General features: G+C 38.5%; 10 protein-coding genes, 1 long non-coding RNA gene and 1 pseudogene across 16 annotated transcripts; 6 read left to right on the forward strand and 6 right to left on the reverse strand.

Moving 5' to 3' along the window:
• The first annotated feature begins 1,840 nt into the window (after positions 1-1,840).
• LOC121757695 (zinc finger MYM-type protein 1-like) lies at positions 1,841-3,592 on the forward strand. Its single transcript, XM_042153200.1, has one exon. The coding sequence runs from the start codon at positions 1,841-1,843 to the stop codon at positions 3,590-3,592; it is 1,752 nt and encodes a 583-aa protein (XP_042009134.1).
• A 19,348-nt stretch (positions 3,593-22,940) lies between these two features.
• On the reverse strand, positions 22,941-26,232 carry LOC121757939. Of its 3 annotated transcripts, none has more exons than XR_006041262.1 (5): positions 26,048-26,232; positions 25,795-25,940; positions 23,915-24,432; positions 23,691-23,813; positions 22,941-23,171 (listed from the first exon to the last, which is right to left on the reverse strand). It is a non-coding gene; the product is annotated as an uncharacterized LOC121757939 (long non-coding RNA). The 3 variants fall into 3 exon arrangements; XR_006041263.1 differs by having other exon boundaries at positions 22,941-23,813; positions 23,915-23,974; positions 24,201-24,432; positions 26,048-26,230; XR_006041261.1 differs by having other exon boundaries at positions 22,941-23,813; positions 26,048-26,230.
• A 3,658-nt stretch (positions 26,233-29,890) lies between these two features.
• LOC121756986 (calpain-type cysteine protease DEK1-like) lies at positions 29,891-43,323 on the forward strand. Its single transcript, XM_042152429.1, has 32 exons — positions 29,891-30,288; positions 30,512-30,654; positions 31,764-32,014; positions 32,534-32,716; positions 32,801-32,936; positions 33,148-33,278; positions 33,363-33,477; positions 33,567-34,545; positions 34,649-34,759; positions 35,464-35,522; positions 35,618-35,780; positions 36,196-36,469; positions 36,602-36,752; positions 36,880-36,991; positions 37,075-37,240; positions 37,369-37,439; positions 37,546-37,637; positions 37,742-37,904; positions 38,067-38,138; positions 38,476-38,853; positions 38,935-39,050; positions 39,145-39,442; positions 39,548-39,867; positions 39,990-40,341; positions 40,425-40,745; positions 40,834-40,938; positions 41,040-41,168; positions 41,246-41,626; positions 41,977-42,114; positions 42,195-42,431; positions 42,585-42,974; positions 43,054-43,323. Exons 2-31 carry the CDS (start codon positions 30,533-30,535, stop codon positions 42,888-42,890), a joined length of 6,432 nt encoding a protein of 2,143 aa, XP_042008363.1. The 5' UTR covers positions 29,891-30,288; positions 30,512-30,532; the 3' UTR covers positions 42,891-42,974; positions 43,054-43,323.
• A 920-nt stretch (positions 43,324-44,243) lies between these two features.
• On the reverse strand, positions 44,244-45,708 carry LOC121758361 (AIG2-like protein D). The gene is made up of 5 exons (XM_042153771.1): positions 45,592-45,708; positions 45,185-45,258; positions 44,828-44,911; positions 44,658-44,741; positions 44,244-44,517 (listed from the first exon to the last, which is right to left on the reverse strand). Exons 1-5 carry the CDS (start codon positions 45,665-45,667, stop codon positions 44,374-44,376), a joined length of 462 nt encoding a protein of 153 aa, XP_042009705.1. The 5' UTR covers positions 45,668-45,708; the 3' UTR covers positions 44,244-44,373.
• An 8,174-nt stretch (positions 45,709-53,882) lies between these two features.
• On the reverse strand, positions 53,883-58,954 carry LOC121756790 (aspartate--tRNA ligase 2, cytoplasmic-like). Its single transcript, XM_042152182.1, has 10 exons — positions 58,343-58,954; positions 57,499-57,609; positions 57,288-57,401; positions 56,763-57,053; positions 56,572-56,682; positions 56,431-56,484; positions 55,872-55,951; positions 55,650-55,765; positions 54,626-54,740; positions 53,883-54,250 (listed from the first exon to the last, which is right to left on the reverse strand). The coding sequence occupies exons 1-10, from the start codon at positions 58,844-58,846 to the stop codon at positions 54,124-54,126; spliced, it is 1,623 nt and encodes a 540-aa protein (XP_042008116.1). The 5' UTR covers positions 58,847-58,954; the 3' UTR covers positions 53,883-54,123.
• A 97-nt stretch (positions 58,955-59,051) lies between these two features.
• Positions 59,052-62,504, forward strand: LOC121756789. The gene is made up of 5 exons (XM_042152181.1): positions 59,052-59,429; positions 59,867-60,320; positions 60,433-61,994; positions 62,071-62,154; positions 62,242-62,504. Exons 2-3 carry the CDS (start codon positions 59,868-59,870, stop codon positions 61,636-61,638), a joined length of 1,659 nt encoding a protein of 552 aa, XP_042008115.1. The 5' UTR covers positions 59,052-59,429; position 59,867; the 3' UTR covers positions 61,639-61,994; positions 62,071-62,154; positions 62,242-62,504.
• Positions 62,505-70,136: 7,632 nt separating this feature from the next.
• LOC121757057 lies at positions 70,137-74,019 on the forward strand. Of its 4 annotated transcripts, none has more exons than XM_042152532.1 (14): positions 70,137-70,402; positions 71,113-71,240; positions 71,343-71,528; positions 72,005-72,073; positions 72,158-72,214; positions 72,427-72,480; positions 72,560-72,622; positions 72,707-72,769; positions 72,845-73,000; positions 73,071-73,226; positions 73,294-73,374; positions 73,449-73,510; positions 73,589-73,707; positions 73,787-74,019. In XM_042152532.1, the coding sequence occupies exons 1-13, from the start codon at positions 70,270-70,272 to the stop codon at positions 73,644-73,646; spliced, it is 1,266 nt and encodes a 421-aa protein (XP_042008466.1). In that variant the 5' UTR covers positions 70,137-70,269; the 3' UTR covers positions 73,647-73,707; positions 73,787-74,019. The 4 variants fall into 4 exon arrangements, with proteins under 4 accessions (XP_042008466.1, XP_042008467.1, XP_042008468.1 ...); XM_042152533.1 differs by having other exon boundaries at positions 73,791-74,019; XM_042152534.1 differs by having other exon boundaries at positions 70,138-70,402; positions 73,578-73,707.
• Positions 74,020-78,593: 4,574 nt separating this feature from the next.
• LOC121756854 (eukaryotic initiation factor 4A-3-like) lies at positions 78,594-81,945 on the reverse strand. The gene is made up of 8 exons (XM_042152265.1): positions 81,541-81,945; positions 80,941-81,181; positions 80,779-80,859; positions 80,389-80,496; positions 79,912-80,031; positions 79,475-79,642; positions 79,201-79,287; positions 78,594-79,077 (listed from the first exon to the last, which is right to left on the reverse strand). The coding sequence occupies exons 1-8, from the start codon at positions 81,846-81,848 to the stop codon at positions 78,964-78,966; spliced, it is 1,227 nt and encodes a 408-aa protein (XP_042008199.1). The 5' UTR covers positions 81,849-81,945; the 3' UTR covers positions 78,594-78,963.
• Positions 81,946-116,992: 35,047 nt separating this feature from the next.
• Positions 116,993-118,300, reverse strand: LOC121757697 (protein FAR1-RELATED SEQUENCE 5-like). Its single transcript, XM_042153201.1, has one exon. The coding sequence runs from the start codon at positions 118,298-118,300 to the stop codon at positions 116,993-116,995; it is 1,308 nt and encodes a 435-aa protein (XP_042009135.1).
• A 9,656-nt stretch (positions 118,301-127,956) lies between these two features.
• LOC121758067 (B3 domain-containing protein REM20-like) lies at positions 127,957-129,458 on the reverse strand. The gene is made up of 3 exons (XM_042153507.1): positions 129,218-129,458; positions 128,878-129,142; positions 127,957-128,582 (listed from the first exon to the last, which is right to left on the reverse strand). The coding sequence occupies exons 1-3, from the start codon at positions 129,401-129,403 to the stop codon at positions 128,149-128,151; spliced, it is 885 nt and encodes a 294-aa protein (XP_042009441.1). The 5' UTR covers positions 129,404-129,458; the 3' UTR covers positions 127,957-128,148.
• Positions 129,459-130,064: 606 nt separating this feature from the next.
• LOC121757698 lies at positions 130,065-130,866 on the forward strand. Its single transcript, XM_042153203.1, has 2 exons — positions 130,065-130,366; positions 130,447-130,866. The coding sequence occupies exons 1-2, from the start codon at positions 130,091-130,093 to the stop codon at positions 130,864-130,866; spliced, it is 696 nt and encodes a 231-aa protein (XP_042009137.1). The 5' UTR covers positions 130,065-130,090.
• Positions 130,867-133,074: 2,208 nt separating this feature from the next.
• LOC121757699 lies at positions 133,075-135,298 on the forward strand (annotated as a pseudogene).
• The last annotated feature ends 8,881 nt before the right edge of the window (positions 135,299-144,179 follow it).

Below are 144,179 nucleotides of genomic sequence, written 5' to 3' on the forward strand. Positions count from 1 at the left end.
TTAGTCATAAAATTCAGAATGAGTTGATTTCTCTTATGGCCTCTGACATTACAAATTCTATCATAAAGACTGTTAAAGAAGCCAAATATTTCTCAGTTATCCTTGATTGCACCCCTGATGTGAGTCACCAAGAACAAATGAGTTTGTTGGTCCGATGTGTTGATATGTCTGATGGAAAAATAAAAATTGAAGAGTACTTTCTTGGTTTTTTAAAGGTGGATGACACATCTGGTGAAGGGCTTTTCAATGTTTTGCTTGTTTCTATCAAATCATTTGGTCTCAATATTGGTGACATTAGGGGCCAAGGCTATGACAACGGCTCTAATATGAAAGGAAAAAATAAGGGAGTACAAAGGAGGTTGCTTGATATAAATCCAAGAGCTTTGTATATGCCTTGTGCTTGCCACAGTCTTAATCTTACTCTTTGTGATATGGAGAAATCATGTCGTAAGGCTATTTCATTCTTTGGAGTTGTGCAACGGATATATGTATTATTTGCTAGTTCTACCAAGAGATGGAGTGTTTTGCTTGAACATGTCAAAAATTTAACTGTGAAATCATTGAGCAGTACTCGTTGGGAAAGTCGAATTAAAAGTATCAAAGCAATTAGATATCAAGCTCCTGAACTAAGATCAGCTTTGCTATCATTGAGTGAAGATAGTGACACTGAAGCCAAGGATAGGAGTGATGCAAAAAATTTATTTGATATCCTTGGCAGCTTTGAGTTCATACTTGGTATGGTTATTTGGCATGATATTTTGTTTGCTGTAAATACTGTAAGCAAGAAGCTGCAATCACCATCCATGTGCATTGATTCTACCTTACAACAGATAGAAGGAATGTTGAGTTATTTTGACACCTATAGAAATGAAGGATTTGCTTCGAGTATGATCATTGCCACTGAAATTGCATCTGAAATGGGTGTAGAGACAACATTTCCAGTAAAGCGTCGTGCTACTAGGAAGAAACAATTTGATGAAACTGACTACAATGAAGCGATTTTGCAAGCTGAGAAGGACTTTGAAGTTAATTATTTTCTTGTTATGGTCGACAATTCAATCAGTTCACTAAAAAGTAGATTTGAGGAACTCCAATCATTCAAAGGTACATTTGGGTTTATAATGAGTTCAGAAACCTTGAAGTCATTGGATAGTGATGGACTAAAAGAGTGCTGCACCAAATTTTCAGAAACTTTCTCTCTAGATGGTTCATCTGATGTTGAGATAAATGATCTAATTTCTGAGTTAACTGTTATGCAGTCCACTTTGCCAGATAGATCAATGTCTGCTATGGAGATTTTTGAATTTGTCCATGAAGCTGATTGTTATCCTAATATTTCTATTGCATACCGGATCTTATTTACTGTGCCTGTGACAGCATCAGCTGAAAGAAGCTTTTCAAAGTTAAAACTATTGAAGAATTATCTAAGGTCCATAATGTCTCAAGAAAGGTTAAATGGTTTGGCCACTTTATGCATCGAGAAGAAATTATTGGATCAGATCAACATTAATGCCATCATCGATGATTTCGCATCGAGAAATGCTAGAAGAAACTTTTAAGGTAATAATATAAATTGTATGCTATAAATATTGTCTTGGATGTATTGAAGTGTTTTATTACTACTGTTGTTATTGTTACTATTAGTTTATAGTATTATTATGGGGCCCCTCTTTTAGTTCCGCCCCGGGCCAATAAAAACTCAGGACCGGGCCTGTTTTGTTGTAAGCTTTTTGGTTCTCACAACCGCAAGAGCTATTTGGGGCTTGATGGTTTTAGAGATTGGAGGCATACTAGTGAGAGGCTGAGAGAGCATGAAGCTAGTGTTGATCATATTATCAACATGAACTCTTGGAATGAATTGAGAGCTAGACTAAGCAAAAATAAAACGATTGACAAGGAGTTGCAACAGGAGATTGCAAAGGAGAAAGAGCGCATAAGGAAAGTCATGCTAAGAATAGTTGCTATTGTGAAATTTCTTGGTAAACGAAGTTTAGCATTCAGAGGATCTAGTGAGCAACTTTACAATGATCTTAATGGAAATTTCTTTGCTTGTTGTGAGATGATTGCAGAATTTGACTTTGTAATGGAAGACCACATTAGACGGTTTAAAAACAAAGAGATTCGGTATCATTATCTTAGTCATAAAATTCAGAATGAGTTGATTTCTCTTATGGCCTCTGACATTACAAATTCTATCATAAAGTCTGTTAAAGAAGCCAAATATTTCTCAGTTATCCTTGATTGCACCCCTGATGTGAGTCACCAAGAACAAATGAGTTTGTTGGTCCGATGTGTTGATATGTCTGATGGAAAAATAAAAATTGAAGAGTACTTTCTTGGTTTTTTAAAGGTGGATGACACATCTGGTGAAGGGCTTTTCAATGTTTTGCTTGTTTCTATCAAATCATTTGGTCTCAATATTGGTGACATTAGGGGCCAAGGCTATGACAACGGCTCTAATATGAAAGGAAAAAATAAGGGAGTACAAAGGAGGTTACTTGATATAAATCCAAGAGCTTTGTATATGCCTTGTGCTTGCCACAGTCTTAATCTTACTCTTTGTGATATGGCGAAATCATGTCGTAAGGCTATTTCATTCTTTGGAGTTGTGCAACGGATATATGTATTATTTGCTAGTTCTACCAAGAGATGGAGTGTTTTGCTTGAACATGTCAAAAATTTAACTGTGAAATCATTGAGCAGTACTCGTTGGGAAAGTCGAATTAAAAGTATCAAAGCAATTAGATATCAAGCTCCTGAACTAAGATCAGCTTTGCTATCATTGAGTGAAGATAGTGACACTGAAGCCAAGGATAGGAGTGATGCAAAAAATTTATTTGATATCCTTGGCAGCTTTGAGTTCATACTTGGTATGGTTATTTGGCATGATATTTTGTTTGCTGTAAATACTGTAAGCAAGAAGCTGCAATCACCATCCATGTGCATTGATTCTACCTTACAACAGATAGAAGGAATGTTGAGTTATTTTGACACCTATAGAAATGAAGGATTTGCTTCGAGTATGATCATTGCCACTGAAATTGCATCTGAAATGGGTGTAGAGACAACATTTCCAGTAAAGCGTCGTGCTACTAGGAAGAAACAATTTGATGAAACTGACTACAATGAAGCGATTTTGCAAGCTGAGAAGGACTTTGAAGTTAATTATTTTCTTGTTATGGTCGACAATGCAATCAGTTCACTAAAAAGTAGATTTGAGGAACTCCAATCATTCAAAGGTATATTTGGGTTTATAATGAGTTCAGAAACCTTGAAGTCATTGGATAGTGATGGACTAAAAGAGTGCTGCACCAAATTTTCAGAAACTTTCTCTCTAGATGGTTCATCTGATGTTGAGATAAATGATCTAATTTCTGAGTTAACTGTTATGCAGTCCACTTTGCCAGATAGATCAATGTCTGCTATGGAGATTTTTGAATTTGTCCATGAAGCTGATTGTTATCCTAATATTTCTATTGCATACCGGATCTTATTTACTGTGCCTGTGACAGTGGCATCAGCTGAAAGAAGCTTTTCAAAGTTAAAACTATTGAAGAATTATCTAAGGTCCATAATGTCTCAAGAAAGGTGAAATGGTTTGGCTACTTTATGCATCGAGAAGAAATTATTGGATCAGATCAACATTAATGCCATCATCGATGATTTCGCATCGAGAAATGCTAGAAGAAACTTTTAAGGTAATAATATAAATTGTATGCTATAAATATTGTCTTGGATGTATTGAAGTGTTTTATTACTACTGTTGTTATTGTTACTATTAGTTTATAGTATTATTATGGGGCCCCTCTTTTAGTTCCGCCCCGGGCCAATAAAAACTCAGGACCGGGCCTGTCTATCACTCCACTTCTCAAGTGTTTCAGCCATATTAATCCACTCTCTCCACATTCAGTTCATGAAGCAGGTCGTCATCTCCAAGTTTTCCATAAATAGGACTCCTCTCATTTGCCTATTTACAGTCCAACAAAAGTTGCAACATGAGGTATACAAAATTTGTAGTGTTTGTTTCGTGCATTAACTTTGTTCCTTCTTTCCCGTGTGAAATTTGTATTGTTTGTTTTGTGCATTAATTAGTTCTTCTGTTGAGCAACGAGGTTCAAAAAATGGAAGGTACAAGATTATGTGTGACACTCCATAATAAATTTATTATTCAATTACAAAGTGACCATTCTTGATTTACTCATATACTGCATTGTTTCATGTGATCAAGGTTTAAGAGTAATATTTGAAATTGAGTATAATATTTAATGCGGTGATTTTATCTTGAGTTTTTTTCACTATTATTGATTTGAATGTAAACTTATGGACCAGATTCAGTTGGATTTGCATATAGTGGGCTGCTTCTCAATTCAACTAGTACTCCTAATAAAGGGGAAAAAAGACTATAATTCAATTGATAATGAGATAGATATAATAGTTGGTTTTGCAGCAGAAATCTATTTAGTTTGATTTATTGATTTACATCTAAACATGCTTTTTCAGATTGTACAATTAGAACCATGTTCAAGCAAGCATATAATCATAAGTTAAATTGAATATATGCAATTAAAATCATAAGATTTACCGTATGAATTGAAGTAATTGAATTCGAATTTCTTCCTCAATCGATCTCTACCACGGATCTTCTGATCTGTTCCCTTTAACTCGAATTTGACCTTTGTGGAAGTAAAGCTGGTCAAATCCTCAAAAGCTGGAGAATAATTGAAGACAGAAATTTCTAGGTTGAAGAAACCTAATTATCGATTTTTTCACTCTCTCAGACTGCAGAGAACGAAAATTATGATTAAAATTATGTCTACATTCTCTTCTTCTCCCTTTTTATATTAAGTTAATTATTTTGGGCCATACCAGGGATCTGTGGAGGATTGGATTGGGCCACAGTTCAGGCTTTCACTAATTAAATTAAAAGTAATTTAATTCAAGCCCAAACTTAAATATTATTATTATTATCATCCACTATAGATATAATATTGATTGTCCATCCAAACCAAAATTACGAGTATTCCGGGACTTCCTCTTTAAACCAAAATTACGAGTATTCCGGGACTTCCTCTTTAATTAAATTATTTCCCCTGTTTAAGATCTAAATATCCATTAATTAATATCAAGTCTGCTATCTGAGTTTTATTAATTAATTTCTTTTTCCAATAGTGGTCTAGTTTAGAAACATTATTTATTATTCATGGAATAAATTCCAACTGGCCCATTTTCTGAATAACAAAATATTTTTCTAAACACCTCTTAAGGATATTATCATACTGGTCTCTCCCAGCACACGATTCATTGCAATAACAATACTAGCATCAGTTAGACATTAATGATCATTACCCAATCTATTAGGATTCTTGGGCAACGAAATACCCTCACCATTTGATAAGTCAAAGTAGTTTTCAATTAATATCGTATGCTCAATGTTATGTCAACAATGATTAAGAAACGATAATCACCGAGACCTCATCTTTCAGTAAATAACCAAGAAAGACTTATCTCACTGTTTGATCATTTTAGTGCTAAACCACACCCGACGTCGTTCATTTCCTTAGGTAAGGAAACTTTCAGACTGACGTCGCAACCTTTCACGCTAGGTTGATACGACCCCACGTGTCGGGCCCATGACGAGGCGGCTACGAGAGGGGCTTTCCACGTTCATTCAAAGGGCCATGCGGGAGGAGTCCTTGAAGACGGATGAGCCAAGGATGAAGATCGTGTTGGAGAATGAAAGCCAACCCGAGGGCGCACGGAACAACGCACAGAACAGCGAGGCAGAAGGAACTCCCGATCGGGCGTTTCGTCCTTGAAAATTGCCCGATCGGGCGAACTGGCAGAATGGTCCTGAAGGAAGGCCCGGCCGAGCGTTTCTCACCCTGAAAAATGCTCGACCGGGCAAAATGATGCTGCATTCCAGAAAGTTCGCCCGACCGGGTGCTTCGCGGCTCTCAAAACGCCTGACCCGGCGTTTCTCTCGGACTTAGATTTGTGGGCCATTTTCTAGAATTTTGGGCCATGACTATATATAGTATTTTTCCCCTTTTTGCAAGGGTGGTTTTTGGATGAAATTAGATGTTTGAGAGATTTGTTCCTCTTGAAGAGGGTTTCCTATCCAATTCCTAGATTTAGGTTGCTTGGTTCATCAATTCCTAGTGAAGTATGGATCAAGTAAAGGTATGCTTTGAGGTTTGTGGTTGCCTTGAAGATCTAGCCATGAATGCATGTTAGTTATGTTGTAAGTGCCTTAACTTGCTTCATCAATGACTTTGTATTCCAATTTCCACTCTATCCAATGTTATTTCCTTTCTTGTTCATCCTAGTTTCCATTTTGTGGTTGGGTTTCTTCTTATCCTTTTATTTTTATTGAGAAATTGAAAATCAACCTCACAAAAATATCTAGATCAAGCATCACAAATGGGTAATTCCTTGGGAAATGGATCATGAATTACAAGGATCCACATCATAGGTAGTCTAAGCTAATCTAGGTTGTGAAACAGTTTTCCTTCTGCAAGAACCGACAAGTTACCTACTGTGAACGCCGTTCACAACTCCTCTACTATGCTGAAGACTTAGACTCATTTTGCTTAAAATATGTATTTAAATGGAAAACACATTTCAACATCTCATAAATACATAAGTAAAACACATTATAACCAAATATTCTTTCTCATTAAATGGTAAAAATGGATAAAAGAGTTATTACTTATACAAGCATTCGAAAGATGCTTTCAGTATACTAAACTCTAACAAGAATCTCGACTACCATTATAATGATAATAAAATAAAATATATTATTATTATAATAATAATAATATATAATATACATGGTTTTTTTTTGGGATTTGTTTCTAAGGAGTGTTTTGCACGGTTTCTTGTAACATTGCTTAAGTCTTGAAGGAGCTCCCTGATACGCTCAGATTTTGCACTGTTTTAAGGCTGTTATTTGGTCCGTTTAGAGTGTCAAAGTTGCATTACATGTCCTATAATTGCATATTTTACCCATTTTGGTATTTTTACATGTTTTGTGAGAAATTTGCAAAATAGAACCTAAAAAGATACCTAAAAGTCAAAGTTGGATATCTGGAGTAATTGAGAGGTTCAGTGGTCCGCTGCAACATAGCCAGCGACCGCTGGCCGCCAACGACCACTGAACAGATAGCGGTCCGCTTCAGAAAAGTTGAGCTGAAAAAGAGGAACACGCCCAACAACAGCTGGGTGGTGCGCAACAACTGCCTCTGGAAGATCCAGTTGGTACGGGGTGATTACCAACGACCGCTGATCAAGAGATAGAAGCTACGGAACACTCGCCAGCGACCGCTGGGAAAACGCGACCCACAGATTGAACCTACTTTCTCTCCAAGATTTACCATACTGTGCTGAATATTTGCCATAATTAAGGGACACGAAAATAAGGCTATAAATACCCCCTCATGCTTCATCAATCAAGATCTTTTTGTTGCATAATTCAAGAGTAAGAATACTTTGAGAGTTCTCCATTGTTCATCAAGTCCAAGGTATCTGCAGAAGAATTCAAGAGAAGATCAAGGCTACAAGGATTCAACCTTTGGGTTTTATTACTTTAGTTCTTATCTTTTCACTGTTTTCCCTACAAACTATGTCTTTAGATTATTCAATTATGTGTAACTAAATTCATAGAATTCTAGGGATGTGTTAGTAACGACTTTGTTATACAATTCTTTTTTATTTAATATCCGTTTTGTTCATTACTTCGCTTCTATTCTAAGTGTTTGATAATTGCTTCACGTTTGAGTGACACATTCTGTGATGATCTATTGACTTGCTACATAATCGTGAGAGGAAGTTGGCGAGTTAGAAGAGCTTAGTTGACGTTACAATTAACTTCCCTTAAAACGACACTGTTAATTGAGAGTGAGAAGATTAGGAGTCTTAGGAGCTTTTAGGAGTTATTAATCTAGGATTGACACTTTGTGCCACATGGACAATATAGTTGTGACTCGTTCTAGTGAAGTATGAACTGAGCCAGGGTGTTGTAGTTTGAATTTGTATAACCATAACTGTGAAAGCACATCCCTGGAATTTCATTATCTCATCTGCATTCTCTCTGTGATTTATCTGCAATCGTTGTTTTCTTTGTTTTTTTACAAGTTTTTATTTTCAAAAACCCAAAACCTTTTGTTTCTCCAAATAGTAAAAGAAGCTTATCAAAAGATAGTTAATTTGTGTTCGTTTTCCCTGTGTTTGATATCCGGTACTAACCTTTAGCTATACTATATATATCATGTATACTTGCAGGATTATTTAGTGCTAATAAAAAGTGCATCACTCCCCTTTTTTTTGAAAACATTATTTCTGTTGGGTTCTCATTGTTGCTAACTAGGGTCCATTGTAACATTGTTTGGTTTATAGAGATTTCCAATTTAGATTGTCAAAAGATTGTATTTTGTTGCCAAAAGCTCAATTATCATTTCTATTGATATCAAAGTTCGTATCTTTGCATTTTGTTAGTAAATACTACTATCTAGTTTTGTACTAATTGATTATGTGTCAATTATATAGATTTATTTTGATATGGTTTAGATATTATCTTGTCCACATGTGGTAGTGATATGTGGCGTAACAAGCCCAGGAGTGAGAAAGACAAGACGTGGTTGGTCTTATCGTGAAGAAAAAGTCCTACTAGCTTCGTTGAAGGACATAATAGGGCAATGATGGAAATCGGAAAATAGTTTGAGAAACGGATACCTCTTCAAACTGAAGATGCTTTGAAACATGACTTCCCTAACACTGATTTAAGGGCTACCCTACACATATCATAAAAAAATACTATGTGTAAGAAGAGTTACTCCTCGCTGCGAGATATTATTAGTCGCAGCTTGATTGGATTCAATCTCAATCGTGATCATTGGATCAAGTGTGAGGACAAATAATGGGAGCAAATCATCAAGGTATTGATAATAACCAATGTGTTTATTTACTCATTTTTCGATTATTACTTTGTTCCACTAAATTGAGGTGAGAAATCGAAATATATTTATGGGTTTGACGTAAATAATTAGATTCGCTTTGTGTGAAGCGTGCCACAAAGTTTATTTATTTGTGTTTGATTATTACTTTGTTTGAATATCATCATACAATTACGTTACACAGAATATATTTATGGGTGTGAGTTATTTAGATTTATTTATTATATTATCACTCTACGGTTCTACTATATTTGTTCTTTATGGCTTAGGTTGACGGAAATACTAGATCTATGCGTAACAAGTCGTGGGCGTAATGGGAGGATTGGAATGAAATAATTAGTCATGATCAAGCGAATGTGAGAACGCTGTAGATATTCTCGAAGCTATTAATAGACTAGATGGACATGACAACACAGGGAACATGAGACTTGATGGTAATGATTACCATGTCAACCTAGAAGTCATTTTGGCGAAAGAGAATGCTAAAGATACTGTTCCCAACGATGCAACGGAGTGTCTACTGTTCCCAACGATGCAACGGAGGACACCCAAGGCAAGAGAGATGACCCACCTCCAAAACGATCTAGTAAGAAGCGCGAAGTAGGTGATGTGATGGATGGTTTCCTTAATTTGTTTACCAATGTCAGAAGATGGATACAAACGGCTAGTACCAAGTACCAACAAACTTGGTTATTGCTATTACAATAAATGTGTGAACTTTCCTAGATAAAATAAATTAGTGGTAGTTCTTAGAGTGATGGAGGTGTTTCTTAGAGTTGTAATATTCCTATAAAAGGGAGTATCTGTAACTCCTTCAAATATAACAGAAATACAATCAACTCTTCTCTTCAACCTTGAGCCACCAGGAATTATCTTTCACACAATACCTCTCTCGATTACCATTTTTAAGATGGTATCAGAGCAGGAAATCAATAAAAAACCTCCAATGGAGGTCAGCCAAATATACAATCTCGAGCAATTGGTCGAGACAATATCAAACACAAATCACAATCTCGAGCAATTGGTCGAGACAATATCAAATCTAATTGATTTGTACAGATCAAACACAAATCAAAGCCAAAATTCATCCAAACCAAAGAATCTCGGAGTAGAGTCCAAATGTATCGCATCGCTCCTACTGCAACAACGGTACAAGCAAACAGCCAAAGATGTATCACCACAAACCCCGGCCTTTCTCACAAATATGCCCTCATCCCGAAGAAGATCAGCGGTGAATCACCTCCGTCTTACACGGAGACTAACGGCGTTTCTGCCAAAAGACCATACCTCCGCTGTAAAACTCTTTTGCCGCTGCCAGAAACGAGAGGAAAAGAGGACGAAAGTTACACACCGGTGCCGGAGAATAAAGAGGGAGATACCACTTCAAAGAAGATGTATGCTAGCACCCTCGTTGATTGTCGTGATTCGACGTCACCATCACTCCAAAATCAAGAGGGACGACAAACAGCTGCCGGCGCCGGTACCACGGAGGTAATGTGCACCGGTCGACACGCCGGCACGGAAGGTGCTGTAATCAGTGCTGTGGCAGGGACATGCGGTGGTGCTAATGCAGACGTGGCAAAAGCTGGCGGAGGAGCAGCGAAACTGGCGGCCATTGGAGGAAAGGTCGGCGGCGACGATGGCGTCGATCAACAGCCACCATTTGGAAGCCACGACATTAAAGAAAAGGGAGCAGGGGAGACGGATAGGGATTCAGAATGGAGAGGATTGGATTTAAACACCCCAAGTTTCATCAAATTCTAGAAACCACCCCAAATTTCTACTATTTCAAAAAAAAATATCCCACCAAAATCTTCCTACCCATTTGCCACCCAAAACTGTTCAGATTCGGCAAAATAATCCCTAAAACTCAATCCATTTATATTTTGACCCCGCTGAATCTGGAAATTTACAGATTTCATCCCCATCATCCGAAAATTCTAAATTTAAGGAGCTAAAATGTGAAAACCTCAAGTTTCAACCCACCATCAAGTGTGAAAATTCCTTTGAAGCCCTAGCTTGTTTCTCATCCTCAAATATAGGTCCAAAAGACTATCATTAGATTTTTTATTGTGGAGCAACTGACACCATGTCTTTTGATGCATCAGATTTTTTAGACATCTCAGAATCTCGAAGAACCTATGTCCAAACAGTCAATGGCGATTTAGCTCGAGTAGAGGAGGCAGGCACCATTGACATTTCTCCAACTCTCCGGCTTTCTAACTACCTCTTTGTTCCAACTTTCTCACACAAGTTGTTATCCGTCAGTCATGTGACGAAGGAGTTAAACTGTAAATTACTGATGCAGCCTCGTTTTTGTATGTTACAAGATACCAAGATGGGGACGATAGTTGGGTGTGGCACTGAACGAAGCGGACTGTACTACGTGGATGAGATAGCTAAACAAAGTATGGCGTTACTGACTCATGAACCAACTACAAAGAAGGTTTGGCTATTACATCGTCGGTTAGGGCACCCCTCTATAGGATATCTGAAATTAATGTTCCCTAAGTTAGCTTCTACTGTGCACTCTCTTGATTGTGAAACTTGTCACCTGGCCAAAATCCATCGACATTCCTTTAAGCTAAATAATACTCGAGAGTCTACCCCGTTTTCTTTGATTCACTCAGATGTCTAGGGTCCTGCCCCAATCAATGGGGGCCAGGGCCTCCGTTATTTCCTCTTGTTTATCGATGACTTTTCTCGTATGACTTGGGTATATTTCTTAAAAAAAAGGCTGGGGTTCTTGAAAAATTTACTCAATTCTACAGTATGGTTCAAACCCAGTATAAACAGAATATCCAAGTCTTACGATCCGACAATGGGGGAGAATATATAAATGCCAACATGAAAACTTTCTTTGTTGAAAAATGGCTTATCCACCATACTTCTTGTGCATATACACCTGAACAGAATGGGGTAGCAGAACGTAAGAATAGGTATATCCTAGAAATTACCAGGGCTCTCCTCATCGAATAAAAAATCCCCACATCTTTCTGGCCAGAAGCTATAGCCACCTCTGTGTACCTTATGAACTGTCTTCCAATAGGTATCCTCAACTTCAAAACTCCCATTGATACATTTATCAACCATGAAGTCATACATAAACCAACCTATCTCACGCTTGACCCTAAAGTCTTTGGTTGTACTGTCTTCGCCCACATCCCGAAACATGACCGTACCATATTCTCTCCTTCTATCGTTATATGTGTTTTTCTCGGGTATGGTGTCAATCAGAAAGGGTACCGGTGATATGACCCTATCACTAAGCACATATACACTACCATGAACTATGACTTTGTTGAGAGTGAATACTACTACAGCCAATCTAGCGGTCAGGGAGAGAGTCAACCACATTGTCCAATTAGCATCCCACTAAATTGGCTATACATCCCAAAGGACACAACCCATCATACAGAACCTATACAAGGGGAAACCGAGCAAGGGGAAGTTGAGTCAAGGGAAGAAGAACCCATTCCTGCCACATAAGTTAATCCAACAGACGAGTAATCACAATCCACTAGTCAGACTGCAGAGTTTGGAGAAATCACCCAACCATCAACCCCGTCTTCAAATCCTAAGGTAAACAACTATGAAATCAACACAGTTCCATCGGTTCCGTTAGAAATCACTAACACTGATAGGATAAGCCAAGAAGGAGACACCGACAACAGAAACGAGAGTGAAAAACGGTATGAACTACCACACAGAATTACAAGGGGAATCCCTCCCAAAAGATACTCTCCAGACTGGAAAGGGAGAAAAACAAAATATTCAATGGCAAACATAGTTCAAGGACACCTTACAAAGATGGCCCGAGCATTTGAAGCTGCCCTATATGATGAGGAAGAAATTCCTCAGTCTTTCCAAGAAGCAGTCAAGCACAAACATTGGAGGGAAGCTATGAAGAAGGAAATTGATTCTCTGATCAAGAATGGAACGTGGGAAAAATGTACTCTATCAGAAGGGAAGAAACCAGTCAGATGTAGATGGGTTTTCACCATCAAAAGACGTGCAGATGAATCAATCGAGAGATATAAGACGCGATTGGTGGCCAAAGGATACACGCAAGTGTATAGAATTGATTACGACGAGACTTTCTCCCAGTTGCCAAACTTGACACGATCCGAGCATTATTGTCGGTTGCAGCATATAAGGATTGGCCACTACATCAGTTTGATGTGACTAATGCCTTCATCCATGGAGAATTAGACAAAGATAATGAAGTCTATATGGTAGTTCCACCCGGATTTGAAGGAGAATTTGGTCCTGGAGAGGTGTGCAGATTGAAGAAAACTCTATACGGCTTGAAGCAGTCTCCGAGAATATGGTTTGGAAGATTTTGCCAAGCAATGGTCAAGCATGGTTTCAAATAAAGTCTTTCTGATCATACACTTTTCACAAAAAGGAGCGGAGATAAGATAACCTGTCTTATCATGTATGATGAGGATATGATTATCACAGGGATGATACATAAGAAATCAGCAACCTCAATACCAATCTGTTCAATGAATTTGACATGAAAGATCTCGATCCTCTGAAATACTTCTTAGGAATATAAGTGTTGAGATCGAATCATGGAATATTCTTAAGACAGAGAAAATATGCCCTCGACCTGTTGGCAGAAACTGGTCTCTTAGACTGCAAGCCTGCCGACACACCAATGATACCGAATCATGGGCTAAAAATTGTTGAGGGAACTGAATCTACAAATCGAGAGAAGTATCAAAGGTTAGTTGGGAAACTACTCTATCTCTCACATACCAGGCCAGACATCGCATATGCAGTTGGAATTGTCAGCCAATTCATGCACCAACCGCAAGAAGAGCATATGAATGCAGCCCTACGGATAGTAAGGTACCTCAAAGGCACAACAAACTATGGAGTGTTCTTAAGAAAAGGGAAGGACCTTGAAGTAGATGGCTATACAGATGCTGATTGGGCTAGTAATCCCGTCGATAGGAAGTCAACCGGGGGATACTTCACATTCATAGGAGGCAACCAAGTTACTTTAAGTAAGAAGTAAAAGGTTGTAGCCTTATCAAGTGCTGAAGCAGAGTTCCGAGGTATTAAGAGTGGACTCATGGAGATCATATGGCTAAGGAGATTACTTACTGACATCGGTTTTGAACCAAACCGTAAGAGTAAGTTATTATGTGACAATAAAGCGGCAATTAGCATATCAGAAAACCAAGTACAACATGATAGAACCAAACATGTTGAAGTCGATCGCCACTTCATCAAAGAAAAATTGGAAGGTGGAATCATAGAATTTCCGTTCGTCCGATCCGAGGAACAATTGGCCGGCATCTTAACCAAAGCGGAGAATCCAAAGAGTTTTAGAGAAGTTTTGGCCAAGGTGAACATCGGGGATACCATTGCTCAACTTGAGGGGAGTGTCAAAAGATGGATACAAACGGCTAGTACCAAGTACCAACAAACTTGGTAATTGCTATTACAATAAATGTGTGAACTTTCCTAGATACAATAAATTAGTGATAGTTCCTAGAGTGATGGAGATGTTTCATAGAGTTGTAATATCCCTATAAAAGGGAGTATCTGTAACTCCTTCAAATATAATAGAAATACAATCAACTCTCTTCTTTTCAACCTTGAGCCACCATGAATTATCTTTCACACAATGCCTCTCTCGATTACCATTTTTAAGAACCAATATGCACAAGGACAACAATTCCCGAATGGAAGCCTTTTCTTCTAACAAAATTGGTTATGAAGTTGATTTAAGCAAGACAAGAAATGAGTTATGCGATCATTTGGGTCAAATTCCTTGTCTGACTATTCACGACAAACTTGATATTTGTGACACCCTTGTCAAATAAGGAGATCGTCTAGATTTCTTTACGGGCTAGCCTGATGACACTCGTGACATTTACGTGATGCGCATGCTTAGCGAGAAATGAAAATCTTATTTACGTTTGCTTTGGTAGGAAAGTTTATCTAGTGCTTGCGTTTTAGCTTGTTTTCTTTTTTTATTTTGTTAGCAAACATGATGTGTAGTTTGCTTTGTTTAGATTTGTGATTTTAGGATATGGTACTTTTAAAATGTAGTTTTTTTTCTTAATGCATGTTTTTTCTTTTATTAAGCTTCACTATGCTACAAGAAGCACAACTCTTGTTTGTTAAAATGTCTAGGTGAAAGTTGTTTGGGACTACAATTGCAAATGACTAATGAGCATGCATTTTCCAACTCTTGTGTATGTTTTTAAATTGCTTAAAATATATTTTTTGAATGTGTTCTGCTTATTACGATGAAATTCATGAATTGCTTTATCTAGAAATATATGAAAGAGATAATGATCAGTTGGTTGTTTCTCCAATTGTAGCTTTTAGTTAAAAATGAATTATACAAAGTTTCAAAATAATAATACGGAACATAAATTTAGTTATTGTGCAATTTTGTTAATTGGACAAATATGCATCCCTTAAGGTGACATTCTATCCACTAGAAGCATAGAGTATAGATATAAAATACACACACACACACAACAAGAGTTCGACTGATTTTTCGAAAGATAGGCACAACCCGTTAAGAGCCTCTACATAGTTCAAGCTACACTCAACTATAAGCTAGCTTAGCTGACGTGTGACGGACTACAAATCAAGAAATATACAAGATCCGATCAAAGTCTAGTTATGAAAAGAAAGAAGTCATAAGACTCTTATTATGAAAAGGAAAGAGGAATAACTTAACAAGACTTCTAAATTAAATAGAGGGACTCCTCCGCCATTTACTTGGGCTAGACGATGCATAAGAGATGGCAAGACAAGAACCGAATTTTGGATTACCGACTTGAGAAATAGGTGGATACACATTCTCATTATTGGACGGTGATAAGGCTCGTTTCATGCATTGGTTTTGGGTTTAAATTCTGTGTTTTCGGTACACTAATGTATGTTTCTAAGTTCAGGTGCGTAAGAAATCTGCCAGACCCAGGAGTTTGGGCTAATTGACCTGGCAGATGCAAAAGAGATTGATTTTGAAGTGAAATATCAGAAGTCAGTCGTTCGGAGCTAGGAGAATAAAGAAGTTGGCGACAGGGGCAGAATGGAGCAAAGAACAGACTTTAAAAAGATCCTATTCAGGGGCACAAGCTTCAATTCACCAAGAAGATGCCTTAGGGATCAGAGCCTTACCTATATAAAGAGCTCAACATTGAAGAAGGATGGGGACACTTTCAGATCACTTTTAGGAGGCTCCTAGTTCACTCACTTAGCTCCACACTTCATAAACACATTTCAGTTGTTGTGCATTTGGATATGGGTGAATTCCGGCTACCGTGGTGGTTCTAGTTTGTTTTGCTGTTGTGTAGCACCGCCTTGCGAAGGCGAAGAAACAATATTTACATTTGCTCGTCTAGTTCCCTTTCCATTTTAAGTACTCGTTGGTTTTTGTTTCATAATTTCTGTTTTTGACTTGGATTTCTGGAATCAAGCTTAGTTTTATATATTATGGAAGTTTCTGTTGGTTTTTGTTGGATCTCGTGGTGTTGATGTTGCTATTTAGCATTTGTTGTTTGTTTGATGTTTGGAGTTGGAATTTGTTGGATTGTTGTTGGATTTGTTGGATCTGATTATTAAGACGTTGGGATTTTTGTGAATCGTGGTGGATCTGGAGTTGCCGTTTAAATTCTGCATGATTATGGTTGTTTACTGTTTGTTCTTGTATTTGCTAGGCCCAGTAGTTTATATCTGTCGATTTAGTCTCTAATTTCGTGTTTAAACTCAGATCTGGAACGTGCTCTGTTCTAATGGTGATTTATGCTTTGTTTTACTCTGTTATTCCCGTTTGGTTCATGGAGAAGATGAAGTTTGTTGGTAGTTAGGATCAGATCTGCTCATGTTTGTGCTTTCTGCAGCTTTTCCAGAACCTGGACACTTAGGGAAATTTGGTCCCCACTTTCTGTGCTAGTTTGTTGGGTCATTTTAGGAAAGTCAGTCCAACACCCAGTTTGTTTGAATTTTTGTTTCTCAAGTTGATTTTTCATTTTGAGTCATGCATGTGTCGTGCGAACCTGTTTCCTGGACCCAGTAGATAGAGTAGTTTAGCTTTAATTTCCCAAGTCCAGTAGTTTAAATTCTTGACCCACTTGTTGCGTGGCAGCAGCCAAACCCTCCCAAAACCTTCTAAATGCATGCTAACACACCCGTCCTCGAGGGATCGATCATTTACTTCCCTATACTAGCCAATAGTATAGTGGGTTGAGGTTTTTGAAGCAGAAATAGTGTATCCAACGACCAATTCTGATAGAATCATGATCTCCTAGACCATGTGCTCTAGTGAATCCTCTGGATCTATTGGATTAAGATATATTAATTGCACACGCTCTTTCTAGCTACTTCTGACGGCGCTAAATCCCATGGAGATGTGACCTCGTCACTTGTTGTTGCCATTGGTTGCATCGAGTATCACCCACATCATCGTCAACTGAAATGGTTGTGTCAAAAATGACGATAACGGTATTCTCAAACTTCTTCTTTACCAAGTTTGATCCGAAAAAATAGATAAGTTGTTAAACTCAGGTTCACATTTATAGTAAGCTTTTGCCAACAAATTGCTCTGAAAATGAAAAGGTATTATGATAACGGAGGCAGTAAGTGGAAAGTCTACAAACGGGGTCATCGCCACGTCATTGAATGGAATGAAGATATGCAGGGTGGCCAAGTGATGTGCAGCTGCTATTGTCAGGATATAGTCAGTTATTGCCATTATTGCATGATAGAGTCAGTTACTTTCCGTTATAGAATTAGTCATTTCTCATTATAGAGTCAGTTACTTTCCATTAACTCCGTGTCTGTGTCAGTTATCATCCACTACTCATCCTTACTATATAAGGAGGGTTTTGGGAGATTGCTTAGTACGTTATTTTTTCCTGAATTGAGTTGTAATTGGCAAGTGCCAATTGGGTTTAGAGGTTGTTCACATCTGAGCACTCTATTCATATATTGAAGTTATCATTTTCCATTCTATCACCTGCTCCTATTCCCGATTACCACCAAAGTGCCTTTACTCTTACCAATTGGTGCGGTGAACGTGGAAGGAATCATGGTGGTTACACGTAGTACAGAAGCACGTCTGGAAGGATTGGAGAAGGCATCGGAGGAGCAAAGTCACGCGGTCAAGGAACTACAAGGACAAATCAGTACCATGGGAAACAATATGAGAAATATTTTGAGAATGCTGGAAAAACAGACCGGTGAGACAAGGAGCAGCAACTCCAGCGGTCAAGAGACCGGCGGCTCAACTCCACCAAACCAAGCTCTCACGCTCCAGTAGTCCATGGAGCTTCCGTCCTTTGATGGTACGGACGTTTGTGGGTGGCTCTCTCGAGCGACTCAATATTTCATTGTCAATAAGACGCCTATCAACCAACGCGTCGACTTGGCGATGAATGCCTTATCGGGTCCAGTCACACCGTGGATCCAACTAATTTTGCGAAGGTGTCCAAACCTCTCTTGGGACCAATTTTCGCAAGAGCTGCTCATTCGATTTGGTACCAATCAGGCACTCGATGGGTATGAAGCACTTCGCATGACACGGCAGGAGGGTACACTCGATGAATACATAACAGAGTTTGAAGGTCGTCTTGCGCAATTGCCTGATCTGGCAGATCACCAGTATCAGGGATTTTTTCTTGGAGGATTAAAGCCAGAAATCTGAATGCACCTTAAGGACCCTAATATCACAAGCTATTTAAACGCTCTTCAATTGGCAAAACGCATCGATCAAATGACATTTTCAGCACCTTCAGATCGAAACCAATCAGGGTTCTCCAAGTATGGTCAGAATCGCCAAAGTTCGGTAACCATCAATGCGACGCCATTGAGATCGCTTCCGGCATTAGCGGGAAATTCAGCCAGGAATCAGCCACGACGTTTTCGACAGATGCCACCCGAAGAGATTCGTAAACATATGGCAGCAGATACATGTTATCGTTGCGGATTGAAATTCACTCCAGGTCACAGGTGCCCACCAAAAACTCTCCAAGTTCTAATGGAGGAACCCATCGACCCGGGCGATGAGTTCATTTTTGAAGAAGAGAATGAGCAGCAAGATGAATTGGAAGGCGTCCCTGCTGAACAAGTGCAGCTGTCAGAATTATCATCTCATGGGCTCGACAATCATCAAACCATGAAGTTATTCGGAACCCTTAACGGAAGCAAGGTATTAGTGATGGTCGATAGTGGCGCAAGTCACTATTTTATTGCAGATCATTTGGCACAACGACTAAAGCTTCAGATCACTCCCACGGTGGTTTTTTCGGTTATTCTGGGAAATGGATCGCGTATCCAAGCTGGCGGAATCTGTCACAACGTGCCTATCACTCTCAATAATACCATCTTCCGAGTATCATGCTATGTCTTTCCTTTAAGCCACGTAGATGTCATCCTGGGTGTGGCATGGCTCGCACAGTTGGGTGAGGTTAAGGTGAATTGGAAGGTGTTAACCATGGAGTTCAGTCTTGCAGGGAGAGTGATATGTTTGCAAGGGGACCCCACGCTAACACGTAAGGAGTGTACAGTGCAGGAATTGCAGGCCTTAAGTGAAGATGATGAATGTTGGATGTTATGGACCATGGAGGGGACAATATCATGTGAGGAGATGGGCATCTCACAGACACTGCCAGCTGCTGATCGTAAAGCCATAGGGTGAGTTATAGCGGCATTCCCATCAGTCCTTCAAAGTGCCAAAGCGCTTCCTCCTCATCGGGCAACAGACCATCGCATTCCCCTGATGTCGGGAGCACAACCCGTTTCTGTACGTCCTTATCGATACAATCACTTACAAAAGGATGAAATGGAAAGGCTAGTGGAGGAAATGTTAGCTATTGGTATCATCCAACTGAGTACGAGCCCGTACTCCAGCCCAGTTCTTTTGGTTCGAAAAAAGGATGGATCTTGGCGTTTTTGGGTGGATTATCGCGAGCTCAACAAACGTACTGTGCCCGATAAGTATCCTATTCCAGTTATCCAAGAGCTACTAGACGAACTACATGGAGCAAAGTGGTTTACCAAGTTAGATTTGAAGGCAGGATATCATCGAATACGAGTTGCAGCAGACGATGTGCCGAACACAGCCTTTCGTACCCATTCCGGGCATTATGAGTTCTTAGTCATGCCCTTCGGTCTCACCAACGCTCCAGCCACATTCCAAAGTTTGATGAATGAGATTTTTTGGCCTTTCTTACGTAAGTTTGTCTTGGTTTTCTTCGATGATATACTTGTTTATAGCTCATCTTGGGAGGAACATCTCAGCCATATATGTCAAGTTTTTCACATATTGAAAGATAACAATTTGGTTATCAACCTCAAGATATGTCTCATTGGCCAAGAGAGTTTGGAGTATCTTGGACATATTGTTTCATTCCAGGGCGTTCGTATGGATCCAACAAAGATATCAGTTGTTTTACGTTGGCCTGTGCCAACCACGCTGTGCGATATTCGGGGGTTCTTGGGCTTGACAGGCTATTACCGTAGATTCATCAAAGATTACGGAAAAAATGCAGCACCACTAACGGCTTTATTGAAGAGATCATCTTCTCGCAAATTGGAGTGGACGCATGAGGCTGCCGCTGCCTTTGATAACCTAAAGGCTGCTCTCACTTCAGCACCAGTGCTTCGGATGCCAGATTTCTCTATACTATTTGTAGTGGAATGTGATGCCTCAGGTCGTGGAATTGGGGCGGTTTTGATGCAAGAAAATCAACCAATAGCTTTTTTCAGCAAGAAATTTTCAACTCGTTTATTGTCCAAGTCTACCTACGAGAAGGAGCTAATGGCACCGGTCCTCGCTATCCATCAGTGGCGACCATATCTCCTCGGACGGCAATTCACGGTTCGAACTGACCACCGCAGCCTTCGTCACTTGTTATCACAGCCACTCACCACCCCAGCACAACAAAATTGGGTGTCGAAATTGTTGGGGTACGAGTTCTTGGTGGTCTACAAGGAAGGCTCTTTGAATAGAGCAGCAAACGCTCTCTCTCGTCGAGACAATCAGGTGGAGTGTGCAGCTATTTCAACACCAAAATGGGTAGATTGGGCTGCTATCCAGGAGGATTTAGCCAATGATCAACATATAGCAAAAATCAAATCACTTATGTTACAAGGTATGACTGCCCCACCTCATTACACATTGGTGCATGGACTCTTATTTTATAAAGGTAGATTGGTGGTCCCATCAACCTCATCCTGGATTCCAAAGCTTATTGTTGAATTCCATGAAACTCCAATGGGGGGACACTCGGGCGCATATCGGACATATCGAAGATTGGCTAACAATGTTTTTTGGACCGACATGATGCGAAGGGTGTCCAAATTCGTGGCAGAATGCACCATCTGTCAAACGCAGAAATACAACACTCGGTCCCCCGCAGGTCTCCTCTCTCTGTTGCCTATTCCATCGAAAGTGTGGGATGATATTAGTCTCGACTTCATCTCCGGGTTACCACGTGCTGGGAGTTTCGACTGCATTCTAGTGGTTGTGGACCGATTCTCTAAATATGGTCATTTCATACCTCTCAAACACCCCTTCACTGCTCGTAGTGTTGTTGAGGTTTTCATGAAGGAAGTGGTAAAGTTACATGGAATCCCATCATCAATTGTGTCTGATCGTGATCCTCTCTTCTTGAGCGCTTTTTGGCGCGAATTATTTCGTGTCACAGGTACTAAGCTAAGGATGAGTTCAGCCTACCACCCGGAATCCGATGGCCAAACGGAAGTACTTAATCGTTGTCTGGAAACTTACTTTCGATGTTTTTCCTCAGAGCGTCCACGTCAATGGCACCGGTGGGTAGCTTGGGGAGAATTCTGTTACAACACAAGCTTCCATTCTTCGGCAGGTTCAACTCCTTTTGAAATCGTTTATGGGCGTCCGCCTCCAACGCTACATCAGTACTTGCCGAGAGAAATTCAAGTATAGGCCGTTGCCGAAGAATTACGTTCAAGAGATGACATACTTGCCCATCTACGATTCAATCTGCAACGAGCTCAGCAAAAAATGATGGCTTCGGCAAATAAGCATCGCCGAGATGTAGAATTTGAAGTGGGAGATCTAGTGTTCCTGAAATTTCGGCATTTCCGTCAAACGACATTGTTCAAGGTCTCTAATCGAAAGCTTGCTCCAAGGTTCTTTGGACCTTTTCCTATTAAGGAGCTTATTGGTGAGGTTGCATATCGCTTACAACTTCCAGCGGATGCTAAGATTCGCCCAGTGTTTCACGTCTCTCTTCTTAAAAAGGCCATCGGGGCACACACTGCTGACACAAACCTGCCCGAAGAACTAAGCATGGATGATCCACCCTTTCTACCAGAACTTGTCCTCGACAGCCGAATGGTGCAGCGTGAAGAGCGAGAAGTGGAGTAGGTATTACTGAAGTGGCTCAATTACCCAATAGATGATGCGACGTGGATGGACGTCGAGTATGTCCGCGGTCAGTTTCCTTACTTCAGCCTTGTGGACAAAGCTGTTTGCACTCCCGAGGCAGTTGATAACGGAGGCAGTAAGTGGAAAGTCTACAAACGGGGTCATCGCCACGTCATTGACTGGAATGAAGATATGCAGGAGGTGGCCAAGTGATGTGCAACAGCTATTGTCAGGATATAGTCAGTTATTGCCATTATTGCATGATAGAGTCAGTTACTTTCCGTTATAGAATCTGTCATTTCTCATTATAGAGTCAGTTACTTTCCATTAACTCCGTGTCTGTGTCAGTTATCATCCACTACTCATCCTTACTATATAAGGAGGGTTTTGGGAGATTGCTAAGTACGTTATTTTTTCCTGAATTGAGTTGTAATTGGCAAGTGCCAATTGGGTTTAGAGGTTGTTCACGTCTGAGCACTCTATTCATATATTGAAGTTATCATTTTTCATTCTATCACCTGCTCCTATTCCCGATTACAATCAAAGTGCCTTTACTCTTACCATATTAGCTTTATATTGAGAATATGCGACAGGGTACGCGAGGATTAGCAAGCTTAAATTAATAAAAAAAATTCTTAAATAAACTACAAACCTTGAATATGTCTTTACACTCCTTTTCCGAAACTATCATATTGTTGTCATGGACATTCTAGTGTTACCATGAATGGCTAAAACCTTCTTAATAGTTTGGTACCGAAACTCCAACGAATGAAGACGCTCATATAGTTCGTCCCATGTGAACCGAAAACCGAACTCCGCTTCAATGGCAACTTGAGCTTCATATAAAAAATGACTCGGTATCATAACCCCTTTCCCACCGTGAGTTTTTTTCATTCGTAAAATTGTACGTAACAACAAAGCATCACTATCGGAGGTCCAATTTGATTGGTAAAAGAAACTACTTTGTATTGGTATATCAAAACACATTTTATCAGCCTAGGGGTCCGAAGGTTTCAAGAATGCTACTCCCTCAGTCCCACCATAAGCGAGCCACTTCTTTTGTGCACGAGATTTAAGGAATGATATTTAAAAGTTAAAGTGAAGAGAGTAAAGTAAGAGAAATGAAAAAGTAGATGATGAAAAGAATAAAACAGGTGGAAAAAAAAAGTAAAAGAGAAGACTTTTTGCTTAAAAGGCAAATGACTCACTTATGGTGGGACATCACGAAAAGGAAAGTGACTCGCTTATGGTGGAACAAATGGAGTATAACGAATGAGTTAGGCTGCAGAGAAATGGATCTTCTACTTCACTATTTATATTTTTAGTAAGCAAAGTCCACCAATCTCAACGCAAACCTCAAATTTCGATCACATATGGCCAAAGTGTTTGTGGAAATCTGGCTCATGTCCTATATCCCCCTTGTCTTCATTGCTCAGTGTTACATTGACATAAGTCTCATCTAATGCTCCCAGACATCCCTAAGCAACCACAAACAAAAAATATATTAGTACTGGAAGTATTGTTTTCAACAATAACCAAAACCTTATCAATAGATATGCATTTCATGTTTTGATAATACCTTAAACCACTTCCACCTTGGGTCAGTACATCGGTCCGGTACATGTTCAGGTTTGACTAACTGTACATCAAGTAGTTTTAATATAGCTTTTAATACAACATGTACGTAATGTGATACTGTTTGTCCAGACCTCAAAAAAATAAACCTAACTACCTTATTCTTTTTGTGATACGCTAAAATACATAGTCAACCAAATGTGTTTCAATCCATACGAAGGTTTACCAAGCAATCAATATAAGTGACTCTAATAATCTATCCATGTGCTTGACCTGGTAAGGGATCCTACCTATCATGGTACTTATATGGTTGCATGTATGTGACACATTTTCTTTTCATATTTTCCTTGACAACAAAACAAAACGTTTGAGCATAGCCATTTGGTTTGCAACATGTTGACCATTGATCTCCTCTAGAAGTGGGTACAATGATGTGCTCACACAAATCTTACGCGACATATTTTGCTCTTCACACTTGCCTTCATTCTGCGACATATTTTGCTCTTCACACTTGCCTTCATTCTGCAATCAAATGGAAGAGGATTATTAATTAGTATGAGTATATTATTTTGCCAAGCTTAAACAAAGAACTCATTATCCAGAGTTTCTATATTTAAATAAGTCATAAGATATAAGAAATATATATAGGCTTTCATCTGACGAGCAACGATAGTTTTTACTTGAAGAACCTTGCACATACAAGCTTTTGGACCACCAGAAAAAAAATACAAAAATGATAGGGCATGGCCACAGGTGGTAATTCAGGTTTACACTAAATTAAACAATCAATTAATTAGAACAATCCACATGGCACAAGCACAATAAACATTAATTATTCAATTAAATTAATAAGCTACAAACAAAAAAATCATTCACCATGATAACATAAACCAACAAAAAATAGATCCAATATTCTAACTACTTTTAAATTTCAATATAAATATAATTAAAAAGAATAGTGCAAAACTTGTGTCACACAGTACAAATGCTAATACTTATGCAAAAAAATAACAGAGAACTAATTGTACAATGAATTTGACATCTTATTAATTTTCTTCCTCGTGTATTAATTTAGCAAAAGATGAGAAGAAAAGTCATTAAAAGGAAAGAAAAATACATACAAAAAGGGGGGAAATAGGGAGTGCTTCTAGGGAAACTGAGAAAGGAAGATGAAGTTCAAGCCGCCGGCTAGAGAGAATGAGATTAAAACAGTTGTTGATTTGTTGAGGCGAGTTCAGCCAGATATGTAAAACAAATTCCTATGCTAAATCTGATTGAGAAAAGAGTAATATAACCAGAACAGGCAAAAGACTATGGAAGATATAAGAAGCAGGTATAGCTCAGATTATATAATCTAGAGATTTTCCAATCTACCAACCATTATGATATTGTGTTTGCTAATCGAAGGAAAGAATTTAACAAGCTAGACAAATTCTAGAATTTAGCAGAGTAATCAATCCTATTCCTACATCTGTTCATGAACACAAACTGTTGTGTTCAATTTTATACACAAATACCAACAGAATAAAAATCTACACTTAGCATCACAATTTACCAAACAAATGGAAGACAAAATAAAAACGCAACACTTAGTGCCATTTGATCATAGCTACCAAACCCAGTAGGTTACTAATCAACAAAACAACAACACAATCAACCCCATCGAAAAAACACAAAATTTTGCTCAAACTACTGAATTCTGAATCAATATATCAGAATTCCCGTTGCAACATAGAGGAAAAGGGAACTCAACCATTAACAAAATTTATAAAATTTCTTCTAATGATATTAATCACATAAAAGCAAGAAACTCATTACCATCTACTCTAATTTTTGGAAATCGATGATATGGAAATATAAAAAAAATTGAGTAAACCTACATACCACAATTTCAGGGCGTTGGATGTGCTACTCAATGTTGCTCAAATATGAGAATCACCCTTAAATTTGGGAAGAATATATCAAAATTAGGGCTCCACAATCACGAGCAATTCACCGCGACTCCAACAACGGGCAATTGAGCACAAGACCTAGTTCATACAGCAGAATTGAGCCAATGTTATGACTGAATTGATCAGGGAACATGATTTAGGTAAATTTTATCAAAATTAACGGCGTAAGATGGCAGAATTGAGACCTGCGATTGTTTTTATTGCAGATTCATACACTTTCTTTTGCTAATTACTGCACATTCTTCATCGTGGAGTATTGAGATCGGTTTTCAAGTAGTTTTTGTGAATGATGGAACGTTTGAATAAAAACAAAAGGATATTTTTTTGTGTAAAAAAAGGTTAATACGAAGGTATTTGTGTAAGAATATAGGTTTATCATGTCTTAAAATTGATGCTTATAAATAATCACACTATGGAGATCAGAAAATTAATATAGGTTTATTATCTTGGTCTTCCTCGGGTCTGGCCTTAATCACAGGCTTTAGAGATAATAAACTATGCTATCAATTGATCAATGTAAGTTAAATAAACTAATCTAGCCTTAATGTATTAGGAGATGTTTTAGGACAGTTTGTGGGCTGTCAAATCGTGCGGGTTGGGTAGTTATCGGGTCAACCTGTTATCGACCCAACCCAACCCAAAATCGTCGGGTTCTTATCGGGTCCTAACCCAACGGGTTCGTACGGGTAGTGTATTAAAAAAAAAAGTCAGCCCTCTACGCCAAGTTCTTTTGAGATGAAGACAACAGTGGTCTTTGAAGAACGTTTGGATGTAATCTAGACAGGCCGATTACTGTTTGAATCCTTCTCCAGCTGCAACTTAGCTTCATGGCATGACTTGCCCTCTTCTTGGGTCCCCAATCTATCCATGGTTCACGTCTTAAGTGAATCCTTTGACGCACGACATCATTGATCATATCATTGGGTAACACTGATTTCCACTCGGGTTACCAAATACCCAAATTATGTTAAATTTCATTACCCAATCCCATAAAATTAGATATTTGGTATCCATTACCCGACGGGTATCGGGTTGGGTATGGGTAAACCCAATACTAGATATCTGCATTCCCACCCTTAGCTTTTAGCATGTTTTGACGTGAAATATTATTGAATGATTTGTCTTACCGTGTTGTGATTTTTGTGGATTACCTATCGAATACGGGTTTCAGCACGGGCCGCTCCAACTTTCAAGTTTGACGGTTTAGTGACCGTCGTGGAATGTGGCTACATTTCCGGTTGGTTTGGTTTAGATATGATATTGACAACGGATCAACCGAATGTGATGAAAATGTGATATTTTAGTGTACTCGCGCCTTTTTAAAGTAAAACCCCGAGGTCACTCAAAGGTTGGCTTGATAATTTTGTTTTTACGAAATGTTATTTTGGCTTGTGTTCACCGAGTATATCAAGTACTTAACCCTGCATATGTTCTAAAAATGTGCACCTTTAGTGGCGACGAGCATGGTGGGTGTTGAGTAGACTTTTGGCGTATCCTCTTATTTAATGCACTGAGTCTTGATACATGATGATGATGTCATTTTTACTCTCAATCGCTTTCGCTATTATGTTTTTCTTTAGAATTATTATTTCATTAACTATGGATTTCCGGGTCTTTCGTACTCACAAATGATACAATGATATTAATAAGTCATTTCTTAATGGATAATTGTCCAAGTATATTATTTCTTCGTTTTCCTCTTTCTTCCGTGCTTCTTTAATCATTCCCTAATTACGGTCAACCGTACTTGCTATTCTTAGTTACGGCGGACGTGACACAAACATAAAATCTTACAACTCACATTGTCATCATTGATTCATCAAGCACTATTATCAAGTAGACTTGCGAAATTCAAAGTATAATTCTTCTATTAGATCGGGCGCAATACATTACAACTCAATATATCAACAAAAGGATAAAAAAAACTTTTGAATCTGGGTTGTAACGTGGCTAAAGACGAGGTATGCTAAATATATGTGGTAAGCTAAAAACTACCAAATTGAGTACCAAAACTTCCCCTACAACATCTCCCACAACAAATTTCACATCTTTATCTTTACAACCGACATTTCATTCCCCAAACTTAAGATATTCATAAACAATCATATACAACTATAGTTCTATTTTATTATTTCAACCTTTCCCTTTTCTTTTCTATATGCCTTACTTTTACAACGTCTTTTCTATCACGAAGAACTTATTTTTCTTCACAATTCTTTTGAAGTATGAATTCTCTACACAATACAAAAAACCACTTAGTCACTGGTAACTCAAACATCATATCAACTCTATTTTGAGAATTATTTTAGCTCTTAATATCAGCAAAAACAAAAGAGAATGCTAAAATGATATATAGTCTAGTGCTTAAGAGCCCAATATACTAAAAAGCACCCAACAATGGTATTTTTCTTGCCAAAACACATTTAGAGATCCTTGTACTAATACATTTTGATTGATTAGGTCATTTTTATAAATTTTTGGTTTATTAGGTCCTTGTACCAATGTTCTTTGTTTCATCATATCATTTTATAATTTTTTTGATTCATTATATCCTTGTTTTAATACATTTTCATGATTTAAAAGATTTTTGTACTTTTTATTTTTAATTTAGTTGAATCTTTTATTAATGGACTCTAGAATTTAATTAACTTTTCTTACATTAGTTAAATTAATTTATTTTTCATTTCTTTCTTGCATATTTATTTGGAACTAATTCATCTAAAATAGTCATTCAAGAATCATTGGGAAAATGATTTATAAATTTATTATTTTTCAATGAATTTTGAGTCGATAATTGCAACTGAATCAATTTTAAAATAAATAAAAGAGAAAAACGAAATGAATAAATATAATTAAATAAATATTCAATCAAAAAACTTCTTAAACTATAATGAATTAATATAAGCATCTAATGCAATAAAAAATATGAAAAAATTAAACCAAAATACATTAGTACTAAATTCTAAGGAAACAAAAATTTTATAAAAAGGTTTTATAAAATAAAATGTATAAATTAATAATACAAGAAACTTCATACTATGTGTTTTGCCTTTTTTTAATCAATAATTAAAATCGATATCTTAACTTATTTTAGAGCATCCACAATAGCGCCCGTCTCGGCGGATGTCCTGCCGGGGTGCCGGAGTTCCACTCGGGACGTCCGCCATTGTGCAGCGGTGACGCGGATACGGATGTCCGCTGCGGACACCGGAGTTCCGCGGCATTCCCGGGACGTCCGTCGCGACGTCCTTGCGGACGTCCGTCATTGCGGACGTCCGTCATTGCGTTGACTCCACGGACGTCTGCGCGGACGTCCCGATTATTTTATTATTTTTTTGAAAATTCTATAAATACGGCTCGTTGAACTTCATTTCATTCGCACCACTTGTATTAACGAGCATCACTCTCTCTAAATACTTTTCTTTCGAAGATAAATGGAGCACCACGATAGTGATTCCCCCGCCACGAACGAGTCACATGGACCGATCTTTCGCGCTGGCAGTTTTTTTAACTATGTAATTTTTTTAAATAATTATGTATGTTTTTTTGTACTATGTATGTTTTTTTAAATAAAGTGGTTGTAATTTCTCCGTATTTGTGTTGAAATTTTAATTCCGTAAATTGTTTAATTTGGTGAATTTGTGAATTTTTATTATTGTGGGAAGTCCGTCGGTCCGCCACTGTGCAGTGGGATGTCCTTATGACGTGACATGATATGTTTTTGGGATGTCCAAGAGAATGTCCGCTGAGAAATTCGCATGTGGATGCTCTTATTCTATAGTTTAAAATGTCCAACGTAAGTAATTTACGCTATAAAATTACTCATGTCTGAATAAAATCCCCCATCCACACTCGCATCAGAGCAACCCTACATCTACCTCGGCTTCCCATTGGTCAGTACGCTCTACGCGCATTCAACGTGCGTGAGAAGATAATCCAGTCGGCCAAAATTCCAGCTGTTACTTTTTATATTTACACCGAAAAACAAATTACTTTATTATTTTATTTTAATATCCAAACGAGCACGCTTTACCCTTTTCTTCTCCACTGCCTCTGCTCTCTCTCCTTTTCTCTCCAGTACTGCAACCTAATAAGTCCCTGCATTTTTTCCACCCCATATTAGTTACACTTCTCTTTTGTCAAAAAGAGTAGGGTTTTTAAAATTCATCTACTTTGACCTTAACACTACACTCTTGTACAAAAATTACCCTTTGCATTTTAAGGTTTCTTGCTTTCTTTTCCTATTTAATTCCAATTTTTGTTTCTGCCTCTTCTTCTGCTCGTTTAGATGTGGTGAAGGTAGGAAATTAGGGCCATACCCTTAGCTTCTTGCTGTGGATTATGGTAGGGACGGACATTGTGCTTAAAGGCCGTAGCTTTTTGAGCTGAAATCTTGATAGGAATGACTCAATTTTTTCTGGAATAGGTGAGTTTTGTGTATTTGCTTTAAGGGTTTTGTTTAATTATTGATTCTGTGGCTTCCCGAAGTTGAAAGTTTTAATTTTTACTTCATAATTTCAAATGCCCCCCTGCAAGTTGAACTGGCCAATTTTATTTATATTTTTTCTGGTTTTTGTTATTGGTTTTTTATTTTATTTTTTTAATTTGGATTAATTTACTTCTCTGATGGGTTTCTGTTGTGCCTGTAGTTGAGATAAAAGGAGGGGGAAATGGAGGAGGAGCATGAGTTGATCCTGGCATGCATAATTTCAGGGTCCATTTTCTCAGTTCTTGGGGCTGCTTCCTTTTCTATACTCTGGTTGGTCAATTGGCGGCCGTGGCGCATCTATAGGTGCCTCTCTTACCCCCTTTGGCTCTCAATCTTCATAGCGTCTTTCATTTTCATAATGAACTGTATTAATGTGGTAGAACTGCTGCGTTGCTTTTTAAGTTATGTGCCTATTGTAATTACATCTGGCTAGTCTGGAGTGATATGAAGTAGTAATAAGTTAGGAGATGCTGCCAAAGGAGTATTGTTTTGTTATCCTCCACCTTTAAACATGGGGCCTAATCTTGATTGCTAAATTGGAAAATTTGGTTATATGGATGATTGTGAGTCTCAATGTATCTTGGAATTAGAGCTCAGCGAATCACTTAGTGTTAACATATTCTGGAACCACTACTTTGATTCTTTAGTGCCAGTGCTGGAATAATTAGAACTCGAACATAATAGAACCTTTAGGTGGTTAGCATATTTGAGGTACGGTATAATTCTCTAAGTTAATCATAATTCTAGTAGTTACAGCAGTTTCTCCGTATTGAGCTTTAAATCTCAGCCTATGCTAGTTCATGCTAGATAAAATTGTTTAGTTATCCTCAGGTAATTGTATTGACATTGGGCAGATATATGTTTAACTCATGTCTGATAGAAGAGGAAGAAATTAGGTACTGCAATATGCAACCAGTGTAGTTGGTATTCGGCATGCTAACATTCTAATATGCCTCATTTTTTTGAAATTACTATCATATTTTTATCAATTTGTTCCATATTTTTTTCACATAGTTTCTAAGAATATAACCTTTCCACCAATCACCATAGACAAGCTCTGGTATGTGTTCTAATACATGTAGCTTGAAATTATATTCTTCCCTCCTTCAGTATTGTTTGCCCTCCGTCGTCTATAATTGATCAATTTTATCAAGTGGGCAGCACTTTATCCTTGCCATTATGTGTGTGCTATTTTCTAATTTAGATATATTAAAAAATTTGAGTGGTCTGTTGTCCATTATTTTCACTGATCCATTTGCCCTTGGTTTTAAAATTTGGTGGTATCTTCAGTTTTTTTTTACTTTGCTTTCAATTTGTATGGAGGTTTCGAAAAATTTAAACAAGTATTGATGAACACTCGAAGAACTAGGCCTGTAATTTGACTGAGTTCCTCTTGATTATTGCTTCTTCAGTTGGATATTTGCTAGAAAATGGCCAAATTTCCTCCATGGTCCTCAGCTAGGAATATTGTGCGGCCTTCTTTCCCTGGGTTCATGGATAGTTGTTATTTCGCCAGTGGTGGTGCTTATTGTTTGGGGATGCTGGTTGATCGTGATACTCGGGAGAGATATAATTGGTTTAGCTGTTGTAATGGCTGGAGTTGCTCTACTTTTGGCATTTTATTCTGTAATGCTCTGGTGGAGAACACAATGGCAAAGCTCAAGTATGTATCTCCTACCTTGATTTGACCGGAAAGAGTTGGAAGCCTGTATTTACAAATTAATTTTTTCATGAACTGATCATATGCCTGACAAATTATATATTTCCCTTAGTATCAAATCCTTCCTTTTTTTTTCCTTTCAGTTATCTGAATGTCATCCAATGATTTTAGAGAAAAGAACAAGAATAGCTACATCTACACATTCCCGATAATACAGATGAGAAGGGAATAGCTGATTTACAGCGGCCATAATCAGTAGATATAACCTTATAAGCAGTGTTCGTTTATTCCTATAATCAATTTACTTATGCCATCTTTGGCATGAAAATCATCCTTCAAACTATGATGTGAATTGTTCTTGAATATGGCAGTAGAAGGGTACATTCTGACTATAGAAATACATATACGTCATGTGTAAGAGAAATATCAAAATGTGTCCCTTGTTGATAGATGGACTGGAATTAAGTTTTGCATACCATATTGCACGCTAATGCATATGGTCCTCATGACTAACTTCTGCAGGGGCTGTTGCAATTCTTCTTCTTCTGGCTGTTGGGTTGCTTTGTGCTTATGAGCTTTGTGCTGTATATGTTACTGCGGGCGCAAAGGCATCCGACCGGTATTCTCCTTCTGGTTTTTTCTTTGGCGTCTCAGCAATTGCCCTAGCAATCAACATGCTTTTTATTTGTCGGATGGTTTTCAATGGTATGCCATAGTTTGTTATATGTAGACCACAAAATGTTTATGTGAGTTTAGAAGTATATTTATCTATTCTTATATATCTGGCAGGCAACGGTCTAGATATAGACGAATATGTGAGAAGGGCTTACAAATTTGCCTACTCAGACTGTATTGAAGTGGGTCCTGTGGCTTGCTTACCTGAACCGCCTGATCCCAATGAATTATACCCTAGACAATCAAGAAGGCAAGTTATCCTTTTAATTACTTGCGCCAGTGTCACTGCGGTCTGCAGGGAATTATTTTCCTTGAAAATAATGTAACAGTTTTAAGGCAATTCTTCTTTGTAATATAACCTGCTCTTATGAGCTGTGAGATTTCTTCTTGCTTGAGTCCATTCTGTAATGTAATATTATCTCGAGCTTCTCAACTTAAGCAGTTCTATATGATCCGTACAGGGCTCTACACCTTGGGCTTCTCTATTTTTGTTCCCTTGTGGTTCTGCTTGTATATTCCATCTTATATGGTTTAACAGCCAAGGAATCCCACTGGCTTGGTGCAATTACATCTGCTGCAGTAATTATCCTTGGTATACCCACTATAGACCTGTAAAACTTTAAACCACTATGCACTTTTTTCTTTATTCTAATCTGAAAGTTTGTATAACTCCCAGATTGGAATGTGGGCACATGCCTCTACGGATTTAAGCTTCTTAAGAGTCGCGTTGCTGCTCTTTTTGTTGCTGGGGCTTCTCGGGTCTTCCTAATAAGTTTTGGAGTCCACTACTGGTTTGTTTCATCCTTTTGCTGAAGAAATTCTGTGGTTACCAAAAAACTTTTTCTTTTATCCAGTTTCTCATAGTCTTAACCTTTTACAGGTATGTAGGACACTGTATCAGTTATGCAGTTGTGGCCTCTGTGCTTCTTGGAGCTGCTGTATCTCGTCATTTGTGCATTACGAACCCATCTGCTGCTAGAAGGGATGCTTTGGAGAGTACAGTTATTCGTCTTCGCGAAGGATTTCGTAAGAAAGAGCAGAACTCCTCCTCCAGCTCATCTGAAGGTTGTGGTTCAAGTGTAAAACGCAGTAGTAGTGCTGATGCTGGTCACCTTGGTAATGGAACTGTACCTAGCACCGGGGATCTTACTAGCTGGAATCATGTTGAAGGTATCCATAGTGAGAAGGGAATTGATAGTGGAAGGCCTAGTTTTGCGTTACGTAGTACTTCTTGTCGTTCGGTCGTTCAAGAAACTGAAGTTGGGCCTTCTTATGTTGACAAAAGTTTTGATCATAATGAGTCTTTGGTGGCTTGTTCTAGTAGTGGCATGGAAAGTCAGGGATGTGAGTCAAGTGCATCTAATTCCGTGAGTCAGGTGCTGGACTTAAACTTAGCACTTGCTTTCCAGGAAAAGTTGAATGATCCGAGGATTACATCCCTCTTGAAAAAAAGAACAGGGCAGGGAGAGCTTGAACTAACAAATTTACTGCAAGATAAAGGACTTGATCCTAATTTTGCTGTGATGCTGAAAGAAAATGGACTGGATCCTATGATCCTTGCATTACTGCAAAGAAGTAGCTTGGATGCAGATAGGGATCACCGTGACAATACTAACATAGCTATGATGGACTCAAACAGTGTTGATAACATGCCATCTAATGAAATATCATTCTCGGAAGAGCTTAGATTACGTGGTCTGGAAAAATGGCTACAACTGTGCAGACTATTCTTGCATTATACAACTGGTACACCAGAGCGGTCGTGGCTTTTGTTCAGTTTTGTGTTTAGTATAGAGACCACTATTGTGGCCATTTACCGTCCAAACACAATCAACTTAATAAACTCTACACACCAACAGGTACAGCCTCCCTTTATAATTTTTTGCAAACTTAGTGGTGTTTGTGATAACAGCTTAGCATTTATTGTCATGCTTACCATGAGTTTGATCTCATTTTCTGCAGTTTGAATTTGGTATAGCTGTGCTGTTGTTGTCTCCCGTTGTCTGGTCAATCATGGCCTTTCTTAGGTCACTTCAATCTGAAGAACTGTCTATGACATCCAAACCTAGAAAGGTAGTTCTGTTTATGCCTGGAAGCTTTTAAGCTAATTGGTTATCTTCTTATAGTTTATTTTGAGTTCTAGACTTAGATGGATTGTATATATATGGAATTTATGTTCTGTTTTTCATCATCCTCTGTTAGAGAAAAGAGATGAGGGAGGCTGACAGGGAATAGTAAGAACAGAGAGTATAATTGATATACAGTGAAACAAAATAGTAAATGATAATTCTCTTCTGAGGCCACTCCTCTGACAAGGCCCTGCAATAAATAGCAGTCCTTATTCTAAACTCAAAACTTAACAATCCTCTCAAACCTAAAGGAAGCTATATATAAGACTCAACTAGAAGACTAAAGGACAACATTCATTCATTCATAAGATAAAGCTAAAGAGACTCCATTATCTCCACGATCAAGTCTCCATAAATACTCAATCCATAAGGACTTAACAAATACTCAATCGCATGAAGTGTATCACGCTCGGTAATGTCTACCTTTATATAGGATTTATCATTAAATGATTTATCCACTTGAATTTGTGTTCACACATACAACTTATGAAAAAATTGTTCATTTTCTTGGCTTCTTCTCTTCAAGGTTGGATCAATGTACTTTTCTAGTTTCTATATTACATAAAGTATATTTATAATTTTTTTACCTTCTCTTGATGCTTCTGCAACGTTGATTTTAGTAATATATTTTCTTTCATGTATTTGCAGTATGGCTTTGGTGCTTGGTTAGTAAGCACTTCCGTTGGATTGTTGCTTTCCTTCTTGAGGTGCATTTCTTTTACTCATGTTTAGCATAAACTACATTTCCATTCATTCCATTGTATATATAGTTAGTTACTCATGACCGTATATATATCTGCAGCAAATCATCTGTTCTGTTGGGGTTATCTTTAACAGTACCTTTGATGGTGGCATGCCTATCAGTTGGTGTTCCAATATGGATTCAGAATGGTTACCAATTTCGGATTTCTGGTGGCACTGATGCAGGTCATACTGGAAATCATGTCATTACAAGGAGAAAAGAGGTACAGCCTTTCCCTATTTTCTGGGCATTTTTGCGGTTTGCCTTTGGTTTTAAAAAATGTGGGTTCGCCTTCGCATGTAGCTGAAGAGTGCAGCCAAAGGTTCCTTTTTTGTCTCGTATAACACCAGGAAGTGGGTGGGTTATATCCATACATTGTCATCCCTCATGGCATATAATGACTGTATCTTCTATTAATACTCTTCGTTTTGCAGTTTCAACTCTCGTTCTCTCTTTATATTCTATGTTAGTGTCTCTATTCTATCAACATAACTCATGGGGTTCGGCTGTTTATTGTATACTAAAACTCACACTTAATTTCTCAACCTTACATAATTTATGTCCACAGTAGAATATTTGAATTGCCCATGCACTCTCTTCTGCTTGTATATTCTGGAGCTAATACTATTTTTGGCCAGGGTGTTATTCTTTTTATTTGCATGGCCTTATTTACTGGATCTCTATTAGCACTTGGTTGGATTATTTCTGCAAAGCCATTGGATGACTTACGCTACAACAGCTGGACTGGGGATCCAAAAAGTGTTTCGTCTCCCTATGCATCATCCTTGTATATTGGCTGGGCCATGGCATCTGCTATCGCATTGATAGTTACAGGTGTCTTGCCAATTGTATCATGGTTTGCAACCTATCGATTTTCTCTCTCCTCTGCTATATGTATCGGGCTGTTTGCAGGTGAATTTTCTTTTACTATTATGTTGCTATTGATCTTTTTCTTTAAACTGCATTGGGGTTACTCTTACTTTGTCCTGTTTATGGGCTTAATATTGCCTTACATTACTAAGGATTGATTCCCTCCTCTTATAGCTGTCCTTGTATCATTTTGTGGGGCATCATATATGATGATTGTAACTTCGAGGATTGGCCAGATTCCGACAAAGGCTGACTTTCTTGCTGCTTTGCTTCCATTGATTTGCATTCCTGCTATCTTATCGCTGTCCTCTGGCCTTCTCAAATGGTGCGTGATCTAATAGGCGTGAAATTCAGATGTTGCATTTCCCTATTATGGTTCTTAAAGAAGTTAGATTCATTGTCAGCAAGGGTAGTTGTTAAGAGTATTGACATATTCAGATGTATGCTCACAGGAAAGATGACAGCTGGAAGCTTTCTCGTGGTGCTCACATATTTATAATTATTGGCTTAGTTCTGTTGTTTGGGGCAATTTCAGCGGTTACAGTTATAATTGAACCATGGACGGTGAGTAAAGGTTATCCTAAGAGTCATTATTTCATTATATGCCACTGTTAGCTCATCTGATCTGATTATCTGTACTGATACAGATTGGTGCTGCATTCCTTTTAGTGGTTCTTCTTTTGGTCCTGGCAATTGGCGTTATTCACTACTGGGCTTCAAATAATTTTTACTTGACACGATTTCAGATGCTATTTGTTTGTTTCCTTGCGTTTCTTTTGGCTTTGGCTGCTTTTTTTGTGGGTTGGTTCCAAGGTAAAAATACATCTCATACTTTTAATTTAAAGCAATACCTGATCTGCTTAAATTTACTTAAGTAATTTTTTTCCTTATATACTAATGTCAGAATTATACTTATATGCAATAATAAGTCCTTTTTTCAGATAAAGCTTTTGTCGGTGCATCCGTTGGTTACTTCTCATTCCTTTTCTTGTTGGCTGGAAGGGCACTGACTGTGAGTTGAATCATATTACTATAGCTTACTCTACCAACCAACATTATATAATTTTTTCCCCACGAGTACGTTATCTCATGCTTTATGTTTTTGATGGACTCTGCAGGTACTTCTTTCTCCTCCCATAGTGGTTTATTCTCCTAGGGTATTGCCTGTATATGTTTATGATGCTCATGCAGATTGTGGAAAAAATGTCAGGTTTGTCAATCTCTTGGGAATATCAAATTATTTATTTCTTCAGATTGTGAGGAGCACTCTATTAACTGTGCTAGATATTTATGATTGATGTCATTCTCAAACAGTGCCGCATTTCTCTTGCTTTATGGGATAGCACTGGCAATTGAAGGCTGGGGTGTTGTTGCCAGTTTGAAAATTTATCCACCTTTTGCTGGTGCTGCTGTATCTGCTATTACACTTGTTGTGGCCTTCGGATTTGCTGTGTCACGGTCATGCTTAACTCTTGAGGTTTGATTTCTATCTTGATATTACCATCTGTCATTTGAAATCTATAAGACACATAGATCTTCTCCATTAAGGACCATCCTGGAGCTGGTCTTGAATTTTCCATCATATGTATCATTTCTGTCTTGTGCTTCAATTTCCATTCCAAATTTTCATCTCTATTAGATGATGGAAGATGCTGTTCACTTTCTGAGCAAGGAGACTGTAATACAGGCAATTGCTCGATCGGCAACAAAGGTGATTCCTTTCAGTTCTATTTTGTTCACAAAACATGTATCCTCTACCCTCTCTCCCATTCAAAATAAGTTACGGAGTAGCTGGCCAAAAGTAGTTAAAGCCTAATTGCCTAAGGGGCTGTAATTCTATAATCAGCTTTGCTGGAAATTCGTGTATGTTTCCTAATATCACAGACTTGGATTGAGAATTGGTGTTTCCTAATAATATACTCCATACGGATTCTACATGCTCATTTTTATAATATTGTGCACTTTGTTAGTTTCACCTGAAAGACGGTACTCTTGATCATCCAAGTAAATGCTTTATTAGATCTGAAACCCATTCCTAATTTATGCAGACAAGAAATGCTTTGTCCGGGACGTACTCCGCTCCTCAGAGGTCCTCCAGTTCAGCAGCACTTTTGGTTGGAGATCCTACTAGTGCAAGGGATAGGGCTGGAAACTTTGTGCTTCCCAGAGCAGACGTGATGAAGTTAAGAGATCGTTTAAGAAATGAAGAGCTGACTGCAGGATCATTCTACTCCAGATTGAAGTGTTGGAGGATATTGCAGAATGATGTTACCAGTGATGTAGGTCATCGGAGAGAGATGTGTGCTCATGCCAGAATACTTTCTCTTGAAGAAGCTATTGATACAGAATGGGTTTACATGTGGGATAAGTTCGGTGGGTATTTACTCCTTTTGCTTGGTTTGACGGCCAAGGCTGAAAGGGTGCAGGTATGAACTAATTGTGCTGGCATGGATTTTTATTTTGTTTTTAGTACCTTCTGATAATTTTCTATACCATTTTTTAACCAGGATGAAGTTCGTCTAAGACTATTCCTGGATAGCATTGGTTTTTCAGATCTGAGTGCAAAAAAAATCAAGAAATGGATGCCTGAGGATCGTAGACAATTTGAAATTATACAGGAGAGGTTAGAAGAAAGTTATGGGAACAAATTTTCACATGTTTTCCTTTGTTATCCTTATTTTACTTATGAATTCTTCTTATCACTTATGTACTTCTAGCTATATAAGAGAAAAGGAGATGGAAGAGGAAGCTCTGATGCAGAGACGCCAGGAGGAAGGAATGGGCAAAGAAAGGAGAAAAGCCCTTTTGGAGAAGGAAGAGCGCAAATGGAAGGAGATTGAGGCTTCTCTCATATCATCTATTCCTAATGCTGGCAGTAGGGAGGCAGCAGCTATGGCAGCTGCTGTTCGTGCCGTAGGAGGTGATTCAGTACGTGATGACACATTTGCACGTGAAAGAGTGGCAAACATTGCCCGTAGAATACGCGCAACTCAGTTATCTCAACGTGCTCAGCAGGTTACTTTTGCCATTGCTAAAATTCAATCTATTACTTTTGAGTCGTATATCTCCTATTATGCGGTGGTAATTACATTCATAGTCTGAATTTCCATCTTGTTTCAGACCAGACTCAGTGGTGCTGTTTGTGTTGTTGATGATGAACCCACAACAAGTGGCAGACACTGCGGCCAGATTGATCCTACTTTATGTCAGACTCAGAGAGTCAGCTTTTCCTCAGCTGTGATGATCCAGCCCGATTCTGGGCCAGTATGCCTCTTGGGAACTGAATTCCAACGGAGAGTTTGTTGGGAAATTCTTGTAGCAGGTTCTGAACAAGGCATTGAGGCTGGACAAGTTGGCCTTCGGTTGATTACAAAAGGGGATAGACAGACTACTGTTGCAAAAGAGTGGAGTATAAGTTCATCTTGTATCGCAGATGGAAGGTCTGTCTGTTTTCACGTCTTTACTAATCTCAACTTTCTTTCTCCTTTCTTGGCTACTGTTCCTGTTTTATTTATTCTGCTACTTATGGAAGCACCTACGTATTTTTCAAATCCTGTCGCAGGTGGCATATTATTACAATGACTATAGATGCTGATATAGGTGAAGCTACTTGCTTTATTGATGGTGGCTACGATGGCTATCAGACTGGACTTCCACTTAATATTGGAAACGGCATATGGGAGCAAGAAACAGATGTTTGGATCGGTGTTAGGCCACCAACCGATATGGATGCGTTTGGGAGGTCGGATAGTGAAGGTTCTGAATCCAAGATGCACTTAATGGATGTTTTTCTTTGGGGAAGGTGCTTAAGTGAAGATGAGATTGCTACCCTTCCAGCTGCCGTTGGTTCTGGAGATTACAACTTGATTGATAATCCTGATGACAACTGGCAGTGGGCTGATTCTCCTCCGAGGGTTGGCTTATCTTCCAAATATCCTAATAAGCTTAACTTTTTCTTTTGCTGCCGATGAATAAAACCCTTTTCCCATTTACATAGGTTGAGGACTGGGAGAGCGATCCTGCTGAGGTTGATCTCTACGACAGAGACGAAGTGGATTGGGATGGACAGTATTCAAGTGGGAGGAAGAGGAGATCCGACAGAGAGGGGGTCATTGTAGATGTTGATTCATTTACCAGGAGGTTGAGGAAGCCAAGGATGGAGACTCAGGATGAAATCAATCAACGTATGCGCTCAGTAGAATTGGCTGTTAAAGAAGCCCTCTTGGCAAGAGGGGAAGTGAATTTTACTGATCAGGAGTTCCCTCCAAGTGATCGTTCGTTATTTCTAGATCCTGACAACCCTCCATCCAAGTTACAGGTAACCTTTTACTTGGCATTTTTGGCTTTTTTTTGCTGATTCATTTGCAGATCCGGTTTACCTAAGTCGGCCTTGAGGTGTGCCACAGGTGGTTTCTGAATGGATGAGACCTAAAGAAATAGTGAAAGAGAAGCATCTGGATTGTGCCCCGTGCTTATTTTCTGGAACAGCAAATCCTTCCGACGTTTGCCAGGTTCTTCCAATCTTGCATATTCTCCTCTGCATCACAACCTATAACCCCTTGTTATGTAATTGCATTCTACTTACTGTTCGGTGTCTTAACTTGAACAACAGGGTCGGTTGGGTGATTGTTGGTTTCTGAGTGCGGTTGCTGTGCTGACTGAAGTTTCTCGAATATCAGAAGTCATTATTACACCAGACTTCAATGGCGAAGGAATTTATACAGTTCGCTTTTGCATTCAGGTAGGTTCAGTCTTCATCTATGCCAATCCTGTGGATGGAATTGTGATTTGCTATTAATTTCAATTTGTTCATATTAGGGGGAATGGGTTCCTGTTGTTGTCGATGATTGGATCCCATGCGAATCACCTGGTAAGCCTGCATTTGCAACCAGCCGGAAGGGGAATGAATTGTGGGTCTCTATACTAGAAAAGGCATACGCTAAGCTTCACGGGTCGTACGAAGCATTGGAAGGCGGGCTCGTCCAAGACGCTCTTGTGGACCTTACGGGAGGTGCTGGTGAGGAGATTGACATGAGAAGCTCTCAATCTCAGATTGATCTTGCAAGTGGCAGATTATGGTCTCAACTACTACGTTTCAAACTGGAGGGGTTTTTGCTTGGCGCTGGTAGCCCTTCAGGTTCAGACGTCCACATTTCGTCCTCTGGGATCGTGCAGGGGCATGCTTACTCTATATTGCAGGTATATATGAATTACCTTTGATACATTACATGGGTTATGGTTGTGTTATAATGCTAACTCTTCTTAACTCGCTAACTCATACGCAGTATATTAAAAATGTCAACATGATCACATTAAAATGTCAACACAAATTTGTGTTGACATTTTAATATATCGTGTTGACATTTTAAATACTAATGTCAACACAGTGTATTGAAATATCAACTAAGTATATGTTGACATTTAAATGTCATCGTGTTACGTTTTTAATACACTGCGATGATGAGTTAGCAAGTTAGTAATTTAAGAAGATTTAGCAATTGATCACACCTCACTTGAAATATGTTGATCATATTTGTAATTTTGGTCAGATACGTGAACTAGACAGCCATAAACTTGTCCAGATACGAAATCCTTGGGCAAATGAGGTTGAGTGGAATGGCCCTTGGTCCGATTCGTCGCCTGAATGGACAGATAGGATGAAACACAAGCTCAAGCATACTCCACGGGTAAATTGAGATATTTCTGCACAATCTCGACTTGATGGATTTGTTTTGAAGTATCTGACACTGCGTGTTCGGGGATACAGGCGAAGGATGGTATATTTTGGATGTCGTGGCAAGATTTCCAAATCCATTTCAGATCAATATATGTGTGTCGTGTCTACCCACCTGAAATGCGTTACCCTGTCCACAGCCAGTGGCGTGGTTATAGCGCCGGTGGATGCCAAGACTACGAAACGTGGCATCAAAACCCGCAGTTTAGATTGAGAGCCACTGGTACTGATGTATCATTACCAATCCACGTGTTTATAACTTTAACTCAGGTATGAACTTACTGGTGCTTTTATTGGATCGGTTATCACGGGGAACTCAAACCTGAGACCTTTGACATTAGGCATTCAGTGCTCTATAACACAGTCATTCATTCACGTGCTCGTTTTGTTGTGATGATTAACGAATGTGTCATGTTTGTTTAGGGGGTGAGCTTCTCGAGGACAACAGCCGGTTTCAGGAATTACCAATCGAGCCATGATTCACAGATGTTCTACATCGGGATGAGGATTCTAAAGACCCGTGGCTGCCGTGCTGTCTACAATATCTACATGCACGAATCAGTTGGTGGGACCGATTATGTGAATTCCCGAGAAATATCGTGTGAGATGGTCCTGGATCCGGACCCAAAGGGATACACCATAGTGCCGACAACAATCCACCCGGGTGAAGAAGCGCCCTTCGTGCTCTCAGTGTTCACGAAATCATCAATAACTCTCGAAGCATTATAGGAGTGAGGCGAGCTGGATTCGGGAAGCAGTCGAGCTTGCATGAAACATGCCTGCAATGAAGTTTTTGAAGAATTGGATCCCATGGTAATTTTTCAGACTAGTCTCCATATTGTTAAAGTTATTTTACAGCATCAAAATAAGCTGAAGTTTGGAGTGGTTGTAGTGAACAGGTGGGCACAAGAAGCATAGAGTGGAGGTGAAAAGGTTGTACATGAGTTTAGGTGATGTAAGAAAATTTGTAAATGAGAAAGGGTTGATAGTGATAGTGTTAGGATAAATAGGAATAGGTTTAGGTAGAGAAGAAAAACTAGGGAGAGGATTAGCAAGTTTGCTGTGGCAATGATAGCATATTTGAAGCTCCAGCTCCAATTTTGTTGCTTCAGCACTCAATTGTATAAATATTCTTTTCTCATAATATCCCCTTTATTTTCCATTGCGCCTCTTCTCCATACCATACTAAAGCTTATTCTGCCACGGATTTTAATGCAAAATTAGTAAAGTAAGAGAGATGAAGAGAAAAAATTAATAAAGTAAAAAAGCTGAAAAGAAAAAGTTGTGGGATTAGTGTTAGTAAATTGTGGGGTCTATTTTCTAAAATGAAATGTTTCTATTTTTAAAAAAACGAACAAAAAGGAAAGGAATCTCTATTTTTTGAAAATGGATGGAGTATTATAAAAACTACTCCCTCCGTCCGGCATTAGGAGTCCCGGTCCATCTGGCATTAGGAGTCTCGGTTAGACATTTTCATAAAATGTGAAATAAAAATATTAAAATAAAACACTAAAAAGCACAAGTAAAAACACATTCAAAGAATAAAGCAAATAATAATGCAAATGGGTTCCACATTCCATTATCACATACTCCAATTATTACACACTCAAACATTTCTTAAAACCCGCACCCAACTCAACCGGGACTCCTAATGCCGGACGGAGGGAGTAATATTTTCCAAAAACTCACACTATAGAATATTTCCTCCATCCTACCATAAGTGTATTCCCTTTTGCAATATTTCACCTAAAGTGACTCATTTTCTATTTTAGCAAAGTATAATACTTCCCCAGTCTCTGAAGAGTATGAATTATTTCTTTTTTAGTCCGTCCCTGAAAAATATGAAATTTTTAATTTTAGAAACTTCTTTCTCTACTAATAATACTTAAAAAACTTTTTCTTTCTATCTCTTACTTACTTTTCCAATTATGCATTCAAATCCGTGCCTAACCAAATGTTCATATTATTTGGGAACGAAGGGAGTATAATTATTTTTCTTTTGTAGACATCATTTTCTTAAATTATGTGTCTAACTTTTGGCAGAGTAGTACATAAGACTTGAAACTATAATACAACCTTCTTTCACGTTGGAAATGAATTGGATGGATCATCCATCCTAACTTGGCCAACCTGTTCATTGCTCTTATTTTACTTACATAAACATCTAAGAAGAGAAGATTAATCAACAGTCGAAATTGCAGGACCATGATATTTAAGAAATAGAGTGCTTATTATCCATCCCTTCATAAAATGAATCATACGTCGCAACTCGTGTGTTGGCATCAGGTAGCTCCAATTCGTTCATGAAACCCTTCGTCATCTTCAAGAAGCCATCCATGTGCAATATTTTCCACTCCTGGTATAAAATCATACAACACAGCAAAGGGATTATGCTGTGGAAATTGACCACTGAATAATAATACAGCGGCTCAATTTCTTAGCGTTCTAGCATGCATCATTCAAATGGACTAGAAGAAGAAGAAGAAGAAGACTTACTTCAAAATCCCAGCTTCCATATAAGTTTGGATCGGTCTTATTTTCCCATACGTATGTGATGGCTATCAGTTTCTCCATACCATCCTGACCAAAATGAAGATATTCTTATACATTTCAAACATGCTTATTACATACAAGCTTGCACAAAGAGATCAAATGAATTGACATACCTTCAAAATCACATCAACACGTTCCCTTTCATCCTCAAATTCATCCAGAATATGAAGTTCTGGAGGTGTGATGCCGAGCAGAACCTAAACAAAACATAGAATTAAATAAATGCATTGCTTGTCAAGTTGTGTATGTCCTATAGGTATATGTAGATTTGAAATCGCAAACAGACATACTTTCTCAAAGGATAGATAGTCTCAGTTTGTGTGGAGTGCTCTCGGGTTCAAGTCTATAATAGCTAACCGGAGAATTGGTTCGAATGCTCATACACATATTTTAACAATGTTGGAGTACAAGATTGGAGGCAAAAGAAGACCTAAACATGAATTCGACAGACAAAAGAAATAGAATCAAACCCTGCCATCGACTTTCTTATCTTCAACACGTATAATTTGCAGGGTAAACATGTTCCTTGATACTAAACCGCTGCCTGCAAAACCACAACATCCAAATCAAAATGAGGCAAAACTAACTTCTCTTCTTTCTGCAACAACAAATTCAATCAATATTTACAGTGCTTGAACATGTTTCGTGGAATAATGTGTGATTCAGGTTATGCACAAGCATAAAATTGAATAGCACGGAAGCAGTAATTTGTTCAATTTCGTATAAGGCTGTCAACACTAACCTAAAATTAATTTGAATCACATAGCTGTTAATTAGTAATTGGTGTTTTATGTTGTGCACAATTCCAATTTTCCCAAGTTTTATTTATTTATACATAAATGGGAACTGACTGGTTGGGAAGAAGAGGAAAGACGACCTAAGAGGGCTCGAACGACGTCGTCAGCAAGGAGGCTGCCATAGACGAAGACGTTAGAAATCGGAGCAGAAGCCATTCTCCCTCACTGCCACTCTTTCACCCCAATTTAGAATCCTTATTACTACCACGTGTATAAATATATATATATATATATATATATATATATATATCAAAATCGTTATTAGGTGCATTCATTTCATTAGAAATTGATTTTTTTCTTTTTTTTAGGTTTAAACATGTGACATGATCCGAGCTGCCAGCTGTGTTATAACATGTTAATAAGACAGACAAATGGATTTTAATAATGAGACAATTGTACTCCCTCGTCTTAGAAAGATTGTTTCAATTCATTTTTTATACTCATTTTACAAAAATAATAATAAATAGGTAAAGTTGAAAGAAAGTAAAATAAGAGAAATAATAATGTAGGTAAAACTATTCTCTACATTATTCCCTCTTTTAATTCACTCTCTCTACTTTAATTATTTATTATTATTTTTACAAATCAAGTGTGAAAAAGGAAATGAGACAATCTTTCTGGGACGGAGGGAGTACTAGGTAGTAGCAATACTCTCCTCTCCGTCTCATCTTAATAACTTAATTGAATTAATTTGTTTTAGCAAGGAGATTAAAAATGAATATTTAAAAATTAAGTAAACAAGAGATGAAGAAAAAAAAGTGTGAGATATAGTATGGAGTACAATTTTTGAAAAAATAAAATTTACGACTCAGTTCAATAGAATGATCCAATAAAATTAACTATCATTGGAAGGAGGCGTAAATTTTTTACACAATTCTAACGTACAAATTTATCAATCGACCAATAATACTTCATCTATTCCATAATAATTAACTAATTTTATTATTTTGGATCGTCCCTTAAAATTGACTAATTCTAAATAAGGAAAGTTTTAAATAACTACACACTAATACACTATCACTACATTTTTTTGATTGTTCATAATTCAGTAACACTATTTTCACTTTATTTTTTTCGTTTCTCTCTTATTTACAAAATACATATTAAAATCGTATCATTTTAAGGTATGCAATTTTTATGGATAGAGAGATTATTATTACGAACTTAAAAATATAGTACAAATTAACATAATTGGATCATTTCAAAATTTCAACTAGTCATTATGGCATTGATTCAGGAAAAATGATAACAGAGGTAATAAAGATTTTAATGTTCAAATTTAGTACCAATGACAAATAAAAGAATAGAAAATTACACATTGAAACTTGTACGAAATATCAAGTTTGGTAGTCACCTACTATAATTTCTCCATACCAAAAGAAAACTATAATCAAATTTTACGTGAATTAATTATTAACCTGTCTTAAATATATTCCTATCATATAAACAAGACTTTTCTTGTATGAAACATCTTCCAATATGATGAAGTGAGTGATGTATAATGGGATTTAGTGATTACAAAATGAGATCTGGATACAGAAGGAGATTATAGGATTTGGATATGATATTGCAGGATTGGCATACTTATCTTTATTTTTAATTAGTTAGGATTTGATTAGGTTTTATTGATTTTGTTTCTTAATTAATTAGGATTTGATTTGATTTTATTTATTTTTTTAGTTTAGTTAATGTAGAATGATTATTATAAATAACATTTAAAGATAAGAGGTAAGTATCTTCAAAGAGATCAATCATGAGTCTTTCCTTTGCTATGACTCATTATCATATAATTATATTAAGTTGTGAAATTATTTAATTGAAATAGATATATGACTAATGATATTATTATTATTCATCTAGAATTAAATTATAAAATTCAATTTCATAAATCAAATACAATACATTTTCAACAATGAAATATAATCTTGTAAATTGAATTAGCCTAAAGAGATCAATCATTTGGATAGTTATAGACCACCTCCTCACGTGTTAGGATTGGCTAGCAGTTTTGTTTTCTGTTTCAAATTTTCATCAAATTTAAGTGCATATTATAATCATATACTCCTATTTCTTTAAGCACATCTTGTGCTCTACTCATTGAAACTCATTGAATTTGTGGACATAGCCTTTATGCTAAAGCCATGTTTGATTGTCAGGATTCTGTCTGGGATTCTGTTTGGAAAAGTAATCTGATTCCTTAAATTTTAAATTCATGTGTTTGTTTCGATTTTTAATCAAACTAGGAAAGTAATCAGAATCCCGAGAACAAGGAAAGTTAGTACAACTATCCAGGATTCTGAATCCTAACTTTTCTTAGGTATTCATTTTCTCAGTTTTAGGATTCTTACATATTTAATGCAATATAGTATAATTTTATTATTATTATTATTATTATTATTATTATTATTATTAAATATAATATTTTAAAAATAATTTAAAATTATAAATCGTACTTAATTTCAATAAAATAAATAACCATAATTAAAATTAACATAATTATAACTATATTTTTATAATATTTCATAATAGTAATTAATAATTTAATAAATAATAATTATTATATTTTAAAATTAATAATTAATCAATAAAGTCATAGTGAAATTTTAAATTATAAAGTTTATTCAATTATAACATCCATATTATAATATAGTAATAATTATAAAAATAATTATATTTATTATTATAATAAATGAGTATAATACTCCATGTACCTGTAATTACAATTGGATTATTATATAGAGTGAACTGCATAAAAGGGCCCTAACTTTTCACCTTGTAACAGCAGAGATGTGACGCCCCGGGTTTTTTTAGCCCCGGGTTTTTTTAATCCTTTATTTATGATTAAGTCGAATTTATTAGCTCGATTAATTTATAGTCAGAAGGCTTAAAAGATTTCCGTTGTAATTTCCGATGTTGGGTCAAATAAAGTGTTGCGATGGAATAATTCAAGTTCATGGAAATTTACTCCAATGATAAAAGTAAGAAATGTGCTTTTAATTAAGTTTCACCTTGGAGATACAGTTACACAGAAATATAGAGATGCTAATAGTACATGCTTACATGTATGAAAGGGACAATACAAATCTTGGGATTGCTAGAGTAATATAGAAAATAAGAGCTCCAAGAGGAAGTCTTCTTTCTCTCTTTTCTCCCTCCACTTCTTCTCGATTCCCACCTCCACAAGGCTCCAAGGGACAGCCATGCCACCTACAAAGTTTACACCAAAAAGTGTGTCAAAATTTTGACACATAAATAAAGGGAAGGGAAGACCCAAGCTCAATTAAGAAGAGGAATTAGTAGGCGAAATAGGGCAGCCTAGGGGCTGCAGTGCAAGGCCTGAAATCAGCCATTTTGGCCACCTCCCCAAGTTTTACCAAGGAAGGAAAATCCACAAAGGGGTCACAGTGAGACAAGCTCACTAGGAGAGCTCCAAATAGACAACCAAATCCTCTGTTTCCCATCATCCCAGGCTGAGGTAACAACCAAGAAGAATCAGCCAAAACATTCACCAAAATAGCATAAAGAGCACAATCATCAAACTCAAAAGGGGGCCAAGTATGGAGCCTCCAAATAGAAGCACCATTCCCCGAAATCTGGCACAAAATGCCAATGTTTAGAGCTATATAAACAGACCCTCACCATCTCCTCTCTCCCCACTTTGGAACACCTAAATTTTCACATAATACGAGTGCAGCAAAGGGGAGAGGAAGGAGCAAGGAGGGCAGCCGCATAGACCGAAGAAACTGTCCAAACCAAGGTAATTTTCCTCAACGCCATCTCTCGCATCATGCTAGTCAAATAGATACCGAGTATAGAAACTCGATAAGAAACCCACAGTAGCATGAACAAACATCACATAAGTTTCACCTCAACAATCAAGAATTTCCCCAATCACCTCAATGACCATAACAGAAGATAGCAAATAGAATGATACCATAACCAAAGGCAGATTTTCACCCCACATGCTTGATCAGTTTAAGAACAATCAAATAACAACAAGTAAAGGAGAAGTGGGGAAGGATGACTTAGCTTAGACGACGGGGGAAGCTGACAGAGCCCGGCGTCCGACGAGGCAGCGTTTCGTCAGAGAGAGCGAGGAGAAGGCGACGCCTTCTCTGTCAGATAGCCGTCGGCTAAGCAGGCCCGACGGAAAAACAGAGGGAGGCCGAGAGATAGAACCGGAGGCGCTGTCTCCCGAGGCATGCGGCGGAGCGCGCACCGGCGCTGGACGGAGGGAGACGGAGCTGCTACGTTCCAGAGGAAACTCGCCGGAAAAAGGTGAGAAGAGGAATTAGCGCCGCTACTTCGTTCCTAGTCTACGGACTCACGGTTGGAGAACAGAAGCTGCGTTTCACAGGCGGAGAAGAGAGATGGTCGGCGCGGTGGAGATTCGACAACCGATTGAAACGGCGATTTCGCCGAGGGAGGGACGAAGTAGGCGCCGCTGTACAGTTCCCTAATTAGGGATTTTGTTGGAGGAATTGAGAGTAAGAATGAAGGAGGGGAAGGGTTGACCGAAGGAAATGTTTAGAATGCTTAGTGGATTGGTCTTGGGCCAAAGAAATTATTCAAGAGTTGGGCCTTCAAAATTAATTAATTGAACTAGTATTGTGGAAGTAGGATCTTGGGCCGAGGAATAAAAAAAAGGGGAGACTGGGCTTGGAGTTAATTATTTTGGACTAGAAATAAATTAAATGGGAATGAAGCATTCGCCAATTCTAATTAGTAGTGGGGCCGAGGAAAATTGTTGGTCTCGAGAATTTATTGAGTTCCTGAGATGGAAAATATTGAAGTTGAGAAGCGAAGGGCCGACCGGCGTCGCCCCGTGACGCCATGGGCGACCTTAAGAAAAATCCGAAGAAGAAGGAATTTAAGGAGAGATTTTAAGAATCCATATTTTATTAAGAGAAATAGAATTTCTCCAAGAGAAGTAAAGAGAATAATTAAGTGCTGCAGAGCAGTAAAGCCGAGTTAGGATTTAAGAAAAATCCAATGAGCCGAAACTAAGAGATAGATGCTATCCTATAGGATGCATGCATTCTTTTTCAGAAAAATAGTTCAAGTACTAATTAGCGTGTTACGCTATTTATTTTCAAGGGAGAAAATATTCAAGGGCAAGTGAGGCCTAAAGAGGAATTTAATTGGAGATAAGCATACGAGGTGGGCTTTCTTTTAATATCCAGCACTATAGTGTGGATATAAAGTAAATATTTTGAAGTTACGAAATATCATCTTTTCTCAAAATGGAGATGTGATTTATTTTAAAAGTTGTTGTCATGCCATAAAATGTTTGTTTTCGAGACCTGTCTGATAGGGCTATATGCCGAGAGTTTGGCGATGCCAAAAGTTTGGTAACGAATTCGGTTCCCAATAGGACCGCAAATCCTATTCGGAATAATGTGCACAAGAGCCGTGAGCCATCATAGAGAGGTTGGCCGGCGAGGGTACTCTTGAAGGTGGCCACCTTCACGGTACACTAGATTCTCAGACATGGCAGGATACACCAAGAACATAGACTGCAGTCGGACTTTTAAGATCACAAAAGAATTTAGTATGCTCGGACCTTTTTAAGAAAAACCCCCGTGTGATACAGTTGATGGATGACAACTTATATATGTATGTTTTGTTTTCGGCACGTGTCCATTGAGTACTCCTGTACTCAGCCCTACATGTATTTATAAATGTGCAGGTTGAACGTCAAGGGGAAGAAATATTGATCGGAGTCGATGTTATTAAATAATCAAGTGGATTTCTCTACGATTCGTGTCTTCATACACGAAGTCGTTTAGTAAGGACCTATTCCGCTGTACTTTTGTCAAGTGAGAATTTCAAAGTCTCACCTTCGAACTCTGTTTTAGTTGATATGGTGAATCATTCTATTTTGAGATCTTGTAATCAAATACTTGGCTTCTAATTTGTGGTATCAATTGATTGGCCTTTCGGCAAGTCCCTTGAGTTCTTTCCTCGTTTCGTTAATTCCACTTATTAGTCACGGATTTCCCGCTTTTGCTATCATTAGCAAAGTGCGGTCGTGACAGAGTGGTATCAGAGCCTCAGTTTCTTTCCTGCTCTGAGATCCACACCTTTCTTCAGTAAAGATCTAGACTTATTCGCTAGATCCTCCCAAGTAATCGACTCGATCAATTACTCCTGGACGTTCAACCGAGGTGAAAGTTAAAGAAGCGAGATTTTGAGGTCGCTTGAACCAAGTGCGACGAGAATGCCCACCTGATGAAGAAAATAAAGAAGAATCGAAAGGAAATAAGAACCTTCCTAGAGAATGTAGTTCAAATTTGAACTATGAAGGATGAACCATAAATCCTATTATTGCTTTCCCGAGCAACAAATTTTGAGACGATGCTAGATAAGAGTTAAGCACGAACGCGGGATCTAAGGCGATACGACTTTTGCACAAGAAGAGCCAATGCCCAAATGCATAAGAGCACGAGAGGGGCAACTGTTGAAAAGAAAGACGAGGAACGGTGCTATAAGGGAATAGCACAAGATAGATCCTCATTGTGGCCAAGCCACTCATGTAAGATCCGAAAGCAAGTGTTGATCCCATCACATTTCATGAGACCTTATAGAAACGCTCGATCTGAGATATGAACTTAGTCTAATGACGTTGGATCACACAGTAAGTGGCTTTAGTTGATGACTTTCCCTACACGGATTTTCGTGCATCGATTCGTTTTCTTTCGAATACCTTCGACAGACTCAAGATATCCCCACCACATGGATGAAATAGACAAATTTAATCAGCAGTACTTACTTGGATTTCCAGAAAATCTCTTTCTTTGAACATTCTTAACGGAAATGTCTCCCTGTCTGTTTAACATTATTGATCGACCTGCGTTCTGCAAAGCAGGGTGTCAATACTTCTTTTTTTTCTATGAAAGTTGTGACCCATTTCCAGATCATGGTTAAAAATTCAATTTCAGACATTTTGAGCAACTTGCATTGCAAATCAATGTGCCACCTCTTATCTTGGGTACATCTGATCGCTATCCACTTTCAGTTGCACGAGCACAAGCTTTGCTCTTATATTTTCGGATATGTCGATTGACAACAACTTTTCTTACTCATCATTCGTATGAGCAATATTTTGACACAGACACCATGCTGACGCCGCCCCTGCCATGCTGACACCGCCCCCTGCCATGCAGTCTGCTTCATGTACCTATTTCCTTTTTATTTTATGTATTGAATTCTTATAAATATGCATCTTTTATTTGATTTTAAAATATATCTTATAAATAAATAAGAATATTCAAAAAATTAATAATTAATAGTAGTATTTCATTGATTTAATTTTATTTTGAGTTTTTTTTTTCTAATTTTTAAACTATTTTTAGCTACGTCATGTTTTGTGGAATAATTATTATTTTATTTTATTTTCAAAAATTTAATCTAAAATTAATTTAATCAAGTTTATTCAAACTTAACTACTGATTCATTTTTAAAAAATATTTTTAAACAACATGAGAGAGAGAGCTTTCTCCAATGAAGGTCTCCACAGACCACTTTTCAATATATGACACACATTCTCAATCCCACTTTTCAATGTACCTGGATTAATGAAAATTGCCCTCATTCTTGAATGCTTGGCATCATCAGATGGAAGAATCCTTCAGAGATGATTTGAGAAACAGGGGGCTGGTCGGCTGGAGCAAGATATTTCAATACGCGCAGCCTTATTCTTTTGTGAGGATTTGTTCAGGCGGTTCAGTAACAAAGTTTTTCATGCGGCTGCTCTGAAACAGGGGGTTGGTCGGCTGGAGCAAGAGTCAGTGAGGGAGCATGGAGAAGTATGGTCGGCGTATGATTAACAATTTGAAGAGACATACGTATTTAGTAAAGCATACTCATAATTCTAAAATATTCTATAATATTGAAAATTTCTCAAAAATTTGTTAGCATACGTATGATTAACAATTTGAAGAGACATCTCTTACACATCAGGCTAGATGTGCAGATAGGGCCAGGAGAAATGCAGCCAAATGGACTAAAATGCCCTTCAGCCCATTTGGGCATTTTCGTCCAGAAAATGGCAAAATATGCAAGGTTTGTGATTGTATATTTTGTTAGACCGCTGTGGTTGGATTTTTAAATGTTAGGGCTCTGCTGTTACAAGGCGAAAAGTTAGGGACTTTTTGTTCAGTTCACTCTATTATATATTATGATGGATAATCTATATTTAAACTATACATCATAATAATAAATATAATAATATAATTATTATTATTTATAATTAATAATTTATTAAAAATTTTACATTATTATTTTTATAAAAAAAGTATATTTTTAGTTTGGTGTGTAAATTAAATATAAATTTAAAATCTTGATATTTTTCAAACACACGAAAGTAAAGTTACTAAGAATCATTTTCCTTGTCAATTTTACTTTCCCGTCAACCAAGCATGGGTTAAGAGAACACAACGAATACTAACATCACAATGTGTCATGTACTGTTATCACATTTGGAGATCTGAATAAGAGAACCAAGAAAACAGTAATTGTTTATACCACCAAGTACTCAATTAATCTAGTTTTTTCCTTTTTAAGTGCCAAAATGGCATGATATTTCTCCAACATGACTAACAACGAGGCAATCAAGGCACGATTCTCTGTGGGTCACGGGGGAAAAGTGATGTTTTTCGAATGTTGTTGAGCGCACAGAATAGCATCACCACGCGCTCCAACCCAACTCCAAATCCTCCGTGAGTTGGCGCCCCGTACCTGCATATACAAAAACAGATATGTTAAACATGATTTCAACACATAATTCGAAAAGAATTAAAGCGTGCAGTGTATATTGTATAGCTTTTCCTAATATGGATGAGACAGGGCACTAATTATAGGAGTAGTAACAGTAGTAAACAAGAAGATCCAGAAGTATGCATCAATCAGAATCTCATACAAAACACAAGTCTAGAATGCATATCCCGACACTGTCAGTTCCTAAATGTCGCATAGAAAACAGGCCACACAAGGTGCCGGGCTCTCACTACCCACAACCTCATGTAAACATAAGTCTGTTTATTCAACTTTCTAATCATGGGAATATGAAAAGCTGTATCAAACAAGAAAATAGAGGGAGATAAGGAAGTGAACCTAAAGGCATCAATGTATGTCGAGATAGTGCTGACATCAATCCCACATGCTTGTGCACGCTCTGTCAGAAACTCAGGCACGTGAATACGCTGCGCTCCAGATATGATTTCCTCACCTACCAATAAAACCAAGAACAAGATTTAGGTGACAGATCCAAGTATACCAATGATAGTTTCGAATCCACTGTGAAGGGAGGGAATATGACAGATTTATTTGAGCTAACAAAAATCACACAAATATTCACTATTTTCCCTCCAAGTATGATAAAGTAAGATTATACTCCCTCCGCCCACAAACTATTTGCCAAATTTTGGTTTTAATAATTTTGTTGGCTTAGTTGGTAGAAAGTATTGAGAGTTGATTAAGGCTCCCACTTAGTTGGTAGAATGTGTTATAAGTGGGCCCAACAGTGGCATATTTTGTGAATAAAGAAAGTTAAAAGGTTGTGTGTATATTACTAAAGGAGTGTGATCAATGCATAGCTAGAGACCAAATCTCAATCATTAGATCAAAAAATGGAATGATGAGACTGGATGGATTTTGAAAATACCAAGTTCACTATAATGGCATTTTGGTTCACTCCATGTTTTTAAATCCGTGCTATGAACTAAAACGCTCTTATAGTGAACTACAATGCCCTTATAGTGAACTAAACCCTAAACACTTCACTACAATGGCATTTTGGCTCACTCTGTGTTTTCAAATCCATGTTATGAACTAAAACGCCTTCATAGTGATTAGTTAACTAAAAAAACTCTTATAATGAACTGTGTTTCGGGCCACAGTTATTCATTTAGGTAGTGGTTGCCTTATATCAATACTCTATTACAATTAATAGATGTGGAAAATCTTTTGTCAGCATACTAAAAAGGACAGTGTGGCATATAGGTGGTGGACAGAGGGAGTAAATGTTACGGAGTGCTCCCAGCTACAAAGAGAATTATTGCCGATAATGGAAAAGAACCATTCGTCCCATTTCTAGTACTTGTTTAAATACATGAAAGCAAACATTTTCTACACTTACCTCTAATGAAGACATCAAACGAGTTGCTATACTTTGGATTATCATAGCATGGCATGGTATAGAATGGTCGAACAGCTAGAGGATAGCGATGAAGTATGTAGAACTCAGTACCATACCTGAAATTGAAAGTGTCCATAAAGCGCATAAACTAACATGTGATAAAGATGGGTAAACGAACATGTGAGAAAAATAAATGAAATAAAATAATAGCAAGCAGTTTACTTCTCAAGAACAAGTTGGCCAAGCTTCCGTTCCGTCTCTGTGTTGAGATCTCCAAAAGGGTCAACTTCTATGCCAGCCTCCTACAGTTGGAGAAGTTATCCAGTTAAAGAAAATGAGTGAAATTACAAAAACAAGATGTAATTATACATGCGAACTACAACATATTTCTGCCATTTTCTTGATCCATATCTTAATACACTCTGCCAACTTCTTGAACCAATGCTCTTAATGCAATAAGTTAATTACTATGCAGATGTATGGAGCTCATGCATATCATGCTACATTTTACCAGTTTAGTTCTCATTGAATATATCAAGTTTTACATTTTCCAGTTTAGTTTATCATTCTGTGTTTTACTGGACCGAGATGCAGCTTGCAAGCACTTAATTTGTTTCATCTCATCGGTTAAATCAACAAAAGTTGAGGAGAAAACTCTACTTCTAAAGTATAGGAGAAAGTCCAACTTGTATAATTAACAGTCAATGAGGATCCCTTAAAGTATATCACTACTGAACTTTATATGCAAACTTAGAATACTATTTTACATTTGACATCTTACCTTCAGCATTTGCACCCCCTCTTCAAATGTAAGTCTTAAGGTCTTCCGTAGATACTGCAAATTCAAGTTCAATAATGAGCATTCCCATAAAATTGATGAGTATAGCATTTACTCGAACAGAGACGAATACAAAGAGCGAACCTTCAGCTTTTCAAATGGGTATTGCTTGTTGATGGCTTCAAGTTCTTTAGCACATTTCTCATTCAAGGTGTCAAACATTTTCACAAATAAGCCATCGACAATGTCCATCACCTGCGTGATCAAGTCCAGGTTACTGCTGGCCTATAAAAAGTAATCTACAAGCAGCCAAAACATTCAGAGTTTATATATACCTCTGAATAGTGCTTCTTAATCCTCATTTCAACATCAAGACCAATGAACTCACACAGATGTCGATGAGTAAAAGAATCTTCTGCTCTGTATACTGCGCCAATTTCAAACACGCGGTTAAAACCACCACAAATGGCCATTTGTTTCTGAAGCTGGGGTGACTGTGCCAAGCATGCAGGCGTTCCTTTGTAATCCAATCTAAAGACAGCAGCACCGCCTTCACTAGAACCCGCAATCAGTTTAGGTGTGTGGATCCCACGGAAACCTTTGGATAATAAAAATTGTCTAAATATCTGCACCAGAGAGTAATAATCTATCAGCATATACAGCTGATGATTGGGGCTGCTGCATACAAAAACTGAAAACATGAGCAGCACAACTGCAAAAGGTTATTCTTGCACGAACACAAGATGCCATAAAAGAATATGAACAAGAGAAAAAACCTAACCAAAACATTTCCAATATCTCAATGACTGCATAATACATAATGATCATGCACAGAAATGGGTAACTCAAACTATGCTTACCTCCTCAACTTGACACTGGACTTCAAATATTCCTTGATTTGCAGGAGTGCGCAAGTCAAGGACCCTGTAATTCAGGCGAGTGTCCTGATTTACACGAACAAGTTGCTCGCCCGCCTGCATATAGAATGCAAAAGTTTTGGCACAAGTTTTTGAGCAAAAGAACAAGCCAAGTATGTCTTTATGCTTTAAACGTAGCTCGAATGCTCGATACCTGCAGAGCCTTTTCAATTTCAGCCTCGCTTCTAGCTGCGTCTTCAATATTGATAGGCAGTATAGGAATAGCCTTGTTAACACAATAAAGCTTCCTAACTTGAATTTCCACCTATAAAAGTAAAACACAGTATGTTAAAATCTAATATCTTGTCCCACATCGACTTGGTGATGATCCTAGCTTGTCTATATAAGAGTGGATAACCCTCCCCCTTATGAGGCCTTTTAAGGGGTGAGTGGCCCATTTCTAATATGGTATCAAAGCGGGCCCAAGTCGATGATGGTTTTCTCTTTATCTCTTATCCACCTCACGAGTGGAAGACCGATGTCCTTTCCGGCCCACATCGATGATGGTTTCTCTTGCATTGCCTACCCACGTGATGGAAGACCGATGTCCTTTCCGGCCCACACGTGAGGGGGCGTGTTAAATTCTCTAAATTCTATCCCACATCGAATTGGTGAAGATCCAATCTAATCTATATAAGTGTGGATAACCCTCCCCCTTATGAGGCCTTTTAAGGGGTGAGTGGCCCATTTCTAATATCTATAGTAAGCAGCGGAGAAAAAAAATTCTTAACCGAATATCTATAATTTTGCCTAAATATCTAAAATCAGATCTAAGCTCTACAGTTTTGCTTAAACCCTAGAAAGAAAAAACGAGAGAGAGTCATCACCATAGGTCGTTATCCTAAGCCTAGCCATGATGAAATCAATTCCACTTGTTTCAAATTCCGAATCCAATTCAAAAAATTCGACCAATAGTGACGATTACCAATCAGGAGAGGAATTACATTTCAATGGCAATACCCTAATAAGATATTTACTCAACAAAATTGGAAGCATACCTGCTGAGAGGCTCCTGTAATGGGCTGAGACGGCAAGGAGACGATCCCTTCGATGTCAACAATGCTCTCACGGCTCAATCCGGTGGCGAATTTCACCATCTGCGGGCTGACTAAATCCGGTGCGACGGTTAAGACGCACTGCACGGTGAAGCACTCCTCCCTGACGACGAGGAACGCCATCTTTTTCCCGACGGCGCGAATCGCCTGCGCGTGGCCTTGAATGAGCACGGATTTGTCCTTGAGGTCGTCGGTCAAATCATTGACCGGCGTCCAAACTGCGGCCGATAGCTCCTTGGATTGCAGGTCGTTGAGAGGGATTTCGCCGTAGTTGGCGGCCAGGGGGTCGTCGGCGGAGATGGAGAGGTTGGCGGTGGCTGCTGCAGCAGATGCGGCGGCGGCTTCTTGGCGCTTCCGCTGGCGCTCCAGCTTTGCGAGCTCCTTCTTTGAAGGCTTCTTCTCACCGGACTCTTCGGCAGCGGTAGTCATGGGCTCTTCAGACGACATCTTAGAGGGAGAGAGTGATTATGGTGGAAGAGAGAATATGGAAAAGCGACTTTGATTTGGCTCTCGCAGCAGCCGACTTCGAGGTTTTGCAGTCTCACCCTACGAGAAATTTCGTGATGGGGTTAATTACGCTTACCTTTCGAAATTTTAGGTTAATTTCGTTGACCTTTGAGAATATGAGATCGAGGCGTGCGTATTTTTCAGAACAAGGGATTTCTAATTTTTTTTATCTTTTTTCTATTTTTTTTCCTATTATTTATTTCCCATCATTTATAAGTGGACTAAACTACCTTTTTATATTTTCACCTAAACTCTATGAAATCATTCGATCATTTACAGAAGATTTGTCAATCATTTGATTTCCATACACAATGATATAATAATATTAAACTATTGATTGAATATCGTCTCTTTTTATACTAAAATTTTGATTTGAATATCTTCTATTTCCCATCTCTTTACTCTAGACTCGTCTCCACCCTCTTGACAGCCGCCTCCGCCGTTCGCCGCCTCCCCTGTTCGCCGCCTCTGTCTCCACCCTTCTCTTCCCGCCGTCTCTTCACTCCAAAATAATTGTGATTCTGTAAGAAACCTGTAAATACATGTATTCATATTTTCTGTTTTCGATACATATGCAATATACGTATATGAATATTTATTGTGTTTGTCCTCATATACAGAGTACATATATCATTTTTTTTGTTTAATATTCCATATAGACATATAAACTGTCTCAAAAAGTGAAGAATACATGCATATATACCTACGTTAAAATAGTGTTATAGCTAATAAGTTTAATTTTATTTGTGTTTTAAAATCACTTGCTTGCTTATGCAATTGAAAAATCTATCATACATTTATTTAAGGTTTTGTGCTAGAGCATAATACATCTATATATAAATATGTTTGTTTGTGCTAGAGTAGAATGCATACATATATACATTTGTTTGTACATATATATTTGTTTGGAATTTTGTATGATTAAAAATTTTGATACATAATTCTTTTATTATTCGTTAGGATGGATCACATTGATGAAATTGATATTATTGACTGGGATAGTATAGAAATTACTCCACTTGAAGAATCACAGATTGGTGCTCCTGAAAGCTTGATGGATGAAGAAACAATGTTTGCATTTGTTGGTCTAACCTTAGAGAAACCTAGTGATGCACTAGTAGATGGAATGAATTATGGTCCAATTGTTGATGAGGTAATGGACATACCAGTTGATGACCATATTCCTAATGAAGAGAATGTATTTTATGATATGGATGACCCTCCGATGGATGTTGGAACCATATACACAAATATGAATGATTTTAGGAAAGCAGTGAAGCAACATGCTATAAAGACTCAGTTTGAACTAGGAACAGAGAAATCCAACCCAAATTTGTTCAGGGGCTTCTGCAAAGCTGAGAGTTGTCCATGGTCAATTGTTGCTAGGTGGATGAAAAATGAAAAGCATGTGAAGGTATAATATGCTAACTTGTTAATAATATGTACTATTGATGTAATTAATATATTTGCTCATTTTAATAATGTGTGCATTTTGAAACTAATATTTTTGTGTCCATGGGATATAGGTTTGTTTGAATAAAGGTGAGCATTTTTGTTCATCCACTGGCAGAGTAAGGACCAAGATGACATCGTATCATTGGGTTGGAGAAAAAGCAATTCCTTTTTTAAAGAAAGATCCAAACATGGGAGCAATTAAGTTGCAAAATGAGTTGCAGGAGAAGTATGTCACCACAATTCATTATTCTACTATATATGTCGGTATGCAGATTGCACGTGAAAAATTGTATGGAACATGGGAGGACAATTTTGGGAATTTGTTTAACTTTAAGGCAATGGTTGAGCTTAAAATGCCAGGGAGTGTGGTTGAGATAGGGTTGAAAGAGACTGAAGACGGGGTCTACTTTCAAAGATTTTTTTGTTGCTTCAAACCAAGTATCAATGGCTTCCTAAATGGGTGTAGGCCATATTTAAGTGTAGATGCAACGGCTCTTAATGGTAGATGGAATGGACAACTAGCTTCAGCTACTGCATTAGATGGGCACAACTGGATATTTCCACTTGCTTTTGGGTTGTTTGAAAGTGAGACCAATGAAGAATGGATTTGGTTTATGGAGCAGCTAAAGAGGGCAATTGGAAGTCCACCTCATTTAGCTATTTGCTCAGATGCATGCAAGGGGTTGGAGAATGCTGTGAAGGCGGTGTTTCCATTGGCAGAACATAGAGAGTGTTTTATCCACTTGATGAAGAATTTTTCTAAGAGGTTTCAAGGTCCGATTTTTGGACACATGTATCCTGCAGCTAGGACATTTTGTCCAATTTATCATGAAAAACTAATGCACAAGATGTACGAAGCAAATGATAGGGTGCAACCATTCTTAGAGACATATCACACCCTGCTTTGGATGAGGAGCAAATTTTCTGAAGACATCAAATGTGACTATATTACAAACAATATTGCAGAAGTGTGGAACAACTGGGTAAAGGACCTTAAGGACCTTCCAATAGCCGAGCTAGTTGACAGTCTGAGATCAAAGTTCATGGAGCTCTATGCAAGGAGGAGAGATATAGGTGAAAGATTGGAAGGCCATACCATGCTTCCAATTGTTGTTCGCCATCTCAATGTTCTTAGTAGACAATTGGGTAACTTGAAGGTCAAAGTAGGTGGTATGGGTGAGGCAGAGGTGACTGAGATCACAGATAGACACAAGGTAATTAGACATGTTGTGAATCTTGCACAACACACTTGCTCATGTAGGGAGTGGCAAGTCTAAGGAAAACCATGCCCACATGCATTAGCAGTGATAACTTCACATAGAAATCCAAAAATGGAAGATTACCTACATCCTTACTTTTTAGTGAGTCTATTTAGGCTAGCATATACAGGGGTAATTAGCCCATTTCCCGACAAGTCTCAGTGGCCTAGCATAGACCTTGGCTTCAAGGTGTTACCTGCTTTGAAAAAAAAAGCTCCCGGCAGACAGAGGAAACATAGGATACCTGGATGCTTAGAAGGCAAAGGAAACAAATCTAGAACAAAACGAATGTGGCAGATCCAATGTAAGCAATGCAAAGAGTTTGGTCATAGGGAGTCATCAGCTAAATGTGTCTTTAATGGAACAAAGAAAAGGTAATTATTTGGATTGCATCTCCTCTTCATTTTTTTTATCTCAATCTTATTTTTGTTTTGCTTACTTGAGTTGCAGGAAGAGCCGTGCAAAGGGACGACCTTTAGGTGGGATGCATGCTAGTACATGTCAAAGGCATGGAGTAGTTGATGAACCAATGAGGTATGAAGAATTAAATATGTATAATTGTTACATTGAGCCAACTGTTTTTTTATAACTTGACATTAATATCAAATATTTTCATCCAAGTGAATTGTAGCATGGAGGTGGAGGAAAGCCTAAACCTAGAAGACGTACTAATAAAAATGTGTACGAAGAAGAAACTCACTTCCAGGAAGTTAATTTAGTGATAATGTATTTTGAGGAACTAAGCTTTTGAAGAACATGTTCATGGATGACCTATGCTTTTGTGGAAGTATTTTGTGGATGATATATGTTTTTGTGGAAGTATTTTGTGAAACTATGTTTTTGTGAATCCATACTTTTGTGGAAGTATTTTGTGGATGATATATGCTTTTGTGGAAGTATTTTGTGAAACTATGATTTTGTGAATCCATACTTTTGTGGAAGTAGTTGTGGAAGAGGAGTTTTGATGGTTGCTTTTTTATATAAACATGCTTTTTTTGGATTTTAAAAAAAATCATTAGCAAATAAATGATTCAGGATGGTATACGATTAAATATTGTCTACTTTCTCACATAGCTTGTTAGTTAATAGGAGTAGTGATGATAAATTGTTTAGTGAACAAAATTGTTATTTAATAGAGACTATAATAGTTCACGCAATATGGGAAAGAGAAGATATTCAAATCAATATTTTAGTATAAAAAGAGACGATATTCAATCAATAGTTTAATATTATTATATCATTGTGTATGGAAATCAAATGATTGATAAATCTTCTGTAAATGACCGAATGATTTCATAGAGTTAAGGTGAAAATATAAAAATGGTAGTTTAGTCCACTTGTAAATGATGGGAAATAAATAATAGGAAAAAAAATAGAAAAAAGATAAAAAAATTAGAAATCCCTTGTTCTGAAAAATACGCACGCCTCGATCCCATATTCTGAAAGGTCAGCGAAATTAACCCCTAATTTCGAAAGGTCGGCGTAATTAACCCCTAATAACGAAATTTCTCCCACCCTATACCTGGGTTTTAGAAGAAGACTGCCCTTTCTGAGAAAATCGGGTTGATAGGCTACTTTACCTTTAAAATAACGAAAATGTACCCATTTTGTTATCTCTTCCATAAATAGGGAAAACGCCACCCGCATTGGCGTGTCTATAAGTAAAGACGCCAGCCTAGTTGGCGTTTTATAATGTCGTCGTATTTTACTCGTATTTTCTCCAAATACAGTTACGTTAAAACACGCCAACTTGGTTGGCGTGTATAAGTAAAAAACGCCTTTCGGGTTGGCGTGTTTAGTAAATTAGACATGCCAAAGAGAATGGCGTGTTTACATAAAGACGCCATCACGGATGGCGTTTTATAATTGAAAAACGCCAACACGAGTGGCGTGTTATAGTGTGTCACAAACACGCCAGTCCCATTGGCGTGTTACAGTTGGATTAATTTTTGGTCAATTTTTTCTACGACAGATTGCAACGTTCTGTAATGACTCGCCAACCTAGTTGGCGTGTTTGGTAGAAACGCCAACTAGGTTGGCGTTTTATACTTCAGGTAGGTGCAAATCATAATGAACAATTTGGATTCCAGTGAGTTCACCCGACCGGGTGTTTGATAATCCAAAAACACCCGGTCGGGTGAACTCACTTATATATAATTTTACTCACCCGATCTACCATCACAATAAAATACATGCAAATACTACTCAATACATAAGTACAAATATTACTCAATACATAAATCCTAATATTACACAATGCATAAGTCCAAACATTCAAGAAGTGGGGCTATTGCGCCTGTCATGACCTGGTTGACGGTAATGTTTACAACGGCGTCGGGCTCGTGGCTGGTCAGCTTCACGGACATCCATTTGATTAGGAATCCTAGTTGTACGGTATCGACCGCGACTTCGAGGCATTAGCTGAGTTCGTGAACACTGCAAAGTCCATTCAGGCACGTCCCAATAATCTTGGTGCCTGAGTGGATTGAACACCGTAGAATATTGGTGTACCCAAACACTTGTGTGGTATACGGGGTCAACAAGCGACAACATGTTGTCGTTTCTAAACCGCGCAACTGCCGCTGCATGTGAACATGGAAGTCTCCACATCTGCCACTTTTGGCATTTGCGGTTCGACTCCAAGTACTTTACCTTCCACTTATTACCACTCTTTCCACCAATTCGACGTTTTGTTCGAACCACATAAAGCCCTGCAATTGTGTTTGGTGCTCTCACATTATGTAATTGACCTTTTACATCGTTTTTGCACACCTTTTCATGCGCCCACGGGGTAAGTGGTGTGGCACACTGTGTTGATGCAATTGACCAGTCATTGAACCATTCTATTGTCCTCCAAAATATCATATCAATGCAAGCTTTAATTAGGAGTTGTCTTGCGCCTCTCAACACATTGTTGTAAGATTCCACCATATTAGTGGTCACCTCACCCCATCTTTTGTGTTTGTCATACGCCAAATTCCATTTTTCTAACTCCACGGCATCAAGGTACTGCAAAGCCTCGTTGTTGACGTCTCGAAGTAAACGACATTTGTTCTTAAACTTGCGTTTTTTGGTAGCAATACCCATTTTCCAAACAAGTCTTTTGACCATGATACCTCTGTGATTCTGCAGCACATTCTTTCTAACATGTACCCAGCAAAATCTGTGATGGCCGACATTAGGTTCTTTTTTCCATATGGGAGAATTCATTGCATCTATGATTCTCACATGCCTATCAGATATTACACATATTCCATGCTTGGCTACATGAAGTCTAATACATTCCATAAACCAATTCCAACTTTCTATGGTTTCCTCATCAACAATGGCATGTGCAATAGGCAAACATTTCTTATTAGCATCAAATCCAACGGCAATAAGAATTTTACCTCGACATCGTCCACGTAGATGAGTTCCATCAACCGTTAAAACTGGTTTGCATAGTTGAAAAGCCTCCACAGCTGGACCAAAAGCCCAAAATACGTACTTGAAAACCTTTTTCATACCGTTGCTTAATCTGTCATCATGCAACCATTCGACAATTGTGCCAGGATTTTGTCTTTGCAACTCATTCAAATAAGCTGGTAAAACTTTGAAATTCCACTCCCACGAACCATACACAAGCTCAATAGTTGTCCTCCGAGCATACCATGCTTTCTTGTAACTAACTTTCACATGAAATCTATTTTCAATATCCGCCACAATTGCTTTTATCTTGTAGCAAGGATCGTTTTCTATCTGATGTCGAACACTCAATGCTATCATACCCGACAAAAGATTAGCGTGCCCATTATAATTATGATCCCCATGCAAGTATGAGCAGTGCTAAATACTCTAATTTGCCAGTGTTCATCATGCTTTCTCAATGTTGCTCGGCACTCCCACAAACATTTCGGTAATGAGGTATCCTTCGGATTTCCTTGTGGCCACTTACAAACTGCATGCCATCTCTTTCCTTTACTTTCAGCAACTGTACATTGTCGAATTTTTTCCAAATGCCAAAAAGTCACAGCTGACTTCAATTCCAACTTCGTTCTAAATTTAGTATGCAAACCGATATTGCTCGGACCTTTTTCACTCCAATAATGCACATTGGGATCAGCAGACTCAAAGTTTTTTGGACCAAAACTATCACATGGACCTGATAAGGTGCGAAAATAGTTCATACCAGGCTGTGGGAACTGTGGAACTACTCTTCCTCGTACTGCTCTTCCTCCAACTGTTGTTTCTCCAACCACTGTTACTTCAGCTGCTGTTTCTCCAACTGGAATGGATGGTCTTGAAGCAACAAATTGTTCATCATCCGACGGATCACCATCTGAGTCTGTACTATCCGGGTCGACATCTTCAGAATCATAAGGTGATTGTGGATCAAGAAAGTCGGCTTTATCAGGACCTATTATGTCCTCAACCACATCACAATTGTCATTGTCCCCTAAATGCACGCCTCCAAAATCAAAATCTTGTGTTGCAGCGAAACATGGTTCTTGGCCTCTCGTAGACGTACCAACATCAAAATCTTGTGTTGCAGTGAAACATGGTTCTTGGCCTCTCGTAGACGTACCAACATCATAACTTATGAGATGATGACTATTTTATTGAGTAATTGCCGAATACTCAACATATAATTCAATTTGACCTCCTGTAGCCATACTCTCACTAAACATTAGTGGCATGCATACTTCTTCTAGTAGCATACCTATAAACGTGACTGAAGATCCATAGAATATATTACGTCTCCATACTATTTGAACTTTGTTTTCAAATATGCTTATCATCATTCTTTCACAAATTGTTTCCACAACCTTATCGTAGGAAATACTTTCATCCAACATAATGAATCATTTTGCAAAAGGAGGATCATATGAAATAACTGGACCGGGAATTATCTTTCCACCCCAATATAAATTGACACACCACGTCATATTATCTGCAATAATGTAAAACACAAATAAATATGTTTTATTTTCACATTCATCATTATGTAGAGTGAGCCAAAAATTGGTCAAAATATTTCGATTAAGTACACGTCAATATATACTATCATAACAATTTATCAAATATTGGTAAAAATATTAGACTACAATATATACTATCATAACAATCCATCGAATAATTATATAAATTACACTACAATATATACTAGCATAACAATCCATCAAATATTGGTAGACTAATGTTTGGAAGAATGAGTCAAAAATTAAACATACTAACCGAATAGGAAGACTAATGTTTGGAAGAATGAGCCAAAATCGAAATCTCCACGCTCAAATCCACCACCGGGTCGACCCGAGCAAAGGTTTCTTAACGAGTTTTTGCCTTGGGGAGGGTTTTTCGCAATTGGGGAAGGGAAAATGATTAGGGTTCACGCTTATGGGAGAGTTTCCGCTGATAACTGGTTCTAGCCAAACACGCCGACGGGGTAGGCGTGTTTATGGTTGAGACTCCAACTCCATAGGCGTCTTTGGGTATAAACACGCCTACATGTGTGGCGTTTTTAGGCATAAAACACGCAGATGCCTGTGGCGTTTTTACGTAACAAGCCAACCCCGTCGGCGTTTTTTTATGTAACACGACAACCACATCGGCGTTTTTAACTTGCCTGTATTTCCATAAAATACGACGACATACGGTTCAAAATTGTAAAACGCCAGTAAGGGTGGCGTTTTCACTTAAAAACACGCCAATCCGGGTGGCGTTTTTACTTAAAAACACGCCAATGTGGGTGGCGTTTTCCCATATATGGAAGAGATAACAAAATGGGTACATTTACGTTATTTTAAACGTAAAGTACCCTATAAACCCGATTTTCTCGCACTTTCTCAATTACTTACCCTAAAATTGGCCGAGATATCTTATTCTAAAATCTAAATGACATTATTATTTCTATGTGATACAATATGTTTCACCAATATTTCAAATTAGTACAAAATTTTTTAACTTAACATATATCATACAAAAGGTTTAACTAGTGATTCAAATTAGTTCATTCCATCCAAATCACTCTAACTTCGATACTTTTCATCCTTCCCTCCCAACCCCCTTCTATATGAGATTATCCCACTGTTACTTTTCATCCTTTCCACCCCTTCTCTCTGAGATTAGCCCATAAGCAACGTACATTCTCAACAACGCAGTTTGCACAAAAGGGTCGGATTCGTACCCAAGCTTCGCAGCCAGCCCGTGTATTATCTTCCCTTGACCGAGAGATAGAGCCTCGCCGCTTTGAGCAATGGCAGGAAACTGAACCCATCAATGGGGATGAATTTGTTTCTCGTCGCTTGAAAAGCACGAGCGCCTTGTGGGGATTGTCTGAGCGGGAGCCGGGAGAGGTGGTTGAGGATCTTGTTGGTGAGCTGGCGCGGTGGCGGGCTGTCGGCGGGGATGAAGGAGAGTAAGGAGAGGGCGTAAGAAGGGAAGAGGAGGGTTTAGAGGAGGAGGTGGCAATAGAGGGAGTTACAGAGGATTTGAGCTTGGATTTGCTTGAGGTGGGGGAGGGTGGTAGCTGTAGAGATGAGGTGGGTGAAGTTGGGAGGACTTCAATATATTCGATGGAATTACTAATGAGTGAGAGTAAGTTCTCTCTAGAAATTTATGACTGCAATATATTTGATGAAGTTGAATAGAAAAGTAACGATGTTAGTGTTTTAGATGGAATATACTAACGTGGAACACTAGTTAAACCTTTTGTATGATATATGCTAAGTTAAAACTTTTTATATCAGTTTGAAACGTTTGTGAAACATTTTGTATGTATGGTGTAATTACCCCTTTCTATGTTCTGACTTATTCTCTTTTACTGAAAATAGGCCAAAGTAAAGCAAATAATAATAATATACTTATATAAAATTGGAGTTTTGGCAAAAAAAATAAAAAATAAAAATATTATTATGAAAACTATAATAAAGTTGGGACGGGTGCGCTCTGACGCGGGTCGTGCAGAGTTCTCAAGGACACGACAAAGTTGGTCGATTTTGTGCGGCCCGTGCGATAAGTTTGGCTAGCGCACCAGCCATTTTGTCGGTCGTGCCTCTAGGTGAAGTCATGCGCTGTCCTTGGTGATTCTAATAATGTATGAAATTAAATACTCTCTTCGTCTCATAGTAGATGTCACACTTGGGAGATGGCACGAGATTTTAGGAGATGTTATTTTGTGTGTTAAGTGGTGAGAGAAAATATAATTTTATAATTGATGTGAGAAGGAACTTTTTCCAAAAGAGGAAATGTGACATCTTTTGTGGGATAAACTAAAAAGGAAAGTGTAACATCTACTATGGGACGAAGAGAGTAGATGTTTAAGTCCAATAACGTATGAAAATCACTCAAAACTAATAGTAAATGAAAGATTGTGTATTTGATTCACATTAGAGCAATGTAGGTAAGTTACTTTGGTAAAAAAAGTTGCCAAGGATTTCCTTTATTTTCTATTAGAGAACGTCCAATGTCTCAAAGAGGTTTTTTTATTCACAAGAACTCAATTTCCAATAAAAATACCCCCGTTCCACAAAGATTGTCTCATTTTTTCATTTTCGTCCGTCCCACAAAATTTATCTCATTTCACTTTTTACCATTTTGGTAGTGAGCCTCATATTCCACTAACTCATTCATACTTACATTTTATTATAAAACTAATATATAAAAGTAGGATCCATATTCCACTAACTTTTTTAACTCACTTTTCATTACATTTCTTAAAACCCGTGCCCGGTCAAAGTGAGACAATCTTTATGAGACGGAGGGAGTAGTATTTAAGAAAGTATTCTATCTTTTTCAATTTTGAAGATGTATATTTATTTCTTCTTCATACAAAAGATAAATACTCATGTGATAGTTAGTTTTGTAGTACAATACTCCTTTCGTCTGCCATTAGGAGTCTCGGTCAATTTTTCACACTCGTTTTATAAAAATGATAATAAATAGTTAAAGTGCAGAAATGGTAAAGTAAGAGAGAATCTTCTCAACATTATTACGGTCTCTTCTTTACCATTTTTCCACTTTAACTATTTATTACTATCATTTTTATAAAATGAGTGCGGAAAATTGAACGGTACTCCTAATGGCGGACGGAGGGAGCATATTTTTTTCATTATCTTCTTCTCTTGGAATTTACTATTTTTTAAAAAGATATATTTAGTTTTTTGAAGAAGTTAATTTCTCATTTATCTCTTTTTCTCTTTAAATTTAGTAATATTTTTGAAGAAGATATATTTAGTTTTTTGAAGAAGTAAATTTCTCAATTTATCTCTTTTATTTGGAGATGCTCACATTTTCAATGGTTCTCCCTACCTTAATTTTCACATTTTCTTAATTCACTTTTTGTGGGTAAACGTAAACCTCTTAACTTTGGGATGGTTAATTGGAGCAAAAACTAAGCCAAATAAATCTCTTGTAGTTCGATCTTGAAACATTAAGCCAAAAAAGCTAGATGACCAAAAATGCTATATCTCCTATAATAATAATATTAACAAATCAGTTATTCTAAGATGCGAACATTAAAAAAACATACTAAAACATGTGTGATTTATGAATTATGATCATATTTTTGGCGACCTCGGCTGTGTCTATAGAAACAATAGCACAGTACGAATTACAAAACCAAACTGATCATAATCGTTCAAATTCGGATCTCCGGAGCGCCGTGGTGCCTTAATGGCGGCGTTGAGACTTTTTCTCTTCACTTTGTTTTCATCACTGCTCCTCACCGCCTCAATCTCCGACGTCGAGGACGAGTCCACCAGATCAAACGGCCTCGATCACTTGACCTCCAAGATCCGCACTCTAGGTCATTCATTTCTCCCATTTAATGTGCGATTTCGTTGTTTATGTTTCCATATACTGGCTTTCTGAATCATGAATTGCTATACAGTACTTATATATGGTTAAACAACAATATGCTGCGAATTTGAAGACCGGATGTTATTCTCACTTGATAATTTGTTAATGTCCATTTCTAGAATCTGTAGTAAAGTATTTTGAGATATGGGTCGTTGGAAAAATACATTAAAACGAGTGCAGTCTCCAAAAAAAAATAAGAGTTGATAGTGAAAAATCGGGAATTCTGGTGACATCAAAAGATTCCCCGTTATCAGAATAGTTGCTGCTGAAAATGTACAATTGAGAAGCTCCGCTCTTCTTTGATTTTGCATTTAATTTTTCTTATTTCAATTAAGAATGATCATTTTTAGGCAGTTTCCTTATCATGTCTTCATTATGACAATAATACATTTTATTCTGCACCTTACACTTCTTGCCAAGAAGAGGTGACAACAACAAACTTAAACTAAATGAGGAAACGAGCACGGGGCAGACATACAGTTATATCTAGTGTCCAGGAATTATGCTTCCATTCTAAACTTTCTGGTCCATTTTGTTGCACATTTAAGATAAATCTTTTAACACAAGGTTCAAGTAGTATGTGTTCTTCACAGTTGTCGAGAGCATATTAATGTGGCAACATAGTAGTTTGACCTTTGCATGTTTTTCAATCTGCAGAGAGTCGTATTGAGGAGAAAACTCAAGAAATAAAGGACAGGGATGTGCTGATTGCATATAGTGAGAAGATGATCAAAGAAAATTCACAGAACATGGCCTCTTTGGAGAGTGAAATTGCCTCTCTTCGAGTGAGTGATTGCATTATATTAATAAACTACTTGCACTCTTCTGCTGAATAGATAAAGGCTTTGTTATGGAAATATGATTGATGTCACTTGTCTGTTGCTTAGGACAATAGAAATCCAGACGCTGTGGAGCAGCTGGGTGAAGCTAATGTGAGAGCAGGTGAATTGGAAAATCAGGTGGAGAAACTGAAGAAAGATCTTGCTATGCAAATCAAGGATAAAGAACAGTTGGAAGCTCGGGCTCATGAAGTTGGGAAAAAGGCATCTGAATTGAATTCCAAAGCTGATAAGGTAAGTCCCCTCTATCAAATCAGTATACTTATAGTTTTATTGGCGAAATATAAAAAAGCCCAGTTACATACAAAGAATGATGCGACAACCTTACCATATTATCCTTCATTATTATATGGAGATTAAAAGTAGTTTTCAAGTTTTATGGTAAAAGCTCCTTCAAGGTATTTGACAAAATTTTGCTAGAACTATCATTAGGAGTTTTCAATATCTAAGGGATTTTTTAATTATTTTTACCAGATTTAGTTGTTATAACTACAACATCCAAATAAGCCAACAAAATAAGATCCAAACACATACTATAATATAACAAATAGGAGCTCCTTAAAGTAAGTTTGGCTGACCACCCTCTAAGTTAGCAGACTAGTGACCTTCGGGTCAAAGTTTAGTAACAGTATAATATTCTGGTTAGACATAATGAGCAGAGATTGAAGAACTCTGTCAAATTGTAAGCAGTATTGTTACTTTTTTCTCAGCTTGAGAAGATTGTTGATGAACAGAAAACTAAGTTGCGTAAAACTGAGCGTGCTCTTCAAATAGCCGAGGTATCATAGCTACTGCTCCTTAGATGTTTCGATTCTGTGATGGCGGTGACTGATTGTTAGTCTTTTGTATGCGATCCTTGCTAGGAAGAAATGATGAAGGCAAAGTTTGAGACAACGTCCAAAATGAAGGAGTTGATGAAGGTGTAATTTCTTTGGCTCAATCCTTGCATATGGACCCACCCACCACATTTTTGTTGATTCTTGCATGATATCCGGCCTGATATCTCACTGTGATAGTACATCAGAGCATAAATATGTTTGTGTGTTATGTAAAGTACATGTCTAGAACTTTGCTTGCCCTTTTTTCCCCATTAGTCTACTGGTTAAGATGTTTCATTATGAGACACATTCAGGTTCATGGTGCTTGGTTTCCACCATGGATGGCTCTCCGTTTAACTTACTGTCAGGTATTTATTTTCTTCTTATTGAACCAAATTTTCTTCTTTGTAGCCTTCACTATATTATGCTGATGTCACTTTATTTCAGTCTCTTTTTGAAAGGAAGTGGAAACTGCATGCAAAACCTGCTTTGCAACCGTGGATGCAGAGGGTCTCTGTTTAAACAACAATTTACTTGAGTCACATATTTTCCTTTCAGATTATGTATTAACTGTCGACTTCTGGCTTATTCTAGGCTATTGAGAAGAAGGCCCAAGCTATTGAATGGGTTGCACCACATATTGAAAAACTGAGAACTGTGAGTAGGCTTTTTGTGGGATTGTTCTAAATTTTATGGTTATCTGCTCATAAAATGCTGTTTTTCTGTACGAAGGAATGGTTACCTGCGGTTAAGGGAAAGTGGGACGACAATGTTGATCCGCATGTCCAAAAACTAACGAGAAAAACAATAGAGATATATCAAGTATCCAAGAATACTGCAATGCCATATTTACTCATAGCTGTGGATCTTGTTGATCCTTATTTTCAGGTAAGATATTGTTCAGTCCGCTTACTTATTCATCTCAAATTCAAATGAAATAATCGAGACTATTGTGCAGGGACTAAGGCGAGTGAGCAGACCATACATCACTCAGGTGGCCACTGCAGCAAGACCTCATGTTAACAGATTACGCTTTGCTGTGGAGCCCTACATGAAGGGGCCAGTTCGTGCATATGGAAAATTCCTAGAGTCAGCGACGACATACCATTATCAGGTATCTGTGCTCCGTTATAACTTGGTTGGCAATGCCTGTGATTTTATTTGAACTCATCCATGATCAGGTTCAAGACAAGGTGCATGAGAAACTTAAGAGTCATGAGCTTACTAAACATTTAGCAACGAAAGAGCTAGTCTGGTTCGCTGTAAGTCGTGTGTTCTATTCTACTCATAATTTGGTGCACCCCATTCAGCTTAACCGACATGCTGTGTGTTTTAGGCCTCTGCGCTGCTGGCTCTCCCCGTCTTTTTCCTGTTCAGAATATGTCCGGTTGTTTTCTGGTAAGTATTGCCTCGCATGCTTCATTTAGCATACTTTGTGATATGTAAAATCATTGCTATATTTCAGTGGGAAAAAAGCAAAAAGGGCAACTCGAAGAAATGTAAGCTCCAGGCATTATTAAAAGTAGATAAGTAAGAGGTTGAGATGTTGGAAGGGGAAGCCCATTGCAACATTTTGTTCACTTACTTAATGCAAGGTATGGAAACTTATCCAAACCAATAATATGATTTACCATCTTGAATGTTAATGCTTTTTTCAAAAAAAAAAATTGGCAGGCAGGTTTTGGCCCCTCTCAACAAAGTACGTTTGTATACGAAGACATGAACTCATAAACCAACTCAGTTTTGTTTTTTTTAGGAAATTTGAGACTCACAATATAAGTTAATTTCTTCTTAAAATCTTATCAAACTATAGGGTGTGTATTATAAAGGGTGTTAGCAAACTTTTGTATCTGAATTGATGTTGTACTTTCATTTTCTTTCATATAAAATACTTATCCCCTTTTTAATCTCGTGATCTTTTTCGTACACGCTAAACATAAATAAACTCGGTTTGATTTTGCTTTATTTATAGATGGCTCTAAGGCGATTTTGGGTTACTTGTAGTATTGTTTCTTACTCTGAATTTAGTTTGATTTTCAAGGTTTAGCTTGATTTTGGCTTTAATCTTAGTTTGATTTTGCCACATTTATTTCTCGGTCGATTTTGGTCTCTTTCTCTATATATCAAAATACTTTGTTTTTGTTTTGCCGAAAGGGATCACCTCATGCATTGCATAATACATTTTATAATACACCATTAAATAGGTGACAAGTGGATTCTATTTTATAATTAAAAAATTTATTTCTAAAAATTATTTCCTTCACTTTCTTACTACCATATTTAATCAAAATAATTTTGTTAACTCTTATTAAAAAATATCACAGGTCAAATTTTACTTTTTAAAAAAGATTTACATAAAAAAGGGTAACTTTTACGTATTCTAAAAAATATAAAAATGTTAAAAATTTCCCTTTTTATTTCTTTTTTATTTTATTATGATGATTTACTTTTTAATATCACTAAAAGAACGTCGCTCTTATATAAAATTGTAATAAATAAAGCTTTCTTATATAAAATTGGAAAAATTAAAGCTTGACCAAATTTTATGTTTTATATAGCTACTATCTCAATATAAAATTTTATTACATATATTCTGTAAAAATAATTGCAAAATTAAGTTAAAAAAAATTGACATAATTAGTTGACTATACTTTTTTAAAATCTTTCTCATTATAATAGAATCAACTAATTATGTCAAACTTTTTTTAATTAATTAAAATTTTGAAATTATTTTTATGTACTATATTTTGTATATTAATTTATATTTCGATAATAGCTATATAAAACATGAAATTTGGTCAAATTCTAGTTAATTACATTCTTTTATAAGATCGACATCTTTTACATATATTAACAATTAAATAATCTCAATAAAATTAGAAAAGAAATAAAAAAGAAAATTTTTAAATTTTTTGGAATAAATAAAAATTTAATCTTTTTATATAAATATTTTGAAGTAAATAAAATTTGACTTATTAAATATTTTTAACAACAGTTACGTAACTTCTTTGATTAAATATAATAAGCAAAAGTGCATGAAATAACAAAACTATTTTGATTAGATATAGTAGTGAGAAAGTTAAGAAAATAATTTATAGAAATAACTTTTTTACCATAAAATGGGATATACTTGTCAAATATTCCCTCCGTCCCAATAAATATGAAACATTTGGTTTCCGGCATGAGATTTTATGCAGTGTTGTTTTGTGAGTTAATGATGAGAGAGTAAAGTAAGAGAGAAGAAAAGTAGAGATAGTGTTGTTTCCATTTTAGGAAACGTCTCATTTTTAATGGGACAACCCAAAAAAGAAAACGTTTCATTTCTAATGGGACAAAGGGAGTATTTAGTAGTGTATTATAAAATGTATTATGCAATGTATGAGGTAATCCCTTCCGGCACGGTGTTATGTTAAAATGAATATAGAACTCCAATCCAAAACTAAGATCAATCCTACACCATCATTACATGTTAAAATGAGTGGATGAGATTAAATCTAACAGATTTCAATAAATAGTACTCCCTCCGTCCCAAAAATTTGTCACTTATTTCCATTTCGTCCATCCTTAAAAATTTGTCACCTTTCACTTTTACCATTTTTAGTAGTAGACCCCACATTCAACTAATTCATTCCACTTTTTATTATAAAACTAATACTCATGGGTGAACGCAGAAAATTGTTCTAGTAGGGGCTATATATTCTAATTTTGTATGAGATAATAATTTTCCTGTATTTTTTTATTTTGATAGGGGCTTTTGCACTCTATTTTACACAAAATACCAACAAAATCATAATATTATGTAAATAAAACAATAAAAAAAATTAGTTGGGGAAGAGCTTAAGCCCCATGTTAGTTACATGTGTGTCCACCCATGTTAATACTCCATAAAAGTAGGATCTGCATTAATTTTTTCAACTCACTTTCTATTACATGTCTTAAAACTCGTGCCAGATCAAATGGTGTCAAATTATTAGAGACGGATGGAGTAGATAAAATATCAATAAAAGGGCAAAATCGTCAATTTGTTATAATATGATAATTTTTCATGGTTTTTCTCATATCAACATAATGATATAGATATTTCAACACACGTACATGAAAACTTCAACAAAGTTTTATTGATATTGTATATGCATTATATTGAAAGTTTTTTATGCATTTATTGATATAAAATATGGTATCAAAATATGCGAAAGTTGAAATAGAAATTATAAAATATCATCATCCGATCATTGTCGGAACATATGCAATTCAGATTTTATTAGAATTATTATAAAATTATCTTTAATTTGATATATTTTTACAGAAAAGTAATTTAAATCGAGAGAAAGAAAAAGAGAAAGAGAATTGACATTAATAATTTACAGAAAAATAATTTCATTTGAGGAAAGAGAAAGTGGTTAGTTTAACTACCATATATAAGAATTGACATTAATACCTTTTAAGTTTATTTAATAGTAATTTTTTAAATATTAGTTCCTAACCTTTAGGGTTGTTGCACCACAGACCCCTAACGAAAAAAAATCCCCAAATAAACGCTAACATTTATATAATCACGAATGAGGTTTTTTCGGACTAAAACACCATCCGGCCCTATAAGGGCAATTTTGTCACTCCATTATATTGCCGACATATGATTTCTTCTATCAGCAACTTCGTATGAGATTTCCTAATAAGTTCTGATACTTCATACGTGATTAAAATTTTTTATAATATAATATTTATTATTATCTGCATTAATTATGAAAATAATAAAATGAGACCCTTGTTCCTTATAAAACTCATTTTCTATTATTTTTATGTGTTTCTATTTACGCTAATTTTTCAATATTTTTTACCTTGATTTACGTATCAATTTATTTATTATTAAGTATCCTAATTTTGTGGTATTGATTTATAAATTTGTCATACTTTATTTCTTTTAGATTTTCCTTCTCCTTCTGCATTAGCGGTATTGGCCTTTAAAATTACAGAGCCTAATTTAATACTCCTCGGTCTCATGATAGGAGTCATATTTTGTGTGAGCACCGGTTTTAAGAAATGTAAATAATAGTGGATTGGAAAAGTTAGAGGAATATGAGATTCACTTTTTATATTGATTTTATAATAAAAGGTAAGTGAAGTGATTTAGTGGGATGTGAGACCTACTTACCATTTATGGTAAAAAAATGAAATATGACTCCAATTGTGGGAAAGACCGAAATGATAAAATGTGAATTTTATTGTGGGATGGAGGTAGTATTTTTTTAAAATTTTAAAATTTGTTTGGAAAAATTATGAACTTATCCCTTGGAGTAGTGAATTTTTCCCATGAATTCAGGAAAAAATTGATTTTGTGAGAAGTTTATTATAAAGAGTCTAAGTTTATGATTTTTGTAATCAATTTTGAAGTTAATGGGAAATACTAAATTTTGGTCAAAGTTTTTAATTTTAGGAATTAATAACCCATTATTTATTGAGGAAAACAAAAATAAAATCTAAAACTAAAATTAATTAATAGGAGTACAACATTTTCAAATGTATATCTAAAGTTTAGAAATTCGATTACACCCGTGCCGATATCATGTTGTATTTTCTTTGGTTTCGCAACTTTTTCAGGAGAAAATGAATTATACCCTAAACCCTAACTATACATACTCCCTCGTAAAAAAAATTAGTTTTATCATTTTAGGCTGCCCTCAAACTAGACAAAAGTTTAAATATGGAAAATTTTTCAAATAAATAATAATCTTATAAATCATTTATAATGTGGACCCCCACAATCTACTAACACTCATTCCATTACTTTTTCATCTTTCTTTTACTTTTTCTCATTCCTCTCTTCCTTTACCAATTCCATATTAAAACACGTGTCATTTACAAGTTTATTCAATTTTTTGGGGACGGAGGGAGTATTAACTAGATAAATTATAAAAAATACTCATTACGTCCCCTAAAAATAGGAAGTTTAGTCATAAAGTGTGTTAATGAAAATTTCGAATAGTGATAAATGTACATAATTGTAAGTACATAATCGAACTTTTTTTTAACATTTTACCTTGAAAATCACTTTATAAACATTAATTGATTTAACCTTCAAACTAATCATTTTTCAACACTTCAAAAAAAATAAAATTTTAACTTAAATATTTGTATATTTAAGAAAAAAAATATTTTCTTTCTAAATATTGTATAATTAATTCGAATCAAGCTCGAAATCATGTCACGATTTGATATAAAATTTCTATATCACTTCTTTCTTATTGCTACATAAAATACAATAAATAACAAAACTAAATTTTAATTAAATTTAAAAATTTAAGGATATTTATGTACATTTCTCTTTACACAATATTCGTCCAATAAAACCTTATTTCATGCAAATCCATTGCAAAACCCAGTATCTAATTAAATGTTAAAAGTCTTAATTTAGAAGCTTACACTTTAATCAGGAGTACTATCAAACTAATACTAGTATTAATATAATTTGACACCCTAAAAATAGCAAAATCCAAAAACAAACTTAAAAGCGTAATGTATCCCAAACAAGGGCAAGAAGAGTGAAAGGGTGAGATATAATACAATAAGCCTGCAAATATCCAACCAAAATAAACACAACCATTCCGAATTAGATCTCCCTATAAAGAGTGCCAAAAAAGGCTTCAACAATTAGTCCTAAATCTTCACACAGCGAGATCAAAACCACACCACACACACCATGCCACAAACAAGCACCCAGCATTGAACAAATTGTTTCATTTCTCCTCATAACGCCAATAACTATAAATAACCAGTCTTGAATCTTTGCTCACCATCATCACACGCTGCATGTGCTTTCTTTCAAACAGTCGTCTTGCACCACAAAACAGATGTTAAATCAAATCGGCCACGTTCATTGGCATTTCATCGATCTGTGTACTGTAATACTGCTCGATATCCCTAAGGATCTTGATGTCATCACTTTTGACAAAGTTTATGGCAACACCCTGCATCCACCATAACACAATGGGACCCGATTACAAAGTGAACTTGATTGGAGAAGGGAAGAGGTTTGTCAACCAACAAAAAAGTACTAAAAGAAAACAAATGTTACAGAAGCTGCAGCATACCTTTCGCCCAAAACGACCAGATCGCCCGATTCTATGGATGTAGAGCTCTCGATTGTTTGGAAGATCATAATTAATCACCAGAGAAACCTATTGAAACTCAATGCAAAGACAAAAATAAGATATCATTCTTATATTAACTAGGAACGACAGGAAACGAGTAGACAAGAGTCAAAGAAAATAACATATGGTCCCTTAAAACTATGACTATCAAATATGAAGTTGAATGGAAAAAACCTATACAACAATGGGAGAAAAATAGGAAATAGTGGGGTACCTGTTGAACATCCAATCCCCTAGCCCAAACATCTGTTGTGATAAGCACACGAGTTTGACCAGACCGGAATTCACCCATAATCGCATCTCGCTCCTTTTGAGGCATATCGCCATGCATGGATGAGACAGTAAAGTTATTCTCACGCATTTTCGCTGTCAGCCAATCAACCTGCCACAGAGGAAAAAAGAAAAAAGTAATTTAGAGGCATCCAGAACCACCATTTCAGCTCAGACACATCTTAATATTTAGTATTAACAATGGAAACTGCTAGCATAAGAGTGAATCAAAATGTTAATATGGTTTTGATTGACTCAATAAAATTCACAGGCACACACACCAAGTGAAGGGAGACGATACACATAATTATCTTCCTTATGAAGAATGATAATACATGTTTCAGCAGAGAAACAATGTGAAGCCAAATGGGGAAAAAATACCTTGCGCTTTGTGTTGCAAAATATAACTGCCTGGGTTATGGTAAGTGTGTCGTATAAATCACACAACGTATCAAATTTCCATTCTTCTCTTTCAACTGCAACGAAGAATTGCTTGATACCCTGAACATAGAACAACATATACAAAAATGAGAACATGACTTCTTTTCAATATTGCATCTAGAAAGCTAATGCATTTCTATTACTTTCTAATCGGCAAAGACCAGAACTACAAAAACCATTGAGCAGGACATGGACAAATGTGAACCATGTTGTGTTTGGACATTGTGGAACATATATAGGCATAAAACTAATTTCTTTTGCTTCTGTTACATCTACAACCACAACATAAACAACAATGTTGTTAAGTGGTCTATAACCTGAAATGGAGTGAGAAACTAGTGACTCATCCTTCCCTCAATCAGATTGAAATACTTTTACTATTATAAAAGCAGAAATAGGAATAGAAAGGTAGCTCACCTCCAGGGTCAATTCATCACGCTTTACTAAGATGCGAACTGGATCAGTCATGAATTTACTTGTAATCTCCAATATTTCATTTGGGAGGGTGGCAGAGATTAAGACAACCTATAATAGCACACACCCAGTTAACAATTTGCAGGAACTATATTATAGTATTAATAAAACATGGATCCTCCAAATTTGTAAGTGAGCCTCAGCTAATAAACAGCCAGACGTTTTCAAACATGTCTTTCCAGTTTCCACTACAATGAGCATTTCAAACAACTAAGCATTTTTATGCCTATATGCCTAGAAACATGTCTGAACTAGACACTAAATCATCACTTCTAGTCAGTTGTTGTTCCTCGCACAAATTTGAGATAATACCAACAATAGAGGGCTAGGTACCTGAAGGTCAGGTGGAAGGTATCTGTAGACATCATAAATCTGATCCTTAAATCCCCTGCTCAACATTTCATCAGATTCGTCCTAATAAAGTTGAGAAAATATATTAAGAATCAATGATATCCAATAGGCCAATAAACATTTCCAAAGGTATATGAAACTCACCAGGATCAATATTTTGATTGCTCTAGTACGCAAAGTTCTCCTTTTGATCATGTCACAAACTCTACCAGGAGTACCTGATACCACCTGAACTCCATGCTCTAGTTTTCTTATATCCTCACCCACACTTTTCCCTCCAACACAAGCATGAGCTTGTACATTTATGTAGTCACCAATTGCCAGTATCACTTTCTCTGTTTGAGAAGCCAACTCTCTTGTAGGAGATAAAATCAAGGCTTGGACCCTAATTTTAAGGAAATATTAAATAGGACAAAGTAATACAGAAAGTTGGGACAAAACAATGTTCCGTTTAGCTATAGAATCCACGGAATACAGCGATACTGAACCTCAAGTATCACGAACCCCTTCAAAAGCATAAAAACATTTTTTTATAAACAAAGCGCAAAACTACCAACAGTTCCATGAAACCATAAAAAAGTGACATGCTATTAAGCTACCAGACAACAGCCAGACACTTCACAGAATATAATTCCTTCACAAACAAAAGGAAAACCCCACTGTTCACATAAATTCGACCAGTAACTGTCTTAAACATATCTTCATAAAACAATGGGAATAAAAAAAATGAGATAAAAAGCATACTCGGAGGACTTGGTATCGACAATCTGGCAAACTGTTAGGGCAATCATTGAAGTCTTTCCAGTACCGGATTGCGCCTGAGCTATGACGTCACGGTGTGAGATAATAGGAAGAACTGCGCGCTGTTGGATGGCGGAAGGCTTCTCGAAGCCGTAATTATAGATTCCTCGGAGGAGCTCCTCCTTTATTCCCATCTCGTCGAAGCTCATGATTGGCTCCACACCTTTCGAAGTTTCGAACACGAGCTTCGCGTCGTCTTCCTCCATAGCTCTCCGCCCCCCGCCGCCTCTCTGAGCCGCCGTAGTCGCCATGGATTGGATGGTGTTTCAATTAGTGTTGCTTCTGCAATTGAAGAAGAGAAGTGTGCCCTAGTTTTTCAATTTTGAGACTTCGCCCCCAATTTACATTCTGCTCGCCAAAATCGCTATTTAATTTACTTAAAGTCGTGGGCGTCTATCGACCCTTGGGTTTTATAAAAGGATATTATTATTGTTATTGGTAGGGATAAAATGCAAACTCATATATTACAAACTTCAAACTTTTCAACACAATGTCAACATAGTATAAAATTTCAAGATTTTGATGTCAACACGATGTCAATACAATATCAACACGATGTCAACACATGAACCGTTGAAATTGTGTTGACATTTTCTGTTGCTATTATTTTGTCATCTGTTGACATTTTCTGACGATCCAGATCATAATTTGGAGTCTGTACAATATTTAGAGTTTGCATTTGATCACATCCCTATTGTTAGGGGTGTCGAAACGAGTAGCGGGTAATCCCGAACTCGACCCGTTACCCGTCGGGTATCGGGTACCCTTTACCCGACCGAATCGGGAAACGGGGCGGGGACGGGGTCGGGTATAATAATTTTGGGTTTTGTGGGTATCGGGTATCCCGATACCCGACCGGATAATCCCGATAGTCCCAAAAATACCCGATATATATATTGATATTTTATAATTTTTTATTTTTTATTTTAATACTTGCTCTTCATGATGTAATTTTTTTTAATATTTTGCATGGCTTATCTCAATTCTCAATAAAATTAAATAATAATAAAATTTTCAAGTGAAACTATTACATTCATCAAGTAGTATTTTTTAAAAAGCATCTAAAATATACAAATAATATTTAAAAAAAGAAGATTTCAAAAAGAAATTGTTTCGGGTCGGGTACCCGCGGTGTCGGGTGCGGGATACCCGACTCGGGTATCAGGTAATACCCGACTAAATGCGGGTATCGGGGCTAACTTTTCAGCCAAAATCCGGTGCAGGTACCCGCGGGTACCCGTTTCGACACCCCTACCTATTGTTATTATTATATATATGAAGTGCATATTTACGAATAAAACTAGCAATTCGTCGCATTTCGACGAAAAATCATTTTACATCGTGCCCATAATTCTAGTTTTAATCTTTGCATTTAAATTTGGTATGAATATAGTATTAGGGATGTGATCAGATCAATAAGTGAAATTCTGTCAAAAATCAAAGCAAATCTCAGTCATTGGATCTTGTGATGTAACTGTTAGATTAATGTCACATGTCATCAAATAATGTAGATTGTGTAGTCTAATAATGAAGTTCGGCTAATAATATAACGCGTTTTAGTCTAATAATGTAGATTGTATATTCTAATAATGTAGCTCGGCTAATAATGTAATGCTTTTAGTGTAATAAAGTAATTCGGATATTATTATCACAACCATCCAATATAAGGATCCAAGGGCTTAGATTTGCTTTGATATTTGACAGGATTTCACTTATTGACCATAGTGCGCTCCTAAAGTATTATTTATATTATGTTGAGTTAAAATTAAAAAAAATCATATTCCTCTCACATTACATGTATCCTACATTTTTATTACCAAGTCAAAATACATATAGAGGTCTTTGTACTAACGCATTTTATTTCATTAGGTTTTTTCACAAATTTTTGTTAAGTATGTACTAATGTATTTTGTTTCATTAGGTTTTTATATTAATGGATAAGAGGTTGTTTAGTTCAATCTTTGTTTGTTTAACGGACTTTATAATTTAATTAACTTTTTGTTATAATTTTGTTCGTCACCTAATAAGAGTCACTCTTATTGTGGGCACATATTTTAAGAAAGTGTTTGAATGTGTAATAAATGAAGTGAGTTAGTAAAATATGTGACTCTTTTGATTTTTTGGATAAAAAAGTGATTCTTGGATTTGTTAGATATATTCAATGTGGAATTAAATTATGATGATTAAACTCGAATGGTGGTGGTGATTAAGAAAATTTGATTGATTAAATTTGATTAATTAAACATGCTTTTGCATAATTAAATGGAAAAAAGGAAATACACGACAAGTTGCATACAAATAAAATTTCCATTCAAATTTCTCCAAAAACAAGGAGGGAAGTTGTACATTCCATGGAGGGAAAATTTACATGGCATTCGAAAGCCAATCTACACATAAATACAAGAAGGGAAACTATACTGCCATGAAGAAAAAATTACAAGAAATTTAAAAGTTAATCTACAACTACTATAAATACATTCTTTTCCATAATCAGCTGCTCCATTCAATCCCACCAACCAAGAAAAGAGAAACATACTTAAAAGTAGGAATACCTTCATCACTAGGCAATGGAGCAGCATGCCACTTTGGTCTTGAGCTGCCAAGAGAAGAACCTTGTGCAGTTTCTTCTACAAGAAAGTCAAGCTGGAGTGCTTCCATGTGGTTCTTTTACAAAGGCACCCAAAAAACTCAAAATCCATAGAAGGAAAGCAATGAGATTATGGAAGATCGCCCAACAGCAAATGGAGAGAGGGGGTCTTGTTATGATGAAAGGCAAAGCAAAAGGTTATCAACACCAAGATAAACTCATGCTTGATGAAGAGAGGGTTAGAAACTTGTGTATGCTTTAAGAGATCAACAATAAGGAAGCTTGCTTCTAAGATTGACGTAAGCAAGTCAACAATTGGAAGATTGGTTAAGAATAAATAGATAAGACCTCATACAAGTGCAGTAAAACCTACACTGACTCAAGCCAATAAAATTGCTAGGATGAGATGATGTCTTGCCTATATTCAACCAACATTAGCTGAAGGTAAACTTCTTTACCATTCAATGCACAACACATTTCATATCGATGAAAAATGATTCTACATGACAAAGGCATCAGACAGATACTACTTGTTGTCAGATAAGGCTGAGCCTTACAGATCCTGTAAGTCCAAGATATTCCTCACTAAAGTGATTAGTGTGCTGTTAGTTGGCCACATATTTGGGAGTAATGGGCATACCATATTTGATGGTAAAATAGGCATATTCTCATTTACACAACAAGTACCAGCGCGAAGAAATTCAAAGAACAAGCTGAAAGGGACACTCAAGACAAAGCTTATTCAATCAGTGAACAAGGAAGTCATGAAAGATTGTCTCCTCAACCAGGTATGGCAATATTTTCTGACACATTACTATACGACATTATTAATGTCATTACTTAGTTATATACATACATCATGTACAGATTATACCAACAATCAAGGCTAAGTGGCCAACCAATGCAAGCAAGCAGATAGACATCCAACAAGATAATGCCAAATGACGGGGTTGACAGCGGAAGAACAAATAAATCAGAGAATTAGATCTATTTAGCTGATTATTTAAACAAAATCTATTCGCGTAATTGAAAGAGCAGGTTTGTGCAGGTGTCGTTTCAAGCAAAGGGTGTATCATACTGATCAGTATGGAAGTCCCTGCTAAACCTGAACCTGGTATCAATAATTCCTCAACCCTCTTCTACTGGGTAATATAGTGAAGGTAGGGGTCGAATCCCACAGAGATGGTGACGGTTGGAGTGATTGTGGTGATATTCTGGAGAGTTTGGTTAGCTACCACGCTTGGGTTGAGTCTCTACCTAGGCAAGAAATTGAAGGTGGTATCCTACTGGCTAGGAGGTGTGAGAGGATTCTGATATGCAGCTGTGTACGTGGACATGGTGAAACAGAAAATATTCGAAAAGTACTGGGTTTCTATTTTGGGCTAAACAGAATATCAGAAGGCAGTGGTAGTTGTGGTGACTAGGCTGACAGGTCTGCAGGGTATAATTAAAAGTGAAGGACGAAAAGCAAAAAGCATTTTTAAAGAAACAAGTGGTCCCCAACATTTGATATGGACTTCATCTTCTTCAACAAACACAAACTAAAATCAGATAACAAATAAACCAGATTCAACACCATTTAAACACAGATTACCAACTCACGATTCCAGATCTACTACTAAAAATTCCAAATCCAAGATCGAACACCGAAACTGAAACTCCGCCTACTGGTCAACATAAACGAATATATGAAACACATAACCACACCTTGCATGAAACAAAACTCTACGCAATTAAACAGTAAACAAGCTATACTAACTCGGAGCAACAAACTACGGAAATGGAAACACACGATTCGAAACTCAACTCAACCAGAAACACTAGATCTAAACTAACTGGGCAGAAGGAAAAGAAATCAGCGAAGTGAACTGAACAGAAAACAACTTCATAGCATAAAACATGTTCGGATCTTCAATCAAAGTACTTCTAAGCAGAGAAATTCAAAAGTAACAAGATCCAGCGCAAAGGAAAACAAGCAATATAAACTACGAAAGCAAAATAAAAAGTGTTTTGCCACGCCGGGCGATGGAACTTTCTAACTACGATCTTGCTGACTGGATGAAGAACGTCTGGAACTCCGGAGGCTTCTGGAACTCAGGTGATCATGGTTGTGGCGAGGAATGAGGCTCTGGACTGGGCTGAAGGACTGAACTACCGATAGAATTCTACCTAAGAGTGATGATGATGAATGAGTATCCGTCCTTCTCTCTCCAAGTGGCTTCCTTTTATAGGGAGGCTTACCCTTGATTTTAGGGTAAAACCTTGTGGCGTTGATCAGTCCCAGCTATCCTTCTTCTCCATCTTGAGCCATTTTTGCATGTATACTGGTCAGTACGTAATCGTTCTGACGCCCTTTTCACCTGAAGTATCTGAAGCTTTGCCTACTGGCTAGAACACTCAACCTGCACACTTTGAGCAACTGTTTTGTAGATATAATCAATTATGCACATCATACTGACCAGTAACCATGGCCTAGAATACGACTTATCAAACTGCTCACACTTACCACATGCTTGTCCTCAAGCGTGAAGAACAAACAAAAAGAAGTAAGTCGAATTCTAGCCTGGTTACTCCCCTGACAGACTCTATCCTACCCTAGACTCTAACTATGACGCAAAGAAAAACATATAACAAAGACAAACACATAAAAGAAAACTAAAACACTTAGACAGATTAACACAGTAATTGGGCTATATTTTCAACAACCCCTCCCCTCGGGATTAGGTGCAATCCGGCCTTCGACAGCCTTGAACTTCCGCCGCCCCCTTTTCTCTCCCAGTCAGTATATCCGCTTGTCAGGATCGCCCACACCTCTCGGTCAAACACTAGGTTCACTCAGTCACTCATACCTTACCAGGAATGTTAGGACTGCATTTCTCTCAATATGCTCAACCACGATTGCTTCGGACTTAGATCTCACGTGTAGCTACTGAAGGGCTTAAAGGCTTGTAACGGGGCTATTGGTTTGTAATATTTTGGGTGGATGTTCCTAAGGCTCTAGGTTCAAAATTTCTGCTTTATTGTGGTGGGGGAACTGTGTGCATTTTGGGCTCTTGGTTGTTGCTTCTCTTGGCTGGCGCTTCTGGCTATGATCTCCAACTGGTCAGTAGCTTCTTGTGGCTTCGCCACCCTTATTCCTTCTCTTTCTTTTTGTGGCCAAGTTTTTCTGACCATTTTCTTTTATCTTTCTTTTTTTCTTCTTTCTTTCCCCCCCTTTTTTTTCTTTGTGGCTTCGCCACCCTTATACCTTCTTCTTCTTTTTTTGGGACCTGGGATAACTCCCTGGTCGATTTTCTTCCAAACTTTCTTGCCCAGCTGGATTCTGCTTTCTTGTACACCTTCTGGCCAGTAAGCTCCAATCGTCTCATGTCTTACACACACAATTCCAGGGTCTAGCGGTTATATCTGGGTATGTGTATGGCTAGAAAGTGGGGTTCTAAGGGTTGGAAAATAATTTTCTTTTTTTTTTTGGGGTGGGTTTTTACTACTGCCTTCAGTGTTCGCTACTCGTGGTCACTTTATCTTAAGTAGTTCATGGCAGCCGCTCTTTTCTTTTCAATATATGTAGAAAGTGGTTCCACTTAAAGCTTATAACTCACATTTTAAGAGGGCTTTCGTGTTTGGCTCTAAGGATGGGCTTTTCCCTCATACTTGCGTCATCTATCCTGGCTAGGAGGTACTAAGGGGGGTAGTTTCTGTTTTCCAGCATGTCGTATCTCCCTCAATTCCCCTCACCGTCAGCTCAGGACAGTTGAGTTTTAAGCCCAATCAACACACAAAAGAAAAAAACTAGACCTAACAAGACACTAACACAAGCACAAACACAGACTTCACATATACACATGTCATACTGGCCAGTGAAATCCCCCTCCCACTTCACATGTGTCTGCCCCAGATGAGGCTGTGAAGTGGAAAAAGGTAATGGCCAGTATGGCCGACACACAGACATACCAAAACACAACAAAACATACTTATACTAAAAACTTCTCATACTTAGACTATACAATAGGCTAAGTGGGAGGAGTTACAAATCAACAGAAACCAACAAAAACAAACAACTATATACATAACTCCTCACACTTAGACCATGTAATGGGCTAAGTGTGGGCCAACATGCTTTCGAAAAACAGCAAACAAGAAAACACAGAAAACATGCGCCAAAGAGACAAACCCTTTACTTCTCACACTTAGACTATTAAATAGGCTAAGTGTTAGAAATGGGGTTTGCGCACAAACACAAATTATACTACCTAAAAAAAACACAATTAAAATATGAAAAACTAAAAACTGAAAATAAAAAGAAAACTAACTGGTCAGGTGGGTGGTGGTCACTTGTTCCTCCTGCTCCTTCGCGGGGCAGGTTGTGGTGCAGGTGGTTCTTCCCTATTAGTTCCGGTCTGGTCCTCATCAAACTCCGCCGGCTCCTCGGCATTCATCGGCACCTCGGCCTCACCTTCTTCTGTCTCAGGTATCTGCTGTTCATCATTCCGGCTACCATGGCCACTCGGTCCAACATCTTCCTCTTGTCTTCCTTGTGCTAACACCATCAGTATCTCGTCCATCACGGATGCCATCCTGGTCATTTCTGCTATCATCCGGGTTTTCCTCTCCTAGCTTGGTTACTATCGTCTCCAAAGCCTCTTGCCTCTGATTCTGCCTTCTCTGTCCTGCAGACTCCTTCAGGATCCCTTCCATTACTGACGCTAACCAGGTCATTTCTGATCTCATCTGTCTGTTTTCCTCTGTTATTTCGTCCACAACCTTTTCCATTCTTTCTTGCCTCTGCTCGTGTGCTGGTGCTCCCTGAGCTGCCGCTACCCGAGCAGTGGGTAAAGCCTCCTCTCCCATCGCATAGAAGTGTGGCACGCCTTGCCTCATGTATACCGCGTTCGTTCGGACGAACAAGGGGGTATCAAACAAACCTGGGGCGTCCACCATCGTCAAAGAGGATAAGTCTTCTCCTCTGAGACGGTTATATTGTTCCTCACAAAAACTCCCAAGAAGTGGCAAAGGGAAAGATTCCGTGCGCGGTGGGTAGCGATGAGGTGGCACTGGTACGCTGTCCAGAACCCTAGGTGCAACTTCCTGCCCTTCTTAGCACACCACCCATGAGGTACAACTCCATCATTGATGTCTGTACTGCAGAATTCGATTGTCCTAAAGGTTGAAATCTAAGAAAAGTTGAACCAGCCGTAGAATAGGATCGTTGAGATGGATGGAACGGGAGATAGTGGAACTGGAACTGTCCTGCCCTCCCCGGGGTGAGTCAGTTTTTCCCAGGCGACCTGGGGCTCAAATTCCACATGTCTACGGGGAATCCCCCGCTCCCTTTCTCTCGACTCAGGCCCTATGGCCTCTTCCAAACTGCACATTCCTAGCCGTACAGTCCATTCAATCAAACTCATCAAAATCTCATCTCCAAAACACCCTGAAGCTGATACACTCTTCATCCAGATTAGTAGTGACCTTGAATCGAAAGGTCGCAAAAAAAATTTTGGCCAATTTGACCGGGACATTTAAAGCCTCATTTTCTAACAGCCATTCGAAACCCAACGCATGCAAAAAGGGCGAGAAACGATTCGCGTGCTTTCAATTCATCTAAAGAGGGAGATGAAGTACCTTCCCACACTTGATCTGCTTGCTTTTGTCGTCCTTGGTGGCGGTAGGTGTCCTGGAGCTTCTTGGAGTCAAACATTTCATCTCCTCCACCACGTCGTCTTGTGAGCTTCACCGCCCAACGCTTATATCCGAGTCTCTCTACAGGCGGATGCAATAACTCCCGATGATCGTTTGGAAGTTGTTGCTCCTTGTACTCCTCATCCTCCATGGACGTATCACTGGTCCGATTCAGATTTCTCACTGATCTCATACTCACTATCACTCTGCTCCTCGCGCCGGCTTGATGGGGTCCTCTGAGCAGTCTCAGTGATCACTATGCCAGTGTTCACGATACGCGGTTTCTTTGTACTAGGCTTTTTCTTCATAACGGCTTTTCCTTTCCGTTTCCCTCTCTACTTGGTATCTGGGCTTCCTCTTCTCTAATGACTCCTCCTTGGGCAGTGGAACGGTTCTCTATATGGGTATCATTCTCCTCCGATCCCTCAGGTTCTACTGACTCGAATGCGAGGGTCCAGACCCTCAGCCATCCTTTCAGTATCTTCACCCCGGCCACCTTGTGTCTGAGGCGCTTCATCGACTCCCATTGCAGAATCCCTTGGGTCCGGCAGCAAGTAAGGACTCCTCCCCAGGCTTTGTGGAGTTGCCCGTTCGTCTTCACTCACGATCTCAAGGCGGATGTGCCGCTGTGTTCGGTTTAGCCTTTTGGCTGCCCACTTTCCCAAACACCTCTGTGAAACTCTTGTTGGTTTCGGTCGTTCTGCCTTCGGACCGCCCTGCAAAATTAACTACCTCTTGACCGGTTTTGGTTTCAAACGGGAGGCGCCACCGTTTCTGGTTCTTGGATTTCTGTAGGCTGGCCCTTCCTCCTCCACTTGCATTCATCGTCCCCTGCTTTCCGGTTGGGACTCCACGGGCTCAGTCCCTCTTTTCTTCATTCTGCACTCCATCTACTTCTCCTACCGACTGGAGATTTACTGAATGCAAAGAATGAGTCATGACAATTCAAGGGAAGGAGATAACCAGAGAGGGGTTGTTGTTGCCCTCGGTTACTGATCAGGAAAATTTACACTGGAGCAGAAAATGGATTCCTGAAAATGGATGAGCTGAAGAAGTCACTTTGAGTGCGAGCGCGAAGGCACTCCACCACCTCCCCCAGTGGGAATACACGGGTGCAGAGCTAGGGACAGCAAGGATAGTGTGAAATATGTCAGCTAAGACTTGGCATAGTTGGAGACGTTAATGCTGCGGGGTACCTTCAACTCTAGTGGGCATTGGATTCAAGGTAGGCAACGGGATGCACCATGGAGGGATCATCCAAACTTCCGATGGGGTGACGGGAGCCAAAATCAGAACCAAGGTCAGAGCCAGTATAAACCCCCATCCGAACCAAAAACCTAACCGTGGACCAGCGAACCCAGATACCAGCCCAACTGGTTAGGAAGAAACCAACATTCCCAAAACCAAAACCCACAGAACCCGAACCCTGTCTATGTGCCACCCCACCAGAGAAACTTCCAAAACTTCCAAAATCAGCCAAACCCATGACCCCAAAACCATCAGAACCAAAATCAATTCCAAGGCCAGCACCAGAATCAATATCCTCAAGATCAGTACAAACCACCTCCTGCCCAGTATAACAATAACCCCCGCCTAATCAAGGCCAGCAAACCTCCCAGAACTATCACACCAAGGGCCAATTCGCTTCCAAAACTCGAGCAGTCAAGGAGATCCGTTGAAGACATGATGGGTGAAATGCAAGCATCACAACAGAGCATCAAGGAGAATTGCAATCCCATAATGAGGTCGTGCAGGGGATGCAAAACGCCCAGAAGGAACATAAGGCGAACATGGATATGATGAATAGGCAGTTAGCTCAACTGGCCAGTTCGGTGGGTGATTTGAAGGGAAATGCAGGGAAACTCCCATCTACAGTCACAAATGCCCGAAAGGCAAATGTGAGTAGGTTACGTTGAGGTCGGGAACCACTTATGACGCGCCTCAACCGAAACAACCTGGTGGAGGATCTAATGGAACGAAGATAGGAGGGTGATACCATTTCAGTGGATGAATTAGGGAGAACTATGCCTCGGATGAAGGATCCATTCTTCTTGGATGATACACTAAGTTTACGAGGTGAACCCGACACCCTACTGACCAGGAAGAAACCCCCTCAGAGGTAGAACCCAGAATGGAGGCCCAGACCCAGGAACTACCCAAGAAAAACTCCAAGAAGGTTGCTGAAGAACCAGTAGAGGAAAAAAAAGGGGAGAAACCGTTCCCATTCCGATTTGTTACAAGAGGAAGAAAGAGAACCCGGTTGACTACTTGTCGATTTTTGGGAAGTTGGATGTCACCATACCATTCCTCCAAGCCGTGAAGCTACCCCCCTCTCGGGAAATTCATTAAGGACTTCATAGCCGGGAGAGCCCAGAAGGATGGCAAGATTATGGTGGAAGGAATAGCGTCAGCAATAGTGCAAGAGAAGTTACCACCCAAGAGAGCCGATCCAGGTATGTTCACTTTGCCTATAGCTATAGGAGATGTGAAGGTCAAACATGCAATGTGTGATTTGGGGGCGTCCATAAATGTTATGCCATTGTCTATCTATAACCGATTGAAGGGAGTTAGATTGTCTAATACTAGGGTGTTGATCCAACTGGCTGATAGGTCGTGCATAAGTCCTGAGGGAGTTTTAGAAAACGTGTTAGTAAGAGTGCATGATTTTACCTATCCTGCTGATTTTTATGTGATCAAAATGAGTGAGCATGAAGCTAGGGAATCTAGTGGAGTGTTGTTAGGAAGGCCATTTTTGAGAACGGCTAAGACAATAGTAGACATGGCCGAGGGGACAATTTGCATTGATTTCCATGGAGAGAAATTTACTTTTGATATCAATGAAGCCATGAAGAAACCGATTGATTCTGAAAATTTGTGTTATGTTGACGTGATTGACCCCCTTGTCCATGATTTTCTTGAGACCGAACTATTGCAGGAGAAACTCCAAGCATTAGATGTTTATGAGCAGGCTGACGTCGAAGCCGCTGCATGGTGTGAAATGATCAGTAGCCAAGGGTTGACTGATGAAGAAATAGAAGTAGCAATCAAGGGATTCTGTCGGAAATCGGAGTTCACTGGAGCCGCAGGGGTTCAGCTACCAGCCAGTATAGAAGAACCATCGAAGGGAGGTTTAGAAAAAGAATGAGAGATTGAGAAAAACCCTCTACCCGAAGACACACTTCCACCTCAAGTTGAGCTGAAGAAGTTGCCACCAAATTTGAAGTATGCCTTCCTTGGAGAGGAGAACTCTTATCCAGTGATCATCAGTAGCAGCCTCACGAAAGAACAAGAGGCTAGGCTACTGACCGTGCTGAGCAAGAACAAGAAGGCAATTGGATGGAGTCTTACAGATTTAGTGGGGATTAGCCCCGACGTCTGCATGCACCACATTAGGTTGGAGGAAGGAGCGAAGGCACATCGAGATGCTCAAAGGAAGGTAAACCCTAACATGCGAGAAGAGATATTGAAGGAGATCTTGAAGTTGTTGTCGCTAGGGATTATCTATTCAGTACCGGATAGTGAGTGGGTCAGCCCGATCCACATGGTCCAAAAGAAGTCGGGCATCCAAGTAGTTCAGAATGAGAGGAATGAACTGATCCCAACGAGGCTAGTCACGGGTTGGCGAATGTGCATCGATTACCGTAAGCTGAACAATGCGACCAGGAAGGACCATTTTCCCCTGCCCTTTCATCGACAAATGTTGGAGAGATTAGCTGGGAAGAAGTTTTTCTGCTTTCTAGATGGGTACAGCGGGTATTTTCCAAATTACGTAGATCCTGAGGACCAGGACAAGACCCACTTTCACTTGCCCGTTTGGAACCTATGCATACCGTCGCATGCCCTTCGGCCTGTGCAACGCTCCAGGTACGTTTCAACGATGTATGATGAGCATATTTTCTGATTTGATTGAGGATTGCATAGAGATATTTCATGGACGATTTTACGGTTTACGGAGACTCGTTCGACTCTTGCCTTCACCATTTAGATATAGTTTTGGAGAGATTGTCAAGCAAAGAGTTTGGTTTTGAACTTCGAAAAGTGCCATTTTATGGTCGCCGAAGGGATAGTTTTAGGACACGTGGTCTCAGAGAGAGGTATCCAAGTGGATCGAGCCAAGGTAGATGTTATATCCAAATTACCATTCCCTACTGATCAGAAGGGAATAAAGGGTTTTCTGGGGCACGCCGGATTTTATCGAAGATTTATCAATGATTTCTCCAAGATCGCCCAGCCCCTTACTAGATTACTTCAGAATGACGTGGAATTCATCTTTGATGAGCAATGCAAGGCTGCTTTCAACCTTCTCAAGGAAAAGTTGATATCCGCACCTATCATAAGGGCTCCTGACTGGAACCATCCGTTCGAAGTAATGTGCGACGCCAGCGATTTTGCGGTAGGAGCCGTGCTGGGTCAGAAGATCGACGGGAAGAGGTACGTAATTTTTTATGCGTCCAAGACTTTAAATCAAGCCCAGCGGAATTACGATACCACTGAAAAGGAGATGCTGGCAGTGGTGTTTTCTTTCGAGAAGTTCCGGCCATATTTGCTGGGATCTAAGGTCATAGTGTATACTGACCATGCGGCGATTAAGTATCTGATTGCCAAGAAGGAATCCAAACCACGCTTGATCCGATGGGTACTCTTGCTACAAGAATTTGACTGGGAGGTAGAAGATAAGCGAGGAGTCGAGAACAATGTGGCGGACCATTTGAGCAGAATAGTGCAAGATGGAAACGGTGACGAAGTGCATGATAAATTTCCAGAGGAACATTTGTGTGAGGTGATTTTTGTGCCCAGAAAGATTGATTGGGAAGAAGTGTTCAAGCTTACTGGTCAGAATGATACAGCAAAAGGAAAAGAGAAGGTAGGGCAAGAGCCTTGGTACGCGGACCTGGCCAACTACCTGGTAACTGGAGAGCTTCCAGAAGTGCCAAGTGTTACCAAAGCCCAAAGAATGAAGATCAAGAGTGAAGCGAAATACTACTTTTGGGACGACCCCTGTTTGTGGAGGATAGGGTCCGATCAAGTGATAAGGAGGTGCATTCCTGACTGGGATCAGCGGGATGTTTTGACCCACTGCCATTCGTTAGCATGCGGAGGACATTTCGGGTCCAAGAAGACGGCTAGGAAGATTTTGGATAACGGCTTTTATTGGCCAACCCTCAACAAAGATGCGTACGAGTTTTGCAGAAGTTGTGAGCGTTGCCAACTGACCGGTGGAATATCTGCCCGGGATGAAATGCCACAGGTACCCGTAATAGTTTGCGAGTTATTCGACATATGGGGAATGGATTTCATGGGGCCTTTCCCTTCATCCTATGGGAATCTGTATATCCTAGTTGCTGTAGACTACGTCTCCAAATGGGTGGAAGCCAAGGCCACAGGCACGTGTGAAGCCAAGGAAGTGGCCAAATTCTTAAAGAGTCATATCTTCAGCCGATTCGGTGTGCCCAGGGCGATCATATCCGATCAGGTACACACTTCTGTAATCGCACAATTGAAGCTTTAATGAAGAAATACGGTGTGCACCATAGACTATCCAGCCCTTACCATCCGCAAGCAAATGGTCAAGCAGAAATCTCTAACCGCGAAATAAAGAAAATTTTGGAGAAGACGGTGAACACTTCTAGGAAGGATTGGAGTGTAAGGTTAGAGGATGCTCTCTGGGCGTATCGAACAGCCTACAAGACTCCCATAGGCATGTCCCCTTACCGGATTGTCTTTGGAAAGATGTGTCATTTACCAGTTGGAATCGAGCATCGAGCATACTGGGCAGTACAGAAGTGAATATGGATGCTACAGCCTGTGAAGAGGAAAGGAAGCTGCAACTGCAGGAGCTTGAGGAACTTAGATTGGAGTCATTCGATTCCGCCATGTGGTACAAAGAACGAACTAAATTATGGCATGATCGAAATCTGAGGACTAAGGAGCTCCATGTTGGCCAGAAAGTACTACTCTTCCAGTCAAGATTGAAGCTTATGCCAGGGAAACTCAAGTCCAAATGGACAGGACCTTACATCATAACTGCACTCCGGTCCAACGGGGCAGTAGAAATTTCAGGGAGTTTTTCTAACTCTGAACCTTTCATAGTAAATGGGCATAGGTTGAAAATATTCAGGGATAATAGCGAGGTGGGTGTAGTGGATGAAATTCCACTACAGCCACTTACATCGGTTTCATACTGATCAGTAAGATAGGAATTTGGAATTCCGCGCGGCCAGTTTCCCTTTGAGAATAGTATGCATATACTGGCCAAGTTGAATTCCAAATTACCTAAGAAAGTTGTAAATATTGTAAATACGTAATTAATATTTGCACGCTAGATAATTCCTAAAAATCCAAAAAAAATATTTTCGGGCCTTAATTTTAATTTGAAGTGCGCATTGACCAAAGGATTGCTTATCTGGTGCTATTTCAAAATGTTATTTAAGTGCCCATTTAAATTAGTCTACTTTTTTAGGCAAGTAGAGGAGGAATTATGGAAAGGACAAAAATTTGAATTAAAGCTTGTGCAGCTTTTGCAGGGTGACAGCAAGAGAAATGGCGCGTGAGCAGAGGGAAAAGACGCGCAGACCAATCAGAGGCCAGCAACCTCAACCGCCCTTCCCGTCTGAAACGTCGCGACCGGCTACCCCTGATAACCGGTTACAACCACCTGCAACTGCTCTCTCTCACCCGAATTAAACTTACCGTCCCAACACTTTTCCCTCACAAACCCTCATTTTCAATTCGCTTTCAAGAAATCCTTGTCCATCTCTCTCGCGGAAACATCATTCTCAACCCTCAACCCTACCTTTTCACCACTAAATCGCAGATTTCCACTCATGGGGAAGAAAGCTTTCGCCCGGAAAATCAAACCGCGCCGCCAAGAAACCCAGGAGGCACAACCACAGCAAAATCCACCGCCACCAGCACCGACCGCTCAGCCACCACCTATGATTTCCATGGATGCCATGATGGCATTTCTTCGTCAACAGGACCCTACTCGGGACTGGACGGTGGCATTGACTGGTTTTGATCAAATGGGGGGCGTAGGAACCACACCCAGTGAACTCCCGCCTGCGCCGGACAGTCATGCAGCAGATTCAGTGCCGAATTCGGCAGAGCTCGACGCTATCACCGCACATTACGACTCCGACTCTGAGGAGCGTACGAAAAAGTCGAGTCAAGGCAAGACAACTCCGGAGGGGAGCGAAGGAACAGAGAAAACGCCCGAAGCGGAGCCGGTAGTTCAAGAAGTGAGAAGGCCGGAAATAGATTTGAATGAATCGGCCAGAAAACAAGGCCTAATGACAGACGAAGAATTTGACTCGATTCTGAACAGGGTCAACCAGAGAGAAGAGGACACTGCACCAATGGCTGAGGGTCTAAACCTCGCATTGGGGGCAGCAGGAAACAGGGAGAAAGCCACATCAGGAAACATACCGGAAGGCCGACCTTTCCAGTTGGTAGGAGGGGAAGGAGAAGCACCGAGTAAAGAAAAAGAGCCAGTAGATCCCCGAGTAGAAGTAGGGGATGGTAGAATGCAGGTAGGAGAGGAGGAAACAGCTGCAGAAACCAATGAGCCAGAACCGGTGGCACCTCCGGTAGTGAAGCCCAAGCCCATAAAGCGGAAACTGGTGGTGAAAGCAGACCCCAAGGCAGACTCACCCAAACCGCGGAGAATTTCACAGAGATGCTTGGGAAAGTGGGCAGCTAGTAGGGCGAAGCCGAACACAGAGGCAGATCCCGTGGAAATCTTGAGTGAAGAGGAGAGGACCACTCCCACAAAACCTGGGGAGGAGTCTTTACCTGTTGCAGAGGAAACCGAAGCGGTCTCTCCAACACTGAGTGGCCAAGGTGAAGAGGCTGACGGGATGGCTGAGGGTCTGGACCTCGCATCCAGGTCAGTAGGCCACAGGGAGACCGGTCCTACTACCCAGTACCCATTTTCAACACAAGCTGAGAAAGAACCCGAAGTAGAGAACGACAAAGCTGAGGAGGAAGCCAGGTACCAGATAGAAAGAAAAAGGAAAGGAAAAGCCGTTGTGAAGAACAAGCCAAGTACCAAAAAACCGCGTACCGTGAACACAGGCATCGTGATCACTGAGGCTGACCAGAGGACCCCATCAAACCCGCAAACACAGAGTGACAGTGAATATGAGATCAGTGAAGAATCTGAATCCGATAGCGATACGACCATGGAAGATGAGGAGTACAGGGAGCAGCAACTCCCTAACGATCATCGGGAGCTATTGCATCCACCTGCAGAACCACTCCGATATAAGCGTTGGACGGTGGAGCTCACAGATGACGTGGTGGAGGGGATGCAATTTTTTGACTCCAAGGAGCTCCAATCCATCTATCGCACCAAGAACGCCAAAGGCAAGAAGGTTAAGTGTGGAAAGGTAATTCATCTCCCCTCGTTAGATGAATTGAAGGTTCGGGAATCGTTTCTCGCCCTTTTCCACGAATTGGGTTTTGAATGGCTGTTAAGGAATGAGAATTTGAATGTTCCGGTCGATTTGGCCAAAGAATTTTTCGCGACCTTTCGATTCAAGGTCACAACGGATTTGGATGTAGAGTGCATCAGTTTCAGAGTATTTGGAGGAGAGATTAGGATGAATTTGATTGAATGGACTGTTCGGCTAGGGATATGCAGTTTGGAGGAGGCCATAGGGCCCGAGTGGAGAGATAGGGAGCGGGGGATTCCCCGCAGGCATGTGGACTTTGAGCCCCAGGTAGCTTGGGAAGAGCTTACTCACCCCGGGGCAGGACAGTTTCAGTCCACTATCTCCCGATCTATCCATCTCAACGATCCTAATCTACGCCTGGTTCAACTCTTCTTGGGTTACAACCTTTTAGGACAGTCGAATTCGGCAGTCCGGACATCGATGACGGAATTGTATCTTATGTGGTGTGCCAAGAGAGGCAAGAAGTTGCACTTAGGGTTCTGGACTGCATACACATGTCACCTCATCGCTACCCACCCAGCACGGAATATTTCCCTCTGCCATATATTGGGAATCTTTGTGAGAAACAACGTCACCGTTTCAGAGGACAAAGACTTAACCCCCTTGACGATGGTGGATGCCCCAGGATTGTTTGATACTCCCCTATTCGTCCGGACGAATGCGGTATACATGAGGCAAGGCGTGCCACACTTCTACGCGATGGGAGAGGAAGCTACACCCACTGCTCGGTTGGCAGCAGCTCATGAAGCACCGGCACACGACCAGAGACAAGAGGGGATGGAAAAAGCTGTGGAGAAGATAGCGGAGGGAAGCAGACAGATAAGGGCAGAAATGATCGGATTGGCATCGGACCAGGAACAGCGTCAAGCCAGAATGGAGAAGGAAATGGATGAAGTTAGAGAGGAGAATAAGCAATTGAAAGCAGAGATGGTCAAGCTAGCGGCAGTGATGGAAAGGATGTTGGAGAGATCTGCAGAGCAGAAGACATTGGCTCAAAGGCAAGACGCTATGGAGACGTTAGTGACTACTTTGGGAGAGGAAAACCATCGATTGATCACGGAGATGGGCCGGATGGCATCCGTGATAGATGTGTTGTTGGAAGAAGTGACCAGCCGGAAGAAAGAACAAGCTACAGGAACAAGCGGCCATGGAGGCAATGACGATGAGACCCACCCACCAGAGACAATGATAGACGAGCCCGAGGAAGAGAACGCCGAGGTGCCGGCAGCAGCCGAGGAACCGGCGAAGGAGAGTGAGGATCACACTGGAACGGAAGAGGAACCCCTGGAAAAGCAGCCTACACCACCTGCCCCACGGAGGAGCAGGAGACTTCGCTAAGACCACCCCCATCTGACCAGTTAGTTTTTTTTTTCTTTTTATTTTCTCGTGTTTAGCTCTTCGTTTGTTTTAATTGTGTTTTGTGTGTCTAGGTAGTATAATTTCTGTTTGTGCGCAAACCCCGTTCATAACACTTAGCCTATTCTATAGTCTAAGTGTGAGAAGTTAAGGGTTTGTCTTTTGACGCATGTGTTGTGTTTTCTGTTTTTCGTAAGCATGATTGACGCACACTTAGTCCATTGCACGGCCTAAGTGTGAGGAGTTTTGTATATATATGTGTTTTGTTGGTTGCTGTTTAGGTTTTCAAAATCTCACACTTAGCCTATTCCATAGTCTAAGTGTGAGAAGTTTTAGTTTTAATTTGTTGTTTTTGTCTGTTTGTCTATGTGTCCATCATACTGGCCATTACCTTTTCCACTTCACAGCCCTATCTGAGGGCAGACACTTGTGAAGTGGGAGGGGGGACGCAATGACCAGTATGATGAGTATGTGTATATGTGTAGTTTTTGTGTTCGTGCTTGTGTTAGTGTCCTGTTAGGTTTAGTTTTTTTATTTTGTGTGTTGATTGGGCTTAAAACTCAACCGTCTTGAGCTGACGGTGAAGGGAACTGAGGGAGATAAGACGTGCTGGAAAACCGAAACCACCCTCCCTAGTACCTCCTAGTCAGGATAGATGATGTGAGTATGAGAGAAAAGCCCATACTTAGAGCCAAGCGCGAAAGCCCTCTTAAAATGTGAGTTATACGCTTTAAGTGGAACCACTTTCCACATATATGGAAAAGAAAGAGAGGCTGCCACAAATTGCCTAGGATGAAGTGACCAGGGGTAGCAAAGACTGAAGGCAGTAGGAAACCCCCCATCTGAAAAAAAAAAACCACCCTTAGAACCTTTTTTCCTAACTCTTTTACCCAGATAAATACCCCTAGCCACTGGGACTGTGTGTGTGCAAAGCGTGAGGCGAATGAAGCCTACTGGCCAGAAAGATGTACAAGAAAGCAGACTCCAGCTGGGCAAGAAGGTTCGGAAGAAAATCGACCAGAGAGTTATCCCGGGTCCACAAAAAGAAAAAAAAAGGGAGAAGAAGAAGGAATAAGGGTGGCGAAGCCACAAAAAAAAAAAAAAAAAAAAGATTGTGGAGAAAAATGGTCAGAAACTTGACCACAAAAAAAGAGAAGGAATAAGGGTGGCAAAGCCACAAGATGATACTGAACAGTTGGAGACCCAAGCCAGAAGTGCCAGCTAAAAAGCAACTGATCAAAAGCCTACAGCACACAGTTCTCCCGCATTAATAAAATAGAAATTTTGAAAACTTAGAGCCTTAGGAACATCTACCCCAAAACGCTGCAATCCAATAGCCCCATTACAAGCCTTTAAGTCCTTCAGTAGCTGCACGTGAGATCTAAGTCCGAAGCAAGTGTGGTTGAGCATATTGAGAGAATGCGGTCCTAACATTCCTGGTGAGGTATGAGAGACCGAGTGAATCTAGTGTTTGGCCGAGAGTTTGGGCGATCTTGACAAACGGATGTACTGACCAGGAAGGAATGGAGGGTGGCAGGAGTTCAAGGCTGTCTAAGGCCGGATTGCACCAGATCCCGAGGTAAGGGATGGTTGAAAATATAGCCCAAATCTTTGTGTTTCGGTTTTATTTGTGTTTGTGAGTTTGTGTGTCTTTTTCTGTGTTTGCCCAAGTGTTTTTCTTTGCGTCGAGTCTAGTTTAGGTAGAGTAGGTCAGGGGAGTAACCAGGCTAGAATTCGACTTATTCGTTTTTGTTTGTTCTTCACGCTTGAGGACAAGCATGTGGTAAGTGTGAGCAGTTTTAAAAGGAAGCCACTTGGAGAGAGAAAGGAAGGGAATCGAATCATCATCATCACTCTTAGGTAGAATTCTCTGGGAGTTCAGTCCTTCAGCCCAGTCCAGAATCTCGTTTCTCGCCACTGCCATGGTCACTTGAAGATCTAGATGTTCCCGGAGTTCCAAATCGTCCGTTCCAGCCAGCAAGACCGTAGCTTAGAGATTTCATCGCCCGGAGTGGCGAAACACTTTTATTCGCTTTCGTAGTTTAATTTACTTGCTTTCTTTATGTTGGATCTTTGTTGCTTTTGGATATTTTCTGCTTTTGAAGTACTTGTTGAAGATCTGAACGTGTTTATGCTATGAAGTTGATTTCCGTTTCGGTTATTGTGTTGATTTATTTTCCTTCCTATTTCGCCTAGTTAGCTTAGATCTAAGGTTCCTTGGTGTTTTAAGTGCTGAATCTTTTCTTTCCTTGTTTCCGTCGCAATTTCCTTAGTTAAACGTGGAACTGTTCGATCGTGAGTGAATCGCTGCATGTGAAGTTTAGTTTGAGTGCGTTTCGCTTCCTGTTGACCAGTACGCGGAGTTGCAGTTTCTGTTTTTTTTTTATTTAAGATTTGGTATTCGTATTTGTGGATCTGTGTTCGCGAATTGATAAACTGTGTTTCCGTGTTGAATCTGGAATTGTTTTCTGATTTCAGTTTGTGTTGCTGAAGAAGATGATGTCCCTGTCAAATGTTGGGGACCACTTGCTTTTTAGATGCTTTTTGCTTTTTTTTACTTTTTGTCCTTTGCTTTTCGTTATAACTTGCAGATCTGTCAGCCCAGTCACCTTGACTACCACTACCCTCTGAATATTCTGTCTAGCCCAAAGTAGAATCCCGTACCTTCCAAATATTTCCTGTTACAAAAATGTCTCCCTATTTCCACGTACACAGCTGCACCCCTACACTCCTTTCCCCATTCTAGTCAGTAGGAAATTACCTTTAAGTTCTTGCCTAGGTAGAGACTCAATCCGAGCGTGGTAGCTAACCAAACCATCCAGAATATCACCACAATAGTTTTAACGCACCATCTCTGTGGGATTCGACCCTTACCACCACTATACTGATCAGTAGAAGTGGGTTGAGGAATTTTTGAAACCAGGGTCTAGGCTTAGTTAGGATCTCTATCCTGACCACTAGGATATATCCTTGCTTGAACGACACCTAAGCACCCTGAGAAATCCATCGTTTCAGATATCAGAAATTACCTTAAGAATCTCGGGCAGCGCTGACCGGCAACGGGGGGGCGGTGAAGGTAGACAGGAGGCGAGGTCGGGTAGTGTTTGAAGCTTCTAGGGTTTTTGGCGCAGCTAGGGTCCTTTTTAGAGAGAAATCTGATTCTAAGAAAAAACCCTAGAGTTTGACTTAATCCCCAAGTTTTTTATTAATTGGATCGAGTTTGAGTCGAGTTAAGGGATAAAATACATTTGGGTCGTCTTATTTGCTAATTGGGCTGAGGATTGGGGGCAACCCAATCAAAAGTGACGCCATACACGCCATGGCGCCTCACTCATGGCGGCAAATGGCAGTCGCCATTAAAAAGTTTCATGGCAGCTCGTGGCGATGGCTTTTTTCTAGAAACCTGCCATGCAATGGCGCCACGGCGGCGTCATTGCCGATTTTTAATGACATTGAGTCGGAGAGGATTTAATACATTCTTGATTCTCGAAAGAATCAAAGATTTCTTGCTACTTCTCCATGTGATGATCTTAAATACTAGACCATAAATTTTCTGACCGGTTCCCGAACTATATTTCCATATCTGGGCGGATCTTATCAAAATATATAGGACTTGAATAAAGAAGAAAGAACTCCCACACAAAGTAGGAGAGCAAAAATCACCACCTCCATAGAGAGAGGGGGGACCGAACATTATGTGTATTGGTGTGTACTCTGTCTCTCATTTATTATCCTATTTATATTAAGTTACATATTGGGCTCAGTCAGGGATCTATGGAGGTTTAGATGAGGCCACACCCAATTGACTCATCTAATTAAATTGAACCTCAATTTAATTCAGGCTGATATTGGAATATTATTATCAGCCACTACAGTAATAATATTGAATTACCTATCCAAATCAGAAATTACAAGTAATCCAGGTTTCCACTTTTAGAAAGTTATTTCTTGCGCTAAAGGTATAAATGTTCAATTAATTAATTAATGTCTGCTATAGACTTAATTAATTAATATCTTGTTAATTCTAAGAGTGGACTAAACAAGAAACACTTATTTATTATTCATGGAATAATTAAATTCTAACTAGCTAGGTTCTGATTAATAAAACTTTCTTTTGAGCTCCTCTTGAAGACATTATCAAACCATAACCACTAGATATTAATCATCACTAGTCCACTACCCAAGATACCAGGATTACTGGGTAGCGAAAAACTCGCACCATTTGATAAATTAAAATAATGCATAATCAATAACGTATGCTCAATGCTAAATATATTGATTAAGAAATGATTATTTATCAAGACCATGTCTTTCAGGAGATAGCATAAAGACATGTCTTGTTGTTAGATCCATTCAGTACTATCCTACACCAATGTCATCTTATTTCAGTAAGGCTTAGCCATATACGGACTGTCATTGCAACATTTCATGATAGGTAGTCAAAGCCTATCTAGGTTGTGAAATTCTATTTTTCCTTTGTTCAAAACTAACTGTTTTACCTTAAAATGGACGACGCGACGCCCACAACCGGGCTACTAAAATAAAGACTTAGATTTGTTTTGTTTCTTATACATTTAAACATGTAAAACAACCATTAAATGTAAAACATAACACCAGTATGACAAGATAATCTATCTTATTCCTTAGAAAATAAAATAAGTGTTTTTACAATATCCAATAACTCGAAAGGTGATTTCTAGTATACAAAACTCTTAACCAAACCCCACCTAAAAGCTGCTAACCTAGAGTTTGGGGCACTTGCAAGTACTGATGGGTTTGAATTCCATCTAATTAGCCAACCTCCCAACTCCCCAGACACCAATGTGTTAGACCTTGGGTATTTTAGGGCCATACAATCACTCCAAGATGACAAAACAACCACCAACATAGATGACGTGCTGAGGAATGTGTTTACCTAATATGAAGAACTCTGACCACAAACTCTAAGCAGAGTCTTCATAACATTGCAAAGCTGTTTCACAACAATATATGAAGTGCATGGAAACAACAACTACAAGATCCCTCATTTAAACAAAGACTGATTGCATAGAATATGAGGTTTCTTGCCCACTTAATGTTGAAGAGGGTTTGGTAAGAGACAGTTTGGAGTATCTACAACTGGCTGAGAACAATGCTGGAGACACATATGAATAATGCCTCTTAACAATGCTTTAGGGTACTAGACATGCCATTTAGGTGATGGAGTTTACAATATAAGCATCAACATATGTTTGAGTTTAAGATGTAAACTCCTTTTTTTGTGCATAGGCTGCATTTTGTATTATAGCCATCAGAAAAACTTCATCACATGGCTTCAGCCTCCAAACCTATTATAGGGGTGGCTTACTTAGCATTTTAGGTTGCATTTTGTATAATCATCATCATTGTACATTACATAAGTAAATCAGTGAATGTTTTTGTATTATCACTTATAAAAAAATTTCATCACATGACTTAAGCCTCCAAACCCTACATAGGGGTAGCTTTCTAAGCATTTCCCACATAAAATCTTCATCATAGGGCATATGGACATCACAATACACTTACACACTACACATCAATTCCACAAGCCCCAGTCTCCAAACCATACCCATGGGTGGTTTTCAAAGCTTTCCCTCAGAAAATCTTTATCACAGGCATATAGGACAACAACACAAGGCATATGGACATCACACATACACAACCCATATACACATCAATTCCCAAAGCCTCAGCCTCCAAACCTATTACAGGGGTGGCTTTAAATCCTTTCACAGTGCACATGCACAACCCACATACACATGGCATAGGGACAATAATACAATCACCAAATAATGCACATAAACATGGCATTTCAGTCTCATATAAACAACCCACATACACATCAATTTCCAGAATCAGAGGCCTCCAAACCCTACATAGGGGGTGGCTTTTAATTAGAATATACTCACAAATTAGATGAGATCCTTGAGACAAGGAAACATGATCAACATCATAGTTTTTTCATTGTCGGTGTACTCCCATTTGGGCTGCACTGCAGCGGCATTGCTGAGCTCAAGGCAACATTGAGGTCCCCCAAACCAGTGGACGGTGGTTCAACTTCCCACCATTGAACGGGTTGTGGCGGAGGCTGAGTTTCTGACTAGTCAAACAACTATGACGGAGGAGGCTGAGTTTCAGACCAGTCAAACGGTTGTGACGGAGGCTCGGTTTCCTATCCATCGGCTGGGAATGAGGTAGGGTTTCAGACCCGTCGAAGGACTGGGTCGGAGGCAGAGTTTCATGTCCGTCGAAGCCCTCGGACGGTGTAAGGCCTTCAGCCCCGTCATCGCCTTTAAACGGTGCAAGATATTCAACCCCTTCACCACCTTCGAACGAACCTCCAGTTTCGGCACCGTCACTGCAATTCAGAGGTGTTTCAGGGATGACAGTGTCCATGGATTACAATGATTCAAACTCGCACGAAGCATCCCATGAGAAACAAGATTCATCGTCCATGATAATCAGTGAGGTAGGTGGAGATAGAGAGGAAATAAGAGGTGGTGCACCGTTAGGGTTTCAATTCGCAATTGCAAGAGCGGAGCTCTCTTTTTGAATTCCATATACGAAGTTGCGATCGGACTCTACTAAGACAAAGATGGGCTGTCAAGAACGTAGGTGTAACCATTGAGTTTTATGGTGGCAGGAGTAATTAATGAAGAAAATATTGTAGAATCAAAAGAGATAGATAGTATGGTAGAAATATTGTACAATTTTGTTTTTTTTTAAATGTGCATAATGGCATTTCAGTGTAAATTTTGCCAACAACAGGTTTATTATTGATGTCCAAATATAGTAATTTCGAAGTGTGACTCTTATTATGGGACAAACTAAAATGGAAAATAATGATTCCTATTGTGGGACGGAGAGAGTATTAATTATTTAATTAATTAATTATTTTATTCTTTTTCTCTTATTTATTTTACAATATTGACTCAAGAATTATTAAAGAATAATAAATTTATAAGATGATAACGAGCAATACCAATAAATTTTTTATTTTTTTAGTGATTCTGGAGTCAATATTGCAACTCAATTAATTCCAAAACAGATATGAAAAAAAGTAAAATAAATAAATTTTAAGTACCACAAGAAAACTTAATTAAATTTTGAAGTCCTTTAAATACAGATCCAATCAAACTATAAATAAAAATATAAAAATCTTTAAGACAAAATGTATAAATATAAGGGCCTAATGAAACAAAAAATTACAAAAGTACCTAATAAAAATAAAATATATTAACTATAAGTACCTAATAAATCAAAAATTTGAAGAATGATCTAATGAAATAAATTGTATTAGTATGGCGGGCTCGGAAACGCGCGGATTAAGATTGGATCAAGTTATATGGAGGATAACTGAATCGGTTGGACCAGTTAGCAAATTGTCGTTGCCACTTAATCGAATCAATCCTCGAACCGAAACGTGCCAAAGATAATATTTATAACTCCCGATTTCGCACTACTTTAACAGTAAAGCGGCAAGTTCGGGGTCGATCCCACAGAGAAGTTGGTGTGTCGAGTGTGTGAGTAGTGAACAGGGGGTTGGCTGCTGCCACGCTTTAACTTGGGAGTTTTAACTACGGTTTTTATCTAGGCAGAATTCAAACTAGCTAGCTTGATCAAAGGAAATTTAAACACTGGGTCAAGTAAATTGCAGGTAATAACAGAAAAGTAAATGCGCGATTTAAAAGATAGAATAACTTCGATTAAACTAAGATACGATTACAGCGTGAAAATAAACTAAGCTAACACTTCGAAAATAAAGAAAGCGGTAAACTGAGAAGAATCTCAGCGGGAAACTTAAGTTACGCCGACAGAAATGGTTATTCTGCAGCGCTCCCTTCGATCGCCCTTTTAACTACGCTATCTAAGCTAAACTAGAGATCTGAACTAAACTAAGCTAAGAGAGCAGAACTAAGCTAAACTAAGCTAGAGAGCTGAACTAAGCTAAACTAAGCTAAACTAGGAGGAAAGTAAAGTCTCGGATACTTTCTTGTGGTGGCGCAGCCTCTATTTATAAGCTCGATTCGGCCTCCAGCTGGATAACGATCTTGACAGGGAATATTCACTCATGCAAAGGATGAGCAGCTCATTATCCAGATCCAGCTCATTTCCTCACGTTTTCCTTCTAGAAACCATCGGTCCCCACTTTAACTGCTTGACCTCGCCCCTTGATCAACTCCCCTGATTTTTGGCCTTTTTCGCCTTTTGTACGTACTTGATCAGTTCGGCCTTGTTGCCTTGGACAAGTAGCATTTCTGCACATTTTAACACTTGTTTGCGCGATAAACCGATCAAGTAGTATATGTCTTACCCCCAAACCGATGCATGAAATGAGCCTTATCATAGTACAAGGATCTCCATATGTATTTTGCCTTACTAATATTTTGATAAATAGACTCCACGTTCTTTAAATTCAATTTACTGAAAATGGTTTAAACTGTAATAGTATTGACTCATTCCAATGGAATGAAAGGAAATGAGTATATATAGATAGGACTTACATTCCACTAATTTTTTTCACCCATATTTTTTTGCATTTTCAAAATTCATACCTGAGTCAAATGGAATGCATAATATGGAACGAAGGGAGTATAATATTGCAATATATATGAGTTTTGAAAAATAACTTTATATTTAAATATGCAAAGTGAAAAACAAAAGATCGTAAATGAAGAAAATTCCATTATATATCTATATTGAAATCTTTTTGTAGCTATGCACATTAACGTTCAAACTCGTAGATGCAGGAGTTAGTAAGCGGTCAGTTAGAATACATTGATTCTGAATTGTCCATTACGCAAACTTGTAGATGCAAGAGTTAGTAAGCAGTCAGTTATAATACACCGTTTCTAAATTTTCCATGGCACATGCGGTTGGAGTGGTTATTCAGCTTAGTTCAGCTGGGATATATATATATATATATATAGGGATGTATTCATTTCCTTTTTTATCTTTTGTTCTATTGTTCTTTTTAATCTCAGCCCCACGATTTTGTCATCCGACGGTTAGATTGATGCCACGTGTCATTTAATAATGCAGATATTCAGTTGAATAATGCACACCGACTAATAATGCACCATTATAGTGTAATAATGCAGATTTTCAGTTGAATAATGCACACCGACTAATAATGCAAATTTTTCGTCAAATAATGCAGATCATCACAATCATCCAATTCAAGGATCCAAGGGCTGTGATTAAAAATAACATTGGACTAAAAAGTTGCGAAGGACCTTAACCACCCCTATATAGGGAGATGAGCATGACCTAAAATTAACTAACTATGACCTAAAAGTGTCATGCGTATGATATTGTTCTGCGTTTCTGTATTTAAATATAGTTTTGCATAGATCAAAACCCTATATATATATATATATATATATATATATGGTCTTCATCTACCAAAATAAGTCCTTAAGTATAGAAATACAGACTATATCTATACCGTCGGATCTAGAGATTAATGGCTAAGATTTGGAGTGACTCCTCGTTTTTTATGGGTCATAATAAGACCGATCTGTGTCATGTGCGGGGTAATTTAGGAATCGAAAATATTAGGAAACGTCGTTCCATTTTTTAGGCGCTGATTAATTGGGATTTGGGAGTAATTACTGCACACGCTAAGTTGGTGCTTGGATTCCCGCGCCATTCAATTTCACTCTCATTAAACAAAAACTCTCCAATTTCCCTCAAATCTTGTTCTTCTACCACCAAATCAACAAAAAATCCTCCAACAAAAAATCATCGCGGCTCAAAATCGACGTCTCCTCCACAAATTCATCGTCTCCTCCACAAAAACGTCGCCTCTTCCATAAAATCGTTTCCTCTACAAAAACCTATTCATACTCCAGAAAATCGACGAAGAAGGGGAACCAAAAACCTAATTCAACAATGGTCAACACTCGAGCAACTGGAACTGCTAGTCATGACGGAAAAGGTTAGTAAGCTTTTGTTACCCTTGACTTAAATTTGACAAAATCAGGCCAAACTTTAACTTCAGTTCGTTGTTCGACACGTAGTGTATCAGAGAACGAACGCAAAGAAGAAGATACCGCGGATCCCAAAAGCACCGAAAGGTAAGTCGATTTCACATTCTGGGATTCGGATGCATGTAGTTTTGTTTCGGTTTTGGAACTTTGGTATTTAATTGTGGTTTTTTGCTTCATAAGCAAAAGGCCAAACTTCCACAAAACCCTCAACTAAAGTGATTCCTGCTAGCCATGACATAAATCAAGGTTAAAGTTATATATTTTTTTACCTTATTGTAGCTCTGCTCTTTAAGAACTCATGAATTGGTGTGCCATATATGGGAAACAAGTTAAGGAATAAAGGTATATTTATATGCTTTGTTTGTTGTAATGTTATACGCTAATTTATTGATGTTTCAGATATGGGACCACATAACAAAATCATTCCAGAAGTGGAAAAAGAGAAAGAGACTGCTGGGGATTTTCCCATTTCTGAAAAGGTGCTTGCTGCTCCCAACTAGTACTTGATATGATTGTGATGATATCTCTAGTTCACAATTGTTTTGTTATGACACTTGGGATTAAGTTGGAACATGTCATATATTCCTCTCTCTGCTGTTTATGTACTACCCATTGTTTGTGGAAAAAAAGTGAGTGATCTTTGGTGGCTGTGATGTGTTTATATAAATGTCATTTTTGTTTACAGTTTGTAAAATGTTTCTGTAAATGTATTACTTAGTTGCAATATGCTTTCAGATACGGGACCACATACCAAAATCATTCCAGAAGGGGATAAAAGGAAAGAGATGGTTGGGGATTTTCCAATTTCTGAAAAAGGTGCTTACACTATTCAACTAGTAATAACTTGCTATGATTGTGATTATATCTCTAGTTCACAATTGTTTTGTAATGACATTGGGATTAAGTTGGAACATGTCATATATTCCTCCCTCTGCTGTGTATGTACTACCCATTGGTTGTGGAAAAAAAGAGTCATCTTTGGTGTTTGCAATCTTTTGAGAAACTATAATGCTTATTCCACTATGATTCAAGAAATTGATGAGGGTCCAGTAAGTTTATCATCTAAGAATAATGTCATACTTGCTAGGATATATGTTGGACTAATTTATTGATGTTTCTGATACAGCACCACATAACGAAATCAGTCCAGAAGTGGAAAAAGAGAAAGAAACAGCTAAACATGTTTCCAATTCTGGAAAAGGTACTTACATTAATAGACTAGTAATAACTTGCTATGATTGTGATGATTTGTCTATTACACAATTGTTTAGTTATAACGCTTATGTCTCAATATTAACCTCTTTCTTATGCTGAAATTGCACATTGCACATTATGTCAGTAAATCCAAATATGACTCAACCACTGATGTTACACTTGAAATGTTTAATTCATAGTTTTCCCAGTTTAATGTAATCATCATTACTTTTAAAGAAAACCACTGTGTTGTTGATATAGTTTGCATATCAATGACTATTGTACACCTTTGATTCGTCTCTATGTGGTTTACTATGTTTTTGAGTTTAATGTCATCATGACGGAAGTGACAGTTATAATGAATACTATGTGCAAGTATTAGGTCACTGGAAAACTACTTAATTTTTCCTAAAAATGTGTGGCTGTAAATAGGACTGCACTATCCTTAAACAAGGCAACTGGACTCATTATCAGAAAAAGATCCAGGGCCAAGAAGAGCCTAAAAAATTTGAATTTGGAAACATCTGGAAGTGATAAGGCTGAGACCTCCCATGTCCAAGGGACTGGTGCTGTTACCGATTTGCCTGATATGTCAAAAGGTATTCCTGTATTGTATAACAACTAATAATATTAACTATAAAGAATATTATTTGTTTTGTTTTTAAGGTTACAGGTTCAAAGCGCATGAGAGAATCTGTGATGAATAGAATCGATCCAGCGGTTGACAAGAATGACGTAATACAAACAGAAGAAGTACCCAAAAAGGCACCTGGGAAGAAGAAAGTGAATAAAGGGAAAGAGAAGGTATAGGATGGTGTTGGAAGAGGAGAGACGGATGACGAGAAAATAAGGCACCAAACATTGAAGCTCAAAACCAGTCCTCGGAAAATAATCGAGGTTTTACAATCTCTAAACGAAGAGCAGATTAATGATGTGATAGACATGGGATTTGGTGAGTTGAGAAATTTTGGAATCGCTGAGGTCCCTGGGAAAATGGCCTATGACCTGGTCAAAGGTTTCGGGGAAGTAGACTGCACTATTCAGCTGGAAAACCAACGGCTTGCAATTTACCCGGAAGATGTTTACTTGACTTTAGAGCTTCCTATCGGGGGGACATAGATCAACCGCGTCGATAGGCAAAAAAAGAAGTCATTCTTTGAGGAGGTTGCTCGAAGAATTGGAAAAAATGTCGAACGTATTCTTCCGGATGACCTGATTAAGGAGGTCTTAAAGTATAAGCAGGGTGGTGAATGGTTTCGCAAGGTTTTCATTCTGATAGTAGACACGGTTATGATTAATCCTTGTGGGGATGGAAAGTGTCGGATGCATATAGACTATGTGTTCATAGACATATCGGTTGTGAAAGAATACATTTGGTGTGCTTATGTACTCGAGACACTGGCGGTTGCAGTTAAAAACTGGAGGTCTACCAAGAATACACCGTTCACAGGACCGATAACATTCGTGGTGGTATGATCTCTATTACACTTTGTTTAGATACAGTTTTGAATGAATATTCCATTTTACAAATCTGCATTATGTATGTAATTTCAAATCATGAAGCATGACTTATACCTACTTAAATATTAAACTTCAATTGCAGGCTTTTTATGTGGATCGGGTTTTCCACAAAAAACTTCTGGTGTCACGCGTTTTCCTGACAGTTTTTGTCTGGACAAGCGAAAAACTAAGGCAAAGAGAGAAAATGGAGCTTGAATCTGGCGATACTATCGAGAGGGGAAGTTTAGTAGACAGAGGTGACCCTGACAAGCTGCCTCATCCATCAACCATACTTGTTTCTGAAGAGGAAGAGACGGAGGAAAAGGACCAGTGGGAAATCGCAATCGAGGGATTTGCAGAAGCAAGTGAAGATGCTGTGAGGGGGCTGCAGAATTTGTTGAGAAGTATGAATGATGTAACTAATCTAATTCAGAACTTTGAAGCAATGAAGATTGTTGGATCGACTGCCTGCAATATGATTGGGGTAATTCCCGAGGTGGAGGTGGATGAGGAGGAAACGGTGGCATCACTGAAGACAGCTTTGGCAAAGGACAAGTTCAATGTACCAGAGCTTGTAGAGGCTGTGCAGAGCATGTTCAAAGTTACAGCACAGCCGATACAGCTTGTTGAGGAAGGGCCACCGTTTGACATCCATCCTTCGTTTTTACCAAAGAATGTAAGTTGAAGACTAACTCGAAACCGATGTAATTTTTTATGGTGAACCAAGTTGCCGGTACTAAATATTTGAACACTGTTGTGTATAAGAATTATGTAATCTGTAATGGTGCAGTGACAATGTGGAACCCAGGGCTGACTTATTTTGCACGATGTGTAACCATATATTTCCATGACCTAAATATTCGTTCAGTATGACCCAAAAGCATAGCTGATGGTTTTTGGTTATTGTTAGTGTATTCTCCAGTCGTATGACCTAGGGCCTGCTTATTATGGCCCAAGTTAACCATACGTTTCATGACTCAAAAATTCATTTAGTATGACCCAAAAGTCGTTGATATTTTTCGTTATTGTTAGTGTATGCTTTGGTCGTATGACCCAGTTCCAGCTTGTTATGACCCGATTTAACCATATGTTTTCATGACTCAAATATTCGATTAGTATGACCCAAAAACATATTTTATGTTTGTGGTTATTGTTAGTGTATTCTTCGGGCGTACTAATATTTGGAACCCATGACCAGCTTATCTGATATATTTCATATAATTGCTCTTTTAGTTTGATGTTTGATACCATTATCCAAAGTATTCGGTTCGACAAACATAGTGAATTGTAGGGTGGTCTCGCAAGAAGAATCGGTGTGAAATAAGAAAACAAAACTAACATAAATGAATTACAAAATTGTGTTGTTACACCACAGGCTGGAGTAAACAAGGTAATTCTTGTGTAATAATTCTTTACGTTTATTGATTAATGCTATAAATAGGGTTCTATAATGGTATTATCGTACGATATGTAGAGATTATTATTGCAGATCTATGACATACGTAAACATTCATTAATATTACTATTTATTTTAGTCTATTTCGGAGATTAGTAGCTTCACGACTATAGGAAGGATTCAAAGCTCGGACACTGAAAAATCTGTTATGAGTGTTGGTTCCGGAGCAGCACGTTTGTGTGCATCAAAGGTAAATGTTAATGTTATAATGTCATTCAAAAACTATATGTACTGCAATGTTTGTTGAGGTTCTGAATAGCACTTAACATATATGATTGTTCCAGAGTGAGTACCAGGATCGCAACCCAATAATTGGTACATCATTAACGATGCTAGCGGTGCATCACATCAGACGGGTTTAGAAAAGGTACATTAAGCGTTGATAGATATTCTTGTATGCATCTATTATGAACCAAATATCAAGCAGAACGACGTTAACCAAAGATTATTACATTGATTATTGTGCACTGCATTATAAATAGGAAGGAGCTATCAATGTGGAAGAGATTGTAAAATCAGCCATGGCTGACTACATGGAAGGCGGTGGTGATGATGCTGCTGATGAATTTTATTTGGAAGCTTCGGGAACGAAATCAATAACAAATTTGGATAATAAGCTTAGAAGAAAGGATGAAACTAATGTATGTGTCTATCCTTAATTACATTATCAAAGAAATACTCCAGTTTTGTATGACGTCTTATGTACCATTCTGTTAAAATTAATATGTAGGATAAGGAACTCGATGTGGAAGCCATTGTAAAGTCTGCAGTGGAAGCGTACATGGAATGTGATGAGGTTGATGAGGATTTTGTCACACCTTTCGCTAATAAGTCAGAACCAAAACTGGGCAAAGATTTGGTCGTCTATGCAAACAAACAAGTAATTTTTGTTGTAATGATCTATTTAGTTCTATGTAGTAGGGCGTGTACTGCCTAAACTGAACATATAGTATATTTATACATCATATACAACTGATCTATACTGTCTACTTGTAGCTACATGACAACCATAAAAAATTGAAGATGAACGTTTGCTCTAAGGCACAGATGAGATGTTCTAATGCATTGCGTTCGCCATTTCTTGAGAGAGCAGTTACAGTATCATGCAAGCTTACTCTAGAGGAACGGGTTATGTATTACTGGTTGATGACCACTTACCACGGAAATGAGTAAGTGTTATGATATAAACGTACATATTGAATCTTTGACCTAATAACAAATTAATAATTTGTTGGAATGCCAGAGAAAATATTATATACAATGACCGAGTTGTTGAAGTCATGCTTTTTGGAATTCTGTTCGTTATTGCTGCATCATGAGGTTTCTAGTGGAATAATTAGCACCTTCTGCTCTGTACTTAACCATATGGAAGCTTTGAAATCGGTCACTTCTCCCAAAAGGCTGTTTTTCACAACCTACCCTGCTGTGAGTTAACCTAACCCATGTTTTGTTTACTTAAATTTGTGAACTAACTTTGCTAATATAAATATGTGTAGCTTTACACGGTTGTGGAGTCTAATGGAAAAGTTGATGATGCGGACAAACTAGATGAATTTGACTCAAACATTGACAAAGAGGTCAGCGAAATACCACACTTCAAATGGGGGACATAGATATGGTATGTTGCTGTTGCATCCATAATATAATTGCAATTTTATTTGAGAAAGGCCACCACTCATTTTTCCAAAAATGTCTAACATATTACAAAATATAGGTTTTCTTTGCATTCTGCGTTTCAAAAAGGTACTACACTGTGTGTTTTTTTTTCCAACGTAAAGCAGTGGTGATTATAGATGCTTGTAAAGATGGAGAAGACCATGACTTGCGATTCACCTACGTTTGTATTCTAGAGGCATTGGTATGGATGACACATTACTCCTCACAGTACCACTTAATTGTTGTTGATACTAACACATTGCATGTTTTACAGAGGACGTTCTTTTGTAAGTATTTAGTAATGATTGGTTGTCACAATCAATGCAAATCAGTGATCAACGTACCTATTCAGAGGTTGAAGATGAGTTGGAGAACGACAGACAATGTTGATGACAACGGGGTTTATTTGCTTAGACACCTTGAAGTCTACATGGGTGAAAGAGAGGCTCAATGGAATTGTGGACTATCGACTAAAAACAAAGGTGTGCTTCAGTATTTAAGAGCTAAATACAACCGTGTGTTGATGGTGGCAGGAAATAATCATAGCGCGTTACTGAATAAAGAGGCGGCATCTAAACATTATGCAAAGGAGAACAAGAAAAAAAGATCTATGTAGAAAATATGATAGCTAACTATGGATCTCGCCAAATGATTATGTCGTAACTTAAATTAGTGAAACATTTTGTTCATTTCTTTAAAGATAGTATTTCTCTTGTTTTTGAATCATGTTTATACGGCGGCTGGATGTCATTGGTACTATATATTGTTTCATCTATAAGATGAGAAAAAAATTCATTACAATAACCTTTGAATGCTTTCCTCTTGTTTCTTGTAGACGATAGCCCATGCGATGAACATTACTCGATACACTGGGTCATAATAAATGAATATGTGTGTCATAGAATTGTTAGGTTAATTTGTGTCATAATATACCAACAGTCGAGGCATGGCGTAAAACTACTGAATACCAGAATGCCTCATACAATTTGATAGATATGTTTACATGAAACAAACTTATTAGTAGTACGAACGAAGAATATTCTCGTGATTTGAACATATTAAAAAACCAAATACGCGATTATACTCATGTTTTAAACATATTAATAAAGCTAGTACGATTGAAGCATGCAAAAACAATTATTAAAAACAACAGTTATGCTTTTAGGTTATACTAAACGATTTTATGTGTCATAAAAGTATGTGGGTATATTGGGTCATAATAATGCAATATTAGAGTCATTACGTAAAACTACTGTTTTATATGCCAAAAACTTAATCTATTCTTTTGGGTCATACTAGATGAATATATGGGTCATGAAAACTTAATGGTAAACTGAGTCATAATAATCCAATGTTCCAGTCATGACATAAAACTACCGAGAAACAGAATGCCTAATACAAATATGAATGAACTCAGTAATTTCTAACAACGTGACATTGCAAATAAAATGGTCTCAACAAAAAACTTAAACTGACGTTACTTCAAAAAACAGAATACATTGTATCAAACTTCAGAATTTCTTCTAGACCGCCGCTTTTCTTTCTCTTCGAATTTGTCGCAATTCCTTGAATCGTGGTGACCCCACTTCTGACATTTCTTGCATTGACGCAAAGGCTTTCTCTTAAGCTTCAAAGCCTTCTCCACTCTTGAGGGGAGTCTACTACCACATCCCTTCGTGTTGATGACTTCAGGTGGTTGAACATCTACTTCCTGGGGTGCCTCAGCCCCATAAAATTCCTCCATTAGTTTCTTCTTCTGGGCTGTAGATGTTACTATGCCATCGGCAAAAATCTGTTGTCTTGCTTCACGAACTATAGATGTCAGCTCATGAATTTGATCAATATCGACAGATACAGCCTGGTATCGACCCAACATCTCTCCCAACAAAATTGCTTGTGCCTTCTTCTTCTCATCAACATAAACATGTGTTGCTACATCTTGGCATTGGACGACATGAACAGCCTTAACCAGAGGAGATTTCAACATTCGACCTCCAATCAGATTCTCAGGAATCAAGCGCATCTTTTTGTTCTTCAACACAAGGAAGATGTGGCAGCATACAAGACCAGTCCTAGAAAACATCTTACAACCACATTGACACACAGAATCCTCCATAGAGAATGTGACAGTACATGTGTTTGAAAAATGATCTAAAACCTTGTAAACCTCTGGACTTGAATCATTTGATATTGATACAAGGCTGCAGTGGTTATAAGCCTCCAGTATCTGTTCTTGAATTTCCTTGAATGCACCATCTGTGAATATTGTAGATGCATGCTTCTCAAGAGACCACTCTGTTTTCATCTTTGCGATAGTATTAGAATCCATATAATCCAGCTTTGCGGAGTGGTTTCCTTGGGCATCAACAACATTGTTGAAATTCATTAAAAACACAACAAGGTTAGCCCTGGACTGAGTATACCTCTTGAAAAAACTATTCTGAGATTCCGAAACAGAAGTCGTCTTTATCAAAGAACTGTTAGGGAAGTCCCTAAAGTATGCAGGAACCCAAAACTTTCTTGATTCGAACATAGAAACGAACCATTCAGCGCCTTCAAGTTCATATGTCTCCATAACAGTCTTCCACTTGTCTTCAAACTCGGTGGGTTCAATCAACTCAGACCAAACGCATGAATTCAAATCCTTTTTAAATTCATAATTACCCAGAAGTGACTTAGGAACCTTTTCAGCTACTTTTGCCATGATGTGCCACGTACACCATCTGTGACGTGTATTCACAAGAACTTTTTCAACAGCAACTTTTATGCCCAAGTCTTGATCAGTAATTATCAACTTGGGAGCTATGCCCATGCACTTGACAATTTGCTTAAATCATAGCATCTGCGCTCTCACTACAAAGCAAACTAGCTCCAAAGGACAATGCGCGCCCATGGTTGTCATTCCCAGTGAACGGAGCAAAAATCATAGAGTACCTTCACAAAACATAACAAAGGATTAAATCATTTACAAGTGGATATTGATCTAGCATGCTAATAGGTCATAATAAACTCAAATCATAGCATAACAGAAAAATGCAGTAATTTTAAGTGGACAACATTTACCTATTAGTTGAGTACGTAGTGTCAAACGAGACAATGTCACCAAATTGCATGAAATTCTTCTTAGCAATAGGATCACACCAGAATAAATGCATCAGTCGACTACGAGAATCAACTTCATACTCGTACGTGAAGGCGTCACAATTTTCCTTCTTCTTCATCTCGTCTATTATCATTTGGGCGTCATATCCTTCAGCGTATCTTCTGATGTCCCGTGTGTAGTTACGGATGTCCAACACAGTACACCCAACAGACTCATATCCGCCCATCAATTCAGTCAACATCTTGAAAGTGAGACATGGACCGATATTAGCACCAGCACAATCCGTAATAAATTTTTGGTGAACTGGATCAAGTTGACGATTTAATCTCATGAACTTCTGGTGTTGTATCAAAACCATGGGGTGATTGTGTTCTTCGTTCAAATGTTGAATGACATAACCACATTCAGAATCGAATTTGAATGCAACACGAGCATTACATCCACATTTTTTTATTTACGTCGTCGTTTGGGTTGTTGATCGCTAAATTTCTGTTCACCTTCTCTGTTACACACCATGTAAAACCATATAGTGATATCATCAACCTTCTTTGAACCGTTCTTCCTTGTATCAAAACCAACACGGCGACCATAGTTCTCGTAAAATTCAATGGCGTTGTCCAATGTGGGGAAGCTACGACCAACAAATGGTTTAAGTTATATAGGGCATTCTGGTGTATTTAAATCTGTAATAATTCATAATCAGAAAACACCTAAAAACTAACGATTAAGTAAAGACAAGTTTCCATCTACTGGATTTAGAATGATAATAGGTCATAATAGGATGAAATCACGGCATACAACTCGTAAAACTATCTTATACGAAAATGGGTCATACTAAACACTAATAGAAGCATAGCGGACAAATTGATCAAATAATATAGGTAAAAAGATTCATACCACCGAAGACAATGACAGACACATATACAAATATATGACTCGGAGCATAAAAACAAATGAAAATAAAAAACATAACCATAACCTGTATTCCCAACAGCGTCATCGGAGTATGATTGATTATCTACGTGCGAAGTAGAATGTGTGTCGGATTCCATTTTGGAGTTGGGATCTGCCAACGAGGATGATATAGAATTGAGAATGGAACAGATTAATCTGGAACACGATTGGAGTTGGGATCTTCCAACGACGATGATATAGAATTCAGAATGGAAAAGATTAATCTGGAACAAGTATAATGGAAGTTTGATAGTACAGTGGCTGAAGAAGATGAAGATATGAAGGAGATGAAGTTGAGGAAATTTAACTCATAATTGACACATATGATTTGTTAGTGGAAAGAGAAATGACAAGATTATAGGAGATGCCATAACAATCGAGATGTAGCTAATGACTTTAGTAACCTTATTGGATTTTTAGTGAATAAAATAATAAGATTTAGGGAATTAATTGAGCCATTAGATCTTTTAATATCAAGATGATCTCGCCAGATCCTAAGGCTGAAAGTTGGCATGTATTTCTTTATTTATCGTGTAATCTTGAACCTTGAGAGCGTGTAAATATTACTATTTTATTCATATGTGAATGTAAATCTTCTTGAACGAATCACGTAAGATCTGTCTTGTTATCTTGTTTTCCACCATCTTATTTCATCACGTAGAATACTAAATTGATGTCGTCATTGGGAAGCGATTACGATGATGACGTCCATACTTGAAGACCAACAAATTCACTATGAAGAACAACTTTATTTTGTAGCGTATTAAGATAAAAGTCGTGTTGATTCAACAATGCCTGACTGAAGCCTTAAGTGATGATTGGAGGACAGGGGCGAAGAATGCTGGTGATGCCCACGACAAGAATGTGATCAAGAGGCAGGAGTGTTATGGTTGCGTAGCGAAAATACGCAAAAGCAAACGGATCCTTAAATCAGATCTTTTTAGGTGATTATGAGATTAATTCCATTTTCTGTGTAAAATACATAAATCTATGAAAATCACATGAATTCACATGAAATACGTAATTTAATTGTAATTTTATGAGTATCTTTTGGACCCTCCAAAGAATCGTAGTGATTTACGTCTTCTCCACGTGTCGTGTCAGTACTCTACCTTGAATCTTCTAACTTATTCCCAAACTACAATTTCTCTATTAATGTGGGCGAATTCTTGAGAAATTTATAAGGATTGATAGATCTAGAGACAAGGATCATACACCATAAAGAACTTAAGAATTAGATCTATATCAATTCTTATGAATTAGGAGAGATCTAGAAAAGAATTCTCTTCTTCTCTCCCACAAAGTGGGAGTCGGAAATGGTGGCTAGGGTTAAGAGGAATGATTAGGCTTTCTTGTCTTATTCTATCACCTTATATAATCAGTTGTGGGAGTCGGAAATGGTGGCTAGGGTTAGGAGGAATGATTAGGCTTTCTTGTCTCATTCTATCACCTTATATAATGAGTCGGAAATACCGCCACTTCCACACCAAAAATTCACACCACAATACACAATTCTCATCTAAATTCTCTCATTTCTATTCTCAATTCTCAATCTTTCTTTCACTCTTACTCTTACAATAAAACAATGTCCGACCACGGCGATCACCCCCCGGCTCCCACTGTTGGAACCCCGATTGGTTTCGTTCACAACCGTTTCCTAGTCCGGAAATGAAATATTCGGCCCCTCCTCAAACCCAAGGTTCGAAAGTTCCGGGTGGCTACCGGCCTTACCCGATCGACGACCAAGATGCCCCCGAAGGGCAATACGGGTGGACACCCGAGCCTAGAGCGAGGTCGAGCGGCCCCTCCCAAGCTCCGACTCCTCCTACTCGCGGTGTCCGCACACCGTACACTCCAGCGGAGATGGAGCAATTGTTCAAAGCGTTCTTGTCAATCTCTGAAGATCCGGAGGTTAGCACGAACCAATCCGGCGATCATTATTGGTGGCGCATCTGTCGCCGGTACAATGAAAACCGGCTGGCTGGAACAATCGAGCGCAACGAGAGTATGGTGCGCAACGCCATATACAGAGCCAACGAAGAAATCCAAAAGTTCCAGGGGTATTACCTCTAGGAAGAGCGGTCGGCGGGGAGCGGCTGGAACGAAGTCGACATCATCAGTTCCGCCTTGTCGACCTACCAATCCATGAACTACAAGCCGTTCAAGTACCTCAACACTTGGCAGGAGACGCGGTCGCATCCGAAGTATAGAGGAGGCGTGACATCCTCCTCTAGCGGCTCCTCCAAACGGTCAAGGTCGATATCCCTATCCGACACCGGCTCCGAAGACGTGGCTAGCCAACTTTGCCGAAGCTAACTTGGGTAGCCCCGACGCCAGCCCGAGCGGTTCCCAACGCCGACCGCAAGGAAGGAAGAAGGCGGCAACCAACGGCCGTCGCGCCACGACTCCATCCGCCCCCGCTCCCGAACCAGCTCCGGCTCCCGCTCGGTATGTGCCACCTCAACCCCCCACCAACTCGTTGTGGGGTTTTGGCCGATAGGTCAAATATGACCCCCGAGCAACTTCGATCGCATGTGGCAATGATACAGGGTCTCCAAAGAACATTAGGGGTATTGCCGGATGATGACTAGTCTTCCCTGGGGGTATTTTTACGCTTAAATTACATAATTTTTATTTTTTAGGAGTTTAATTATGTAATTTTTATTTTTTAGGATTTTAAGTATGTAATTTTTATTTTTTTATTTTAATTATGCAATTTTTATTTTTTATTAATTTAATTATGTAATTTTTTATTTTTTTGTAATTTGTAATATTATTCCGAGTATTTTTAATGTATTTTAATTTTGTAGAAATATTTTTATTTAAATTGAATAATGGAATGGTGGGACCCTTGTGCTCCTCCTTTCGGAAGAGCACGGATGTGGGTGTTGTGCTCTAGCCTAAGAGTGGGGCCGGACCCACATCTGTGCTCGTTGGCAAGAGCACGGATGCGGATGCTCTAAATATATCATTCAAGTTTAATTAGCACATGGTTTGAGATCGCTTACACACTTAGTACGAACATTAAAACATGTAGCATAAACTGGATAATAAATCAATAGTATTGTTGTTATATGAAAGATTGAGCTATGCTATATAAAATTAATAATTTAAACAGAAATTTCTAAAAAGATTTGTTGTATATATCATGAATTTGCCACCAATGAGCAATGGCAACCACTTTAATACATGAGTTATTAAATGATGAAGGAAAAAGGAACAACTTTTCTTTCTGGTGAAGCATGCATGATTGAAAGTTTGCCTTTATGGAGTCAGCATATGGGAATGTCACATGTTAGTTTGTATATCTTTCCATTATCATATTGTAATAACTTCATAAAGTTTTTGGCCGTCTTATCCTAAATTATTTTCATTCAAAAGTTTTTGGTGCATTATGAGTTCTTTAGAACCTTTTTAACTATATATGGAAATTTATTTTTGGTATAAAAAACTTATCTAATCATGCATAAAATTTAAGTTTATTTTTAGGTTTTTTTACGGAACAACATCAAATATGGAATACAATACCAAATATGGTGTTACTGCAAAAAGTTACTTTCTCCGTCTACGATTTATAGTCTTATTTTGCCATTTTTTATTGTCCGGAATGGTAGACCTACCATTCAACTAAATCATTACATTCACATTCTATTATAAAATCAATACTCTCTCTGTCCGCCATTAGGAGTCTCATTTCTTGGCGACACGAATTTTAAGAAATATTAAGAAAAGTGGGTGGAAAAAAGTTAGTGGAATATGAGTCTCAATTGTATATAGTATTCGTTTTAAATGAAATGTGAGTTGTATGAATTAGTGAAATGTATGGCCATAATAACCATTTATAGTAAAAATGAACCGGGACGCTTATTCGCGGATGGACTAAATGGAAAAACGGGACTGCTATTCGCGGACAGATGGAGTATATAAACGTGTCATCCACATTCCACTAACTCATTTTCTCATCTTTCTTCACAAAGTCAAATAATTTCTTAAAAATTGTGCCGAGTCAAAATGGTACTATAAATGGCAGACATAGGGACTATAAAATATTTAAATTAGTCCATTATTATTTAAAATATGAATTAAAACACGAACAATAAATTACAATAACAAAATGAAAAATGTAATCTAATAATTCAACAAATCTTAACCAGATCCTCCAATATTATTGAAGTACGAAGAATATGTCCTAGTTACATCGTCATTTGCTAGACAACCTCCACAACCAGAAGTTGAGATGACAACAAATGAAGATGCTCGATTTCTAGAGTATATGACCCGATATGATGCAATAAGAAATAAAAATGTTCATCTGGAAAGAAATGTGCTAGTTGATAATTTGTGGGAACAGTACACAAATATGAAATCTTGAGTTGTAGCTATTTTATATCCGTATTGTGATATGTTTTTTGTAATTGTGATGTTTTTAAATGTGTTTAAATTTATGTTTTAATTTTATTATAGCATATTTTGTGTATTTTAATTATCAAGTTAGTGTAATATTTTTTAATATAGAGTATATTTATTACATAAATATATTAATAAGAAAATTTTACTCCGTCCATCCGCTATTTATAGTCCCATTTTGACTCAGCACGGATTTTATGAAATTGTTTGACTTTGTGAAGAAAATGAAAAAATGAATTAGTGTGTGCTCCACTTTTTTATATTGATTTTATAATTGAATGTGGGTGTAAAGGCACCCGCAACACAGCCCTTGCCCAGCTCGGTCTCGTTCCGATGGGATGAGCCACATGTGAGCTAGCGTTGCAGGAGTCCCGTCTCGCCGTGTGGGGGAGGGGTAGGGGATGGCGAATAATTCGTCTCCTTTAATTTAAATATTATTTTAGATTTTTTATTAAAATTAATTTGCATATGAATATTTTATTTTTAATGAATTTTATATTTAAATTAAATCAAAATTTTATTTAATTAAGTTTTATAATCAATAAATTAATATATATATATATATATATATGTGTGTGTGTGTGTGTGTGTGTGTGTGTGTGTGTGTGTTAAGGTCCTTTGCAGCTTTTCAATCCAATGTTCCTTTTAATCACAACACTTGGATCCTTGAATTGGATGGTTGTGATGATCTGCATTATTTGACAAAAAAATTGCATTATTAGTCGGTGTGCATTATTCAACTAAAAATCTGCATTATTACACTATAATTGTGCATTATTAATCGGTGTGCATTATTCAACTGAAAATCTGCATTATTAAATGACACGTGACATCAATCTAACCGTCGGATGATAAAATCGTGAGGTTGAGATTAAAAAGAACAATAGAACAAAAGATACAAAAAGGAAATGAATACATCCATATATATATATATGTAATGAATAGAAATTAAATAGTGGGACCCATGAATGTGAATGAAAGAGAATGTTAAGAGATTGAGGGTTGCAGGTGTTGTCTCTTAATTAAAATATTGAGTAAAAAGTGGTGTGAGACCCATGAATAGGAAATGAAAGAGATGGATAAGAGACGGGGTTGGATGACCTAATGATTCTGTTGAATGGTCAGCTCACTTACCTAAAATGAAAAAAAGCAAATGAGATTTTAAATTGCACACATCCCGAAATGACAAAATGAGACTTTAAATCGCGGACACAGAGAGTATTTAATCATGTAGTTTATATAAATTATTGATTAAGTGTTGTATGATTAATCTGTAATTTAAATAAATATGTAGGTATAATTAAAAAGGTACAAAAATAGTAGGTAAATATGGAATATTCTTTTTGGCTTAGGTTTGGAGTAACTGATTGGCGTGAAATTACTTTTTGAAGGGACCAAACCGCAAATAAAAGACCAACTCATTCCTCTCTAGAGGTGGGAGACGCGGCCCAGACTCCCTAAACCCTAATCTTCTTGCTTTCTAGTAACACTTGGGGGCTGGATCGGATCTCTCCCCGTACCTCTGCAACGGGCCCGACCACATAATATCTTTAGGGCTCGTTTGTTTGGTTTGTTAGTGGGTGTATAGAGGACACAATCAACCCTTCGTCTGTGTTTGAATGGCATGTTTGCATTACAGCTGACCCGGATTTGAATCACACGACCCGCTTCGACTTGTGTTTATTAGGGCACAATGTTATGATAACTCTGTCTACATTGTTTCATGCGATAGAGTTTTGAGAAGGAAAAATTGATACGCCTCTCTCAACCTAAATACAAAATTACCCCTCATATCCACCATCCTCTTCGCGACTTCACCGATTCCAAACCCAATTCGCGAAAGTGTGAGCGAGTTTGCTTCAAGATCGTGGCCGGTTAAGGCGGGCTGAGTTTGTGCCAGACGAATTGGTGGAGTAATCGGGTTTAGGGATTCAATTACGACGCGAATTCGGAGATTAGTGTGGGCATAAAAGCTTGGGCGGCTTCATTTGTTAGGGCTAACCCCAATTGCATAGGAGCCATGGCCGAGCCAAATCAAAATATGAGTGTAAGGTTTTACAAAATGCTTGAGTACTACACATCTTCAATTCGTATGTAGGCTTCATTTTATTTATGGAGATAATACACAATTGTCAGATGTAATGAGTCGTTCGTTGTGTGTATATGTAATATGCAGTCAATGGTATATGTGGTTTGCTGTAATTTCTAATTATATCAGATGTGTAACTGAATGTTTTTTTCTTTCATATAATCTGTATAGGTTAACCGGAAAGGTGAGGAATCGACGACCGTTCTGATTTTGCTTGAGGAATTACTGAAAAACCTAAGCATCAGTCTCCTATTGGTAAGCATGCTACTCACTTGGATTAGACCTAAGCCGAAAAAAAGGAAACGTGGTGGTAGAGATGCACCAGAAAAACTGATTGAGTCCATTCCAAACCATGTAAAACAGTTAGACAGGCTTGTCCGTGTTAATGATAAATCATGCATAGACAATCTTCGAATGGATAGAAACACATTTGGTAGATTATGTCGTCTTTTGCGTGACCGAGTTGGGTTAATAGATCAAAAATTTGTTACGGTTGAAGAACAAGTAGCAATGTTTTTATGCATTCTAGCTCATCACAAAAAGACTCGGATTGTTGGTCATAACTTCATGCGTTCTTCACAAACCGTGTCGAAATATATGCATATTGTGCTCCGTGGTATCCTTACCTTGCACGAGGTGTTTTTAGTGAAACCCGAGCCCGTTGATGATGCTTGCACAGACCGACGGTGGAGTTGGTTTAAGGTCTGTTCTCTGTGAACCGAAATGTTGTTTTAGAGGTGTTATTTAGGAAGGCCCAATGTCTAACCCTAATTTCCTATTGCTTGACACTAGGGATGTCTTGGAGCTTTGGATGGTACGTATATCAACGTGAGGGTTCCTATTGCGGATACCCCAAGGTACCGAAATAGGAAAGGCCAGGTAACAACCAACACACTTGCGGTATGTGATCGACAACTCCGCTTTGTATACGTGCTGCCGGGATGGGAGGGCTCAGCAGGTGATTCCAGGATACTACGGGATGCTATTAGCCGGCCGCTTGGACTGAAAGTTCCCAAAGGTGGATCATTATGATTTTTCATTGATAGTTATGCAGATTTCGCTTGCATATTGTCATAATTTAGCCTTTATCATGAACCGTTGCTCTTATTTTATAGATTGCTATTACCTCTGCGACAATGCGTATTCTAACAGTGAAGGATTCATCACTCCATATAAAGGCGTCCGATATCATTTGAAGGAGTGGGGTCCTGGAACACAAGCGCCTCAGACTCCCGAAGAACTTTTCAATTTGAAGCACACCAAAGCAAGGAATATGATTGAGCGTGCCTTTGCCGTTTTGAAGATGCGATGGGGAATATTGCGCAGCCCGAGTTTCTACCCTATCGATGTGCAAACCGGTTTGATAATAGCTTGCTTCCTGCTGCACAACTTCATTCGCACCAATTTAGAGGTGGATCCCTATGAGGAATGCTTAACTAATACACCTGCTGACGGGGGTAATAGTGAAAATGAAGAGCCGGTAGTGCACACTATTAATGCTGTCTCGCCAACAGCTTTGTGGACGAAGAAGAGGGATGATTTGGCGGCTGCAATGTGGGGTCACAGGATGAACGAGTGATATGAGTATAATTAGTTTCTGCATTATTTCGGTCTTCTGAGCAACTTTGATCTCTATGGCTTATTGGCATAATTTGGATTATGTATTACTGATATAGCATGTGTTAGCTGAATGCGGACTATGAAACAGATTGATGCTGTTGTTGTTTCAAATTTATTACCTTCGATTTCATCTCTTCACAGTTATCCAATTATCAGTTTGTGGGAGGCTTCACATTAGTTGAGGTTTTAAATTTTCCAATAATAACTCCCAATGTAGTGAGACACATATTTTAACCTCAATTATAGTTCGCAAAACAGAGGTATGTGCATACGTATCTCATAAGAACTGTACCCCTTACGCAACATACTTGCATTACACTGAACCACAGTACCATACATTACACCCAATGATCAAGCATGAAAGCAATTCCATCAGAAAATTTTGCGAGGATCATGTGAGCGTACACACCGCAAGTATCCACTACAATATGATAAAGTTAACCTAACTAACACTGCATATAGCTACCATACCAGCTTCAAACGAGACCTAAGGACGATCAAACCACACGTAAAATTGGACAACCAAAGCATCAACGAGCTTGAAATGGCAACGCACCCCTTCCACCAGATTGTGCTTGTGTTTGAAACGAGTCCACCCATGCTTCACCCATATCTTCTTCGAGTTGTGTTTCAGGGTACATCGCCACATCCCTCGTTCGGTCACCATAGACACGCCCGCTTCAATAGCCCCCATTGGGATATGGCGTTGCCAGAAGCCATACGGGATCTCAATGCTGCGATCAATGTTCGCCTGGGTTAGTGAAATGACGAATGTAGGCAATTCATCGATGCTTAGTGCCCTGCTATCGTCCGCGTACTCCTCATCCACGGTTGTGTCAGATTCACTGTCCGATGGCGCGTAATCGTCGGACGTTTCGATGTCCGGAGAGTAGATGCCTCCCACATCAGGGGCGTCATCAACTTCAAACAGAAATGATCAAGTGTTTCAGTCCAGAATACTGATTAAACTAGGTAATGATAATACTCATTGGTGTATGTGTTGCCTTCTAGTCAATGGATGCAACATGAGCTACAAGATGAAAATACTCAAACCCTCAGTCTGCTCGAACACACAATTTGTACAACCGAACACTAACTAATTTACCTCCTTTCTTATACATTCTTTCGATGGTCGGAAGTTCATTATATCAAACTAATACAATGTTCACATATGACGCCAAAATTGAACAAATTGTAATGAGGCAAGTGAGTTTACCGTCAACGTCTCCCTGTGGTGGACAATGCGTCGCGCTATCAAACCTCTTCACATTGAAAATTCCGACATCGACCAGAGTGAAGGTGAGAAGATCGCCGTGTACGACATTAGTAGCCCGAACAAACTCACGCCAGCCCATAGAAAAGAAGAACCCATTCGATAGCTTCATGATTCGCACCATGTAGCGTACTCCACTCGGCCAGACGAGTCTACAGTCCCACGGAAGGTCATGGCCGTGAATCGCCACGAACTCGGGTGGAAGCCGCTGCAAAATATAAGAAATTGTGAAGACAACATATGGATTGCATCTGTAATTTCTACAACATAAAAACCACCAAACCATGTCATCCTTGAAACGCTCTTGGTGGAACACTTTCATGAAGGATGGGAGTCTTTGGTAGTCCGGATCGATCCACGGGAAGGAGTTCGAACCTTCACCTCCCATTAGAAGTTGTATCTGCTGCAAGGTAGGTGTTTGGATTCGAACCGCAAGTATGTTGAAGGCTGATCCACAGGCACTATACATATGTTCAAAGTAGAAGACAATTTAATGCATTAAATAGAAGTGGTGGGGATAGTGGAGATAATTTATTATCTCTAGCATGGTTGGTGTTCAACATCAATTGTGGGGTGTAGTCATGCCTATACATTGCTTCTCGGAAAAGCCGATGGTGGGTGGGAGTTGAAATAAATGAAGTTTGTAAGGATCAAATCGCCCCCCACATTAATGAGGATACAAATATGGATTGCATGTATATATGATTATGGATGGGGCACATGGGGTAAAATATTACAATATAGTACAGTTTGATTGAGAATAAAAATCCAATGTATGAATATCATCCACATGGCACTTGATGAAGTAATATAGTTGCGAAATTATTTCCTTATTCCAATTAATATGGTCATGCATTAATATAGGTTTCCGATGACAATATCTTTTGATCTTTTTTTACTCAAACCCTAATGGATTTGTGACAAGGTAGGCCGGCGAGATACAGACCTTTTTTACTCAAACCCTAATGGATTTGACAAATATCTACCAAATGGTTAATGCTATTCCAATTACAATATCTTTTGCCGAGTTGAGCATCCACAGAAAATCTCTATATAACACATTGCATTAAGTACATTTGTATCAAACAACTCTAATATGAACTCTCGTATTCCAACTCAAGCATCTTTTTTCTATAGTGGCAATTGGATCAAAGAGATGGATTATGTGTTGCTCACCACCCTCATCGAGATGAGGAATGGCCTTGGAAGGGACGATGGAGCCTTCCCCAACTTTATGATTCGATTATGTGTTAAATTGCTTAACCGTCGTTTTGGTTGTGAACTTACATGCAGCGACGTCAATACGCGGCTGATGGTTCTGAAGCAGCGGTACGAAACGTTCAAGAAGTTGGTTGCCACTCACGGTGTGCGCTGGGAACATGCCGACAATATCGTCGTGGCCCCTGAAGGAGTGTGGAGGGGGGTACTAATGGTGCGCATTTTCATTTTTTAGGTATACATGGGTGAATGTTTCTGTAAAATAATGATGAAAAGCCGTTTGCGTTTTTGCAGCTGAATCCGTTCGCCGGGGCGTACTACCACCGCGACGAACCTCATTTTAACGAGCTAGCCACTATATACGGTTACTATGACGTGAAGGTTGAGGCCGCAACCGAAGTGATAACCATATCGGACAATACCGAGCTCATAGTCATTACTGACACTGTCGAGCCAAACGCCCCCGTTCGTGGGCGTGTCAAACAATTGGATGTGGATCTTGATGAGGTCAACTCACCATCGCCAGGGGCAGCATGTCGTGTTCGCCGGAAGCTATTTCAGGTTGAACCGGTGAACCTAGACATGGACCACCTATCATCTTCAAAATCGCCTAGCCGCGTCATACCTGCGAAGAAGCTGACAGGGTCTTCACCCAAAGGTTCCTCAGGGGCTTCTTGCAGCCCGCTCCCAACGTCTCGCAAGACGGCACCATAGCTCGTGTTGTTGTTGTTTCATCCGTATGTTAAGCCGATTAGACTAAGTTAAAAAAAGTAGGAGCTTAAATCGTAATATCATGCTTAATTTCCTAATCCCTAGTAGTAGTATCCGTCAATTACTACGAACTTAATCGTAGCTATGTTATGTTTTTTGTGGCCTCATCTATAGGTATCCTCAATGGATGAGTCGAATATGTATGCATGAAGAAGCTGGACGTGTAGTTGTTGATGTTTTAAGTCTATATATGAAAATTTAGTAATTTCCAGAAAATTGGTATATTTTCGGCCCTCAAAGTCACCAACCCAGGTGGTTATTACAATGCAATAAATCAAGAATATGTCATTTATATTGCTCAATTTCACAACTTATTCATTGAACAAAATATAATGGTCGATCAGGGAAATGTTATTTCAAAGTGTAAGCATCAGTACGAGCCCAAAATCTATCAATATTTCAACATTCCCACACACATGTGCCTTAAACAGAGTACACATAGGATTCGGAGTTCATATACTACCGCAAAAGCTTAAAGGGGCATACAAACGCTGAATGTAGTGGCCCTATCTTACAAAATAATGGGTTACGTCGACCCACATTTTTATAGCATCCCATCAGTGTCCAGAAGATCTAGCACGAATGCCGGCCGAGCAAACTCATCCAGACCCCGAAAAAGATCCATAAGCTCGGGCTCCTTCACAAGCTTTTTTGCTGCGTAAAATTGTTGCTTTATAGTGAGCCCAATCATACCTTTGACTTGATTGAACACCTCCGTTCTCTTCGTGCTAAGGTCGAACTCATAGCCAATTCGACTCGAGATGTCCTTCAACCGATCATTTGTGTCTTCGTGGATGCGAGTGATCAAATTAAGGACGCTATCTATCTTGTCTGCCTTGTCCATCGAATTAACAGCCTTCCTCTTCTTGTTCTTTTTGTGCGGCTCCTGCGGAGCAGCTGCAACAGGAACCGACGTACTCTCGTCAACCATCTCAGGTATCGTACCCTCGGGGAAGACGTGGTCAGGGTAGAGTTCGTCTAAGGTCAGTGGGGAAGACCTATCTGAATCTTCACTCAAAGGTACCTTGGAGCCATAGATTCTGGGAACCGCATCCCCGGTGTCCACAGCCCGAGTTCCCTCCGCACGGTCCTTCCCGAATATCTCTTTCCAGTCGTTCAACAATGGCCAAGACTTGTTCCTCATATATTTCGCATTGCTGTCTTTCTGACATACACAGTGAAGAAAACATTAGTTACCAAGCGGATAAAAACAAATTGCATAACTCCCCAATAATATGTAAGACGCAACCTTCACGACTTGTGCCCATTGTTCATCATCGATATCTATTTTGTAGTTGCCATTAGCATTGAATCCCACGCCACTGCGGTCAAGTATTAAAATTAGCGAATAGTAGTTCCTCTTCCAAGTACTAATCTTAGACTTGATGTGAGGGTGAACACATAAGTCGGTGTTTGGGAATTCGCGGCGAAGTGCCTCTTTTGCACGGGTTAAATAGCCTGCACGGAAGCCATTATCCGATTTCCATCCGGCTGCAGCCAGCTCCTTCATTGTTGTCATCAGGATCTCCTCCTCCCGTTGTGTCCATACACGTCTGGACCTGTCGACTGCAATTCCTCTACCGATAAGAGCTTCCGGATCAACTAGGAAAAACCATTTATCTGCGTCAATCGTTATGCACAAACTGATCACACCGGAATGAAGGAAATTAAATAGAGGGATTACCATCAGTCATTGGGCTGTCTTTGGTGTCATTGGCACTCAATTTTTGGGAACCCATGGGAGCTAGCTTCAGGTAATGACTAATATTTTACACTATCAATCAAGAAAACGCATTCAACCAATACATCAATAATCCACCCAACTGTTATCCTAGCCCGAGTTTGTGAAATTCACAGTAGGAAACGGTATAACTGACAAAATACCCAACCAAAAAAAAACAACCACAAAACCCACACAGATGATAACTCAGAACTGATTATCGTATATGCTGTGAAATTGGTTCAGGTTATAGTAAAACATATAATCTCACATTTGCAATTGACGAATGCCTAGTAATTGGATACAAAACCAACAAATTTAGAACCTTAAGCCTATTTAGATTGTGCAATTGATCAATTATACAGTGAACAATTTAATTTTCTATTGCTTGAATACATGATACGAAAACATACCACCGAAACAGATAATCGATGACCGGTCGGAGTAGACAAGATTTGGATGAGCTGCCTCCTGCTGGGAATCGATGTATGCTTCGTCAATTTTGGAGTGGGTGTTAAATCCCCAATTTGACTGAATACGAAATTTGGGAGGCGCCAAACTCAATTTGGGGACGCGCCTAAGGGTTTTCGGAGGACATTTATGGCATTATGAGTAATTGACGAGGCTATTTAGGGGAATTCACAATACTATCAAACATTTCGGTGTGGCATACCAAACAACCAAATTGCAAACACAAGTTTACTATAGTGACAAACAAACAGCAATGAGTGTTAACTATGCAATTCAGCCAACATCAATATAGTGTAAACTATATGCAAACACATGTTGGTCTATTCTGCCAAACAAACGAGCCCTTAGGGCATTTGCAAAGGGCGCATGTGAGAAGTGTTAGAGCCGCATTGAAACTTGTTAAGGTACTTGGGTGAGTTTGCGGATGAAATTATTTTTTTAAAAGCAAATTCAACTCTATAAATACGAAAACATTTCACATTCTGTTTATCAATTCTCATATTCTTGATTTAAAACTTTATTGCCAACGAATATGATTTTCCTTGCGATCTGAATGAGCAACCAAACCGCGATAACTTTATTTGGACAAAAATTGTTGAGATCAATCGAAGCTGGCTAGCTAGAGCATCCAACCGGGTATCATGGCTTCTTATTCGTTATGGCTTCTTATTCGTTGAAGGGGCCCGAATTATGGCCAGTGTCCAACTATTGCACATCTTATTACTTTCTCCGTCTAGTTAAAAAAGACTCTTTTAGAATGGTACGGGTTTTAATGTATTAGAAAGAAGAAAGTTATTAAAAGTAGAACTGAACTGTTTTTGTGGTTGTGCCTCGGCGGAATCATGGTTGTTCCACTCTACTGTGAACACTCTAAAGTTTCAAAGCAGTGAAAAGACAATGGTGAAAACGTAAATATCAAAATCAATAGGGTTCAACCACTTATAAAGTCTCTTATAAAGTTTCAAGGCAGTGAAAAGACAATGGTGAAAACATAAATATCAAAATCAATAGGGTTCAACCACTTATAAAGTCTCTTATACTATCCAACTTTTGCCTTCTTTGTCCTGACTTAAAAAATGAGACTTCAAATTTCATAGAATTAATAAGGTGCCTTTAGTAGACACGCTCCCGCTATTACCTTTCCGATTGAACAATCCCATCTCCACCACAACTCTCCAACATCAAATCGCAGCCGTTAAAAGACCAAAGCCCCACCACGCCGCCGTGGAGCACCGCCACCAGCCTCTACTCTCCGGAATCCCCGACCACCTCAGCAACATCTGCCTCTCTCTCGTCCCCCCTTCCAAACTCTACACCGTTTGCCGCTCCTGGCGCCGCCTAATTTACTCCCCTTCTTTCCCCCCTTTCCTCTCTCTCTCTACGCCCTTTTTATCCCCGCCGATAACCTACAACACCGCCACCTCTCCAATCCTCTCCAATTCGCCTCCTTCGACCCAATCTCCGCCAAATGGCACCTCCTCCCCCAGCCGCCTCCTCACTGGCCGTTCCGATTCCTCTTCCGCCACCCTTGCTTCATCTCGCGCCGGATTCCCGTCCAATCCGTAGCAGTCGCCGGCAAGCTCGTCGTCCTCGCCGCCACCAACGACGACTTCCTCCCCGCCCTATCGCAGCCCCTAATTTTTGATCCGCTCACCGCAAATTGGACGTGAGCGGCGGCGCGGTGAAGGGAGGGATAATTTACGACATCGAGAAGGGATGCTTGGAGGGTGGAGGGGGCCGGCGACGGCGATGGACGAAGAGACGATCTACGCCATCGACGAATCGAGAGGGCTCCTTAAAAAATACGATCACGTGAGAGACGTGTGGGCGGAGTTGGTGGAGGATGATAGACTCAAAGGCTCGCACCACCTCGCCGCAGTGGGGGGAAAGGTCTGCATCTCCGCCGCCAAAGCCGGAACCATCGTGGTGGTGGATGTGGTTGCGCCGCCTCCTGCTCGGCTGTGGGAGGTGGAAGCGCCGCCAGGATTTCAAGTTTCGGCTCTTCATATGTTGCAGTAATGGTAGCTGAATTTTTTTGCTTCATTTCTTATTTTTTAGTGTAATTTATGGAATTAAATATCGTTGCCATGGTGGTCAATATCAAATATTTTAGACCTGAATCGATCGAGGTTGGATTTCTGACCTGAAACCAATCATTTTGCTAATTCACTATTGTTTAGTTGGGACGACAAATTACTCCTCTAATTCTAGATATATGTTTTTTAGTTGTTTTTTTAGAGTGGGATTTTAATTTTATTTTGTGTTGAATACAAACAAAGGATGAATCTTTGTTTAAAAAGGCTGGGCGCGGCAGATGTTAATTTATTTCCTGGTTGGACATATCATGTCACAATGTCACTTTAATATGTCCTTACTAGTGATTTTTTTTCTTAATTCAGGCCTTAGAATTGGGTATACACAAAATCAAGCATTAACTTTATTCACCTATTTTTATGCACTGCATAATACTATGCATGTGCTTAATCTTAACCATTTAACACCATTATTATTATGCTTTTAACTGAGCATATCATTTCAAAATAAAATATTTAGAAATAAAAATTAAAGTTATACTACTTCCTCCATCCCAGCCTAATTGAGGCATTTTCCTTTTTGGCACGTCTCAATCTAAGTGAGACTCACTCCTCTCCTGGTAATAATTAACTCACTCCCCTCTCTTACTTTATTTCTTTATCTCACCCATCACTCCTACTTTATTCTCTTATCTCTCTTACATTATCATCTTTCATACTTTATTCTTTCTTTCTCTTTCTTTTACTCTCACTCCTACTTTATTCACTTTTTCTCTATCTGACTTTTTTCTCTCTTTTACTTCACATTAATAAATTAATTAACTATACACTACTCCCTCCGTCTACGAATAGGACTCCAATTTCTTTTTGGCACGAGTTTTAAGACATGTTAAGAAAAGTGGATGAGAGAAAGTTAGTTGAATAGGGTTCCATTTGTAAATATTAGTTTTAACTGATATTTGAGTGGAATATGTTAGTAAAATGTAAGGTCTCTTTACCATTTATAGTAATTATGAACCGGGACTCCTATTCGCGGTCGGATCAAAATAGAAAAATGTGACTCCTATTCGCGGACGGAGGGAGTACTACCTAAATCCTTGTGCCAAAATAGAAACGTCTCAATTAGGTCGGGATAGAGGGAGTATAATTTTAAAAAATATTTACATAATTTTAACCAACAAAAAATAGACTAGTTTTACTTACCATTTATATGGATGTGCATCATCCTTAGTTCAAGCCAATTATTCAGGAAATCTTGAAGTCCAATTAGTCCTACATGCATACAATTCTCTTCGGAAAGAGCTTCACGTGGGTATCTTGCACATCCCAATCAGAGTTCAATAGAGAAAGTTATGACCATTCTACGAATATTGCGTTGAGTAGTAAAAAACTTACATAAATAAGGCGGAAATTTAAGGAAGAAAAGAAACTATTACATTGTGAAGTCAAATCTCTTTCATTCCTTGTAAGATTCATTCTTACCATGTCTAAACCCAATTCATAATATTCATTTCAGAGCCTCTAAGGCTTCTCATTCTCTACACATAAATTCTTCCATCATCCATAGGAGTGGAGCTTTGAAGATTCAGGCAAGAGAAGAGTGGAGACTCCATAATTAAATCTTGAGTTTTGTTTGTTTATTTCATGTCTCATATTTTAATTATTTTTTTAGTTTATCTGTCTATGGATTGCTAAACAATATAACTTTGAGAATTGATAGTAATTGACTTGTATGTACTTGCTCCGTCCCATCACAAATGAGACACTTCATTTTTGCACACGTTCTGGAAAAATGATAGTATAAAATAGTTAAAGTGGAGGGAATGTAAAGTAATAGAGAGAATAATGTCCATCCTAAAAAAATAGACTGGTTTTACCGTTTTTGACCGTCCCCCAAAATTAGACCAAGTCTAAATATAGAAAGTTTCACCAAATAATAATCTTACACATCATTTACAATGTGGACCTTTGTAACGCCCGTACTTTTTATAGTGCTTGGCGCGCATAAAATTGAGGAACGGTCGAGAAATTTATATTTGGAACAACACCAAATATAAGTGGTTGCGTTGGACGATTTTAATCGTTATGAAGTCAAGATAACGAATTAATTAAAGTTTCCGTGAATTTTAATTAATAGAAAGAAATGCGAGAATGTAAAGTGTATATATATATATATATAGGATTGTGATCAAGATAGAACCATTCTTAAACGTAGAACAAATGTCAAACGGAGGTCGTTAGATCTTTTAATCCAATGGTGTTGATTTGCACAGCAACTTCCCATTACAACCAAAACTATTATTAATGGATGAATGCAGAGAAGTGAAAAAATAAAGCATGCATGGACTCTTCTTCGTTTCATTCATTCTTCCATCAACATGTGAGTTTTTTCACATGTTGAGTCCGGAATGTCGTGAAAACATAGTCTAATATGTATGATTTTTAATCTTGACCGTCATTTTTTCCTCATCCAATGAATAAAATATGTAGAGTTCTAGGTTCTACACTTAAGAATGGTTCTATCTTTAACGCAATATATATATATATATATATATATATATATATATATGGGCTTCTCAATTAAATTAGAGTCCAAATGTTTATATAAAAATGGCTTTTGGCCATAACATTTAAAAAGTCTAACCAATTGATAAAGAATTTTACAAACTTGGGCTTGCAATTAAACAAGCCCAAAACAAATTAAAGGGTGGAAGCCCAAATTTCTTTCAAAAAATGTGGGAGCAAGCCTAACACTTTCTTCTTTTTTTTCTTTCTTTCTTTTCTTTCTTTCTTTTCTTCTTCTTTCCTCCTTCTCAGCCAGTTACTCCTCTCACATGGAGACCCTCCATTTCCAACTCTTTCCACCTTCCATATTCCATCTTCAATTCTACAACCCAAGGGTCACACAAGATTAATACTTTAGCTTCTTCACTTCTCCTCTCACATTACACTTGCAACAACAAAAAAGAAAAGAGAGAGAGAGCCGAGAGATATCCGAGAGAAGGGAAGGAAGAAGAAGTTGCTTCTATTTTGTTTCAACCACAATCAAGTTCAATCCTTTCAAGGTATAATCTATATCCAAATCCCCAAAGCATGAATAGGTCATACATTATTGCATACTTTCACCTCCCACAAGTCATTCAAACAATTCAACAACTAAAAACCAATCGAACATCACCGTACTTAATCTAAAACACGAAAGAACTTAACTTTGTAATAAGAACGTATCTTACGGGACGTTTCGGGGTGATTCCGGGCTTGTTCGGAGTGTTTTCGGGGAAGGAGGCGGCCGGCAGAGGCGGCTGGCGGATGGCGGAGTCGCCGCCGCCGGCGGCGCTGGCGGAGCTAGAGGAAGGCAACAGCAGCGGTTCTGTCCGGCGACAGCAGCGGCGCCTCCCCGCGACAGCAGCAGCGGTTCTGTCCGGCGACAGCAGCGGCGCCTCCCCGCGACAGCAGCAGCGACAACACAGCGGCGGCGACGTCAGCGGCGAACAACAGCCCGGAGCAGCAGCGACGCGACGGAAGGTGACGGGATTTGGGGAAAATCGGAACCCGATTGTTGAAGGTGATGGAATTAGGGAGTTTCTGCAATTTCTGTCGAGAGAGAGAGGAGTAGAGTGAAGAAGAAATGGCGTGAAGTATGGGGGAAAGAGAAGGGATTGGGCCACTTTTGATTGGGCCTTTGTGTTGTTTGAAGAATTTGGGCCTTTTATTTTTTATTTGGAGGTTATTTTAAAGTTGGGCCTCTTTAATTTAGTTGGGACTTTTAAATTAAATTGGAAGTAAGAGGTGAGGTAAATAATTAAGTCTTGGGCCGATGTTTTAATCGTAAAGAATGATTTAATTTAATCGTGAGAAATTTTAATTAATTTCTGGAATAATTCAAATTATGAATAATTTATCCCAAGTACGAAATAAATATAATTGCGAAGAGAAATAGTGCGATAATTCAATTATGCGCTTAAATAATTTTTGGAAGTTTTTCGACGTCATGGAAAAATACGAGGAGCCAAACGAGCGTAAGCGGCCGACCGGCGTCGCACGCGACGCCTTGGGCGACCGCCGAATAGTCGAAAATGCACGAAAACCGAGAAAACGAAATAAAAGACGTTAATTAGAGTGCATGCATTATAATTATCTTCGTTACCGAGATTTGATGGGTACTTTATGTATTTTCCGAAAAGGTGGTTCGCACAGCCGCTAAGGTCGAAACGAGAAGCTACTAAGGAAAACTCTAAGCTTTTGAGGTGGGCTTTATTAATTAAACTCTTTTATTTGCAATGATATGTTTATGGAGAGATAAGGGTGGTTTAAATGTTATGTCATGCCGTATTTTGTGTTTTGAATTGCCTATCTGATTGTCTACTAGGATAATGTCCTACTAGACTTTGATGGTTAACGAATTCGGGTCTGACTAGGGAGTGAGTCCCTACTCAGACTAGTGCACTGATGGGGATCGTGAGCCGTCCTTTGTGGTCGGCCGGTCCAGTGATCGAGTTTGTGGCCACATTCTCGTTTCACATGATGGTTCAGATATGGTTCATGATGGAGGATGATGATGATATTTGTCTGCAGACACCTTTTTAATTATGGAATGGTTTTAGTGTTCTCAGCATTTTAAAGTAAAACCCGAGTTTCACTCAATGATGACTTGACATAACTTTATGGATAAAATGTATTTCGGGCATGAGTTCACTGAGTGCATCAAGTACTCAGCCCCTCCCTATATGCAGGTTGAGCGAGGACGGGAGGCGGAGGATGTTGAGCATTTGGACAAAGACAGGATTCAATAAACGTTCCGGTTACTATTGTGTCTTCATACATAGTAGTAGCTAACTCTCAATTGCTTCCGCTACGTCAAGTTTTTTTTTAAGCTCCCATGTTTTCTTTATTCTGTTGGACTATGTTTCCCACGAACTTTGTGCTTCGTGATTTCAGACTATAATTGGTAATAGAGTTGCATCTTTGATCTACATGTCGTACCCCTTGATTGTTTCCCCATTCTTCCCCGCTTCTTATTTCCCCCATTAGTCGCGATCCACAGTGCTTTCTATCCTTAGGAAGTGCGGTCATGACAACCTTCCACTACTTATTCCCCTCTCTCTTACTATTTTTTATCTCTCTCTTACTTTACCATTTAAAAGTGTGTCTATGTGTGTGTGAGTTGGCCAAGCGGTAGAGAGGTTAATAATGACTGAGGCCAAATATAAAAAGTGGACCCCTTATTCTACTAGTTTTTCTAACTCACACCAAATGTAACTCCTATTGCGGGACTGAGGGAATATCATTTTTTCCAAAATGAGTAAGTGTCTCGCTTATGGTGGGACGGATGGAGTAGTTCTTTTTAATGTTTAATGTTCAGAACTTGTTTCGCTTGATTATTCTTGAGCTTTTGTTCAACTGTTTGGTCGTTACCTTAATTGTTGTGAATCACTGATCGGTGATAGCTTTGATTGGTTTATCTTATGTATTCATACAACATGTGTGACATGAGTATTGATACATGATAGAGAGAAATCTTAATAAAACTTGAGCCTGGTGAACGTAGAACTAATTAGAATAATTAAAGAGTTAGTGAAATCAATATCCTTGAAATTCCATTCTTTGCCTGATTTATATTATTTGTTTTTAAGTTGTATGTTCTTTAAATAATTATTATTTATGTTTAGTTTACAAATGCAAACCAGAAAATCTCATGTCTTTAGATAATAAATGATGCTTAGTGTATGTTATGTGTTCGGTGCTCGGTACTGACCTTTAGCTATACTACTCCTACTTTATACAATTGCATGTATTTTTTGTGCTAATAAATTGTGCATCAAGTTTTTGGCAACATTTCCGGGGAATTTTATTGCATTAAGTTGATATTGTATAACGATTGTTAACACCAATTTAGAGTGTAATATTATTGTTTAGCTTTGTGACATCCCTAACCTAAAATATGCATTATTTGCATATTGTATATTTTAACGAGATTTACATATTTATATAGTTATTAACATTATATGAGTAAGTATTATATAAGATGGTAGTCAATAAATTATGGGAGGTGTACCTAGTCCAAAATATATATATACACATGTAGTGATAAAATGCAATCTCATATATTGTACAAACTTCAAACTTTTCAACACAGTGTAAAATTTTAAGATTTTGATGTCAACACAATGTCAATACGATGTCAACACAATATCAATACAACGTCAACCGTTGACATTGTGTTGACATTTTTTGTTGCTATTATTTTATCATCTATTGATATTTTCTAACAGTCCAGATTATAGTTTGGAGTTTGTACAATATTTAGAGTTTGCATTTGATCACATTCCCAGGTGTGTTTTATGTGGTGGATTGTGATATGTTGAATTGGAATGAGTAATTGGATTATATGATGTGAAACTAATATGGTTATGTGATAATTAGATATTAATGGTGGAATATGATGATGAGATTTAATTAATGCAATTTATATGGTTTACACATGGTTTTGGAATTATTTTAAATCATTGAATTAAATAAGATCTGTGACAGTCTTGCCTTGGGTCTGGTATCAATGGCAATGGACCTACGGGTCATATATATACAATGACAATGGACCTTCAGATCATGTATATGTATACAATGTCAATGGGACATCTGGGTCTTATTATACAATGGCAATGGACCTTCGGGTCATATATATATGTACAAAGACAATGGACCTATGAGTCGTATACAATGGAAATCCCGGGCAGGTACCAGACTTGATTTGTCACAGAATAATAAATTGAACATAGAGGCATATGCAGTTGGATATGAAACTATTGATGATATTTAATGTTTATGGTTATGTGTGCTGATTTAGAATATCTGTAAATAAGCTAATAAACGATGAATTTTGTAACTATAGTATTTGGATGGTGATGTAATTAAGATGTGATTTATTTACTTTAACTTGTATTTTGTTTATTATTAGCATATACATTATAGGAGTTGGGGTGTGATAAGTCTCGTTTTAGGCCTTGGTAACTGGTCAATATTACGTGCTTAATTGGATAGTATCTACAAAAATAGTTGATAGTTGCTAAAGTGTGCAGGATGAGGTACTAATCAGGAGGGAAGGGTCGGAAGAGATTCATGTGAAAAGAATGCAAAAAGGTGCTATATTGACCAGGATGCGCGCCATAAATCTTGAGCACAAGATGGAGCGAATTGCTACAAATGATCATCTATCTAGAAGGGGCAGAATTGTCAACTCAAGAGAAGGAGCATCCCTAGGGTTTGGGGCAAGCCTCCCTATAAATAGAAGATCAACATTGAAGAAACATTGTCCATGCTTAGACCACTTCCTAGATAGCCTTACATGCTTTCCTTTAGATAAACTTTACTGCTTTCTCTTAGCTTAGCTAGCTAGTGTTCACTTGAAGTTCCGGCCACCTGCCGGGAGAAGGAGTTTATCGTCCGATCAGCCAGTCCACCACCGTGTTCCCAGAAGTTTATCCAGCTTCTGAGGAACACAACAACATTTATATGCTTTCTTTTAATGCTTTCGTAGTTTAAGAACTGGTTTTACTTGCATTTAACTTGGATTTCAGTGGCTACTTTGTTAGAAACATCTTTTGGTTTGAATATCTTGAATGAAGTTAAGTTTTTAAGGTTTTATTTGAGTTTCAGCTTGTTTATTGCTTTCTTTCAGCCTAGGTAGATAGATCTGGTAGTTTTACCTGTTTTCTGTTGGTCAAGCGCTTAGATCCATCTTAGTTAGGTTAGATCTATTGTTTCTTCAAGTTTCTCAAGTTTTTAATCGGTTGTTTCTTCTTAAAATGCATAGATCTGAGTTTTTTGCCACCTTGCATGCTGATCTGAATGCACGTGTGCTGATTTCTGCTTGATTTAGTTGTATTCATTTAATTTCTCGCCTAGATCTAGAATTTATATGTTGTTTGGCGTTAGATCCGAGTTGTTTGATTCCGACCTCAAGTTCTCATCCATGGAAGTTTAGTTTTCTGATCATTTTTCGTTTGCTTGGGGAAGAAGAGAACGTCGCTTTCTAGTCTGGGACCACCTTTTTGCTTTAGCTACTTTTCTGTTTTCTCCTTTGCTTTTTCAGCTTTTTTTGTCAATCTAGGTAGTCGTTGGCTAGTGAGTCTGTTATTCCCTTTTACTTTTGTCTATCCATTTAGGGTAAAGTTTCACTTTTCGCATGCACACTAGTTGTCAAGCCCTCACTTTCATGTACACATCCCGCAGCATTAAGCATTTAGTCAGTTACTGGTCAGGATAGGTAGAGTCTCATTTTATTTTACGCCTAGGTAAAACTCAACCCCAAAAGCGTGGTAGCTAACCAACCCTTCCAGAATGTCATTGCAAGTGTATCTCGCGTACATCCATCTCAGCGGGAGCGATCCTTTACTCCGCTATACTCCTCCCGTTCCATAGTAGTAGAGTCATTTTGCCATTTTGGTACGTTCCATAGAAGTGGAGTCAAGTCATTTCCCTTTTTAGTAAAAGTCAACACGTTTCTTCTCACTTACTTTTCCCCCTTTCACTATATTTTCTTTACTTTTTCTTTTCTTCTACCTTGTTATCTTTTTATTTAATACATTACACACATTTTCCTTAATTTCCGTGCCGAAAAGAAATGTCTCCACTACTATGGAACAGATGGAGTACTAGCTAGTAAAAGTGGGTTGAGGTTTTTGATAGAGAAGATAGACACAGACCCAACGACACAACTAGGTCTAGGTACCCTCTTAGCCAGTTGACAAGCATAAATACATCGAGTCTGGGTCTTACATTTCAAATGGTGCCGTTGCCGGCGATGGATAGCATTTTTGCATACATTTGTTGCATGACACTTTGGTGTATATATTGCTAATAGTTTTTCTTTTCTTGTGTTTTTCAGCTTATGAGAAGGAGCTTGAATCTCGAGCATTGGAGACCAACAATTCTTCCATGAGGAAACATACCAAGTTGGTTAAGGAGATAAGTGATAGAGCCTGTCACCACTCGTTCTAGCCTGACAACCGCACTACCTGTTGATCTAGGCTCGA

Source organism: Salvia splendens, chromosome 12 (genome assembly GCF_004379255.2).
Source record: "Salvia splendens isolate huo1 chromosome 12, SspV2, whole genome shotgun sequence".
In the NCBI taxonomy this organism is placed as follows: Eukaryota; Viridiplantae; Streptophyta; class Magnoliopsida; order Lamiales; family Lamiaceae; genus Salvia; species Salvia splendens.

Excerpts from the sequence above, each read along its gene's own strand:
- LOC121756854 (XM_042152265.1), bottom strand. The coding sequence starts at position 81,848 with ATGGCGACTACGGCGGCTCAGAGAGGCGGCGGGGGGCGGAGAGCTATG. Across the intron at positions 81,182-81,540 it reads GTCGATACCAAGTCCTCCGA|GGTCCAAGCCTTGATTTTAT; the intron begins GTATGCTTTTTA and ends CCTTAAAATTAG. Across the intron at positions 80,497-80,778 it reads ACCTTCCACCTGACCTTCAG|GTTGTCTTAATCTCTGCCAC; the intron begins GTACCTAGCCCT and ends GTGCTATTATAG.
- LOC121757698 (XM_042153203.1), top strand. The coding sequence starts at position 130,091 with ATGGATTATGTGTTGCTCACCACCCTCATCGAGATGAGGAATGGCCTT. Across the intron at positions 130,367-130,446 it reads TGTGGAGGGGGGTACTAATG|CTGAATCCGTTCGCCGGGGC; the intron begins GTGCGCATTTTC and ends GCGTTTTTGCAG.
- LOC121757057 (XM_042152532.1), top strand. The coding sequence starts at position 70,270 with ATGGCGGCGTTGAGACTTTTTCTCTTCACTTTGTTTTCATCACTGCTC. Across the intron at positions 72,074-72,157 it reads GTGCTCTTCAAATAGCCGAG|GAAGAAATGATGAAGGCAAA; the intron begins GTATCATAGCTA and ends GATCCTTGCTAG. Across the intron at positions 72,481-72,559 it reads TCCGTTTAACTTACTGTCAG|TCTCTTTTTGAAAGGAAGTG; the intron begins GTATTTATTTTC and ends ACTTTATTTCAG.
- LOC121758067 (XM_042153507.1), bottom strand. The coding sequence starts at position 129,403 with ATGTATAGTGCCTGTGGATCAGCCTTCAACATACTTGCGGTTCGAATC. Across the intron at positions 129,143-129,217 it reads AGCGTTTCAAGGATGACATG|CGGCTTCCACCCGAGTTCGT; the intron begins GTTTGGTGGTTT and ends TATATTTTGCAG. Across the intron at positions 128,583-128,877 it reads ACCACAGGGAGACGTTGACG|TTGATGACGCCCCTGATGTG; the intron begins GTAAACTCACTT and ends TTCTGTTTGAAG.
- LOC121756986 (XM_042152429.1), top strand. The coding sequence starts at position 30,533 with ATGGAGGAGGAGCATGAGTTGATCCTGGCATGCATAATTTCAGGGTCC. Across the intron at positions 36,753-36,879 it reads TCCTCTGGCCTTCTCAAATG|GAAAGATGACAGCTGGAAGC; the intron begins GTGCGTGATCTA and ends GTATGCTCACAG. Across the intron at positions 36,992-37,074 it reads TTATAATTGAACCATGGACG|ATTGGTGCTGCATTCCTTTT; the intron begins GTGAGTAAAGGT and ends GTACTGATACAG.
- LOC121758361 (XM_042153771.1), bottom strand. The coding sequence starts at position 45,667 with ATGGCTTCTGCTCCGATTTCTAACGTCTTCGTCTATGGCAGCCTCCTT. Across the intron at positions 44,912-45,184 it reads ATAAGAAAGTCGATGGCAGG|GTTCTGCTCGGCATCACACC; the intron begins GTTTGATTCTAT and ends TGTTTTGTTTAG. Across the intron at positions 44,518-44,657 it reads ATGGAAGCTGGGATTTTGAA|GAGTGGAAAATATTGCACAT; the intron begins GTAAGTCTTCTT and ends ATTTTATACCAG.
- LOC121756790 (XM_042152182.1), bottom strand. The coding sequence starts at position 58,846 with ATGTCGTCTGAAGAGCCCATGACTACCGCTGCCGAAGAGTCCGGTGAG. Across the intron at positions 55,766-55,871 it reads GGCCAACTTGTTCTTGAGAA|GTATGGTACTGAGTTCTACA; the intron begins GTAAACTGCTTG and ends TTTCAATTTCAG. Across the intron at positions 54,741-55,649 it reads GTTTGATGTCTTCATTAGAG|GTGAGGAAATCATATCTGGA; the intron begins GTAAGTGTAGAA and ends TTTTATTGGTAG.
- LOC121756789 (XM_042152181.1), top strand. The coding sequence starts at position 59,868 with ATGGATCACATTGATGAAATTGATATTATTGACTGGGATAGTATAGAA. Across the intron at positions 60,321-60,432 it reads AAAATGAAAAGCATGTGAAG|GTTTGTTTGAATAAAGGTGA; the intron begins GTATAATATGCT and ends CATGGGATATAG.
- LOC121757695 (XM_042153200.1), top strand. The coding sequence starts at position 1,841 with ATGAACTCTTGGAATGAATTGAGAGCTAGACTAAGCAAAAATAAAACG.
- LOC121757697 (XM_042153201.1), bottom strand. The coding sequence starts at position 118,300 with ATGGGCATAGCTCCCAAGTTGATAATTACTGATCAAGACTTGGGCATA.